The 142,961-nt window shown below is 35.3% G+C and overlaps 14 protein-coding genes and 2 long non-coding RNA genes across 32 annotated transcripts in view; 6 read left to right on the forward strand and 10 right to left on the reverse strand.

Moving 5' to 3' along the window:
• Positions 1–882, forward strand: part of LOC133852635 (gamma conglutin 1-like) — a 1,221-nt gene extending 339 nt beyond the window's left edge. Inside the window, exon 1 of the mRNA XM_062289402.1 lies at positions 1–882. This exon is cut by the window's left edge and continues 339 nt beyond it. Coding sequence (XP_062145386.1) covers positions 1–882 — 882 coding nt within the window.
• An 8,663-nt stretch (positions 883–9,545) lies between these two features.
• LOC133852353 (piriformospora indica-insensitive protein 2-like) lies at positions 9,546–12,328 on the forward strand. Its single transcript, XM_062289095.1, has 2 exons — positions 9,546–10,042; positions 11,026–12,328. Exons 1-2 carry the CDS (start codon positions 9,812–9,814, stop codon positions 12,238–12,240), a joined length of 1,446 nt encoding a protein of 481 aa, XP_062145079.1. The 5' UTR covers positions 9,546–9,811; the 3' UTR covers positions 12,241–12,328.
• A 1,093-nt stretch (positions 12,329–13,421) lies between these two features.
• Positions 13,422–20,993, reverse strand: LOC133852074 (DEAD-box ATP-dependent RNA helicase 51-like). The gene is made up of 13 exons (XM_062288747.1): positions 20,835–20,993; positions 20,182–20,587; positions 19,875–20,060; positions 18,528–18,713; positions 18,171–18,254; positions 17,321–17,362; positions 17,027–17,098; positions 16,318–16,617; positions 15,585–15,623; positions 15,375–15,479; positions 14,997–15,065; positions 14,785–14,910; positions 13,422–13,947 (listed from the first exon to the last, which is right to left on the reverse strand). The coding sequence occupies exons 2-13, from the start codon at positions 20,563–20,565 to the stop codon at positions 13,765–13,767; spliced, it is 1,776 nt and encodes a 591-aa protein (XP_062144731.1). The 5' UTR covers positions 20,566–20,587; positions 20,835–20,993; the 3' UTR covers positions 13,422–13,764.
• Positions 20,994–22,975: 1,982 nt separating this feature from the next.
• Positions 22,976–26,087, reverse strand: LOC133852144 (cation/calcium exchanger 5). The gene is made up of 2 exons (XM_062288826.1): positions 25,076–26,087; positions 22,976–24,082 (listed from the first exon to the last, which is right to left on the reverse strand). Exons 1-2 carry the CDS (start codon positions 25,913–25,915, stop codon positions 23,318–23,320), a joined length of 1,605 nt encoding a protein of 534 aa, XP_062144810.1. The 5' UTR covers positions 25,916–26,087; the 3' UTR covers positions 22,976–23,317.
• A 669-nt stretch (positions 26,088–26,756) lies between these two features.
• On the reverse strand, positions 26,757–34,397 carry LOC133851750 (uncharacterized). 6 transcript variants are annotated; one of them, XM_062288308.1, is made up of 14 exons: positions 34,209–34,394; positions 33,922–34,108; positions 33,145–33,485; positions 32,915–33,071; positions 32,027–32,367; positions 31,804–31,954; positions 30,838–31,178; positions 30,605–30,755; positions 29,895–30,229; positions 29,688–29,820; positions 29,024–29,349; positions 28,800–28,950; positions 28,141–28,475; positions 26,781–27,440 (listed from the first exon to the last, which is right to left on the reverse strand). In XM_062288308.1, exons 3-14 carry the CDS (start codon positions 33,475–33,477, stop codon positions 26,919–26,921), a joined length of 3,276 nt encoding a protein of 1,091 aa, XP_062144292.1. In that variant the 5' UTR covers positions 33,478–33,485; positions 33,922–34,108; positions 34,209–34,394; the 3' UTR covers positions 26,781–26,918. The 6 variants fall into 6 exon arrangements, with proteins under 6 accessions (XP_062144295.1, XP_062144292.1, XP_062144296.1 ...); XM_062288311.1 differs by lacking the exon at positions 33,922–34,108 and having other exon boundaries at positions 26,757–27,440; positions 29,024–29,361; positions 29,715–29,820; positions 34,209–34,395; XM_062288312.1 differs by lacking the exon at positions 33,922–34,108 and having other exon boundaries at positions 29,715–29,820; positions 34,209–34,395.
• Positions 34,398–36,683: 2,286 nt separating this feature from the next.
• Positions 36,684–40,562, reverse strand: LOC133883111 (signal peptidase complex subunit 3B). The gene is made up of 6 exons (XM_062322323.1): positions 40,290–40,562; positions 40,132–40,179; positions 38,099–38,161; positions 37,405–37,458; positions 37,109–37,195; positions 36,684–36,997 (listed from the first exon to the last, which is right to left on the reverse strand). Exons 1-6 carry the CDS (start codon positions 40,413–40,415, stop codon positions 36,872–36,874), a joined length of 504 nt encoding a protein of 167 aa, XP_062178307.1. The 5' UTR covers positions 40,416–40,562; the 3' UTR covers positions 36,684–36,871.
• Positions 40,563–43,904: 3,342 nt separating this feature from the next.
• On the forward strand, positions 43,905–48,178 carry LOC133851886 (nuclear transcription factor Y subunit C-3-like). 2 transcript variants are annotated; one of them, XM_062288505.1, is made up of 4 exons: positions 43,905–43,977; positions 44,253–44,295; positions 46,112–46,953; positions 47,834–48,178. In XM_062288505.1, exon 3 carries the CDS (start codon positions 46,141–46,143, stop codon positions 46,927–46,929), a length of 789 nt encoding a protein of 262 aa, XP_062144489.1. In that variant the 5' UTR covers positions 43,905–43,977; positions 44,253–44,295; positions 46,112–46,140; the 3' UTR covers positions 46,930–46,953; positions 47,834–48,178. The 2 variants fall into 2 exon arrangements, with proteins under 2 accessions (XP_062144489.1, XP_062144490.1); XM_062288506.1 differs by having other exon boundaries at positions 47,839–48,178.
• Positions 48,179–50,969: 2,791 nt separating this feature from the next.
• Positions 50,970–51,606, reverse strand: LOC133851191 (FBD-associated F-box protein At5g22730-like). Its single transcript, XM_062287521.1, has 2 exons — positions 51,452–51,606; positions 50,970–51,348 (listed from the first exon to the last, which is right to left on the reverse strand). The coding sequence occupies exons 1-2, from the start codon at positions 51,575–51,577 to the stop codon at positions 51,064–51,066; spliced, it is 411 nt and encodes a 136-aa protein (XP_062143505.1). The 5' UTR covers positions 51,578–51,606; the 3' UTR covers positions 50,970–51,063.
• Positions 51,607–53,535: 1,929 nt separating this feature from the next.
• LOC133852636 (putative F-box protein At3g58860) lies at positions 53,536–54,720 on the reverse strand. Its single transcript, XM_062289404.1, has 2 exons — positions 53,773–54,720; positions 53,536–53,601 (listed from the first exon to the last, which is right to left on the reverse strand). The coding sequence occupies exons 1-2, from the start codon at positions 54,718–54,720 to the stop codon at positions 53,536–53,538; spliced, it is 1,014 nt and encodes a 337-aa protein (XP_062145388.1).
• A 3,869-nt stretch (positions 54,721–58,589) lies between these two features.
• Positions 58,590–62,616, forward strand: LOC133852016 (alpha-crystallin domain-containing protein 22.3-like). 2 transcript variants are annotated; one of them, XM_062288676.1, is made up of 3 exons: positions 58,590–58,752; positions 61,262–61,650; positions 62,175–62,616. In XM_062288676.1, the coding sequence occupies exons 1-3, from the start codon at positions 58,736–58,738 to the stop codon at positions 62,408–62,410; spliced, it is 642 nt and encodes a 213-aa protein (XP_062144660.1). In that variant the 5' UTR covers positions 58,590–58,735; the 3' UTR covers positions 62,411–62,616. The 2 variants fall into 2 exon arrangements, with proteins under 2 accessions (XP_062144660.1, XP_062144661.1); XM_062288677.1 differs by having other exon boundaries at positions 58,592–58,752; positions 61,262–61,632.
• Positions 62,617–63,264: 648 nt separating this feature from the next.
• LOC133851330 (putative pentatricopeptide repeat-containing protein At3g05240) lies at positions 63,265–64,938 on the reverse strand. The gene has a single exon (XM_062287687.1). It carries the CDS (start codon positions 64,911–64,913, stop codon positions 63,297–63,299), a length of 1,617 nt encoding a protein of 538 aa, XP_062143671.1. The 5' UTR covers positions 64,914–64,938; the 3' UTR covers positions 63,265–63,296.
• Positions 64,939–65,577: 639 nt separating this feature from the next.
• Positions 65,578–74,185, forward strand: LOC133851331 (uncharacterized). Of its 4 annotated transcripts, none has more exons than XM_062287688.1 (4): positions 65,578–65,795; positions 66,335–66,441; positions 71,536–71,631; positions 72,437–74,185. In XM_062287688.1, exon 4 carries the CDS (start codon positions 72,631–72,633, stop codon positions 73,942–73,944), a length of 1,314 nt encoding a protein of 437 aa, XP_062143672.1. In that variant the 5' UTR covers positions 65,578–65,795; positions 66,335–66,441; positions 71,536–71,631; positions 72,437–72,630; the 3' UTR covers positions 73,945–74,185. The 4 variants fall into 4 exon arrangements, with proteins under 4 accessions (XP_062143672.1, XP_062143673.1, XP_062143676.1 ...); XM_062287691.1 differs by lacking the exons at positions 65,578–65,795; positions 66,335–66,441 and adding exons at positions 68,043–68,238; positions 70,493–71,225; XM_062287689.1 differs by lacking the exon at positions 71,536–71,631.
• Positions 74,186–81,823: 7,638 nt separating this feature from the next.
• LOC133851987 (uncharacterized) lies at positions 81,824–85,360 on the forward strand. 4 transcript variants are annotated; one of them, XM_062288630.1, is made up of 3 exons: positions 81,824–82,147; positions 82,288–83,626; positions 83,752–84,153. In XM_062288630.1, exons 2-3 carry the CDS (start codon positions 82,338–82,340, stop codon positions 83,801–83,803), a joined length of 1,341 nt encoding a protein of 446 aa, XP_062144614.1. In that variant the 5' UTR covers positions 81,824–82,147; positions 82,288–82,337; the 3' UTR covers positions 83,804–84,153. The 4 variants fall into 4 exon arrangements, 3 of the variants coding, with proteins under 3 accessions (XP_062144614.1, XP_062144613.1, XP_062144612.1); XR_009895866.1 differs by lacking the exons at positions 82,288–83,626; positions 83,752–84,153 and adding an exon at positions 85,022–85,360; XM_062288629.1 differs by having other exon boundaries at positions 82,280–84,153.
• A 23,200-nt stretch (positions 85,361–108,560) lies between these two features.
• On the reverse strand, positions 108,561–110,992 carry LOC133851889 (uncharacterized). Its single transcript, XR_009895851.1, has 2 exons — positions 110,391–110,992; positions 108,561–108,958 (listed from the first exon to the last, which is right to left on the reverse strand). It is a non-coding gene; the product is annotated as an uncharacterized LOC133851889 (long non-coding RNA).
• Positions 110,993–124,590: 13,598 nt separating this feature from the next.
• Positions 124,591–128,263, reverse strand: LOC133851328 (putative pentatricopeptide repeat-containing protein At3g05240). Of its 3 annotated transcripts, none has more exons than XM_062287685.1 (3): positions 127,892–128,263; positions 127,346–127,541; positions 124,591–126,471 (listed from the first exon to the last, which is right to left on the reverse strand). In XM_062287685.1, exon 3 carries the CDS (start codon positions 126,308–126,310, stop codon positions 124,613–124,615), a length of 1,698 nt encoding a protein of 565 aa, XP_062143669.1. In that variant the 5' UTR covers positions 126,311–126,471; positions 127,346–127,541; positions 127,892–128,263; the 3' UTR covers positions 124,591–124,612. The 3 variants fall into 3 exon arrangements, 2 of the variants coding, with proteins under 2 accessions (XP_062143669.1, XP_062143668.1); XM_062287684.1 differs by having other exon boundaries at positions 124,591–126,515; XR_009895796.1 differs by lacking the exon at positions 124,591–126,471 and adding an exon at positions 126,575–127,195.
• A 7,931-nt stretch (positions 128,264–136,194) lies between these two features.
• Positions 136,195–138,014, reverse strand: LOC133852366 (uncharacterized). 2 transcript variants are annotated; one of them, XR_009895925.1, is made up of 4 exons: positions 137,436–138,014; positions 136,854–136,908; positions 136,399–136,763; positions 136,195–136,342 (listed from the first exon to the last, which is right to left on the reverse strand). It is a non-coding gene; the product is annotated as an uncharacterized LOC133852366 (long non-coding RNA). The 2 variants fall into 2 exon arrangements; XR_009895924.1 differs by having other exon boundaries at positions 136,195–136,763; positions 137,436–138,012.
• Positions 138,015–142,961: the final 4,947 nt, after the last annotated feature.

A 142,961-nucleotide genomic window follows, 5' to 3' on the forward strand; every position in this document is an offset into this window, starting at 1 on the left:
GCTAGCCGGCCGCCAGCTGTTTGCCATAACAACACATGTGGGCTCATAGCCGTGAACCCTGTGACGCACCAAACCGCCATGGCTGAGCTTGCGCAAGACGTTTTCTCCATTCAGTCAACTCAAGGGCAAATGGCTAGGGTGCCTCAGTTTCTCTTCGCTTGTGCGCCTTCTCTCCTTCTCCAAAAAGGGTTACCAAAAAACGCTCAAGGGGTGGTTGGTCTTGGCCATGCACCAATTTCTGTACCAACTCAACTTTCTTCCCACTTCGGATTTCAACCAAAATTTGCCTTGTGCCTTACTTCTTCCCCACGTAAAAACGGAGTTATTTTCTTCGGAGATGTGCCGTTTTCGCATAATCTAAGCTTTACCCCATTAAGCATAAGCCGAAAAGGAGAGTATTTCATACAAGTGAAGTCAATAAGGATCAACAACAAGCTTGTTCCACTTAACACGCCTCTTTCATCAATGATCAGCACCACAGATCCTTACACAGTTCTTGAGCGCTCGGTTTTCAAAACCGTCAGTCAATTATTCGCCGACAAGCTCTCCGACGTCGCCGGGATATCCCGAGTAAAACCTCCGGTGGCACCATTTGAGGTATGTTATGACTCGAGCAAAATTGCAAGCTCAGTTCCTAACGTTGACCTTGTGTTGCACACACAAAATGTTGTGTGGAGGATTTTTGGTGCAAACTTGATGGTCAAGGCACGTGAGGGTGTGACATGTTTAGGGCTTGTGGATGGAGGGCCGCGCCCAAGAGCTTCGATTGTGATAGGAGCATACCAGTTGGAGGACAATCTTCTACAGTTTGATCTAGCTAGGTCAAGGCTAGGGTTTCGCCGGACTAATTGTGCCAACTTCAACTTTACCGTCAGCCGTTAGAGTAAAGTAAAATAGAGGTTTTAATTTGTTTTGTACTTGTGATTGTGCTCTCTGTCGTTGTACTTGTACAATGTGAATAAAATAAAAGGCTTGTCCATATATAAATTAAGTGACTGCAATTTAAGTTTTGGGATAATTGTATCGTTAGTCCATGTGGTATGTCATAATTATTTTTCACTTTCTATGGTTTAAAAAGTTTATGGGAGGTCTCTGTGGTATGCAATAATTACGTTTTACTCCCTAGGTTGATTTTCTGTCTACCATTTTGACGGAATTTGTTAACCCTACACGTCAGCGCCACGTGTCTCCAATAAGATGGCGACACGTGTTCATCTTAATAAAAAAATATAAATTTATTAAAAAATAAATAAATAAACTTATTTTTTTAAAAACACAAAAAAAAAAAAAAAAAAAAAAAACAAAAAAAAAAAAAGTAAAAAGGCAAGCCAAGGGGTGGTTGGGCCACCCCCAATGGCCTGAGGGTGGGTGGCCTGAACCCCTAGATCTACTAGGGGTGGCCCGATGGCCACCCTTGGCCACCTTTGGGGGTGGTCGGGTGGCGCGCGGCCACCCCCAATGGCCTGGGGGTGGGTGGCCTTCGGGCCACCCTTTGGCCTGCCTGCCTGCCTTTATATTTTTTTTTATTAAGATGGACACGTGTCGCCATCTTATTGGCGACACGTGGCGTTGACGTATAGGGTTAACAGATTCCGTCAAAATGGTGGACGGAAAATCGACCCAGGGAGTAAAACGTAATTATTGCATACTACATGAACCTCCCATGAACTTTTTAAATCATAGGGAGTGAAAAATAATTATGGCATACCACAGGGATTAACAGTGCAATTATCCCTTAAGTTTTTAACTATAAATATAATAGCTGCATAGCTATGACTTAATCAAACTGAATTGAGCCGAGCTCAAGTTTATCATCGAACAAAATAATTTATTCAAGCATTGTTCATTTATTTTTTTAATGAACTTGAATTTGTTCACGAGTTACTCAATTTATTTAATTATTTTATAAATAAAGTAAAAGACGCAATTTTTATTTTTTTTTTTAAAGTTAATAATAATTATTAGTAACTTAATTATGGTTAAGATTTATTGTTTGAGTAATTAGAGAAATTATCTCAAATATTAAATAATCTAATCTCAATTTTATATGTTTATCTTCTAGTATATTTATACATTTATATACATACAAATGCACTTATATCTATATCTTGACTCACAATTACAATAATTCAACTTATATCTATTATATTACGAATAACATTTTTTTTTTCTTTAAATACTTAACAAAATAATAAAAATGAAGTTATAAGAGCTTATACGAGCCGTGCGAGCCTAAATTTAAATGAGTCTGAATTTTTTGTTTAACCTCTATTCGTTTAATAAACGAATCAATTCCGAACCGAACCCGAACATGTTCACAAGTAGCTATGCTCACTTACAGCCCTGCAGCATAGCTAATTTATGTGTTTAGTTTTTCTTACATTTTTTTTTCCTGTGACTTTTTACTCTCACTGCATATCATGATCTGTATCGTTCCCAAAAGAGAATTAAGATCGATCCCCCTGATTCCTTGAAATACCCAATACCTAAAATCTGGACCGGTAAATTTTTTTTTTTTTTTTTTTTGAAAAAAAAAAGGCGAAGAATTAACCTCCTATATCATCGAATTTTATGAAAACCTAAAAACAATGTATAAAAAAAAAAACAAAAGCAATTAACCCTAATTAACGATGTCACCCCTCTCCCTTTCTTTCTCCTTACATCCGGCCTCTATGACCTACTGCACTCTAATTGCTCTAGGAATATTTGTTGAGGTTATATATTTACAGTCTCATCATGATGCCTGAATTTCACACCCCCCTTAATTTCTCCAAATTAGGGGTGTGATAGAAGGGAGGAAGTTCAAGCCTTGAGGTGCTCATAACTGGTCGAAGTGACTGTTGGGGTTATTATAGCACTCACAATGAGCTCTTTCTATTTGATTTTTCTCTAAAAAAATTTAAAAAATCCACAAAAATTATATTTTGAGCATCTCTAGTGAACTCATTCTTTAGCTAAAATTTGGTTAAAAAATTCACATTTTTTTGTTTAACTAGCAACTTTACAAAGCACCACACAATAAACGACTCTCTAAATCTCACTCGATCTATTTTATTTAAATATAATTTTTATTCCAAATTTATGAGAGAGAGATATGAGAGAGAGAGAGAGAGAGAGAGAGAGAGAGGAAATGAATATAAAATTGTGTAAAAATGAAATATAGAGGAATTAAGATTGTTTCTCTAAATATGGAATAGGGAATGAAAAGAGAGCTTAATAAATGATGATTTTTGTGAATTTTAGCCAAAATTTGGCTAAACAACACATTTGGAGAGTTCAATGAGGACAATGTTCTTTATCAAATGTTAAGTTTAACATTTTTTGTAACCCTCTTTACAATATTGATCAAAGAGCAAAAAAAGTGAATGTTATAATTTTTTAATATTATTTTTTGCATTGAATGCTTCAAAACGTCTGGCTTAAATTGAAATGCATTAATTGAATGCTTTTGGCAGTTAACTTTATCAATAAGAAATAATATTTATTTAAAGTAAATAAACATTTCAAAGTTTGTTATTTAATAGTTTTAAAAAGCGACTAGCTAAAAATCAATAAAATAAGAGTTTTTAGAGTTAAATTTGGAGAAATTGTAAACGGCTCATTGTGAATACTCTTAATTTGGAAGGCACCAGATTAGGTGTTATCATGAACAACCTTATTCCTAGTATATATACCATATGATATCAAAGGGCATCGGAGGCAAAAAGCTGAAAATGGTGGAGGGAGTCGGCATTGATTTTTAAGAAAGGAGGAAGGTCGGATGTTATTCTTGATCAAATTAACCGGCCCTCAATTATGTTTTATGGTGTCTAAAGGCTAGGGAGAGAGCTGCCAAACAACCTTGATTAGAAAAATATATGCCAGATCAGCTTCCACATTAACAGCTTTAATCTTTGATGGATAATCAGCCTCCAAAAAAATTTCCACTCTTAAACATATAGGGATTAGATGGGGTTAAGGATTGAAGCAGTTTGAAGCTAGCTAGCTAGCTAGGCAAATTCTGAATGCACAATTTTTTAAAAGATGTGCTTACATGGACATGCATCATGTAAAATGTAAGAGCATTTTCAACACATTAGGTAAACCCCTCACAACATCACGTACACTCAATTTTCATCTCGAGTGAATTGGGTTCAAAAGAGGTCGAATACTTTTTATTTTTTATTTTTTGTCCTACAGTCACTGTAGCACACTATAAGAATAAAATATTGTTTCTCTTGTTGGAGAAATAACTATTGGGTTGTATGCTCTCTATATCTTTACTTTTATCTTTATTTTTAAAACATTGAAAAATAATATTTAAAGAAAGTTGAGAATGTAATAGATAATCTGTTGAAGTTTGTTTTGAAAAGTTAGTAGCTAAAATAGAAAAATATGTATTTTGAATAGCTAAAATAAGAGCATTTTCAACAATAATAGCCAAAGTAGCTATTGAAAAAGTACAACTCTCTACTTTAATTACTGTTTTTTTCTATACTTTTTACAAAAGATTTTCCTATTCTACTTTTTACTTATATTTAAATATTATTATTATTATTTTTTTAAATTAATTTTTTTCCAACATTCAATGAAAGATAAAAACATTGAATTTCCACACATTCTTTGAGCTACATTGTACGAATGTTGCACCAGTTCAATATTCTAGCAAAATTACACAATTTATGAAAGCAAAGTAACAAAAAACAAAGCAATTGATCATTTTAAAAAAAAAAAAAAAGCAACAAAAAATTAACAACAATGCAAAAAAGAAAACAAGGTAGTTAGAAACATATAATAAGACTAATAATTCTTAAGATTGACAATGAAATTGCCACATGTGCTTGATAATTAAGGTAGGATTGCAACTGAGAATCATGAGTTTGACCGTCTCTAATATTCACATGCCTTTCAATGAATTACAAAAATTCAGGGATATGTTCATAAGAAATTTTTACATCGATAGTTTCTTTAATTTGTTCATATTAAATATCACTAGCATTGTCAGTATTTCGTTCATCTTCTATAATCATGTTATACAATATTATTATGAACGGTTTTATAATGAAAAGTGGGTGGGAGAGAGAGTGGGATACATGAATACCATAATATTTTAGTTTTAGTTTTTCTCAATATTTTATTAGTTATAGAATGAATAGCGAATAGGCTATAGAACCTATTGACTATTCATTCTATAAGGAAAATAACCACTTTGCCTCATCTGCTAGATTGGAAAAAACTTGATAATAGTTAAATTTAACTATTTAAAGACATTTGACTAGCCTGCTGAAGATGCTCTGAAATACGCACCAACTTTAAATCATGATTATCAAATTGATACTATTTATTTCATTGAAATAAAAAGAATCCATGTCTCGTAAAATGTGGGTGCATGTGGGCCATTATGACCAAGTTAACAGAGATAGATGGCATGGTTGGAATGAATTGAAAATTTTCTGAAAATTTAAGGTTTTAAATTAAACAATTGAAAAATCATAATTTAATTTGTTACCAACCCTATACTCTAGGAAGAATTATATTCCTTTTTATTTTTATTTCGAAACTGCGCGCGTATTGTTTCACATAAACTACGTCGTCCTCTATTGTTTCTAGTCCATGCATGTAAACATCTATTTTTATATAAATATAGAGGAGATACGCAGATGATCGATCATTTGTCTTAGACTACTGAGAGACTCAAGAGTTATTGATATAGGAAAACGTTAGAGACATTATCTTCCTCACTTTCCCACCCACCCCCCCCCTTTAGTGAAATACCAGTTGTATCAGCTAAAAGACCAGACTATCGAGAGAGATAGGTGGCTCGTGTAGACTTAGCAGAGGTCGAAGAACGATATATATATATATATATATATATATATATAGAGAGAGAGAGAGAGAGAGAGAGAGAGAGAGAGAGAGAGAGAGAGGAGGCATGGGACAACAATTTCAAGACTCATTGAACTTCTTTGGTCCCAGCCCGTCAAAGTGTCGGAGGCACACTAAAAGGCCTTGCATGCATTAATGATTTTAATCATAATCATTTAATTTGAAATGATATGAATCACATTATTATTGTAATATTATATACAAATAATTTTGAAATTATCATTAATGTGAATTCATGTTTAGGTATGTAATCTATATATCTAATTAAGTATGATTAATAATTGCTAAATATTAGAATTTTAAATCATATTTAACTATTATATCTAAATATTTAATCATTATATTAGTATAAAATTTAATACTTGCGTGAGAGAGAGACCAAAGATTTCCTCTCCCTTTGTGATTGAGCAGGGCAATAATTTGGGAACCAGGACGGATGGTGGTGGGGTAGGCCCCAATGAGACATGCAACCGAAAGAAGAGGAAGAGAGACAAATGAGGTGCCACACCACTAATTAATTGGTCCTGCAGTGACTGACTTATGACTAGTGAGCAGGCTGGCCGGCCGCTCTCCGTTTAGCTAGCCTTTTGTTTAGGGTGGTCCAAAACTTCTTAGCTAGGCTCCACTCTAGATTGGAATTCACCACAAGTTTATGTTTGAATTGTTAATAATTTTTTCTCCATTTGTTTCGACGAATAATAATTTTCGTCGTAATTTTTTTTTTTTATGAAATCATTTTTCAGGTAAAATGAATTTTTCGAAAATATTTTCGGCATTTGGTTCGTACAAAAAAAGCAACAACGACAAAAAACGAAATTCTGCAATTGCTGCTGAGATTCGGCAAACCAAATTCTAGCAAAAAAGATTAGAATCTAGTCATTTTCTGGCCAGATCCCGGCCAAAACAATAGGAATCCCGACCAAATCAGCCGCCAATTTGGCCGAATTCCTGCCATTCTCTTGCCATATTCCTACCGGAATTCGGTGATGATGGCTGGATGTTGCCAGATTCTGGTGGTTAACGTTATTGCCAGAATCCGGTGAGTGCTGCTGAATTCTGGTAATCAGATACCAAAATTCGAGACCTTCGACAGTAGATTCGGGTTACCAACAAACTCCAATGTTCGGCAGTGATGAATTCCCACAAATGTGCAAGCAATAATGAAAAGTTTAAATTCGAAAAACGATTGACGGTTCGTTTTCCAAAAATTAAAGAAGTATTTATAGTCAAACTGAAAATGATTTTCATTAACCATTATTTTCGCCTCCACCAAACATCGTAAAATGCTGAAAACATTTTTCGAAAAGATTTTACGCCAAAACAAACGGAGCATTAGATAGATAATATGATATATTTCATATGAAATTTATCTGTTCAAATAAATTTTAGATTGCTGGATAAGTTTTAAATAAATTTTGGACTCCTAGATTGCCTATTTGGACAAGTAAACCTTACAAGATAGAAATTTATTACAAACCAACTTCTAATGATGACATGTATCCATTACATATGAAAAACATATTTTTTTTAAAAAAAAATTACATGTGCATTTCACATGCTTTTTTAATAATTTAATAAATACATGTCGCTTTTAAAAGTTAATTTGAATGAATTTCTTACAAACATATTTGTAACTAGATTTGCTCCCAACTTATTTTATAGAGTATTATATTATTTACTCAAATCAGTAGCAATAATTAATGTAAATGCTTAACTCGTTTTGAATATTATTGCCTTACATTATTGTCTTTTACACTCGTGAGCTTTTAATCATGATAGAGCATTATTGGATGCCCTAATAGTGTAGCCGTATCCAAAACCTTCTTTTTTCTCTTTGGGTCAGACCCTAAAGCCCACCTAGTTAACCCGCTGGATTGAGCCTACGGCTACGTACGTACGAGTATGCAATTATGCATAGCCTAGCTGTTTCTACTTTTCTCCTCCACGTACGCTCTTTAAAAGCTTTCTCCAAATTAAAGTTTCTCATTAATTTGGATGATAGAATTACTAACTATTCAAATAATAAAGGAAAAACTTTATTTAACTTTGGAATTTTTATCATTTTTTGAAAAGAAGGTATATAAATTTTAAAATACCTTAATTTAAAGTATTCATTTTTCATAAAGTTTCAATCTTAATTCTTCATTGAAATTTTTCGTTAAATCATGTCAAAGTTCACCAAATACCCTTTTTTTTAAGGAAAAAAAAAGAATAAAATTCTAGAATTTATGTGTTGGTCAGAATTTAACGAAATTTACAATAATATCCGTACCTGAATATTTAAAAAGTTTTATAATTTTTTTTTAAAAAAATAAATACAAGAATATTTTAAGAATTTTGATAGGATTTAATGAGAAATTTTAATGAATGACTGAAATTGAAACTTTCTAAAAAATGAATATATTAAATTGAAACGTTTTAAAGCTTAAGTCTGTTTTTTCAAAAGTGGTAAAACTTCAAGAGTTACAAATAAAATTTTCTCAATAATATGTGTGTATATATATATATATATATATATATATATATATATATATATAAGTTAATAGAAAGCTTATATTTTCAAGCAAATTTTGAGTTGTACACCTATTTAATTGAAAGAAAATGTTCTATTAAAACTCATTCATATATATATATATATATATATATATATATATTGGTCTGTTAGCAAATTAGTGAAAATTCGAATTCAGGCTACTGAAAAGATTGCAATAAGTCCGATCTCTGCAAGCACCACATGCATGCTTTTGCGTGCCAAGAGAAAAAGAATGGTCCCCCAGGAAGGAATAGGAGTTAGCCCTTAATTACCCTAATCCAATAATCCCACCTCAAGTCCCCAAAATGTTAATTAGTAACCTAACTCCCAACTACCACGCCGTCTTTAATTACGGATATTCATGTACACCATCATTTCTCTTTCCTTCCACAACTTTTATTACAAAATTATTTAGATAGACTAATCCATGATTAAGTTGCCCGATTAATTCGTAGTTTTACGTTAAATTATTAGTTATTTCAAAAATTTAAATTAATAAAAAATGACATTTAATTTATATTTTAAAATTCTTCTTCGTGCATAGGCTAAGACTCACTTAATAAAGGATGTCAAAACATGAAATATTTAATTGAAATGAGAGGTAAATAATGGAGATAAAGTTTAAACTCAAATCTTTGCTATGATACCATGTTAAATCACTACTTGTCAGTAGCGGACCAACATAGGGGTCGGGGGCCCTGGCCCCTCCCTCCCAATTTTTTTCTTTCAATTTGGCTCTCCATATTTACAAGGCTGGGTCTGCCACTGCTATTTGTCCAAAAAGCTTAAGATGATAAAAAAATGGTAAATTTACTCACTCAATTATTATTTTAACACTCTCCATGATCGACAAGTGAAGTTCAACAAGTGAAATATTTAACTGAAATAATGTGTAAATTCTAGAGTTAGAATTCGTACTTATAACCTTTAACTCTAAAACATACTATATGAAATTCACACCCGTCTCAAAAACTTAAGCCAATAGCAAAAGAATAAATTTAATCATTTAATTATTGATAATAACAGTTTACCCATTAACTGTTGCCATTTATAAGAAGGCAAGAAGAAGCTTTCTTTCTCGTGTCGTGTAGTCCTTTAAATATGTTAATCCCCTCTATAATATCCACCACAAAAGAAGTACCAATGCACATGCAGCCTCATAACTCCTGGAGCTAGAGCCGTATGGTGAACACTGTGAAGGAACCTCATTGAAAAGCTCTCCCTTCTTCAGCTCGATCCTTCTCTTCTTCAGTCTGGAATTCGATCTTGTTGCTTTCTTTCCTCTCATGCACTTTGTTGCAGTTTGTGAAGAATTCTTGACTGACCGGCCTTCCATGCATATTCAGTGATCATTTTCTTTCAAGTTGTTATATATATCTATATATATATCTGTGATCTGTCTCGATCGGATTCATGGCCATGAAGAAATATTCCGTTTGGACATTTGAAATGTTTCTTCGATTTGTGTTTGTGGGCTCGTTTGTTTTGTGTAAAGGGCAGGAAGAAGACATGAGTAGTAGTTCAGTAGCTCCAATGAAGAAACAAGAGCAAGAAGCTCTGTATTCTGCTATTCAAGGGTTTGTCGGAAACTCCTGGAATGGCTCCGATCTCTATCCAGACCCTTGCGGGTGGACGCCAATACAGGTGCTAATTAATTAATTAATTAATTAATAATTAACAACAATTTCCATTAATTATTTGTTTTTTCTTTTCTTCCTTCTATATAGTTGTTGATTAATTTGGTTTTCAGCAAATACTTTTATGGGATTGCATTAATTGGTACAACCACCTAGATTTTACTCCATTTAGCAAAATTACAGTTCCATTTTTAGGACTCGTTATATTTTATATGATTACCACCCTTTTTTTAATACATTATGATATCATTTTTTACATCAAGTGATATTTGGTGCAACCATTTGATTGGTCACATAATCTTACCTATTTATGTATATAAACAAAGATCGGAGGGAGGCCAGGATGGCAGGAATTGATCACTATGACCTATATATATATTTCCCTCTCTTGAAAATTTTATTTACTGGAGTATATAAATAGCTAAATCTATATATTTAGGCCAAAATAAAAAAGGCTTGGCCCTGCCAAAAAAAAAAAAAAAAGGCTTGATATTTGGCCTTATGATAACAAAAATCATTTTATACCCAAACTTTAAACAGTCCAAACGCATCAGGAGCAACAACCCAAAATCTGTCATTAAAAAATTTAGGTATGAGCAATAGCCATCAGAAGCAAGGTAAAAGAATTTTAAACGCAGCAAGGGCAGCAATGTAGAAACTGAAGTAGCATAGCTAACGTATAACATTAAGTTCCATTTGATAGGTGTTTGAGTTGAAAATTGAAATACTTTAAGAACCAATTATTAATGTGTTTTTTTTTTTTTTTTGTTAATACCAAATGGATACTAATTTAAATTTTTATAAATTAATTTAATATTTAATTTTTTTTATTCATGTTTCGACCCTATCTTAATATATTTCTCATATTACTTACATTCTATTTATGTAGATAAATAGGTGAGCTCATGCATGCACATGTACGCAAATATTCTATTTTTGTCGCCTGAACTATTCCATTTTTGAAACTTTATGTCGGACCACCTTGTACAGGGAGTGTCTTGTGATGTTTACGATGGATTTTGGTATGTCACTGCACTGAACATCGGACCGGTTTACGACAACTCTCTCCGGTGTACGGGAAGAGCAGAATTCACACATCACTTATTCAGGCTTAAGCACCTAAGAACTCTCTCATTCTTCAACTGCTTCTTCTCACCTCACAGAAACCCAGCAAGAATCCCCACCTCAAACTGGGAAAACTTCACAAACAGCTTAGAATCCTTAGAGTTTCGATCGAACCCAGGTCTAATTGGAACAATTCCAAACACTTTTGGCCACCTTAAAAATCTCCAATCTTTAGTGATGCTAGAAAATGGATTGACAGGTGATCTGCCGCCAGAAATAGGCAATTTAGTAAAGCTCAGGCGACTAGTCCTAGCCGGAAACCGGTTCTTGGGTCGGATTCCGGACAGTTTTGGAGACTTGGTCGAGCTCTTAATACTTGATTTAAGCAGGAATAAGCTATCTGGGGCATTGCCTGTGACTTTTGGAAACTTGACTTCACTTCTAAAGCTGGATTTGAGTAACAATATGTTGAAAGGAGAGCTGCCTACTGAGATGAGAAGCCTAAGGAATCTCACACTTTTGGATCTTGGGAGCAATCAATTTTCTGGCGGTTTGGCTCAGTCGATTGAAGAAATGATTTCCTTGAAAGAGATGGTGATTTCCAGCAACCCAATCGGAGGGGATCTCATTGGAATCCAGTGGGAAAAACTGCAGGAGTTGGAATATTTGAATCTTTCTGATATGGGTTTGACAGGGAACATTCCGGAGTCCATGACAGAGATGAAAAGGCTGAGATTTTTAGGGCTTAACAGCAACAATCTCTCAGGAAGGCTGTCTCCAAGGCTGGAATCTTTGCCTTGTATTAGTTCTCTTTACGTTTATGGAAACAATTTGACAGGGAAACTGGAATTCTCAGAAGGGTTTTATAGGAAAATGGGAAAGCGTTTTGGAGCTTGGGGCAATCCGAATCTATGTCACCAAGCTGCATTAATGTCGAAAACAGGGAATTTTGTTTATGGAGTAAAACCATGTAAGCAAGAAACTCGTTTTTCTGATGGGGTTCCAAATGCGAAGATGATCAGTGAGGGAAATTGGAATCAGAATTCCCATTTGGTGGCGTCTTTGGGAGGTTCAAGCTGTGGGCTTGATGGATTCTGGTGGGCTTTCATTGTACACGGGATTTTTGTCATGCTTCTCTGATATAGGATTAATTGTCTACTGTCTTGAGTAAGAAAAAAGTGTTTTAAATGTCAATGGTAGTCCCCAAGTTGCAGCCAACTCCAATATAGTCTATGTATATACTTTATAAAGGATAGAGTTTTCCAGAAAAAAATTCTTTCAACTCAATCTTTAAAAATGCTGTGTGTCAATTTGCATGTGAGATATGGATGCCTTTATGGGGAATCAGTTAACTACTTTACTGAAGCAAAAATACTAAATTGAATTCGAAAAATCTCCCCCAATCCAGTTTATTGGACATACTATTAGACTGACCTATGTTTAAAATTAATGTAGCAGCCAGTAAATATAAAAGATCTCTACTTGATTGCATCAATTTCTTGAAATGTTTCACTCACCAAAAACTAGCGACAAAAAAGAAAGAGAAAAAGAAAAAGAAAAAGAAAAAAAAAAAGGTGGTTTTAAATCTGAAGGCTTAAAGATTGATTTAGATTTAAAAAGATTGAATTTTGATGGGTTTAAATTGCTCTAAAGAAGAATCTGATTGCTGGATTTCTCTATAGCAGCCGCAGTGGCGGAGCCTGAAATTTATCTTAGTAGGGGCGAAATTAAAATAATAAAATATAATGAAAACGCTCGTTCGATAGTTGTTGTAGATATTGGAAGAGTCAAAACAAGACGAATCAATCTATCAATAAGATAGTATGTCTCTGATTTTCCTATCTCTATCAATCCTTGACATAATTTCGCAATGGAAGACAAGTTTTTTAATTTTGGATGATTAAGCACATCAAGTTCAAAATGCTTAGTTCAATATTGGTCCAAATTTGAGGGTAACTTCCATTTTTTTAAGGGTGCTGTTGCCGTTGGGCTAAGCTGTCTTGAATTTTTTTTTTTTTCTTGAGCAAATATATTGGAATAAATGTTTTAATTTAATTTGTAAGAGCTTGTAGCCTTATACGGGCATTATTGTAGGGACATAATAAAATTTAGGTTAAAAAATTACATGTTTTTTTTTTCAGACATTTAGGAGGGGCAGACGCCCCTGCCCGCCCCCCTTTATCGCCGGCCACAGCCGCATTTTTACCTTAACTTGGGGCACAAGTAAATGGGTTTGATTGACAAAAAGATGGTAAAAGTTATAACTTTTAATGGAAAGAATAAGTCGGTGAAAATTCTTTTTTGTTTTTCTGAAACAATAATAGCTCACTAATACTTAAAAAACATAAATATTAGACCTGCTGAATCAGTTTGGCCCCACATCAAAATTGAATGTATTTCAAGATGTTTTTTGGTACATGAGTTTGCTTTTCCCACATCAGAAATGAAAAGAATACACTAAAACCTACAAGCCAAAACCTAGTTCACTCAATCTTTTTGCATCCTTCTGTATCCACGGCTAAATAGGTGGAATTCCTGCTGGATGCATTTGGAATGTTCAGTTCAATTGCTGCTCACGGAATTTGTAGCCTATTGGGCGGGGGTGGGGGGGGGCGCACTTCACTTGCTCAACACTTGAAGAGCCACAGTGCAGACCCCACTCTGCTAATGCCTCGCAAATTGTCGCTTATCATCTCCACCTCCCTGCCTTCCGTAAGGGGTGCTCTCACTGAAACCATGTCGCTTTCCGTCAACTTTCCGCATTTTCCTTCTGAACTTTGAGGCACCACTATCTATGTTCACATTCACCTTTGGTGGGTTCGAAAAACAGAAAGAAGTAGCAACAGCCTATCCAAATCAAAAAAACCAAGCATTATATTGGATATTACATATTATACCACAACCTAATGAAATCCATCAATTTGGCAAATAAATTCAGAGTCATTTATGTCAAGTTTGCTGAAATTCAGTTTCACAGGGTACACCTCCAGCTGAACTATGCATATAGGTACACACACACACACAAAAAAAAAAAAAAAAAAAATTGATGAGACGTTATTGTAATCCTTGGATGAGGTGAGGTATTGATTAGTGTTGTTGATGTAGGGTCATTATTTATTTATGTGAACAATCAGATATTCTCTCATTCATCTGTTTTGATGAATTTTTCTTTTTAATTAAAATTTTAGGTTCACAAAGATGAAGGGATCGTATTTCCAACATTCAAGGCCCAGGAACCCTCCATTTGGATTCAAATGCATATGAACATACTATAAAAGGATGCGTCAAGAAATTAACAAAATATGACATCTTTCACCGTGTACTCGTGATAGTCTGTGAAGGATCAAGTGACCATGTATTCTCCAGTGATCGCACTCAAATTGAACCTAAATTGAGAGGATCCTTTTTCCCAGAATTAGAACTAGATATTAACTACCCAAATTCTCCAATTGAATCAGCTAGGTGCTAGTTATTAGGAACAAAATTGCCCAAAACTTGGACTCTTACCATCACCCGCTAAAATTGTTGTCATCACTACATTATACATAATTGATTACTTTTGGAATCAAGCCATTCCACCACTTATATTAAGGGGGGGGGGGGGAACTCTATTTCGAAACTTCATGATTGCAAGGATATTTAAAAAGACGGAAAATGCCTTTCAACAAGGAAAAAGGTTTGTACCTGCAGATCAAGCCGGTGAACATTAAAGATTTCTTTCATAGAGTGAGAGTTATATGCTAATATGTAGGATCTGTATGCATCTTTAGCCGACTTGTTCAAGTAATAGTTATTGGCTACCAGCTTTTCCTGCAATTATCAAAATAGTCCAATTTAAATCCTGCAGTTTAATATAGAAAAGATATTGATCATATAATGTAGAAGCAGAAAAGTACCAGGTGAGACTGCACATTAGCCAGCTTCTTTTGATCAAATTCATACTCTTTAACAGGGACTTTTGCTTCCTGAAAGTGGATACATATTAATTTGAATGCCGAACAAGCAACTACCATGGCAACAATTTATTATGGAGGAAAAAAAAGAAAAAGAAAAAACCTATAAGCCACCAATTTCATCCCTTCTCGTCTTTATTCAATGACATTTCACCACAAAGAAATATAGTTACTTCAATAGAATGCTCTAGAATTATACAGGGACAGGAAATGGGTTTATTAATGTCCTATTAAAGTTGTCCAATTTAACATAGGGATCAATGGCCTCTAATTTGTTTTCCAGGATATTTGTCATTTTCTTATACAGTGAGTAAACTAGACCTTCAGATAGCGAAGAAATTGCAACTCTTCAGGAGTAAGGAAAAGCAGCGCATTTCCTTTTGCACCTTCCCCGCGAGCTGTTCGGCCAACCCTATGAATGTATTCCTGAAAGCAGCAACCCCAACCATCAAACATTACACTCAACATAAATGAACAGAATGCAAAACAACAATTATCTTAAATATGTCAGATTGAAGGGGAGGTAATCACCTTGGGTTCATCCGGAGGATCATACTGCACAATCCAGTCCTACCAGAAGAAAAAAACAAAAGAGAAGATCCCATAAGTATTCATTAGGCTTAACTATTGAAGTTACATAGTTTTAAGAAAATAATACCATGTGTATCAACAGAGTGACAGTTCTGATGACTTTTGTGAACTTTTCATTTGGTGTATCAGCAACACCATTTGTTAAATGATGGCCCTTTCAACCAAACCAAGTCCAAGATTTTAAAGCTAGACAATGTTCTACTTCCAGAAAAGCTTACGCATATTTATAGCAGATCCCAACCCAAATTCTTCCCCCATCACCCTGTAGGTTGGTAATTGTCCAGTGAAGTGCATTGAGAATGCACACTTTAGTTTACATAGGAACCAAAAAGAAAAAGGATTGCAATACGAAATGTAGAGTATACCTATTAAATTAATTATATAATAATTCTGGGTTCGAGTAGCATTGCGAAGGAAAAACCTTTCCATCCGGATAAAAAGGTGGCAACTAGCATTACTCATCTGATTTTCTTGTCATGCTCTCACATTATGTATATCTATGTGTGCGTTTTTCAGTTATATATGGCCAATATAAATTTTTCATGTAATTATAATAAAAATAATAGTGGGAAAAGCAACAAATAATGGCAAATAATTGAAAAAAAAAAAAAACAGAAGCACCATAACTGCGATCAATAATTCCAACGTCACTTGGTATACAAAAGAAATATACCACGTCAGGAATATCAAGTCCACGAGCAGCAACATCAGTACATAGCAAGATTCCCTTCTCTGCTTTGCAGAAGTTAAAAAACGTAGTTGTCCTTTTCAGCTGCTTTTGCTTTCCATGGATATCAAGGCAATCCACCTGAATATATCTCAGCAGCTCAGAATGGAATTTGACTGAGTTACATGAAGAGAAGAAGACCATCACTTTCTTTGACATATTCCTCTTCAAGAAGGAATACAGAAGAATAAATCTATTGGCACTGGGCACAACACAATAGCCTTGCTGCAGCCCTTCATTGGTGACCTATAACACCCAGGACCTTGTCAGATTTTAAAGGTGAGGTAGAAAAGCAAGCAACCTAATGTAATTTAGAGCATATATAAATATAAATGGAATCTAGTGTATAGCAGAACATGGTGGACTTTGGATGGCACTAACTGCATCTCCATATTAAGAGGGTCTCACTCTTTAAAAAATATATTACCAGGGGCCATAATTCTAAAGCTTCTATAGTCTCATACTCAGATATCCAATAACATCAGTGTTAAAAGGTCTTTAAAAGATGTGGCAGCAGTAATGTCGTCAATAGCAATTATTCTTTCCTTATATACACCTCTTTCCTATTTGATAGAAGAGCTCTGTCACAACAGCTATTTTTGTGTGTAATGAAGCTCAATACAATTATATATATTAAACTTTACTACATTTCTACCTTATTTCTTCCATCATCCACATCAATAAAGATAGGATCTGTCTGAAATGATAAGCGTGCAAGATCCTCAACCTACATATTTACCAGAAAAACCATTAGAATCCCGGTCAAAATCAAACTATTGATACATAAACACAAACAAAATAAGAGCAAATTATGTTAATACTGAATTTTCTACACAGAAAAGGAAATTTGAAATGAAAAAAAAGATAAACAGCATAAAATTTTTGAAATATGGAAAAGTGGAAAGGAAAAAAGATTAACTAGTATTAGGTTTGTATACAGTGCACTAACCTTCTTAGTTTGGGTGGCTGAAAATAAAGCCGATTGCCTATTCTGCACATTGAGTAGCAACTCACAATCAGTTAACAATTCTTGGATACTACCACCCACAATACAATATGCAATTTAAATTACAAACCGAAATAATTAATTGAAAGGAGTATATTTCCAGATCGAATAAATACATTGCAAACCAAATCCAAAGATCTTACTGGTGACAGAATACCAGGAAAATTAATTCCACAATAGATGTAGAGATTGATTACTAGGCAATATCCTAGCATCTAACCCACCATACACAACCAACTATTAAGTTGAAGTGATGGAATCTCTAATGGGCAGAGTACATTTGAAACCATTAGTTGAGACAGTTCTTTCAATCATATACAGCTATTATGAAGAAGCTAAGTTCTCATCTTATATCGTCCAAGACACAGGTTCAAAAACCTGGTTAATGCAACAACACCATTAATAACTAGGGCATTTGATCGACATACTTTGGCACTACAGCTAACATTGCTCTAAAGGCCACGTCTGCTCATCCAATTCATGCAACCTCCTTTCAGAACACATTTATATATAATGATACTTTCCCTCACTAGGATCTTGGAAAGTAGCCAACGGAAGGAAAGAAAATAATCTAAATTGGATTATAAATATGCTAGCAGAAAAAGTCATTTTTTTCTTCATTATCATTTCCTTTCCATTTTTCTATCTGAGAACCAAATACAGGCTGGCCTTAGTGTTAGATTTAGGGAAAACTCGACGCAACACTAAACTTTCATACCCTGTTTACTTCCATATAATAACTGCCTTAAGTCTCTCAATGATAAAACACAAATATGATTACCATTTAGTTTACCTTTGGTAGAAGCTTAAGAATCTGCTTCATTTCTTCCTCAAAGTTCGCTTCCAGTATCCTGTCAGCTTCATCGATCATTAGGCACTGCAAGTTCAAGTTTAAAAAGAAAAGAACATATATAGCTTAATATGCATTGAACAACTAGCTTTAGCTTCAGAAAAAAATAATGTTAAAAACTGAGGCCCCTGGCAAATTTCTTAACGAAGACTGCAATCAGCATCGCGTAAATGACATGAATACCTAAAAAACAGTTGGAAGGAAAAACGAAAGATCTAAAACCAACAATATACAACATAATTAGTTTTACTGATAACACCAAAAAAAAAAATAGTGTTAAGAATTGTTTGTGTAAATTACCTTCAAGTTTTTATAAATGAATCCCCTGGTATTTTGCAGATGGTCAAGAAGTCGACCAGGGGTTCCTACTAATAAATTCACTCCTTTCACAATACGCTCTGCTTCTCCTCTTCTAGCTGAACCACCAATAACCAAACCAAGAGTCTGAGAGTGGTACTTGAGAAGGTCTTTTGCCACAGCATGGGTCTGAATTATTTGAATGGTGAATTAGTCAGCATCACCCAGCAAAGAATGAAAATGGAATGTAGAAGCCTAGAAGGTAACAACACAAATAAGCGTGAATTCCATGGCTGTTTCCTAATCTTAATTTGCATTTTGCACATCAAATATAATGTCAAACATAATGGTCAGTACGAGATGCAAAAAAAAAAAAAGTGACTCCAAATTTTCATTAGTATCACAAGCAAACTGTTTAAGAACCGAGCTTTTTTAGACCCAAATTTCCATTTTCTTCCCCAACTATATATGTAGAATATAAATAAATTATTAAATTCAAAATTTTCTATTAGCTTAAGCTTTTAAGAAAATTAATGATTTAACATAGTTTGAGTAATAATCTGAGTTCAAACCCTACTTCAATAATTTACCTCCCATTTCAGTTAAATATTCCACATGTTGGGCCTCGCTTGTTGAGGAAGAGCTTGAACCCAAACGTATGAGAAAGTGATAAAAATTAATTAAATGATTAAATTCACCCATTTTTATTAGCATAACCTTTTAGGACAACTGCTGATTTAACAACATCAATCTGATTTTTTCACATCTTTACAACTTTTAATATGTTGATTTTTAAAATCAAAGATATTACCAAGTCCAAATTGAATTAGGCTCACAACTTCCACGATCAGCACTATGGAAGCAAAATATCAACATGCAATAATTATTCCGGTCAAGTCAACCAACTAAGCCGTTTCTTTCTGCAAGGTAATTAAATTTCAGTATATAAATTGGTGCCTTCTGTGGTTCATAGGTAATAAAAAAGAGTTAGTTGACTATATCAATAAAAAATTACATAAGTGAATCCTATGTTTCTGTGCAAAACCATCAAACTTTTAGTATCTTCACTTTGATAATACAAAAGGTATGACTGGTGCAACCAAAATGAGAATTGTCAAGCAACTACAGTAAATAAGCCCTTTCTTTCCCTTTTTGCAGAATGTGGATTGAAATTGTGGCTTATTGATCAGAACGGTGTTGGCTAAGTAGGAGGTACTTTTTAGAATTTGAAAGGAACAAAACCACCTTCATTTAGAAAATGCAGTATTGGCATCTTAGCTGAGAAGGTAAGATTGCATATTAATCGCGAGAAAATTGCTCTAACTATCAGCAGTGACCTAGTACTTTTACCTGTATTGCAAGCTCCCTTGTTGGGCAAATTATGACCACTCCCGTTCCATTACGAGGAGCAAAATGGATGTGATGTAACAACTCCACAGCTGGTATTAGAAAAGCAAGAGTTTTACCAGAACCTGTCCTTGCAGCTCCAAGAACATCTTTGCCAAGCAAAAGTGGTGGGATTGTTCTGGCTTGAATCTGCATTTTTAAATAGAGATGGAGTTCATCAAGCATCTTCAAAACAAGTAAAAAAATCAAAATAAACCAAAAAATGAACAAAAGTTTCAAAATAAATCCTTAGAGAAAAGAAGAACTATACCTGGGTCATATGCTGAAATCCCATATCCTTAATAGCCTTGAAAGTGGGTTCAGATAATCCCAAAGACTCAAAGGACTCGGTACTCATAATTCCAAACCCTCCACCACTCTTCACTTTCTTCTTCGCCACCTCCTCCTTCAATTCCTCACCGCGACCACCACCACCATCCTCTCCCTCTCCCTCCTCCTCGTCCTTCTCCTCCCTCTTCTTCTTCTTCTTCAATTTCTTCTCCTCCTCGCCTTTTTCAACTGCCACTTCTTCTTCTTGCTTCTGAGGATCCGCTTGCTCTGCGGCGGTAGAATTCTTCTTATGTCTATTCCTCTTGCGCTTCTTCTTCGTTTCGTCCTCAGGCGAGGTATGGTTTTGCTCTACCTGTTCGACCATGGCGGCGGATTCTACGGTTTTCCTGTTTGTAGTTCGAAGGAAGAAGATGATTTCTAGGGTTTTAGTCAGCAGCTATTAAACCCACTTATAATTTTTCCCATTTATATATTTCATTAGGATTTGTAGCCACACATCTAGTTTCAAATTTTCTTTTCCTATCTTTTTCCCTCTACTTTCACAGCAACCAACCAAAGAATACAAATTGACAATACAAATATAGTCGATCTAAGAAAATGAGAAAATAACCAAAAAAATAAAAGTGAGCTTACGGCTGTGGCAGAGTATATGCAGTGTGCAATAAGTTCTGAACGACCGCTTGTCGATGGCGAAGAAGGGAAATGCTTGGCTCTCTCAGTACTCTCGGCTTCTCAGATGCTAGGGTTTAAGAGTTGGAGAAGAGAGGGGTTACTTTTGTTGCAATGACAAAACTACCCTTAATAAAAATCTCAAAAATAAGGAATAACGAAAAAACGCTGGAAGCTGGAAAAATAATAAGAAAACAAATATAGCTAGCACAGGTAGTAGAATATTGTTTTTTCGGAAAAATTTCACTTATAGCCCTGGATTTATTATTATTTTTACAAGTAAGTACTCAAATTTTAAGAAGTATTAATTTAGCATATTCATCTTTCAATTTTTTTTAATTTTCACTCTCCATTCGAATTTTTGGCTAAATCATGTCAAAAATTTTAAAATACCCATTTTTTACAGAAAAAAAAATAATAAAAAAAAATTGTAAGGATTTAGTTGTCGGTAAAATTTAACGGAATTTTTAAAAATACCCAAGCCTGAATCTTTGAAATTTTTTTTTTTTTTTAAAGATATTTTAAAATTTTTGATAGGATATAACGAAAAATTCTAACTGATAATTGAAATTGAAAGATAATTACCTTAAATTGACACTTTTTAAAATTTGTGTACTTAATTACAAAAGTAATGAAACATCAAAGATTATAAATAAATTTTTTTCTTATTTTTTAACTGAGATAATGTATTCTAAAACTTAGAGTATTGGTAAAAAAAAAATTAAAAAAAAAATGGAGTAAAGTCTACCGTCAAACTACTATGCAATTGAGAATGTACTCTAAAACTTTTAATTGAATCAACGTGCTATCAAATTACCAAAAAAAAATTATCAATGTCCCTAATAATAAAAATATTCTCAATAAAATTATGAAAAAAGCTAGACTTGGCAAAACGGGTTGGTGGGTCAATCCGTTTAACTAATCTGGTAAAAAAATGTGTCATAACGTATCCTAAACATATCATACGGGTCATAAACGGGTTATAGCCTAAACTCAAACCCTATATATTCATGTCGTATTCGTGTCGAATTCACATATCATGTCCAAATTACCAACCCTAGAAAAAACTAAAAATTCCGAGATAAAATATACTTGCACGCTTTTCTACCATATGCACATCAAAGATATTTAATGTAACATGAATTTGTTGCCTAAGAGAGGGGTTACTTACATGACTCATGCACTAAAATTTAACTAATCATAAAAGAAATTTACTTACATGGTTCGCTTAATTCCTTCCTAACACGTTTAACCTCGTATCACGTAACCGTATGTAACACATTATGATCATTAATTAGGATTTTTCCCTTTCTAAAATCCTAGCAGTACTCTATTTAAACCTTAAACAACATTTTCGGAAAAATGAGAAAAAAAAAATAAAAATAAAAAACCCCTGATTTTAATCTTTTATTAATTTATCAAAAATTCAATTGCGAGTAATTATCATAAGCTCTGTTAACTTAACCATCATTCCTCTTCTTTAGACTTCTCCAAGCCTCCCCCTCTTCCTCTCTCCACAAATACTTTCTAAAATAGTAAAATCTCTCTCTAGGTGCTTGAAGATGATGAAGGGAAAAACATGAAGTTTCACATCTCTAAAAACTCGTATTTATAGAAACTTTTCAATCACGTTCAAACAAAAATCCTTTTATCAGTCACTTAAGAATTTGGCTTGTGTTATCTAATGTGGCATGGCAATCTGGCGTAGCATGCTGATGTGGCATCCAATTATGTTCCAACAAAATGTTATGGTTTGTGCATGTGACAGTAAATCCGACATAACTTTTACTACAAGCATTAAAATCATGCATATGGCCTCAATTGCAAAAGCTCTCTTCAGCACAAACTTCACGGACACCTACCTGGCTACCTACACTCGGTGCAAGTTGTTTTCAGACCCAAAATCCACCATTTTCTCCTCCAAAACTCTATTTTTAAGTTATTTATTTTACTATCTCCGAATCTCTGTTTTCCTTTAACTTTTATTTTTCTCGGGGATTACAAAAGGAGCCCATTTCCATCCATGTTTATTTGAAATTGAAAATGGTGACTACTTCGAAAAGCCAACCAAGAGAAGCTCAGATAAGCATGAAAGTACAGGCCAGTAACTGCAATATGACTATACTTTGTGGCAAAAAATTATACATTGACATTTTCCTATTACAAGAAGATGATTCTGATATGAATCAAAAAATTTTTTTGGCAATTAATAAAGAATATCACCTACGCGGTGGATAAACAAATCAGGAACCAAAATTAATCCAACTGTAAGCTACCTATCTTTAAATTGCGGTCTACTCAATCCTTTCATCCTTCTCCTTCGAATGCTAACAACTGGCATGTCCCCCCGAGCAGAGATACCCAACAGGTAGCAGCCGCATCTCTCTCACATTGGCTGGCATTGATAAATGTACTCCACCGGTCATTATGCAGACAAATGTCAAAAATTACCCTGAAAACTTGGCAATAACTAAGCTTATGGCTGTAAAAACAATATACAGACCAACAAGACAGAATCCCCAGAACCTAGGCACCCGGAATCTATACCAAATAATAACTAGTAGAGACCCCATCAGGCTCAATAGCAGGAAGACAAATGCAATCACGATACCCATGTGGAAATGGAGCTCATAAGCATTTGGATAAACATTGGCTGTTTGCATCACCAAAGCAGTTCCAAGCCCAACAAGCATGTTAAACATTGGCCCGGCAAAGCAGCCAGCCATGGCCATTGCTGGCTGACCTGCTTTGGCAACTGCCACATCAGCAACAAGATCCCCAACTGAGTTTCCCCATGCAAGTACAGTGAGTCCAAGGAGTGCTGGCGGCAATTCGAGAATTTCCCCAAGTGCTGCAAGGCAGTTCAGCAGTTCCCCAGCAATGGTGGATATCCAGAACACACTCATAACAAATGCTGTGATCAATACAGGCAATTGCTCAGTTTTTGGGGGCTCCTTTTCCACTATAAAGTGGAGGACCGCAAGAGAGGAGCTCGCCAGTAGGACTATAAACCAGAGAGGGAAATGAGTGTGTGGAAGGAGGAAAACAATCGGATGATCAAATGGCATGAATGTGTTGCAAGCACATAAAAGGACTAGGGGGCAAAGAGCGACATTGGCTGACGCGTAGACTCTGCTCCATTCTGAAGGTGCGGTTTGTGGAATTGTGATCTTTAAAAGAAACGAGACAGGAAGCTCCCATACTTTTGACATCTGCATATGAAAATTAAAGAGAAAATTAGGGCAATATCAACTGAAAAAAGCCACTTACAATTGATTTCTGCAGAGACAAAACAATGTGAACCTGAACATGAGTTTCATGGCATCCTCAAAGTACAGGGAGATTAGAAGAGTTCCAAACTGAGCATTTTCTTTTATCACCTTTTCTATTTCTTGTTTTGTTTGGGGATTTTTTTTTGAGGGATTGTCAGATAAGGGCAAGATGCATCATAATAATACAAACGAACTAGTCTTTTTTTTTTTTAACCTTCATCCTCAAAATCAAGAGGAAAATCTTCAATATAAAACTCAAACTCTGCTTGACCCTTCAAGAGAATTAGCTTTCAGAATTTATATCGCACCAGGCACCTCAACTGTATTTTGCCTCAAATCTTAAGTCCGAATTTGTGTCATTTCCATGACCATCATATATAGAGGATTCTACACTATCTTTCATGCTTTGGCTAAAGAGAATCACATATGCTCTTGCTCATATTCTCCTTGGTAAAAGAAGAACCTTATAAACAGAGGAAGAAGTAAACAAACAAACAACAACAACAGAAAGCTTTCCCCTTCAGATCCAAACTATCTGATTGTGGAAACAAAAAATGACTAGAACATCCAAAAACAAGGTGCTGGGGCAGTTAGCAGGGCTATTGCATAGTCAGTCTGCAAATTTTTTTAAGTTTGCTATCATTTGTTTGTAATAATTGAAACAGTTAACATAGACATCATTCCACCTCCTAACTAGTTATGATTTTTCAAGTACTGGGTTACCATGTAAACCTACAATTATTCGGATTTCATTACGAAAAACAAATCATAGTCTACACATGAGCATGACTAATAAATTAGGCCAACCTTCATAGTATCATATATTTAAATAAATCAGTAGACACATAGAAGTATAGAACACCAAATAACATCAAACAACTTTCGAACATTTTTTTCAAAAAAAAAAAAGAACGATTCTAGTCTCATACATACCATTCCAAGAGCTCGACAAAACCCGAAACCTGGCTTTACTTCCCCCGGATTTCCTGAAACCTCTCCTATCTCGCAGTCCACCGCAACAAAACCCCTCTCCACCTCACCTTCCCCAACCAAACCCACCTCAACCCCACCTTTCCCTCTCCCTCTCCCTTCAACCAATCCCAAGTCCATCCAAAACACAATCCCAACAAAAAACACATAAAACACAACAAACCCAACAGCCTGCCACAGAAAAATCTCCGCACTAAGGTAGACATAGAACAAAAACAACGCCGCAATCAAATAAAACAAGACGTCCCTCACAAACGGCACGGGATCCACCGAAAAGGGTGCGGCGTAGATTGCCACGAAACCAACAACAAGTGCAGAGACAAACGTGCCGGCGGAGAGTATTGCACCGAACCCAGTTCGAAACTGGCCTCCACGGAGAGCGGCAACTGATGCAAACACATCTGGAGCGCCATTGCCTAAGGCTAATAGAGTAACAGCACCAATAGATGGTGATAGATTTAGTTGGTTGGCTAGTTTGGTGGTCACTACGGAGAAGTGGTCCTGTGCGGTCTTGATGAGGATGTAGAAGAAAAGGAGGATGAGGAGGGAAAGGGAAAGGATAGAGAGAAATGGGTTTTGGCTGAAGAGGCAGGAGTAGTTGAGGAGGGCATTGGAGGTGGAGTTGGAGCAAGGAGATGGCGTTTTGGTGAGGAGGGATCTGTTGGGGATATGACGAAAAGGGAAGGGATTGGCTGGGGATTTGAGAAGAAAGAAGAGGAGTGAGGAGAGGAGGGAGAGAAAGAGTGCAATTGTTTTGAGGGAGTGGGGGAGAGAGAAGGCCATGCCATGGGATTCACATCAGCCCCTCCCCTTTGTCAAGCGCCACTGTCTCTCACTCTGTGTGCGTGTCTCTGAGTTGACTCAGTAACGAACCGAACCGTGATAAATTGGGCTTTTCAGTTTTCACAGCTTTCTGTGAGTCATTCCCTCACAGCTTTCTCCAACTTGACGCGTTTTTTGTGAGGCAAAAGGAAGGGGAGAAACCATCCAAAAAAAAAAAATTGATTCTTTTAAATAATTTAATATTGCTAGCATGTTCTATTCATTCCAAATCAAACCTTGGGCTAATTGTTATTACCATAATTTAATAACTATAAAGTAGTGCGCGTAAAAAGCAATTAATTACACGTAATTTTAAATATTTTTTTTGATGTGATAATAAAAATTATTTTTTTTTTATTTATTATTTTATTCTATAGTAATTTTTACGGACACCTTAACGAATAAACACTTAATAATGTGTATCACTCCTTGTATCATATTTTGTTGTGTTATGTTTAGAGGACTACTATTTAATACTTGTAACCATTTCGACTTATCTCGCAAGGAATAAAAAGGACAGTTCAAGAAAACTTACAACATTTGCAAATGAGCTTGTTTGGAAACAACTCTCACTTTTTTTCAATTTTTTTTTACTTTTCACAAAATAAGTCAAATAAAAAAAAAAAAAAAATTCACTTTTTATATCACATCAATAATTTTTTATTATTATTCAAATAAAAAAATTCACTACAAAACAAAACCTTTTTATTTTTCTATAAAACAATTTCAAACTCTTTTATACTTTATTTCACATCAATCATTGTTTACTATTATTTAAACAAATATTCCACCGGGACAACCATTTGCCAAACAAGCTAAAATGTAATTTCCATTTCAACAACGAAATCATATGGGGATATTGCATATAAAAGAAAAAGGCCTTTACACTAATATTTGGTCTTATTTACATGGACAAAACTTCAGAAGGGTACCAAAATTCTAATACCAACAAAAGACAAATTGGCTACCATCGAAGCTTTTTGAGTAACCACTTCTTCCGCGCTGTGACATCCATGGCCACGAACATCTTGGCCTTTCTCTCATCTTCTAAAAGTTCACAAGCCTCCAAAAAGAGCCCATCATCCATGTCTGGAACAGTTTGAAGTGCTGCAACAATGCATTCTATTGAGCTGTAATCCCTGTCCTCTTCACTACCCACAAATGCTTTCACTACACATGGCTTATCTTCAACTGCTTCCTGTATCTCCTCCTTGATGGTTCTTTGAACTTTTTGAGTGCATGCTGAGGTTGACACAGTTGCAGATTTCCGCTTTTTCCTCTTATGAGATATTTCAAACTCCCTTGCTGGAGATTGCATATCTCCAAAGATACCATCAATCCCCATCCCACAGGTATTATTATTGACTTCCATTTTTACTTCGAAACAACTTGATCTACCATTCTTACTTCCATTACCAAAAATCAAGCACAAATCACAGTAACCATCTAAGATCCTGTCTCTGTATGCAACTGAACCTGGATGCTCCTGCAAAATATCATTTTTAAGTGAAAGCCAATCAAATTATCCAGTTCAATGTTCAACTTCATGAAGATGGTATTAATATCATCTCATCAGGGGGAGGGAGGGAGGGAGAGGGAACAGAAAGAAGAAGACAAAATTTGTTTAACCTCTGTTTGTTTCGACGTAAAATGTTTAACCTCTGAAAATATTTTTCGTTGTTTGGGTTGTACAAAAAATGAGCAATGGCAGAAAACGTCCGGCAACTTTCGGCAACCTCCGGCGGTGGTCCGACAAAGTCCAGCAATTTATGAAAGAGAAGTTCAAACTTGAAAAATGGTTTACAGTTTTAAAAACACGCACATAGATATTTCCTTTGATAGATAAGAGAGGGCTCCCCCCTTGATCAGACTCTTAAGGGTTAGGTTACTACCTGCCTCTAGTGCTCCTTTATTTTTAATGGAATCAAAATAATAGAAACCATTTTATGGAAATAAAGCTTTCCTAGTCGACCGAAAATATTTTCAGTTTCACCACGATTTTTGATTGTACCATACACCGAAAAATAGGGAAAAAAATTTCCAAAAAGTATTGTAAGTTGAAACAAACGGAACCTAAGTGTGAGTTTGTGTACCATACTGTGGGGTGATCTTTAGTGATAACCAGAGAAAACGGAAAGGGAACACCCTTAGTCCTAGCAACATCACCAAAGAATAAAGAATTGCACCTTGATATAAGCTTCCCAAACTTCATCATCAGCTGTCACCATTTGGTAGCTTTCATCCCAAGCAAAGCCATTCAGATTAAGGAGATCCATGACATCCGTATACACTTTCATCAAGCTCAAATACCGATCTTGTAATACATCTTTGTCACAAAGAAGTCCGAATTTTTTATTGAATAATGCAACCATCCAAGTCCAAGCTTGCTCATTGTACGTATGACCAATCTTATTCCCTCTGTGCAACTGCTCTAACATAAGATCAATAAAATACTGATCCATTTGTCTTGTCCAGTCAATCTTCAGAGAATCACTATCAAAAGGGGATTGGTCCTCTTCATCTGCAACTTCAAAATAACTTTTCATTACATGAGAGAGTTTATTTTACAGCTACATCATACCAAAGACAAAATGAAATAATTACGTTGTTTCATTCTGTTCAATAAAATTTCAAACATTACCTGGAATGCATATATTTAACTGCTTTTATATGACACTTTCAGGAAAAAAAATAATGCAGTAATTAATATAATACTTATTACATTAACCATACTAGCAATAGTATAATACTTATTACATTAACCAATGCTAGTGCAGTTTTTGCATGGCCTTCCTATAATTATGCATGTCTACCTATAGTTAGTGTGCAAATACGAGAGACGCACCAATATTTACTCCCAGCTTATAGTCCTCAGCATCCATAGTGTGATTTGAGTAATTTTGCCTTTTGCCAAAGTTGCCATTCCCGTATATCAAAAATAAATCATTGATATTCGGAAGAGTTCTATTACGGTATGTTCGTGCGTCAGGGTGTTCCTGCAAAAACTATCTGTAAGCCAATGAGACCAAAAAGAATTTTATGCAATAGGAATTCAAAAGAAAGGAGCACCTTGAGATAAGTATCCCAGAGATCATCTTCAGCAGTTATCATTTGCTGCATTTCATCCCAAGCAAATCCACTCTGGTCAAGTAGAGTTTTCATATCATTGAATCGCTTTCTCAAATTCATAAAACGACTTTTCAGGACATCTTTGTCATGGTGAGACCCAAATTCAGCCCTAAACTTTGCAACCATATCGCTCCAGGCTAGTTTGTCAAATTTATGATCAACCATACTTCTGTCGCGAATTTGCTCTAACATTAGATCAACAAAATATCGGTCCATCAACGGTGTCCAATCAGTTCTCCAGTGATTGCTATTGTTAAGTCTGGGGCCTTCAGAAAATTCTAAAACAATGTAAATATGGGGAAAAGTAATCTCTATTTACTGATTAGAAAAGAAAAGAAAAGGCTTATTTTGACTGATGAATTTTTTTTCCTTGGCCTGAAGGCAGGTGAGTTTCAAGAAAGGTTTTATACACCTCTCTCTTGACAAAATCATATTGTAAACAATGCAATATAAAGTATCACACATACATTCGAACACATCGAATGCCTAAAACTAATTGCTCTTTGACTACAGTCCAATATTGAGAACTTGAGAAGGGGGTGGGGGCAAAAAAAAAAAAAAAAGGAGAGATCCAGCGGATTGCTTGTCAAAAACAAAGTCTCACCAACACCATTACAGCCAAAATCCCGACCTGCTTGGTTACACCCTCCATCAGAAGCTGGATTTCCATAAATCAAGCACAAATCATTGTAATTTGGCTTTGACTTGGTTCTGTATGATTTTGCATCTGGGTTTTCCTACCCATACATGGAAGTGTCAGCCAAATATAATTGAAACTGACATATAAGACTAAGATAAGTTGACAATGCACCTTTAAATAAGCATCCCAAACATCATCAAAAGCTGTGACCATTTGCTGTGTTTCATCCCATGAAAACCCTCTGTGGTCAAGAAGATTTTTCATATCATAGTACTGCTTTTCCAAACTTCTATAATGACTCTTCAGAAAATCTTTGTCATGTTGTAAAGTGAATCTTTCCTTGAACAACATAAGCATATCTATACATGCTTGATTGTTGAAAATGAGATCGATCTTCTTCCCCTTGCGCACTTCCTCTAGCATAACATCAATGAGATAACGGTCCATTGAGGGTGTCCAGTCTGTTCTTGAACAATCACTGTCTTCACAGCCTTGGATGTCCTCTCCTTTCACAAACCAGAGATTTTGTAAATTAATGCAAAAAGAAACATGTATTTCAGAAATGATATGTTCAATATTAGCAACTGATAATTCCTTCTTTTTTTAATCAAATGCTGGGGTTCCACTCTCCTTTTAGCCAGAGTTACACAAATCAGAATAGTCTAGCCTGGTCAACAACGCCTTTAAATAAAGTAAAAATATTTGGTTTGAGAATTATATGGGTTCTGGGACATCAGAACTGGGATAGCAATCAACATAAAAGATAATGAAACTGAAAGACAACTGTTCCTGTAGGTTAAGAACAAAATGGAAACAAGAAGCACACAAGACCATTCTTAAATGATTTGGGAAGTATTAAACTGCTGAAACAAGAAACATACCAATCATCAAATCTCGGTCTTCACTGTCAAGGTCTGCACTGCATGCCGAAACGCTGTATCTTCCATTAGAAACTTCTTCACCATATATAACACATAATTTGTGATAGCTTGGGACGGATTTATTTCTATACGAAAGAGCATCAGGATGCACCTGCATATATTATACATAAGCCACATAATAAAACAAAAAAAAAATATCTAAAAGATACAAGAATGTGTAGATGGCCACTCACCTTGGTATACGAATCCCAGACATAATCCTCAGCAATTACCATTTCTCCTGTTTCATCCCAAGAAAACCCACTCTGTTCAAGAAGAACCTTGATGTCATTATATTGCTGCCTCAAATATTTGTATCTATTCTTCAGAGGATCTTTGTCATAGCGAGTTCCAAATTTTGCATTGAACAATCTGACCATTTCAATCCAAGCTTCAGCTACAAATCCATGACCAATTTTATTCCCTCTAAGCACCTGGTCTTGTAACAATTCAATGAGGTAACGATCCATTGGTGATGTCCAGCTCATTTTCAGACATTCATTACCAGCAGAGGAATGCTCCCTCCTTTCTTCACCTACAGGGATGATAAAACTGATTTACAGGGATAACTTATTCATTCAACAAAATATTTATGAGTTTTGAACATAAATTATGCTAGAAGCACATGCTTATCATCATTGACTTAATGTAATTCATCTAATTTCACAACATTAACTGATAGCATTGCTCTTGGCACATAACAATGCTTACACCTCAATAACTCTCTGGTGCCAAGGGAAAATTTAAAGAAACTATTAACATAACTAGCAATCTCACGCATCTTGACAACTGGTCATGCTTGCAGCCATGCAATGGACAAACTAAAACCTTAAAATCCAATTTCCATTAAAGGAAATCACACATTAATAGGAAAATATAACTGTTATACGGCATACCTTTCTCTCCAATTAAACTTGTGTCTAATAAAATTCCAGTTTTATGAATTTTAAATCCCTACTGGGCACCACACCATTATCCAAAGTGCTAATCCTGACAATCTATAAAATTCCAATTGGAGACATAAAGATGAACCGCAGCACTCTTATTTTGATGAGCAAATAATAATTTTATTAAGAAATTGAAGAGGAGCATCCATAGGAATACAGGTTTTACACGGTAAAGGTCCTCCAACAAATTACACTAAAAAAAATGAAACTTACCAGTCTTAATCTGTATGATGTCATCTTCAAAGTTTTTCCCTCGCTGCAAATGACTACAATGCCCATTGCTGACTCCATTTCCAAATATCAATTCCAAATCTCTGTAGTTCAGTAAGGTCTTCTTCCTATATTGACGTGCATCTGGGTGTGCCTACATCAGCGACTGTAAGTGTAAAGTAAGGTAAAAATGAATTCCAATAACTTAATGGATACATTAGCATACCTTGATGTAATTATCCCAGACATAACTGTCTGCTGCTATTTTTTGTTGCTTTTCATCCCAAGAAAATCCTTTTACCTCAAGCAGACTCTTCATATCAGTATAGTACCTTAATAATTTCTTATAACGGTGTTTTAAGAAACTTTTGTTGTATGTAGAACCAAATTTTCCATTGAACAAGGTGAGCATATCTTGCCATGCTTGTTTTTTGAATGTATTACGGACCTTATTGCCTTTTCTAAGTTGGGCCAGCATAAGCTTGACAAAGCAACGGTCCATGGCTAGCGTCCAATCTTTATTTGAATGCTCTTTACTTGCAGGGACAAGGTTATTCATTCCAACACCTACAACAACTAAGTAATCAGTAAAAGTAGTTTTCATTCATTAAGAACAGATGATACTTCTTGAAATTCACATTACTATAAAGCTAACAGAGATACATACATACATACATACATACATATATATATAATAAAACCCAGTTTTACTGCATTTAGTTCTTAGTTAGTTAATGAAAAAAGAAATGAAATAAAATACATTCACTTTCAGAAAAATAAACCATCAGGAGTGGTCTGATCACTTTTTCACAAAGCCGAGCACCTTGTTCTCATTTTTTGCCACGTCTTTCTTTTCATCCGTTTTTTTTTTTTTTGGGGGGGGGGGGGGGGGGGGCGGGAAAGTTGGTTGCTTATGACTCTTTCTTGTTTTATGCATACTCTATAACAACAACAACAACAACAAATGAATAAATAAATAATTAGATCTTTGCATTAGCAAATTAATCACTAGCCAAAATAGGCTCAATATAAGCACAATACCAATAGGATACATTTCATCGCCAATGACAAAAGCAACATTTCTGCAGATCCATGACAGGACATAAAAACACACCAATATTCACTGCTTGAATGTCATCATCAAAGTCTACATCATGACTTGATCGGCTGTATCTTCCATCTGCTGCCGTGTGTGCATATATCAAGCACAAATCATTGAAGTTCATCAAGGCTTTATTTCTGTAGGACTGTGCCTCCGGATGAGCCTGCATCTATACTATGTCAATTAACTTTCCCCCCAAAGGTAGAGATCAAAAGAACACATGAACAAAAAAAGCAATGCACCTTGATGTAGGCATCCCAAACAGGATGACAGGCTACGACCATTTGCTTAGTATCATCCCAAGAGAATCCATTCTGATCAAGAAGATTCTTTATATCGTTGAATTGTGTCCACAAATTAGTATAATGACTTTTCAAGACCTTTTCGTCATATGGAGATCCAAAATATGCATTGAACATTGTCAGCATATCAGTCCAAGCTTGTTTGTTGAATGTATGGCCCATCCTATTCCCCCTATGTACTTGATCTAACAGAAGATCAATAAAATAGCGTTCCATTTCTGGTGTCCAATTTGTCCTTGTACGATCGCTGCTTGTAGGCATTTGGGTGCCCATTCCTTCCCCTACAACATTGAGAATATCATTCTAACAATAGTGCCCTTTAATTGTGCTTCCTCAATCCACTGAGGATGATTCAAATCTAGTCTTCAGTAACACAGACAAATACACGCTTAAAATATCACCTAAAGCGCATGAGCAGTGTTTGCACGCTATTTTGGCGTGTTTAACATTTCAAAAGTCATAACACTACAATTTAGACTATAACTAGTGATCAAACGAAGAAAATACGCTGATATATACTAAAATTGTAATACTTCACTTAATATGCCATTTGGGGGGGGGGGGTGGGTCTCAGAAGATGAAAACCCAGAGGAAAATTCACAAAGCTTTGTGCACTGTTTTGTTTATCTACTGCTAAATTAGCATTTATACAATCGCAAAATAACAACTCAAACTCAAAACAGTGAGAAAAATGAAGCTAATAGAGAGAACACATACAATATGAGCTCCAACTCTACATTTGTCGCCCGAAAGAAAAGAAAGGAAAGGGAGAATGTTCAATTCTGTGCAGCACTGTTTTCGGGTTTCTATTAAGTAAAAATCCCAGCTCAAGTTTTGTTCAAGTTTAGCTTCCAAGTGCATCACAAAGATGATAATTCAAAGTTTTAGTTCCTTTCGCCGTTTCCTACACTTTCTCAGTAACCAAACAGAACATAAGCTAATCTCATAATTCAATTATAACCACCATACATGCACAGAGAGAGAGAGAGATTAGGGTTTGGTACCTTTGATTTGTCTGAAGGAGAAAGAGAAAAGCGAAGAGTGTGCGCGAGGGAAAAGCCTTCGGGGCGGAGTCTGGTTTTACGGGTCTCCGTGGAGCAGCTGGAGCTTACGGTAGAGAACGCTGTAGGATGCCGTTTGGATCTGTTGAGTGCCACACTCTCCTCTGCGAATGGGATATCCTCCACCGGTTCAGGAATATATCAGCACTTCAATTTCAGGAAGAATCGGGGCGTTAACATGCAATAACCAACCCCCGGCACAATAAAAAAATTTGAGATATCATGTTTTGTTATTTTAAGACATAATTTTTTTGATTATTTTGCCTATTTTTAGCTAGTTTTAGGATTTTTTTTTTCTAAAAATTAAAAGTTACAACATAAGTAAAAATAGTTAGAAATTGTGTATTGTCATACTATTATTGGCGGTGATGTGGCACTCTGACAGTTTTCACTAAAATTTCAAATGAAAATTCTGGGTAAGGGCTTATTTGCCCTTTATGCTTACCATAGAAAGTTTTTAAGCCACTTTTTAACTATAGGGACCTTATAGCAAACTAGTGTAACCATATATATTAATTTTGCATTTTTTTTCGTATATTTGAAGGCCTAAATAACAAATTTAAGTGACACATTTTTACATTTAAATAAATTTTACTTTTAATTTGTATAGTATATTTTTTTTATTTAAAAATAATGAGTAATATTACATTTTACACCCAACTCCAACTAGACTGATGTGGTAGTGTCCATTAATCCTTACAAAAAGAAAAATACCAAGGGCTGATGGTGCCACTTGTGAGATAAGATTGGGGTGAGAGTATAGTATTTATTATTTAGCATTTCTAAAAGATTATTCTTCACACTTTTTTATGCAAAATTACTAATTATATTTTTATATTCAAGTTTTTCTAAATATCTGATTTTCAATTGATAACATTGTTAATCCAATTAATCTTTCTTCTGTTATTGTCTATCTTATACGATGGGATTTTATCAATTTTGATTTTGAGACAAAAGAAATTGTTATACTACTCCAAGGGAAGATATACTTTTAAGACAAGAATCGACCATATCCCCTATTTTGAGGTTAATATTATAACAACCATATGGTGTGTAAAATTCTTTAGGATTTATGTTAAGAAGTTTTTTTGCACCCCTTGTTGTCTTCTTTTCATATTAGATCGCTATCATATCCTTGTTCTCTTATATCGTTAATATCAAGTTCAAGATTTTTTATTGTATTTATAATTTAATTAAAAATACATTTTCCAGTAGTTCATATACTTTTAGAAATCCTACAAAATGCTCATTTATTTTTATTTGACTTGTTGAAATATCAACATATGGTAGAGATATTTGTTATTGATGACTTACACCAGGAGTAAATAAAGTATAATTGAAAAATATTTTTCTTTTTTAATTTTTAAATAATATTATTTATAATTTCAATTGCCAGCAAATATATGGATTTAATTTGTATATCATGTCGAAGATAATGATTATAGATTTCACCATCTTGAATACATCGAATATGTTATTACATTACTGAATCAAATTCTGCAATCGTTTCAAATTGACTTAAAAAAATCTCATTATTTTTTCTGTAGATTTTTTCATTTTTTTTCTCATCAGAATGCCAAATTATTTTTACCTGGATTCTTTACTACATCAATAATTATCAATAATACTCTTTTCCAGTGATCTTTCTTTTTGTTAAATTGTTCTTAGACAGTTTTATCAATTGTTTTATTCTACAACAATCTTATTTCTAAATAAACTCAAGCATTCATGTTAGTAATATGCTCATTAACTGGGGCATTGTATTATTTCCATCTTTCAACTGATAACCATTTTTTAATCACAATTCATAAAAATTATTCTACAAGCTCTACAAAGAATTCCAATGGGCATCTGAGAAATTAGAAATCGCATAGAGAAGCACACATTGGCTAGTGATTGTGAGGCCATATTCTTGATCGGAAAGGATAAAAGCCTTCGTCATGTTCTCAATCTCTATCTATCCATGGGATAGAATGGCAAAGACTTAAAAGTTATGTTTGGTCGTGTTGAGATATGAGTATAAAACTAAGTATGTCAACCATAACTCGACCTATTTAATTAAACATGTCAAATCCTTAAACTCAGGCCCTCTAAGTTTGTATTAAATTCGTGTCGGATTCGTAAGCCATGAAAAAATTATCTACCATTATGTTGCATATCGGGTTTAGGTCGAATCGAAGTTTAGGTATAAAACTATATGAATCAATCCTAACCCGACACAGCCGGCCATAGTTTTAAGTTTTAGAAAAGCCTATAGAAATAAACGTGTTCATGGGATTCTTATCTGCTTTGCTAAATTTTTAGTTCATTCTAAATGTTGTAAGTTTCATATATGCTCTCAAGATTTTGGCAGATGGACAAGTCTCTCCAGTAACCGAGGTTCGCATGTATGCCTTGTGAGAGAATGGAGCAAACAAATCCTCCAAGGAAAGAGCAAGAAACTGATTACTGGCAACAATATTTTGTGAGTCTAAAATTCCAAGCAATAATTCATTTCCTCCAATTCTAAAACATGCAACTTTGCCTGCTTCTCCGCTACTAATTCAGCTGACCTTTTACAGCCTCATACAAAAAGGCTAAAGTTACAGCAACATACACAAAGACACTCATCTATATTCCTCTGGCAAGCGGTATCCAGGCAAGACAATTTGGTCAGCAAACATCTTGCCAGTCTTGGGCATGACATGCCAATGCAATGTTAGGTTAAATTCTTTACCACGGAGATTGCTTCCCTGCTCAGAGAGAGGGGAAAAAAAAAGTATTAATTTTCTTTCAAGCCAAGAAACGGCTAAAGTAGGCTTGAAAATGAAAAGTATTAAGAACACAACATGAAGGTGGCATACTTGATCAATGAAACGATACTTGTTTGAGGTATGAATCCAAAACTTTGCATGCTCTTTAGAAGGAATAATGCCATCCCAAAGGGAAATCTGCAAAATGACGTGTCAAAAACAATTCAATTGATAAACACGATATTTGTGCAGTAAAAACCTGGATTATGAAACACTAGCACATAAATATGTGATGGGGAAAGACAAAAGACCAACAATTTCAAAGTGAAAATTTATAACATAGATCTTTCAGTACAAGATATGGAGATACTTCAAAATATGAAATGCACCAAATGCCTATTGCTTACCTGATTTAACGCATTTTTAGGGGTTTCATACTCAGCAGCTAAGAATACAAAAACCTGCAAAAATGTAGCCAATTAAAAATCTCAGCTTTAAACTTGAAGCTTTAAAAGAATAATAGCCTGGAAATTCAGTAAAAAGTAGAATATAATTATGCATCCCACTTATATGAGTTAGTTTGCTGTTTTTTACTTGGAGCTTTAAGAAATTCATGGGACACTAACACGAGTGCAGCAAAACAGTGGGAAAGACATAAATATGAAAAAGTCTCTGTACAATCTAAATCCTCTAGTTAGAGCTGCATGTTTATACTTCAGAATGAGCAACCATCGAGAGTACTCCTGTCAAGGTGGACGAATAATTAATGTTTAATAGGCCTCATCCATTCTCTCCTTTTTCAAATTACTTTGCAAAAAATTCAGAATGAGCATGCAAGCAATTTTAAGAATTCGAAAAACTTTCCATACAGTTAAATCAATCTTTGACATATAGTCAAGGGGCAGCTAAACTGGTGGAACTCAATCCTCTTAGCCCGAGCCTCATATTCGTACTTTAGATATTAGCATCATTTGTCAAAATCATTTCAATCGTCATTTCAAAGAACTCTCTTTTGTACACAAATACAACTAAAAGGAACCAGTAAAACATGACTAAGAATCATCGCCAAAGTGAAACACAAGTATTTGTCAAATGGTTAACCTGCTTTGTATTCCACGTAAACAATGATTGTAAGTCAGCTGATACATTCAATGTCATGCTGACCTGCACAAAATGGAAGACTCGTTACTTCAGATAGAACAGGTGATTATAGGAGTTTTATGTGGAATTATAACATGTTTAATATAAACAAAACAGAATATTAATAATGCAGTAAGAATTTAAAAATAAAATAACAAAAAACTAATGAGCAGGAAGAGAAGAAATGGGACAAACAGAGCAGTGGATCATTGTCTAACCCTACTAACCAATTTTGTCAGCTCTGGATTATTCCAGATACATAGACTAAATTTCTCAACCAAAGGGTCATCTACTTTAGAAGACATCTAGCTTTAAAAATTTAGAGCTCCTGACCTCCTGCCCTAATCAATCACTTCAGATAGAAGGATCTGTTGCAAACAGAAATATGTCAAAAGTATCCACCAGCTTAATTAAAATCATTTACCTAAATATGACATGTTGATAACCTCCGCCAACATTAATAGTTAGTCTCAGTATGTGAGCATCAAACAGACTAACAAAGGATTGACAAGAAGCTTCAAACAATATAGGTTAAAGACAATTTCTCTCATGAAGTCAAATAGCTTAAAGTAGATCTCATTAGTGAAGAAAAACCTCAGATGTATTGAGTAGCGGTCAAGAAGGAAAGGTGCTATCTGATCTTCTCACTTAAAAGGCCAACAGTAGCTACTTCAAGACTGACCAAGACATCATAAGCCTAATAAGCAGCAAAAGAATATCATCCCTTCTAAAATCCTTCAAAAGGCTTACTAACCTCCTTCCTTCTGCAAGATCAAACTTTGCTCCCTAAATCTAGTGGGTTTTTTGCTTTCAAATCTTATCGGAAAAGATTTGTTCCTAGCACTTTCCAGTAAATCTGTTTAGATTAATGGTCATCAGAAGCATCCCCAAATGTGAAATCCCTAGAAAGTTGCTAACAGATAAGTCAACTATGATGACTTAACATTTGCTTCAATACTAAATGATAGGAGAAACAGCAGATCACGTCATCCTTTGCTGAAAGGTGGTTTATATTATGTACTCTCTGATTTGGTCTACCTAACTGTGATACTGCATGTAGAGATGTTCTAAGTCTATGGCATCCTCCTTCGAAGGTATGGCAGCCTCCAAGATGGGTTGCTCTATAAACCCTCAATACTTGATGAGTAATGCTGCGTACTACACCCCATCCCACTACGTGGCATTGCCATTCCATCATTGATTTTTTTTTCTTTTTTCTTTTAACAAGAGATGATCTAAGAGTGGACTAGCAGTGCCTTGTAAGCATAATGAGATAGTGAGGAGATGAGGGTACCGTATGTAGTATTACTCTTTTTGTAAACATGCTATGTACCCACACAAAGATGAATAATATTCGTACTAGAAACTACATTTTCATTCCACCATTATCCCATAATGCTAACGTGGAAATCCCAACCAATTTTTTGGATAATTTCTTTTCTTTTCTTTTTTTTAAAAAAAGCCAAGAGTTGGTCAAGACTACAAATTATTGTACAACAAAAATGTGGTATATAACATTACCGTTCATACAAACATGTAGTATCCTCTACCGATCAAGAGAATAAGCCCCAGAGAGACCATCTTTTGAACAATTTCGCAAATAAAATGAATAGTACCATAAGACTGAATTCACATAAATACTACTCTAATCAATTCACACACATACGACTCAAATCCTAGCATAGCAGAACAAATCCGACACATAATGGATAAAATTATCCAAAAAAATAAATATGACGAAAAGTAACAGTGATCAAAAACTGTAATTCACAAAACCCATCAAAATAGTTATAAAAAAACAAAAAAACAAAACCCATCAAAATCTATAGCGTATCACAAGTTTGTCGCTTTATTCCAAAATTAACCACAAATAAGTAAAAACAACCCGAATCTGACTAAACCCGTCAATGTACGAGCCATAATTCACACAAATTAAAACATTAAGTCATAAATATATACAGAAAACCCCCCACAAAATACAAAACAAAAATTACCTCGTCGTTCCCATTGGGTTGCTTCTGGAACCAATTAATGTTCAACACCTACAAACCAAAAGAAACAAATCAGGTAAGTGAATCATAGATCTACCAAAAACATAATAAAAAATTAAAAACTTTAAAAAAAAAATTAAGGAAAAGAAAGGGAGAGGGACCTGAACACGGGCAGAGGGAGAGGGGTGGTTGAAGTTGTCGGAGACGGAGGCCATGGCGCACATGAGGGCGAGGATCGTCACCGCGAAGGTCAGCAAAGCGTTGGCTCTGTACCCAAAAGAATGCATTTTTGTTTCCTTCTTCTCTTTTTCTGGGTCTTTTTGGGTTTTGGGTTTCTCTCTTTGCTTTTGTTTTGCTTCTTCTGCTTCGGCTGGTTCTTGGGTTCGGCCGGGAGAGAAAAGGGTAATCGGGAGGAAGGATGTGCCATTGGGATGTGTTCTATTTTGCCTTTTATGTCAATGAAGCGATGGTGTGTCCAGTGGGAGTAAAAGGGTTCCATGCTGTTATTGGACAGGACACGTACTGTGGACCCACTATACGTGCTACGTGCTGATGTGGCTTTTTTAATTTTCTAATTTTATTTCATCGTTATTAACTTATTATTATTTTGCCCTCTTATATTATTTTAGAATCTGTTTGAATTTACGATATTAAAATAACGATTTAAAAATATGCAATATAAAAATGTAGGGAAGTGTTTAACAAAATTACAGTTTACTCCTTAAAATTGTAATTTTAGCCTTTAAAATTGTGTGTTTTTTTAAAAATATCATATTGAATGCAATTTGAAAATGCAGATTTTAAGTATTTTTAAATTGTAATTTTTTTAAAAATGCAATTTCAAACTATTCATTTTTTGCAATTTGGTTTAAAATCGAACTTTTTGTTTACGAAATTACAATGCCAAACGCACCCTTAATAAAAAAGGATATATTTTCATTTTGTGGCTAATGTCTATTGCTACCTATGCCTAGATCTTGAATAAATGAAAGTTTTATTGATGAGGGCTGATAGACAGGGGACGGTCTTGTCACCCTCTTTTTCTTAAAAAAATTATTTTTTATTATCAATGGGGTGCTGGGGGACGGTTTATCGTCCCCCATCAATCATTTTCCTTTGTTGATAAGATCTTTTCAATTGTAGCCAATATCTTTTTATTACGAATAATTCCAACAATTCGAGAAAAAGAGGCATTCAGGATGGTGCGATTTGTTTTTTTTTTTTTCCTTCTTTACCGCTTTTAGTCTTCAGAGAAAGATTCATTATCTGGGAGAGAAAGAAAAAAAAATTAGGAAAAAGTACACATCTTTTAAAACTATCACATCATTGTTTGATGTGCCCTTCAAACTATAAATTGTGTCAATGTTTTTTCTTAAACTACTAAAAAATGTCAATGTCCCCCTAATAACAAAAATGCCCATCATAAAATTATTAAAATAAAATAAAAACTAAAAAAGTTATTAAAAAAATATAAAATAACAAAAATTTATTCTAAAAAAAAAAACTGTTTTTTCTTTTTTTAAAAAAAAAAAAATCAGTCTTTTCGTTTTATTTTTAATTTAATAAAAAACTAGTTTTTTTCTTGTTTGTTTTGGTTTTTTTTTTTCAAAAAAAAAATAATTTTCAGTTATTTTTTCGTTTGCTTTTTTAAAAAATAAAAAATCTTTCTTCTTCGTTTTTTATTTTATTTTTTTTTAAACAATTTTTTAGTTTTTAATTTTTAATTTTTTAGTTTTAGTTTGTTTTTTTTTTTTTTGAATTTATAAGAACATTTTTGTCTTATTAAAAAAAAAATTAGGGTCATTTTTGTTTTTTTGTTGGTCTTAGGGAGAACATTGACATTTTTTTTTGGTAATATAAGGGGGGATATTAATACAATTGGTAGTTTGGAGGGTACATTAACAATTGAGTGGTAGTTTGAGGAGGATATGTGTACTTTTCCCAAACAAATTATTGATATAAATCTATGCTTAATTGCTTACTGTGAATGTGAAGTTTGTAAATAAAAGATTTAGGGTTAATTATATATATAAAAAAAAAAAAAAGCATTTCAAACTATCAGCCGTTTTTAAAGTAGCCCCATGAACTGTTAAATGCATTATTCGGGCCTCACAAACTACCAAAGAATACCCAAAAGACCAATTTTGTTGAAATATTCATATAATACTATTGTCACATGTCATATTTTCGATTTAAAAATAATAAAAATTTAAAATTAATTTTAGAAAATCAAATAAAATTTTTAAAAAACTGTTTAAAAAAATATGAATGGGTAGTTGAACCCCCCCAAAGACGTGGGGAGTGATTCAGCCACCTCCAAAGAGCAAAATGGGGGTGGCTTCGGAGCCTTGGGGTTGGCTCGGCCACCCCTATTTGGCGTGGAGGTGGGTTCGGCCAGCCCCAAAGGCCAATCCTTCAACTTTTTATCTTTTTTTTTTTTTAATTTTTTTATTTTTTCCTCTTTAGCCTTGTAGGGGGTGGCCGAACCGCGGCCACCCCCAATGGCCAAACCCTCATCTCTCTCTCTTTTTTTTTTTTCTTTTTCTTGACTCGCTCTCTTTGACTATGTGGGGTGGCCGAACCACCGGGGTGGTTTGGCCACCCCTTCATATTTTTATTTTTATTTTGTTTTATTTTTTTAGCATTTTTTATTTTTAAATTTAAATTTATTTATTTTAATTAAAAATATGACATATGGCAAATGTATTATATGAATATTTCGACAAAAAATGTCTTTTTGGTAGTTTGTGGGGCTCGAGTGATGCACTTAGTAGTTCAAGAGGCTACTTTAAAAACGGCTGGTAGTTTGGAGGGCTTTTTTTTTTTTTTTTTTTTTTAATAATTAACCATAATTTAAATATTGTTTCAAATAAATGTTAGAGAAAAATAATGTTTTTTTAATATTAAAATAATGAGGGAACTACTTTTGCTTTCCTAAATTTCAACTTTTGGTTTATTTTGTGTTTCCTTAGTTTATAGAACAACAAAAGAATCTGATTCAAATGGTTTTTTAAGAGTTTTCTCTATATATAATGAAGATAATGAGATTTATTAGGGAAATTGCTGCTGGTACTCTTAATGCTTTGGTTGTCCTATTAAGTACCTTTGTGTCTATGAGTCTTTGCGATAGCAAACATAGCCCTAATGGGCTGGTGGTATTACATAGGGGGTTTTTCGCACTGCATATTGTGCTGTAAAATATTTCATTTATATTTCGAATTGTATTTATTATAAGAAAATAATAATAAAAAAGAGAAAACCATTGTCATTACATTTTATTATTTTAGTTAAGCCCCCTAAAGATAATCTTTTGACTCCATCACTAGGCATTATAATGTATTGTTGAGCATGCATTAGCATGAAATGGAATCAAATTCATTGGTTATCAATGAAAATCATAATACCAATAATATTGTAGTCTAATAATATTTCCCTTATTTGTGAAATAAAAAATTGAGTTTGGCCTACCATAAGTATGAAATTTGTGAACATTTAAAAATAAGGAGACTACGAGTACTTGTTTGAAAAAAAAAAGAAAAAAGAAGAAGCATTTTACCCGCCCGAATTTTAGGTGTCCAAAATAGAACCCAAATTAATCAAGTTCACCCAATCGCACGCAGCCAAACAGACCCAAATCAAATTCACCCACTTCAACCCCACGTTAAAAAGTTAATAAAACTGTAAAAAAATCTACTACGGGTGATAAAACTGCAAGGTAAAATGCAAATATTAGAAAGGGTAAAACCGTCAGAAAATAATTGAAGGCACCCATAAAAGTTAGGTTCTGACATTGTAAGTCAGAATCGAAAACACGCTCAGCTTTTTCGTTTCGCTCTTCCTTCCTCTTCGGTTCGTACTTCGTTCCTAGAAAACAACATTTAATAATCATTTCGAAAACTTCGATTCTGTTTTTTCTTCTTTCTTTTTTCATTTTTCATTTTTTTTTTGTTGGTTGTTTTCTTTATTTTTCTCAAACCCTATATTTCATACGAATAAAATTGGGATCTTTTGGTCTACGGAAAGCTTTCCAAAAATACATTCGGCCCTGAAGAACTCCCATTGCATAGAACAGATCTCTGAAAGGCTTTTCTCATTTACTTTTTTTTTTTCCCCTTTCTTTTCAGGCCCTCAGTCTTGCGGAGCAGAGCAATACCCTTCTGTAAAAAGGTACTGAATTTCTCTCTTTCTCTAATATAAACATGCAAGTGTATATATTTTCATGTATGTGTATATTCTGTGAGATACGTTTTTTTTTTAAACATTTATTTGGAATGTCAATTTTAATCAGTTTTTCTTTTGTTGGATCTGTGTTTTTTGGGGGAACACTGGTCAAATTTGTAGTTGTTATAATGGCTTTCTGTTGTTTGATTCAATAGTCATATCATTATTGGCCCCGTTTAATAACAACCTCCCCTTATTTTTCACTTCTCCAAAAAAAAAACATCAATTCAAAACATAACATTTTTTACTTTTTATATCACATAAACAATTTTTTATTATTATTTAAATAAAAAAACTCACTACAATACAATTTTTTTTTTTTTTTTTTTTTTCACTTTTCCATATAAATTCTTTCCACTGTATATCACATCAATCACTTTTAACTTTGACTCAACAAAATTTTTTTCCATAAGGGGAGGGGAGGGGATTACTAAACGGGGCCATTGTCGTTATTTTTAATCATTAAGTTGTCTGCTTCTGGTCTGTTGTCTTTTAACTCTATTTTGTATTTTTCTAACCTTCTAACAGCTTAGCTGGTCACTTTGAGGTAATTGTGCATGTTGCATACCTTTATGGTTACGTTTCGCTCCTTTGGCCTTTTTCATTTATTGGTGTCTTGAATGATTGGTAAAGTTTTGGCTGAAAGAGCAAAATTTGGTATTTCGAGAACATACAGAAGTCTCATACAATGTAAAGAGAATTCAGTATGATGGTTATGGAAAATCCTCATAAATTGAGAGTTATTCGTTTTATCCGGAGATTTTTTGGAGTTATTCGTTCAGATATATGTGGCATTAAATATATTCTTGTTTTATCTATGGTTACTGATTAGGCATATTGATGATCAAGGAATCATAGTGCAATTTTTTCCTTGAATATGGATGGTTTTCTTTTGTTCTCATTGGGTTTGGATATGTCTGTATTCCTTAACATTCCCAATGGGGTTGCTTCTAGACTTTCTTAAATAGAACTTGTTCCTATCTTTTAGTTATTATTCATTAGGGAGGTCTTTCAATTGACTTCAATTTTCATAATAAATTTGTGTAGAGATTTTCATTTTTCCAGATTCTCGAACTAGAATCATGGTCTTCTCATTTGAGAAACTCAATAATGAACTAGAATCAGAAGAGATGTTCTGGAACCAATGGCATTAGGTGCTTGAAGCGTACTTCATGATAATTAGATGAAAAACATCTTATACAGTTTCTGAGTCAAGTGTATCCTGTTTTTGAAGTGAAGGTGTAGAGAGGCACCTGTTTGTATAAACACTTTTGCTTGTTGGCAATGAATTTCCAACCTTTCTAGTGCATCTCAAATTTGTTTCTTATCTCCCAACCTCGCGCCCTTACCAAAAGAAGAAGAAGAAGAAGAGAGAAAGCCCATTTTTGCTTGTTTCCACCTGTTTTTTTATTGCTCTATGTATGATAAAATTCATTACCTCTACACCGAAGAGCTTCTGATTTCTTTTTAATCATCAACTAGTTCTGAATGATAAAAGAAGAGGTTCTGCTTTGTTTTGACAGAATTTTTTGTAATTTTGATGAACCTAAATCAAAACTTCAGTTGCTCCCGTACATAATTGGGGGTCATAAAGTTAGTGTCCATCTGCTCTCTTAATAGTGTTGATTTTGCACTTGATGATGCAATTTGAGTTTATGCATTTTACTTGAGCTACAAATATATTTATTATATTGACTTTGTATTGCAAAAGATGTGCCTGATTCTACTTTCTTTGTCTTGTTCTGATTTGCATTAAAAGCAGAGGCATTAAGTCTTGTCTTATTTAGCAAAATGGATCAGCATGGGCATAGCCAGGCCCCATCTATGGGATTGGTTGGTAGTGGAGCTCAGTTGCCATATGCCACTAATCTATATCAGACTAACCAAATGACTGGGACGCCGACTCATGGATCAGCTGTTACATCAGTTGGGGCTATTCAATCTACAGGTCAGCCTGCTGGAGCTCAGCTTGGACAACACCAACTTGCTTATCAGCATATCCACCAGCAACAACAGCAGCAACTTCAGCAACAACTCCAATCTTTTTGGGCAAATCAGTACCAAGAAATTGAGAAGGTAACTGATTTCAAGAACCATAGCCTTCCCTTAGCAAGGATCAAGAAGATTATGAAGGCTGATGAGGATGTAAGAATGATATCAGCTGAGGCACCAGTAATATTTGCCCGGGCATGTGAAATGTTCATCTTGGAGTTGACTTTGCGATCTTGGAATCACACAGAAGAGAACAAAAGGAGGACACTTCAAAAGAATGACATTGCAGCAGCGATCACGAGGACTGATATCTTTGATTTCTTAGTTGACATTGTGCCAAGGGAGGATTTGAAAGATGAAGTACTTGCTTCGATCCCAAGAGGAACAATGCCTGTTGGGGGGCATGCTGATGCTCTCCCTTACTGCTATATGCCACCTCAGCATGCACCACAGGTTGGGACTCCTGGGATGATCATGGGTAAGCCTGTGATGGACCCAGCTATATATGCTCAACAAGCACATCCCTACATGGCTCAACAGATGTGGACACAGGCACCAGAGCAACAGCAATCGCCCTCAGATCATTAGTAGCTGTAGCATGAAAGTCGATGCGTAAGTTCTCTTCTTCTTTATCTGTTGCTGGGTGGTGGTTGAAAGCTAGTCTAATTGTGAAGATAGTCATCTAAACATGCTATGGACAAGATTAGTGTAGTTGCTTGAATTTCACTTTTCCTGCTTTTCTCTTCTAAAAGTTTGTATCATCTGTTTTAGATTTTTCTCCTGGTGAAAAATTGGATGGTGATGATATAGATAAACCTAATTTTATAGTTTTCTCACATTTTTTAACTATGGAGGTTGAAACGCAAAAGTGGTCATACTTTGGGAGGGGTAAAATGTATTTTCCCCATGTTTTTATTATGATAGATGCAGCCTGGTTTATTCTATTTGGATCTCTGGTTGCCGGTTGCTATGTCAACCATTTTTGCATCTTTTGACACTTAAAAGTCTAGATTTTTGTCATTCTCTTTTGAGAGAATGAGAGATGTGAACATGAGAAAGATTGCATTTAAGATTGGACTTGTCAGTCGTCAATGCAGGAGTTATGACTTTTATATTGGGTCTAGCAAAAGCAACACCGAGTAAAAGGAACAACTTGGATAACTTTGGATTTAACATGCAGTAACAGGCAGCAACTCCTTGCATGGTTTTTCCCCCCCTTTTAGAATATATGAGAGAAACCTGAACATGCTTTGAAGATTTAATCTCACTTAGAGTTCTTGCACCTGTCTGTTAGTGAAAATATCCTTTAATGAAGTGAGCATTTCACAATGTCGTTAAAATAAATATCAGCTAAATGTGAATTTTACTCCAGGTCTAGGTAAATTTTATATACGAACCTAAAATGATCTTTTTATCTTTTCTATTCTTCTCCTACTAGGATTATTGCTTCATGTACATATGTTTTTTGCTTACTCCTTTCATTTGGTTGCAGAGTAGTAGTTCATCAAGACATGTTGCGAATGTCAACAAAATGGATTGAACGTTTTAGTTATGAAAAAGTGCAATCAAGATTTGAGCTAAAGATAAGCAGTCTTTCTGTAGATAATACGCTTGAAAAGATTAGCCAATCTTGATTGAGCTGGTGTTTCTTTCTTGTCTGTTTACTTCTTCTTCTTCTTCTTTTTTTTTGGGTTCTTTTTTAAATATTTTAATCTGGTTTCTTTTTCATATCTAGTTAAATACTGTTACTCAAGATGTATAAATAGAAATTTTACTTGAAAGCAATGCTTCCTTCCACCTTGGATGGGGACAAATAAAACAGTAATCTTCTTGGGTATTCTTGAGATCTCATGTTTTTTGTTTTCCTATGCAACATCATTTGATTTCTGGTTCATAGCAGTAGTTTTGAGTTGGAATTTTATGAGTATTGTCATGTTGAAGGAAAGAAGCATTCGAAGTCTTGGGAAGTAATACTGTGGGGATGAAAATGCTGTTAAGACTTTTATATAAATATATTCATTCCTGACCCACTGTATTGATGAGAAGATTTACAATAGAATCTCATAGTGATAACACCTAGCCAAATTTCCTTCTTGGAGATGACAATCAAAGGAGGCTTAATATTACCCTTTTAACCAAATTATAAAAAAAAAAAAAAAAAATATGGGCTTCTCATGTTTTTGAGAATGTTATATTTTACTAATTGAGGACCGTGTAATGATTTATTGTTTCAATTGGAGTAGATAGTGCATGTTATAAATTGTTCCAAAGATTTGTGATATTTTGGACATGATTCGAGTATCTTGCTCCAAAACAAATAGAGATGTACTTTGTGGAATGTGCTTCTTAGACTCCGTGTGAATAAAAAATGATTTTTATAGGTTAATATGATTGAATTTATAGGTTAATATGATTGAATGAAAATATATAAAATATTTATAATTTTTCGTACGCTTGGCAATTTCGACATGACCTGTGAATCCGACACGAACACGACACGAATATATAGGGTTTGAGTTTATGCTCTAACCCGTTTATGACCCGTCAACCTGTTAATGACACGTTTATGACCCGTTAATGACACGTTTATGACCCACCAACCTGTGTATGACACGTTTATAACCCGTTTATGACCCATCGACCCGTTTATAACACATTTATGACGCGATAATTACATATTTTTTTATCAAATTAGCTAAATGGGTTGACACGCTAACCCGATGGGTTGACACGACAACCCGAATTGCCAAGCCTAGAAGGAATTCATCAAACATTTCTAGGTACAGACTAATGTAAACCATGATTGGTGGTCAACCCCATTAACCAAAGAGAAATATTCAATTTCATCGCAAAAGAATGGGCTTGTTTGGCAAAGACATGTATAGAACAGAGTAGTGAGTTGTTAGTTTTGAAATTAGTAAAAAGTGATGATGGGATATAAAATAAAAATAAATTTGTATAAAAAGGTGAAAAAGTTTTGTATTTAAGTGAATTTTTTTTATTTGAATAGTAATAAAAAATTATTGATGTGATATAAAAAGTGAAAAAAATGGAAATGCTTTGATGTTGATTGGTAGTAGAAAATATAAAAAAGTGAGAAAAAAAAAAAAGGTACGTCAACAGTAACAGCATTATGCTGTTCTGTTCTGGAGCTTGTCAAACAAGCCCAATAATTCAGATAACGCAATATTCATGAGAAAAATGGTGGTAACAGCACTGACATTTTTGACTGATTTGAGTATTCCATGTTTTTATACGTTTAGCAGAATCATCCAAAATCCACCAGAAGTTGGGCAAATTCAAATGATTGGCATAATTGGTGTCCTTCAACAAATAATAATTTTTTTTTTTTTTTTGGAAACAAATAAATCACCAAACTTTTTGAGAATTAAAGACAATGCCATAGTTTGAGGTTGAAAATTTTGATTGTATTGATGTCTACTTCAACTAGCAAAGAAATAAATGCGATTTATAAGCACTGTTTAATAGAGTATACATCTACCACATAAACTTGCATTGAAAGACAACAGAATTAAGGATGCTTAACCACCAAAAAATACAAGGCATTGGGCTATCCCTTAAATTCTCAGATGCCTTAACACAAAAAAGCTCGTGTTTAAGAGCTCAAAATCATTTTTAGCATTAAATGATCGTTTTGCAAGTAAATATGCCAAAGAAAAAGTAAAAAAGGATAATTAGGTAAATCAATTTTCTACAACCAAAAAGATCAAAGTAAGGGTTATTTCAAAGTGGCATACAATAACTGATAACTTCCACCCATTTGCTCTTTGTACTAAGAAGGGGAATCAAAGGTTTTGATAGAAATATAGGATTTGATTCTTGTACAACACCAATATAACAACTGTACAACAACCCCTCACATGAGGGTGGGCCCCAGTATGTGGGACCCACCCTCATGTAAAGGATTGTTGTACAGTTGTTGTATTGGTGTTGTAAATCTAACATTTTCCTAGAAATATAATGGCCAAAATTTCTGGAACATTCCAGCACTACCAACTATCATATTAACATACCAAAAGAAAAACATAAGTAACTAATGTATTGCCCAATTGGCTAGGGACTGCAAACCTTAGGTCCTACTTTGATTTTATTTATTTTTCACCAGGTACTGTCCACAGCAATGGTGGTAGCAGCAGCCAAACGGCAAGCTATACTCCCTCTAAATCACACTGCTAGATTTCATTATCAACAAATGTGGTGGCAAATATGCATTACCAGTTATACAATCTATTTCTTTTTTCTTCTTACTTTTTTAAATCTAAAACAACTGCTAAAAATAAGAAAGCCACCAAAATAGAATCAAATAGTTTTCAGAATCACAAATAAATCATTGATAGAAGGGTATCATTGCCATTGTTAAAGGAACTAACAGACATGCATCCACAAAAGATATGTAGAATTAGCCAAGCAATACTGATAAAATTACCAATGCACACTAAAGACAGCACCGCAAATGACGCAAAATTAAGACCAAATCGGAGTGAAAAACAAACACTCAACACATAAAATTAGCGTAATCTTATAAGCTTGAAGGATTCAAAATTAATTATCACAAATAACATAAACCAACATTCTATAGCAGCCTTAGTAGTTAGTAGTTACCTAGGTAGGGTAGAAGGCTAACAAGCCATACTCTTACATATTCCAAGGAAGAGGAATTCAGGGCTTTTTTTTTTTCTAGAATAAGAGCTCAAGAAAGGCTCATTTCAAAACGATTTTACATTTTTGTGACCCTTTAGGGATCTCTATCAACTGTTTGTAGAGATTTGCAAGCTTCCATAAGTCCCCTTCAAAATGATCTAAGCAAAATATAACTATTTCTTCCAAGACAACTGTATTCTTGAGCAAAATCTTTAGAGCAGAAAGATCCTCCCCATCTTCATTATAACTACCGACTTCAATCCACTTGAGATGGGACAAGAAATATGGAGGCAGTGATTCTAGTATCCAATCATCGTTCTCATATTCCTTAGACAGAGTAATCCCCTAAATTATCATTGCAAATTAAGAATTTTTTTTAGTCACGCTGTTAACTCAGCAAGAAGATGGAACAGATACACTATGGTACATCGAGTACATATAAAATTACCTGAAAAAATTTCATAGTCTTGAGACAAGGAGATTTTTGCAATATCCTCAACAGTCCTACACAGTCAAGACATACTGACGAACCCGCAAAGAAATCCAAATCCGTTAGGTTATTGAACATTGGCATTTGAGGTAGGTGTTCTGCTGCATCTATCAAAACCTAAGAACAAGATAAAGCAATGCAAGATGATGGGATCATGGTGGGGCATGATTAATAATTATGAGATGAGCAACTAGAAGAATAACTTAGAAATAAATAAAAACCTAACAAGTAATGAAGAATAATAAATGACAAACGCATTATAAAAGGAGTAATGATTCATTACCACCTAAATATATAACTTTTCACCATCTTGTCTATGTGGCAAGGTAGTCCCTCACCTTAATTTATTTTTAAAAAATAAAAAAAACTCAAAAGTAGTGGAGGACCACGTTGCCACATAGGTAAGATGGTGAAAAGTTGTATCTTTAGGTGGTATTGAATCATTACTCTTATAAAAGGGACTTGGATTCTCTCCAGTTGGGTTCAACTGGAGAGGAGCCAGTTAGTTATACATAATGGCATTTTTGTAATTTCACATCATATGAAATTACAAAAATGCCCTTACTTACAACCAACTGGCTCTTCTCCAGTTGAAGTACAACTGGAGAGGATCCTAATTCTTATAAAAGCATGTTGAGATCATGATTAATGATTATGAGACCAACAACTAGAAGAATAATTTCGAATTAATGTAGGTACAGTCATATGGATTTAGTAGCAAGGGATTGGATGGGATGGGGATAAAACTTAGTTTCAAGTCTTACCAAGCAAAAGAAGAATTTTGTGTTTAATATCAATATTACATGGCCTAAGAGCAGAACATAAATGATATATGAAGACTTTCATCATTAAAAAAGAAAACCATCAGAGTAGCACTAATCCAATGGTTTTCCAAATGCTACACAGATACAAACCCCATTTGGTTGCGTTATTTTCTAGAAAAATTAAAACAAAAACAAAAAAGAATGAATTAATTTATGAATAGTATACATTCTCCTTTGATATCTTTATTAATTGAGTATTGCATGATGATGTTTCAATTTCAACCACTTGATTTGTGAGCATCATAAAAATTAGGGGTAATTACCTTTTCCCCCCATGAACTACCAAAAAATGCGCGATGCCCCCATGAACTACCAACTCGACCAAAATAGAGCATTCAACTACCAAAGATAACCATTTTCCCCCCTTCCGTCAGTCACATGCCGTTTTACCCTCATTTTCTTCCTCTTTTCCCCCTATGAACTACCACCATCTTCCTCTTTTCCCCCATGAACTACCATCATCTTCCAACATGCTCCCATATAAAACGGCACATGACCCGTTGACCGTTTGTTTTAACCCCTTTGACTGACGGAAGGGGGGAAAATAGTTGTCTTTGGTAGTTGAATGCTCTATTTTGGTCGAGTTGGTAGTTCATGGGGGCATTGCGCATTTTTTGGTAGTTCATGGGGGAAAAAGGTAATTACCCCTAAAAATTACAAAAACAAAAGTTCTCATCGCTAAAATAATTAACTTGACAATCGAATGGTAAATCGCCAAATTACAACCTTCATTGAAATTTTACATAAACCGAAATCCATAATATAATTATACTTTGAAGTTGCATAGAGGATCTTTTATGGGAGTAACACTTGTTACAAGGGAGTGAAACACCTTGGGAAATCTCTCAAGTGAGTTCATGATATAGATGTTGGGGTACCCTTAACCTAAAAGTTTAAACAAAATTTTTAAGATCTTATTGATAATGTAATATCAATTACTTTTTTATTGGTGCCACTTTGCTTCTCAAAAAGAACTTTTACTGGTACCACTCAATGTAGGATTCCCCCACACGTGGATACTCTTAACAATCTTTCTCTCAAGTGTGAACCTCTACCACAATGACTATGTCCCCCTTGAGTGGAAGCCTTTTCCAAACCTTTTACTAAGTGCCAAGCATTACACCAAGAGCCAAACGACTGGATAAACCCACATAGACAGTGGTTTGCAAGAAAAAGTTAAAAAGTAATGAATGTAATGAAATTGTTTGCAATTGTTGATCAAATGATTTCAGACTCTTTCTGTGTCATGACATTTCCTCGTCTACGAGAATGTTCGTCTAACATCTGTCACAACTCAAATAGCATGAAAACATGGAATGATAACTTTCCTTTATATGACATTAACTTTACCATACCAAATTTATGCAAGCAATTCAAAGGAGGGCTTAATTGTTCCACCATCATGTTGATATGTTACAGTAAAATTTGAATTTACAAAGAGAGAAGCAGCCATACCTCAACCACCTCAGAGGAAAGTCTTAGTTCTTTTACGTTGGAGAGCCCTATAAGAAGCCTATACATGCGACGACTATTTTGAGCTGATGTATTATCAGGGAAAGTATAAATCTTTGCCTTTTCCAGTGAGAATGACTTGTATAAGCAATAGTCGCTGAACAGTTCACCAGTGTAATCAAATTCTATCAGACTGACTGCAAAAATCATAACCTGACAACCATCCCCATAACTCGAATCTTGCATCTCAAATTCCTTTATGCTCAGAGAATGAAGCTTGGGAGCAGAAAAACGCACAACCTTGAGACCCCCCCAGCTGCAATTGTATAAACACAAGTTCTCAAGGACTGGCATACCAGAGAAAAACTGCCCTGTTAAGTACTCATCCGAAAATGTAACACTTACGATAGTCAAGGTCTTTAGATTTGAGAAACAAATCGTAGTGGGAAGCTTGAGGATATAGGGTATATAAAGATGTAAGCTTGTCAGTGTCTTACAAGTAAACAAGCAATAAGGCAGTGAAAATTCACTTTGGAAGTTGTCAAGCTCAATATACAACTCTTGAACATTATGCCTTACTGCAACAGAGATCCACGTATTAACACGAGATGCATCACGTAGCACATCACAATAGAGAGTGAATCGTTTCATAACACAGGAGTCACGAAGACAGAGCACCCTTTCCACAAAATTCATCAAAAGCCTTCTCTTAGCAGGCGACGGCAGCTCCCAATGAAAATCTAGATTGGGAATAGATGTCCATCTGTATTCCCAGCTTTTAGAAAGCACGCTTGTCCTAACAGCGTCTTTTGTTGGAAGAAATGAAAGGATGTGTTGAAGAACCTCCTCAGGTAAGTCAACTAAGCATTTGCTGTTCCCATCGATGTCCTGATCTTCTTCATTCAGTTTCTGCTTCTTTCGGGGTTCTTGAATCAAACAAGTAGTCTCCATAATTCAGATGGTTCCCTGATGCATCCAATACATTGTCAGATATAACAACGTCTACAAAAGGCTATAGGCCTGTGATGGAAACTTTGTACAAACACATTGACACTGAGATACAAAGTGACAAACATTCAGCTAAAACCACATGAGCATTATTTTCAGCTACAAACATGAGCCAGTGCAAAGTTTTCGCATTTTCAGAATATTCTTGACAAGATTGACAGATCCTCATACAAAGCACCCCATTATTTACTTATTTATTTTTCTGGGTCTTTCTGATTTACGTCTCTAACAATTACCAAAATCAAGAAAGGAATAGAAATTCTAAAGCATGCACTTCATACCATTGATAAACGGCCATTAACTTGAGTTCTTGTTTCTTTTTTCTTTTTCTCATTTTGTGAATATTTTAAGCAATCAAAATTACTTGCCATGATAATCAAACCTACAAGATTTTATGTGTGCACAGAATCCTTTAGATTTTCTTAAGGAAGAATGCTTGAGGATCATAATAAAAAAGGTTGGATAGTTACCGCTCATGCCAATGGCGGGAGCTAAACGACGGTGTTTCGTATGGGTGGATTGGTGCTCCGGTTGGAGAGAAGCCAAAAACAATCACGAAGGGAGTACACTTGGTGGATCAACACGAGGGATGCAGTAAAACGTCAGGGTTTTGGCAAAAAAAGAATGAGTAAAATGTTTATATTAGTGTTCGCCTGTATTATTATTATTATTATTTTTTTTTTGAATTTTGTTGAGATATTTATATTAAGATCATATAAACCACTTTTAACTCTACTCATTTTCTGTTAATGAAAGGGAATTACCCCGTCAATTCTAATTTACTAATTTCATAGTGCTTGTATTAAACGAGTTGTGTCAAAAATTGCTATATCTAAATGTCATATATTGGGTTTAAATCGTATCAAGACATGTGTAGAATACTATATATGTTAAATTTAACCTGACCATTTTATTAAATGGATAAGATCTTTTAATTCTAACTCATTAATTTTTGTGTGAAGTTCATGTTGAATTGGTAGTATACAAAATTGTGGGCAAAGAATCAATTTTTCAGAAAAAGCCTTCTATTGATCTCTACTTTAATATTTGGGAGAACTTCACTTATAACCCTTGATCTTTATCACTTTTGAAAAAGAGTACCCAAACTTTAAAAAGTGTCAATTTAAAGTATTCATCTTTCAATTTAAACCATCCGTTAGAATTTTCTTTTAAATCCTATCAAAATTCAAAAAATACCACATTTTTTTTTTTTGTGTAAAAAAAGAAAAGAAATTGTTAGGATTTAGGTATTGGTCAGAATTTAATAGAATTTGCAAAAATGCCAATGCCCAAATTTTTGAAAATTTTTATAATTTTTTTTTAAAAAATAAATACAAGGGTATTTTGTGAATTTTTATAGGATTTAAATGATTGAAATTTTTTTAAAAATAAATTAAAAGATGTATACCCTAAATTGATACTTTTTAAAATTTGAGTATATTTTTTCAAAAGTAATAAATGTAATGATCCCATTAATAGTGGATAAGCTGGGTTATTACTAGTGGGCTAAATGGATTTGGCCAATTCCAATTGATAGTTTTTAGATTAGGGCTATGTCTAAATAATGCTCAATAGTCTAAGAGTAGTGATTCATTACCACCTAAATATACAACTTTTCACCACCTTGTCTATGTGCCAAGGTGGTCCCCCACTTTAATTTATTTTTAAAAAATAAAAAAACTCAAAAAGTAGTGGGGGACCACCTTGCCACATAGGCAAGGTGGTGAAAAATTGTATATTTATGTGGCATTGAATCATTATTCATAGTCTAATGGTAGGGTTATTGAATGAGATTAGTCATTTGTGATTTGGAGGTTCTCTAGGAAATTTGACATCTTGAACTATCTATTTTCTAAGTAATTTTCGTTAAAGTTTAGTCAATTAAATTACTGTTCATCCATTTCTTTACAGAATTCATCCAATTTCATTTACAAATCCATAATCAAACCCTATAAAGTACCATAATAGATTTGGTACTGTTACAGATTATAAGTGAAATTTCCCCTTAATATTTTCTTAGTTTCCTGCTTATAAGCTGTCCACTTTATTTTAACGATGGGGGACATCCTCTTTATATTAAGTTTTTTCGTAATGTATCTCCAAAAAAGAAAAAAAAAAAAAAAAAAAAAGATTAAAAAAGGTTTTTTTTTTTTTTTCATAACTATCAAAGATTCATACCTGTACACTGTAGCCCACTACCATTAACAAATTATCTTATTTTCAGTAATCATAACTTTCGGTAATATTCATAACGACATTAAAATATTTAAAAAAAATTACATTTATCACTTTTAATTATCAAATAATGTGTAACATCTTTTCGAACTTTTTAATTTGTAAATGTCTCACTCCAAATTATCATTGAGTAGAGCATTCCTAAGAACCTTACCAAATTTTACTCATCAAAATAGTTAAAAATCATTTTTTTTTTCCATTATGGTGAGCCACTTTATTAAAATTCCCCTAACAATCTCACCATTTTAACTAGTCAATATTCACTATTCCATTTAGATAATAAATTTTCAATTTTTTTTTTTATTTCTCTATTTAATATTTTTACAAAGAATCATTCGTATCCATGAAACAATGACATTATCGTGTGAGAGAGATGAGAGATGGGAGAAGAAAATGAGAGAAAAAAAGGAAAAAAATGTGTTGATCATGTGAAAGAGAAATGTGAAACAAAATTTGGTAAATGAATATTACTCATTAGAATTGGTGAGTAATTTCACTCATTAAAACTTTTTGGTTAAAATTGTGAGGCTGTTGGGAGTGATTTTTTAGTGTTTTTATCAAATTTGCTCACCTAAAAGCTATTTTGATGAGGCTGCTAGGAATGCTCCAATGTCCTGTTTTTACGGAAAAAAAAAAAAAAAAGAGAGAAGACAATTACTTATGATAATTTAAAAAAAAAAAGTCAAAAAAGAACTACAAAAATAAAATAAAAAAACCTGAAATTTGGGGAAAATATTATTTTTTTTAATTTTTTTTTACCAACGGTAATATATATATATATATATATATATATATATATATATATATATATATATATATATATATATATATATATATATATATCATTTTTGTGCAAAAGAAAGATATTTTAAGGAAAAATTATATTTTAACTCTCCAAATTATCACCGGTTTTGCAACTATTCCCACAAACTGTCAACACTTCGACTTCGGCCTCTCAAACTATCAAAACCTTTGAAAAATGCATCATTTAATGAAATATTCCTGTATTACCCTTGCTACGTGTCACTTTTCAATTAAAAAATAAATTTTTTGATGGTTTTTCCGCTTCTCACAGTTGCTCTTTCCACATTTCCAGATATCTGTTGCCAAATCGTTAAAAAAAAAAAGTAAATTAAAAACTTATTTTTTTTTAAAAAAAAAAAATAAGGAAAATGAGGTAGCCTTGCCGGGGAATTTTAGTTTTTATTTTTTTATTTTTTATTTTTTAATTATTTTTAATTAAAAAATGACACGTGGTAGAGGCAATATGAGGACATTTGCCAAATGAGACATTTTTTTAAAAATTTTGGTAGTTTAAGAGACCGGAGTTAAAGTACTGATAATTTGTGAAACTAATTATAAAATAAATGATAATTTATGAGACTAAAATGTAATTTTTCCATATTTTAACCACAATAATAATTTGGCATACACATTGTACCAATTAAAAGTTAACGTTACAAATTGTTTGGTGGTCAGACTTAGACAGAGTAAAAATATATTTTTCCTAATATTTTCATTTCCTGATTTTTTTTTTTTTTTTTGTTTACTTTTCTTTTCCCCTAAAGCTTCAGCACCGTTTGCCACAAAGGCACCAAATCAGTTCCACCCCCAACTCCATCCATAACAAAAGCTTGAGAAAAAGAAAACCCACTTCAATTTCTTACAAACCCCCCAAAAAGCTCGACGCTTCAACGAGCAAACTCTGTTCCGTACGTCTCCAATGGCTTCCCCTCTCAAGTAAGTACATATATACATGCACCAATGTATAATTTCGTGAACGCATGCGAAAATGCAGATATTTTTACTTGGATAAATGCATATGCTTTTGAATGCCCAACTATGTTCTTTGTAATTTGGGGTTGTTTTATAGATAAGTCTTCTTGGTAAATGCGTGCTTTTTTTTTCTTAATAATTGGTGTGAAGAAGGCATCTATATGTTATGAATCTTGCTCTATTTATTATTACCGTTATTAATGTCGATGTTGATTATATGGAGCAGTTTGCAAGTAATTGTACTTAATCGAAAAGATAAAGGAATTAGTTGGTGTTGTTTCTCTAAAAGGGGATAAGGAAATGATGCCATAAGTTAATGGGACACAACAAGCACTCATGTGAGAGAACTACAATCGGGAAATATCCTGAAAATTACCAGTAGCTTGGAAAATTAGTTTGGAAACAGTTTTTCCAGATGTCCTACAAGTGGGTTTCCTGCGTACTTTTGAAGTCTTCTGTTCATGGAACATAGAAAATGCATTTTTTTTTTTTTTACACCGAGTGGACCAATAAATATGCATTTCCCATTATTGGAAGCATGAAAGTGTGTTGTTTTTGTTACTAAATGGACCAATCAGCATCTTATTTGCATTGTCAAAAATGTCACTGTTATTATTATTTTTATTTTATTTTTTGGGTTTCCAGAAATTCAATTGGCTGTTGTTTTTGTGACCAAACAAGCTAACCGGGATTTGTTGTTTCCACTGCTAAGAGCCTCATGCCATTTTCAATTCTTTAGTTTTTGGAAACATAGTGTGGTTTATCATTTTTGTCACCAAATGCACCGATAAATATTCGCCTTTTGGATTGTCATATTTTCATAATTTTAGTTTGGGAAAAAACTTGGTTAGGAGACCTGAACACCACTCTCGAACCCTCACACGGATTCCGACCCAGTAAAAAGAGAAATGAGGAAGTCTGATTCTATACTAGTTTTTGTATGGCCCCTCTTCATTTAAGGTTCTCTCTCTCTCTCTCTCTCCCTCCCCAGGGCGGTCCCACTTCATATATGCCATGTTGATGGAAGCATAACGCATGGCTACACGGTGCGGAATCTCCTTACCACTTAGTAAAAACTTGTGGACCATACTCATAATCAATCAATCTATTTAAACCCAACCAGAAGTGCTGGATTGTCCAAAATATATGGTTCAAACTTTAGCTTCCTTGTTACTGGACCACTACATTGAGCAATGTTTTGAGGGCTAGCCATTATGTAGACATGGCTGTAAGGGTAATGTTTTGCAGGCTAGCCATTATGCAGATGTGGAAGCTTATCTGTCCTTTGAAATAAGGAATCTCTCGTAGTATTCATCAAATGAAACTGGCACTTTTGTTTTAGTAATACCAATAATATTTGATCACAATGATGAATAGGGAAAAAAATGGAAAATAAATAATTTGGAGAGGACATAGTAAATGAAGGTGGTTAGAAAGTTGTCTTGATAACGTGAACTGTATAAGAGTCAAGCTTATAGATTTTAGCTCTATAACACTTCTATGTCCATGTTAAATATACTTGGATATCATTTGCCCCAAGGAAAGCATATCTCAGCTGTAATGAAATTTTTGGTTGTCATTAGCCAAGAAGATGAAGATGAATAAAAAGATGCTGTACTAAGCTGTTTATCATTTTTCTATTATTGATATTTTTATCTGTTTTGTCTAAGTATTTTGTTGCCTTCGTCTTGCTCTGTTTACTTCCACTATTGTGACAGTCCTTGTAAGAGGGTTTTTCTTTTCTCCTCCACCCCCCAACCCCACCACAAAGTGAAAGCTTATACAGTTGTGTGTCCTTATTTATTGAGGGGAAGTTGGAGGCTACCCGTGATGGATAGTAATATTAATAAATGATTAAATTCACAATTTCTTATCAACTTAAACTTTTGGTATAATTGATGATTTAACACTTCTATTAATAGAGAAAGGAAAACAATTATTAAATCAGTTACAAGTGCTGAAAGTGGGATGTGATTTTGCACAAGATTTATTTGAGCGAAGATCATGACTTTTATTATTCACATGAAACCGGCAAGCATATTGCATGCATATCATGTTTAGGAACTAATTTTTGGTATGGCATATTTTCAGCCTTTGGTGTTTATTTCATGGTGCGAAGGTTAAAATGTGTAATGTGATTAAAGAATTTTTGGGTGTGTTGGAGAGAATTAGCCAGGGATGACACGTAGTTAAATTATGGTACACTTTTGTTTCTTAGAAGTTGGTAATTCCGACTTTGAGAGTCGATGAAATGATAATCAATCACAAAATTTAGGTAGGGAGAATGAATAATGATGCACGCTAAAAAGTAATTCATATGTTTTAGCTTTTTTTTAGAACTAGTACTCATCTAGAGAATTTTGAAGTTACTAATATAGAGTCAAAAAGTTTGGTCTACATGGTGCTACATTTTTCATAGGGAACATATTACACATTATTTGCAATCCCTGATGGATTAAATATTTCCTTCCAGGGGTGGGAGATCAAGAAAAGAAAATAATGGGCCAGAGCCTATAAATCCTCAGCAAGCCATTCTGGATGTGGCACCACTCAATAGTGTGCCATACATTGGTCCACCTACACCGCATAGCTATACTGCATCATTGCCAACTAAAAGGTACACGGAGACTCTGGAAAAAGTTGGGCCAGCTATGATATTTCTGCCTACTCTTTCAACTAAGGAAGAGTGGAATAACGTTGTAGCTGCCACCAGAGTTGGGGTTGCATTGACTGGGAGTGCAGCTATGGGAAAGATTGGACCAGTTATAGGATTAATGGACATCGGCGAATCCAAAGATTCTTACTTTTTCCGTGTCTCCCTGCCAGGGGTAGCAAGGGATGAGAGTAAGTTTCATTCACATGGTACAGTTTGATCAACTGCTGAATTCACAATCATTTTACTCGCTAGTTAAACATTCTTAGGAACAAATTTTATTACTAAATTACATTACAGGAACTTTTGTAATTAGTTTGGCCTTTTTCTGGTTATTTTATAATGTACGAGGGAAATCATTGTTGATTCATGTGATTTAGGCATTAGCTCAAGTGCAACTTTTGGCATGGGTTTTCTTTCAAATCACTATGAAATGGAATTGATCTTACATTTGTTCTCAGCAACATTATTTCATGTTTCTATAATCCTTCACTTAAAGACTTTCTAGAATTAGCTAATTTACTTGTTATGAACATGGAATTTCGGGAAAAATACATTTTACCCCTTCAAAGTTTGACTACTTTTTCACTTTCGCCTCCGATATTTAAAAAGTGGCAATGTACTCCAATAAAGTTTTTGAAATTTTCAATGTAAGCACTCCGTTAGCCATTTCCGTCTTCTATTATTCATCTTTCTACATTTACTGAGCCTTGTTGTCATTTTCTGACTGCAGATGGTTTCCATTGTGATGTTGAACCTGATGGAAAAGTAGTAATAAAGGGAGTAACAACGACTGGTGAAAAAATAGTGTGCAAAAACTCCCAAATCTTTCAGATGCACACACAAAATCTGTGCCCACCGGGGCACTTCTCTATCTCATTCCAGCTTCCAGGTCCAGTCGACCAGCAACAATTTTCTGGTTCTTTTGGAATTGATGGGATTTTGGAAGGCGTTGTGAAGAAAAGGTGATTAACAAGTCTTACATTTTTGGTGAGCATGGACTGATTTAATTTTAGTTGAGAGCTTAACATGGACCGGAGGAGCTTTAGAAAGAATGTGGTTCAGAGTGCTGTTTAGCTGCGATTTTGCATATATATGTTCCTAGATAAAACTGAATGACAAAAATGCGATTTGTGCAGCTGGCCTCAAATAAACAGATTTTAAGGCTTTGTTTAGTTAAGTAAAGTCTATGCTATTTCTGATAAATTTTTGAATTACTAAGTGTTGCTGCTTTGTAATTCAAGAATGCTCATTCTCTTTTAGACCCATTAAACATGTTCAATTCTAAAAACTAGGGTATGGTGTATGTTCAGAGAATTTTTCTCCATGAATGGAGACTATTTATTTCTCTTATAATCTCCATTTGACTGTATGTAATGAGGCTGGTGCATATTTTAATTGTTAAAATGATATTACAGTGTTGAGTTAACCCATAGACTCATTAACTACTTATGTTGCCAAGAAGATTAAGCTGGGAGATGACAAAATTGAAGAAGCCGTTGAAATCAGACATTTCAGTCATGATCATGACTTAAAGCTTAGGGATGGGTGTAGTACTTGTGATCTTGGTCTCCCCCATCAGCCTCTGATTGTTTTCACTAGTAATTATGTGGAGAAGCTTAGTGATCCGGCACTCATAAGAAGGGGCAGAATGCATCAGAGGTTGATGGGGGTTCAAGGTGCTTGCAAAGAATTATTTTGTTTAACAATATTTTCTGGTTGGCTTTAATTTTTATATATAGTTGAATTTGCAATAACGATGAGATGATACGGTTAATGGTACAATTACACAAACATTTAGCAAGAATCATCCAAAATAAATGTGAAATAAAATTAAAAGTGAATTATGATATAATTACGAATTAAGCAATTTCAGTTCAACTGTACTATGCCCGAGAGTTTTTTCCACCCTTCTATGTGCCATCAATTCTCTAGCCAGTTTTACTTCTTGCCATTTACCAGCCCTAGCATATATGTTCGAAAGAAGGACATAAACTCCGCTACCCTCAGGGTCCAACTCTGTTATGCGGCTTCTCATTTGGTCAACTAGATTCACATTTTCATGAATGTCACAACCATTTAAAAGAGCACCCCATATGGCAATATTCGGTCTGATTGGCATCTTCTTCACTAATCTTTCCGCCTCTTCAAAGTGCCCTGATCGACTCAAAAGATCAACCATACAACCGTAGTGCTCCATTGTTGGCTCTATGTTGTAAACATCAACCATTGAGTTGAAGTGTCTCTGACCTTCTTCAACCAATCCAACACGGCTACATGCACATAGAACCCCGATGTATGTAATCTCGTCGGGGATAAGAGCAGCATCCTCTTGCATTCTCTTGAATGTACTTAGTGCTTCCTCTCCATGCCCGTGCATAGCTAAACCAACAATCATGCTAGTCCATGCCATCACATCTTTCTTATCCATTTTACAAAAGATCTGCTGCGAACTTCCTGCATCTCCAATTTTAGCATATATGTCCACTAGGGCAGTTCCAATAGCAGTATCCTCGCTGAGGTTAGTCTTTAATACAAAAGCATGAATACTTTGTCCCAATGCCAGAGCCCCCAGTTGAGCACAGACACTTATGACACTCAAAAAGGTAGCCGTGTCCGGCCGAAGCCCAGCAATTAGCATATCGAAGAACAGACCTAGTGCCTCCTCAACCCTGCCATATTGATTAAATGCACCAATCATGGAATTCCAAACAACCAAATTTCTTTCAGGCATTTTGTAAAACAGATTCTTTGTGTATCTGAAGCTGCCACATTTTCCATACATATCTATAATGGCAGTTGCAAGTATCACATTGAAAGTTAAATCTGATTCAAAGGGATCATATCCAAGTTGGCAGACACGACTGTGAACCCATTTTCCAGTATCAATATCTCTCATATGAGCACACGCAACTAGTACATTCACCAAGGTAATCTCATTAGGCTCTATATTCCAAAACTCCATGTCTTTGAACACCTCTATGGCCCTGCTAGGCCAGCCGTTGTTAACATACCCGGCAATCAAACTAGTCCAAGCTACCACATTCCACTTAGGAATTAAATCAAATACCTTTACTCCTGCTTCCATATGCGCGCAAGATACATACATATTGAGTAAACCACAAGAAGTATACACGTCCGATTCAAACCCAGTTTTCACAATGCAATTGTGGACCGATGTTCCATAATTTGGATGAGTAAGTAGTGAACATGCTTTGAGCACAAAAGGGAACGTGAAATGGTCCGGCGAGTAACCCCTTCGCTGCATTTCTCTGTACATATACAAAGCCTCATCCGGGTTGTTAGTGTTAGAGTAAGCTTTGATCATGGAGTTCCAAATGTACACACTAGGCACTTCAATTCGGATAAAAACAGAGTTTGCATAATTGAAGTCTGCGGCTTCAGAATTTGTGCAAAAATCAATAAGCCTGCTCAGAGGAATTACATATCTTATAACTGATGTAGTGATCATCAGTCCATGTAACTGTTTCAACTCAGTCATGAGGTTTGACTTGTTCTTCCTTTTTTTTTGTTGCTGCTTTTTGGTTGAAATAGGCTAATCCATGGTTTACTATCGGAGCGTTTGTTTACAAAGAGAAATGCTATACTTCCAAATTTTTTCGTTAAAATTTGGTTCCCAAATAACGTGTCATCGTCCCATAAAACCCATCATTTTTTTTTGTCGTTTTTGTTTTGGTGTAGGGCAAAGTTGAAGAGAGAGTCAAGGGATCTGTGCTCATCTTTTTGGAAGAAGCTGATCGAGGGGTCCAAAATACACCCATCCATCCGGATTTTTGCTCGTCTCTTGGGGTAAGTTCAGGAGAGAATCATCTTAAAATTTCATTATAACAAAAGATGCTTTAATTTGTCTGTGTCAGGCCCATAAAGCAACACCATTTTCAAGTACCATCCGTTGATGTTGCTAATTACAAAGTTCTCTTGTCGGAAGAGGGACGGAGGAAGGGCTCATGTGTAGAAGCTCTCATAAAGTAATGTAGTCGAGTGGCATTTATCTGTTTGTTTTGTAGTCGAGAGGCATTTATCTGTTTGTTTAATGTAGTCGAGAGGCATTTATCTGTTTGTTTTGTAGTCGAGAGGCATTTATCTGTTTGTTTAAAGTAATCGAGAGGCATTTTGGTACAAGACTTCACAAGCCCTGTTGCTAACCTTTTCTCCATTTCTCCTTTTTCTTCTTCTTTTAGAGCACTGCACCGATCTTCACCACCCTCGAGATCGATCACTCCCTGGCTCCCATAACTACACCAAACCGAATAGCCACCATCTCCGGCCACCCACTCCGACGAGCCCATCAGAATTTGGGGAAGTTTCGGCGACCAAAGCAGTTGAAAGTGAGGTAAAAACTTTAAACTCCCCTTCATGACTTTAATTTCTTTGTTTCCTAATCTTGAAAATTTTAGGCTCCTCTTGTTTCAATCCTTTTCATTCATAGCCTTTAGATTCTTGAAGTACAGCTGCTCCAAATTTGTCTTTTTAATTCAATAACATAAACGGGATCGGAAGCAGATTTATTTATTTATTTTACTAAGAGTTTATTTAACTAAGAATTTATTTGAATTTGCAATTTTAAAATACATAATAAAGCATTTGATGAAATTGCCGTTTTGACTTTTAAAATCATTCATTTTTTTTTTTCAAAAAAAAAAAAATACCTGGCTTTGAAAACATAAATTTTTTTAATACTCCGTTTGTTTCGGCGTAAAATATTTTATGGAAAATGATTTTGGCATTTTTCAGTATTTGGTGGGGCGAAAATAATGGTCAACGGAAATCATTTTCAGTTTGACCATAAAAGCCTCTTTAATTTTTGGAAAACGATTTACGGTTTTCAAAATCATAAATCGTTTTTCGAATTTAAACTTTTTGTTCTTGCAGGTACGTTTGTGAAAATCCTTCACCGCCGGACATTGGAATTTGTTGGTAGCCCGAATTTATCGCTGAATTTCCAATAAAAAAGCTTGTCTGTCTCTAATGCGAATGAGGTAATTCGTTTACCTACTTGACCACTCCCAATACAAGTACATTATATTTTCTTCGCCCGCTATCACCTGAACCAACTCTCTTCTATGAGAAAGAGCCCTTACACACCTTGCCCCTCAATGTCTATATAAGCAGTGTTGACCCAGTTTCTTAGGCCATAAAGATAGAAAAAAGGCAATATAACAAGGGTTGGGTGTACATCCCGTTTGGAAACATGATCCGCACCGAATGCTTTTCCCGTTTACCGAATTCCAGCCCTGGCGACCACCACCGGAATCATACCGGTGCCGGAATTCGGCAACGTCCGGCCACTAGCCAATTGGCCGGAACCTGGCCTATATGGCCGGAGTCCTATCGCCCTGGCCGGATTCTGGCAAATGGCCATTTATCGGACACTTTCGCCGGCTGGATTTCGGTGAAAATGGTCGGAATCCTTCACAAATGGCCAGATTTCGACCACATTCGTCGAAATTTGACTGTTCTACGTCGGATTCCAGCCAGTTGGGCGGAATTCGACACTAATGGTCAAATTTCGACGAATCTGGCCAACCCAGATTGCAATGAATTTGGTTGGAATCCGACACTAATTGCCAAAGTCCGGCCAAATTCCATGGAATCTGCTAGTTTGTGCAAGATTCATGCCACATTCGCCAGAATCCGGCCAACCTAGATTCCGGCGAATTTAGTTGGAATCCGGCACAAATGGGCGTTGGTGATTTTTCACTGTTATGTTTTTTTCGTACGAGCCAAACGCCAGAAATTTTTTTTCAAGAAAATAATTTTTTTTTTCCTGAAAATTGATTTTGTTGAAACAAACATAGCATGTAACGACCCACCCCCAATGACACAATATTGTCCGCTTTTGGCTCCCCATACCAAACTTCCCAGGCGATGTGGGACGTCACAATCACCCCATTTTTGGACCCAGCGTCCTCGCCGGCGACCCTCATGGGATCACCCCATTCTTGGCATCCCAGCGAGTGCCCGCCGGCAACCCTCTTGGGCTTGTGCACGCTTCCACCATCTCAGGCTGGGCAATGGCTCTGATACCATTTGTAACGATCCACTCCCAATGACACAATACTGTCCGCTTTTGGCTCCCCATATCAGACTTCTCACTTCCCAGGAGGTCACCCATCCTGGGATTGTTCTCGCAGCGGCTCGTTTAACTGCGGAGTTCTGATAGGTTCATTGCCATCACGGCTTTAAAACGCGTTGTTGTGGTATCAGAGCACGTCGCAGCCATGGTGACGCCACCCACAATATTGTCCTCTTTGGTATCTTGGGACTACTCGAACCCTCAACCTCAAGGCTTTGTTCCTTACACCCAACCATCTGGGCTCCAGACGCGTTGTGTCATAAATGGTGCATTTATACATATAAGCACGTCCTCATTCCCAGGCGATGTGGGACATCACAATAGGGTTGCCGGCGGGCACTCGTTGGGATGCCAAGAATGGGGTGATCCCATGAGGGTCGCCAGCGAGGACGTTGGGTCCCAAAGAGGGGGTGATTGTGACGTCCCACATCGCCTGGGAATGAGGACGTGCTTATATGTATAAATGCACCTTTTATGACACAACGTGTCTGGAGCCCAGATGGTTGGGTGTAAGGAACAAAGCCTTGAGGTTGAGGGTTCGAGTAGTCCCAAGATACCAAAGAGGACAATATTGTGGGTGGCGTCACCATGGCTGCGGCGTGCTCTGATATCACAACAACGCGTTTTAAAGCCGTGATGGCAATGAACCTATCAGAATTCCGCAGTTAAGCGAGCTGCTGCGAGAGCAATCCCAGGATGGGTGATGTAGCGCCCCAGATTTTAAGACGTAAATTATAATGGTTTAAATTAATTTTAAAACATTTTTTTTAGGAAAAAGAATAACTACGATTATTTATGAAAATAAATGTGTATTTTTGTTTGTAGAAACGTTTATAGTTTGCAATTTGATAAAAACTCAAAACAGACCTTAAACTTTGGAATAACGAAAACAGGGTCAAACGAACTCCGTTTTGGTCGATTCAAAATTCTGAACGCTCGTCTTGAAGTCCTCTAGCTACCCTCCAAATTTCATAATTTTTGGACTTCATTTGATACCCGAAAACATCCGTGAAAAATAGGACCTCTGTTCTGGACGGAAATTCACATTATTCTTTAATGGGCTATCTTTGGACTTAACCCAACCCATTCCAATTGCTATCTACAAACCCAACCCACATTTCACATGTTAAATTCACATTATTCATTATTGGGCCATCTTTGAACTTAACCCAACCCATTTCATTTGCTATCTACAAACCCAACCCACCTTTGAGATAATAGTAATTTCCTTGAGTGAGAAACTAGGCATAGTAAATTGGTCTAGCAATGAGAATGGTTAAATAGTAATAATAATAATAATAATAATAATGTTAGAATAATATATTAAAGTTGAGTGCATTGTGATAGGTAAATTTGAGTGCATTGTGGTAGGTAAGGTTGAGTGCATTATGGTAGGTAAGTTTGAGTGCATTTTTTAGTGCATTGTGGTAGGTAAGTTTGAGTGCATTTTTGAGTGCATTGTGGTAGGTAAGTTTGAGTGCATTTTTGAGTGCATTTTTGAGTGCATTGTGGTAGGTAAGTTTGAGTGCATTTTTGAGTGCATTGAGGTAGGTAAGGTTAATTCCCATCCATTGGATCAAAATGTGTCTACTTGATCCTAACCATTCATTCTCTTATAAATAGAACCCAAAATGGAACACAATACCCATCAAGTTTCACTCACACACACACCTAAGGCCAAGAGAGAAAATGGTGAGATTTGTGTAGTTTTGTGTGGTTTAAAGCTTGAAGTGTGAGCTAGGAAGTATTTTGGTAAAAGCTCGATTCCGATGCTAATGGGAAGTCCAAGTAAGGGAACCCTTTACCCCTTCTCAAATTATTATATTACTTTAATTATATTCCTTTATTTGCAAAATTTCGAATTTGATTATTTTGATTCGGTATTTCAAATTATTTTATTTATATAAAGGATTTGTTGGTTTTGATATGAAAGTTTTGAGTATAAAAATGATATTCTTGAAATCGTGATTTTGAGTAAAAAACCCTCCAACACGTTGCCCTATATATACTAGTAAAGAATGAGAAAGTTTTGTGAGAAGATATACAAGAAAAGAATGAGAAAGTTTTGGGAGAAAAACTCTTTGAGTTATATATAAAGGAGAAACATTTTTGAAAAGGGCACGTGTGTGGAGGAGACTATTATTTGGGCCCTAGACCCACAGAGATTCGAGACCCTTCAAGATTTAGCTCGGTACCGTAGCTCGAGATGGAAGCGCACCCGCTGGTTCGCTTAGTGACAGCGGTATCTGTCTCTATGTCAGTCTAAGTGCACTTCAATTAATTAGCTGACGGGGGTGGGGCCTGTGGCCACAGGTAAACCGCGTTACTCACCCAAGGTCACAGCAACGACCGCGCAACCCTACGTACACAGGGCGTAATAGTGTATTGGGCATATTATGAGTAATGATTATTTCAAATATATATATATATATATATATATATATATATATATATATATATATATTATCTTGTGTATAAAAAGGGAGTTTTTGACAAATGTTTTGGAGATTTATAAAAGGGAGTTTTTTTTTGACAAATGTTTTGGAGATATTTAAAAGGGAGTTTTTGACAATTGTTTGAAGATTTTCAAAAGAATTTAACTCAACTGTTTTATGGTTGAGGATTCCTTACTGAGCATGTTTTTTTTTTGTGCTCACCCCTTATTTTGTTTTTGTTTTCAGGTTATGAACAGAGAGACGTAGGTGGCCGGGATGGGATCTAGGAATGCATTAGGACATTTCATTTATGTTACCCCAAAATTTTCAGTTATTGTATTTTTACAATTAAATGACCGTTTCCGCATTTATTAAAAACTCTGAGATTTTGAAACCATTATTATTTTTATTTATTTAAATCAGCATACTAGTTAAGATATTTGGCAGACCTTACGAATCTTTGCAGTTTTTAAAGAGAAAGTGACGAACCTAACCCATAGCGGTTTGGGGGCGTTACAGGTGACCTCCTGGGAAGTGAGAAGTCTGATATGGGGAGCCAAAAGCGGACAGTATTGTGTCATTGGGGGTGGATCGTTACAAATGGTATCAGAGCCATTGCCCAGCCTGAGATGGTGGGAGCGTACACAAGCCCAAGAGGGTTGTTGGCGGGCACTCGCTGGGATGCCAAGAATGGGGTGATCCCATGAGGGTCGCCAGCGAGGACGCTGGGTCCAAAGAGGGGGTGATTGTGACGTCCCACATCGCCTGGGAATGAGGACGTGCTTATATGTATAAATGCACCCTTTATGACACAACGCGTCTGGAGCCCAGATGATTGGGTGTAAGGAACAAAGCCTTGAGGTTGAGGGTTCGAGTAGTCCCAAGATACCAAAGAGAACAATATTGTGGGTAGCGTCACCATGGCTGCGGTGTGCTCTGATACCACAACAACGCGTTTTAAAGTCGTGATGGTAATGAACCTATCAGAACTCCGCAGTTAAGCGAGCCGCTGCGAGAGCAATCCCAGGATGGGTGACCTCCTGGAAAGTGAGAAGTCTAATATGGGGAGCCAAAAGCGGACAGTATTGTGTCATTGGAGATGGATCGTTACATAGCATAAATGGTCAAATCACAATTTTTTTAAATATTTATTTGAAAAGTATGCACGAAGAAGGTGCAACATGAAACCAGGCAGTCAGGCACCAATAAGGAACATTTAAAAGGTTCATTTCACACGGCTTTGCATGATGGGGTATTTTCCATTCTATTTCCTTTAGCTTTACAATTGCATTGGAAAGAAAATAAAAATCAAAAGATGACACTAATGTTCCCGAAAAAGCAATTTAAGAGTTCAGGAAAACATAAATTTCCTTAAATTAGGTTGGAAGAATTTTTTTAATCCAATCTAAAAAATGTTGTGTCCTTTAAGCATGTGAAAAATATGTGTTTTTATTTATTTATTTATTAATACTATTAAAAAAAATCTTGTTTTTTGTTTATATTTTTTTTGTTAAGTACATGGCCCTTTTTATTTTGAAGATAAATGTCCCGTTTTGGTGTAGGGCATAGTTATAGAGAGAGACAAAGGACCTATCTGTCAGGGGTACAAAATACACCAATCTGGATATGTGCTCATCTCTTTGGGTAATTAAGTTTAGGTGAGAATCATCTAATTATTTCATTATTACAAAAGATGTTTGTCTTAAAGTGTTAATTAAATGACTAAATTAATCTATTTCTTAGAGCATCTCCAACCGATTAGGTAAAGCCTTCATAATAGGTATTTTTAGCTAATATCACCAAACTTTCATCTCCAACAAATTAAGTTCAGAAGAGATAGAATACATTTTTTGCTAAGTGAATAACAATATATTGCTATTTACTGTAGCACATTATAAGAATAAAATATTGTTTCTCTTGTTAGAGAAAGAGCCATCGGGTTTTGTGTGCTCTCCATATTATTTTTATTTTTATTCTTTAAACATTGAAAAATAATATTTAAAAAAAAGTAGAAAGTGGAACAGAGGAATCTGTTAGAATTTGTATTGAAAAGTTAGTAGCTAAAATAGAAAAACATGTATTTTGAATAGCTAAAATAGCTAGTTCTAGAGATGCTCTTAACTGGTGATTTAAGAGTATTAGTAATAGATTCCCTAAATTTCATTCCCTTTTTCTAAATATAGAGAAAATTCTTAAAAAATCCTGCAACAGATTCCCTACGAATTCTTTAAAATAAGGAAAATTCAATGGAACATATAGGGTAGCACTTTTTCTTCACTATCCTATTATTCTATAAAAAATAAAAAAAATATAACTTTTTTTTCCCACGTGTTGAATGAGTTTGAACTTTCGTGTGAGAAAAAATGTTGAAGTGTCGATTAAATCTCATAAAAATTCACTAGTTTTATGATAATGCAATTTACCGAGTGGATATTGCTAATTAAAAAGTGGTCTTGCATGTAGGTAAATTAGTTTTGTGTGGAACGGATCAAGAGAGAAAGACACATGGAGCTTCAGCATTTCTTCCACCCCCATCCGTTGACCTTTCTTAATTACTGGGGATATTCAGATTTTAAAAATCCTTGTGACGGGTGCCGCGAAGAAATATTAGGTTTTAGTTACGGTTGCAAAAGTTGCAGGTTCTTCCTTCACAAATCATGTGGCGAACAACCGCCCGAGTTGCAGCACCCATTGCACCCGCAACACCTCTTATTCTCAAAAATAGACCAACTCGTGTTCAATGTTATTTCTGCAATGAATCAATACACTGGGGCTTCGCTTACCATTGTTCTCAATGTAATTTTAACCTTCATCTTAAATGCGCTTCTATACCCTTCACCGTAGAAGCTGAATTTCACAACCACCCATTGAAGCTCCTGCGGAAATCAGTCTCCTTCACCTGCGATGCATGTGGGAAAGAAGATAAAGACAAGTACTCTTACTTATGTACCAGTCTCACATGCTCACTCATGGTCCACCGAAAATGTGCTTCCTTACCATTGACTGTCAAACACATAGGTCACAAGCACACTCTCAACCTCATCGGCTCTTCTCAGGTGAACCAATCTGACCGTCAAATCTGTGGTATCTGTGTTAAAAAGGTGGACACTGACAGAGTTTATTATTGCTCAAAATGCAATTTCGTTGCCCACCTTGATTGTGGTACACACGAGGGATCCATGGAGGAAATAAAAAAGGAAGATTCGGAAGTAGTGGATGAATCATCCATTAACGATTCATTAGCTTATGCTGTCAAAAAGATCAGGATGGGTGAGGATAAAATTGAAATAGCCGAAGAAATCAATCATTTTAGTCATCAACAACATGACTTAAAGCTTATTGATGAGCTTCTTATCAACAACGAAAACTGTGATGGGTGTATGTATCCTATATTCCCTCCATTTTACACTTGTGCTCAATGCAGATTTTTTCTTCATAAATCTTGTGTTGAATTACCCAGAAAAAAGCAACACCCATTTCACTCCCACCGCCTCACCCTCCTCACAAAGGTGCCTGATTATGATGTCTTCCATTGTAATGTTTGTGGTCGTGACTCATGTGCTAGCTTCACCTACCATTGTGAGAAATGCTGGTTTGATGCAGATGTACAATGTAGTTTGATCTCAGAGATCTTTACCCATGAAGGTCACGACCACCCACTTTTTCTGTCAAGGGCACCCTATCATGAGAAGTGTAGTTGTTGTGATGGAAAAGGAAATGTTTTCAAGTGTGCTGATTGTGAATTCACTCTAGATCTCAGATGCGCTACGTTGCCGCATACCGTGAGGTATCGATTCTTTGAACAGCCCTTCAAACTGTGTTATAGCACCAAATATGATTCTGATGGTGAATATTATTGTGATATATGTGAAGAAGAACGAGATCCAAAGCACTGGTTCTACTACTGTGCAGATCTCAATTTTACTGCTCATCCTGATTGCATACTTGGAATAAACCCATATAAGAAATAATTGCCATCTACCACCTCCTTCTGACAGCCTTGAGATCGTTAATTATGTGAGCAAGTTTAAGGTTTCTCATCGTCATGTTGTGATTCGGATCGCCGATTGTTCATTATGTTTTAAAAGACATTCATTTTTGACATTTCAATGATCATGTTATAGTTTTGAGTCAATTATTGTTGAACTTGTTCAACTCTTTTTAAAGCTCCAACAATTCTAGAAGATGTTCCCTTGTAACTACCCAACTCTTTTCAACCATCACACTATGGTGATTCTTGCATTAACTTGATCGATCTTTGAGTACATGTTTAATTTCAATATCCAGATGTCGGGTGTGTAGAAATATTTAAGGACAATTGTCATATAATGTATTTATGTTATGTTGACCCGCTTGCACCGTGTGTGTTCTGCTCATTTTTTAAAAGCTTTAATTAAAATGCACATGTTAAGTAACACATAATTAACAATTTTATATACTACATTAATTAGAGGAATCACTTGGCTAGGTTGGAGAATTTCTTGAACCCTAGTTGAAAGGCAAATATGTCCAATAAATATAAGGATATTTGACTTCTTTGGAGACTTTTAACCCAGTGTATTTGAAACTTTGATTGTACGAAGATGTGTAAAAAATGTATAGAGAATGTATGGGTATGATTTCTCAAAATTTATAGTACTTCAACATTTTCCTTGTAAGTATTTGTGACTATAAATGTCAAAAAAAAACTTTATAAAGAGACTAAAATGATTTTCGAGAATAGGGCTGAGTATCGGTTAAATCAGTAACAGTAAGAATATTTTCACCTACCGAACCGAATTAGTCAGTGAAGTCAGTTAATTCATATAGATATGAATAAATATTGACTATTTCAGTTAAGTCTGTTACTCGGAAAAGTTGATTAAGTTGGTCAGTCTTGGGCCTTTTATATTGTGCCAAACCTATTTTTATGAGTCAAAATAGGGGTTTTTTTTTTTTTTTTTTTTTTATTTTTTTTTTTTCGTTCGAGAGCTAAACAAGTGTTTAGCGGCCAAGATTTTGAGCTATGTATTAGGGCTGTTGAGTTTCTAAAAAAATATTTTTAATCTTAATGTTTTCCAATGCAATTGGAAAAATCTAAAGAAAATAAGGCTGTTGACTTTCTCATTCCAGTTACTAGCTCAAATGATCTTTACAAACTTGTCTTTTGGGAAGAAAATTTGATAAGTGTATCATTTTCCTTTGAGAATTGGGACAAATGGCTTTCTAAAGTACTGAAAAAAAATAAAGGGACTAGCAAGTCTCCAATTAGCAAGTCTCTTATTAGCTGTTGCATCTTTCCATCTTCTTAGAGCATTTTTAGTAGCCTCACCAAATTAGTTTTTTAGCTATTTTGGTGAGCCAATTTGATGAAAACTCTTAAAAACCACTCCCAGCAGCCTCACCATTTTAACCAAAAAAATTTGATGACTGAAATTACTAGTCAAATTAGACCAGGCATTTTCACTCAACAACCCACTCACCAAATTTTGTTTCACATTTCTCTCTCACATGATTAGCACATTTTTTTCCTTTTTTCTCTCATTTTCTTCTCTCATCTCCCATCTCTCACACGATAATGTCCTTATTTCATGGATATAAATGATTTTTTATAAAAATATTATATAGAGAAAAAATAAAGAAATATGAAAAAATTATTATTTAAATGGAATAGTGAATATTGACTAGTTAAAATGGTGAGGCTGCTGGGGGAATTTTAATAAAGTGGCTCATCAAAATAGAAAAAAGTAATTTTTAGTTATTTTGGTGAGTAAAATTTGGTGAGGCTACTAGGAATGCTCTTATAGGGAATCCATTTGATGGGAGTGACACGAAAGTGTTCATCATCTTTCCATATATCGTCTAGATTTGATTTTAGGAATCAACGGAAGTAATGCTGGTATAATTCTTGCACTTGCTCCCTCCTTAAATCTCGTTCCATAGTTCTTTGACCAGGTCGAGGAGAGGGATTTAATAGGGATTCAGGAAGCAGTTCCATAGTTTCACCGCAAAGAATAAATGTGTGCGGACTCTAATTACAATGAGACAGTCAATAAAGATCACTGATCCAACAAATTTAACTTGAAGGTTGATATAATTTCTGTCAATATTGCAGGAAGCATGTGCCATCATCACACCAAATCACTGTTAAGAGTATATCTTAGGGGATTTAATTTTAGAGATTTATTGTAAGCTAGAGATATGTTATTTGTACATACATAGTATGTACAGACATTGTACACACACTCACATTTGTTATGAGACCCATACATGTTGGATGGGTCTCACATATATGAATCACACACTAAATGTGAGTGTGTACAAATATCATTAACCTTACTGTAATTATTGTTAACTCATATGAATCAAATTTGAAGATAAACAAATCTGATTGATTTGGTTGTAATTAAATACAGTGATTTGATTACCATGAATACTTATCTACCCAAACTCTTTCCAATTCTACAATAAATAGGAGCCTCATGTATTGTGAATTCATCATGGAATAAAAACAACAATGTAGCCCTTTGGGCTTTATTCTATGAACGTAGGTCATAGACCGAACAATGTAAAATCCTTGTTCTTATTTCTTTATTCCGCTTTTCATTTGATATTTTTATTGCATTATCTTTTCTTTCAATCTCAACGCGCAGGTAAACTATATCCAAAAAATAAATTGATAAAAGATGGAAATGCTATACAATGGTTCTTAAAACTCTTGAAAAGACGATGAATAAAGGATCTAAGCTGAATATACAACGACTCCTCTCCTGGGAATGCTATATACAAGGATTTAAACTTAGGAAGGCTACTGAATCAAAGATAAGGACAGCCAAACAAGGAAGAAAAAGAAAAAGACAATGATTTTAATTCTTGAAAAGCTTTTGAGAAAAGGTATGGCATCGAAAGATTAGATGAAATACATGTTATCTGTTAGGTGCAATTGTTAGAAAGAGTTTAGCACAGAGGCTCCTGTTTTCTTCCCTGAATTCTTTAACCCAATTCTGAAGTTAACTTTGCAATATTTTGACATTCTAGCTCCCAAACATTGGCAGCTCAAAGGCTTGTTCGACCAATCATTACTCTCTAAAAGAGGGAACATTCTTGCACTACCAATCAAATAACATAAACCAACATTCTATAACAGCAAGTTAGTAGTTACCTAGGTAGGGTGGAAGGCTAACAAGCCGAACTTTTACATCTTGCAAGGAAGAGTAATTAAGGGCTCATTTCAAAATGATTTTACAATTTTGTGACCCTTTAGGAATCTCTATCAACTGTTTGTATAGATTTTCTTGCTTCTCTAAGTTCCCTTCTGAGATATAATATGAGCAAGATATAACTATTTCATCCAAACCAACGCCATTCTTGAGCAAAATCTTTATAGCAAAAAGCTCATCCTCATCAAAACTATAGACTCCAATCCACTTGAGATGGGACAAGAAACATGCAGGCAGTGAGTCTAGTTTCCAATCATCCTTCTCCCTCAAGCTGATCCCCTAAATTATCATACAAATTAAAAGTTTTAGCCATGCTAATAAATCAGTAATAAGATGGAGCATATACACTCTTTCAAGTACAATAAAGTTACCCAAAAATGTCATAGTCCTGAGACAATGAGAGTTTTGCAATATCCTCCACAGTCCTAACCAGTCAAGATCTATTTTCAAACCTTAAAAAATGCCAAATCCATCATGTTATTGAACATAGGCATATGAGATAAGTGTTCTGCTGCATCTATCAAAACCTAAGAATAGGATAAAGCAATGCCACATAATTAAAATACTTCCAAGAACAAAGCAAAAATAAATGACAAACGCATTATAAAAGCATGTTGGGATCCAACGGTGGAGCATGATTAATAATTATGAGACCAACAATTAGAAGAATAACTTTTATTATTATTATTATTATTATTTTAAGTAATGTAAAACTTTATTGAAAAAATGCAAGGCGCCCCTAAGTACACATGCTACATATAATGGGGCTCCCAAAAGCCCAAAAACCAAGAAACAACAAAAACACCCACAACTCAACGAACCCAAAAAGCCCACAAACCCAAAACCCACAAGACAAAAAAGCCCAAAACCTCAACACCAACAAGCGTGAGCCTTGTCTTTCCCACGCCTAGATGATGCTCTCTTCACATAATAGTTAATGGAACATTGCAAATTCAAAAGCTCCCTTCTACGCTTAACCTTCCAAGGGGTATCCTCTATTGATTCTTCAATCCACTCATCCCAGCAAGGGGAAAATCACACAAAGGGTACGTAAACTCTATATCATCCTCATCCCAAAAATCTCTATCCTCCCCATCACTAACCACAACCTCCGAAGATAGACCAAATCCAGTTGGCCACTTTTGAGACTGAACCAAGCTTAAACCCTTCGCCGGAACACAGGGCCGAGCCGACAAAACAGAATGCAGTGGAATCTGAGAGCTATACTTATCTTCCATCGAATCCGACGAAGTTGCTGTCATAAGTTCATTGGCGACACCAAAGCTCTTCAAGCCAATCCCATCAAGCCGGGAAACCCCCAACAGAGTCGTCAGAACCAACCCATTAAACTAACACATATTCAATAATTTCCATTCATTCACTAATGTAGGTAGTCATATGGATTAGATGGTAAGAGATTGGATGGGATCAGGGTAAGACTTCGGTTCAAGTCTTACCAAGCAAAAGAAGAATTATGTGTTTAATATCAATAACACATAACCTAAGAGTAGAACATAAACGATATATAGAAACTTTCATCATTCAAACAGAAACAATCAAAGTAGCACTTATCCAATTGTTTTCCAAATGCTATACAGATACAAACCCCATTTGGTCGCATAATTTCCAAAATAAGTTGAGTATTGCATGATTATATTTCAATTTCCACCACTTGATTTATGAGCATCATAAAAAAAATTACAAAAACAAGAGTTATCATCACTAAAGTAATTAACTCGAGAATCGAATGGTAAATCACCAAACTACAACGTCTTTGAAATTTTACATAAACTGAAATCCATAATATAATTGTACTTTTGAAGTTGCATAGAATTACATGATCTTTTATACATGGGAGTGACACTTGTTACAAGGGAGTGAAACACCTTGAGAAATTTCTCGAGTAAGATCATGATACAGATCGATGTTAGGAGAACACCTTAACCTAAAAGTATAAACAAATTGATTAAGATCTTATTGATAAGGTAATATCAATTACTTACTTTTATCGGTACAGCTTTACTTCAACCAAAAAAAAAGAAAGAAAACTTTTATTGGTACCACTTAGGATTCCACCACAGGTGGATACTCTAACATGCAGTCTTTCTCTCAAGTGTGGAAGCTTTTTCCAAACCTTTTACTAAAGAGAAATGATCCCTACACACATTTCTCACAACAGCCCCACAACAAGCTGACGTGGCTGGTAATATTTTATTATTTTTTTACAAAAAGAAAAGAAAAGAAAACAAAAAAAATAATAAAATATTACCCGCCACGTCAACTTGTTGTGGAACTGTTGTGAGAAATGAGTGTATGGATCATTTCTCTTTACTAAGTGACAAGCATTACACCAAGAACCAAACAACTGGATAAACGCCCACATAGAGTGGTGTGCAAGTAAGAGTTAAAAATTAATTGTTGATCAAATGATTCCAGATTCTTTCTGTGTCAAAACATTTTCTCATCCACAAGAATGCTCGTACCCTGATGCATCCAATACATTGTCAGATATAACAATATCTACAAAAGGCTATGGGCCTGTGATGAAAACTTTGTAGAAACACATTGACACTGAGGTACAAAGTTACAAACATTTAGCTAAGTCCACGAAAGGACGCAAGGAGCTAGCACATGAATGAGAGCCGCAGAACCCATGGTGTTTCTTAGCTGTTTGAGCATAAAGGAGATAAAAGCCATTGATGGCATTCGGAGTGGGATTCACTCGCTTCATTATTTCAAGCCTTCCAAACTTTTTAATTAGGACAACATCTTTCCCAAACTACTAAAAAATATTTAAATACTTTTGCCTCCTTGTTTATCCTAGAATCATAAATAGCCGGTAGACCAAAAATATCTACCATTGGTCTCAAGGGATGTCAAGATAAAACGAGTCTTTTTTTTTTTTTTTTGTTTAAATAAGACATCAAAGATGAACTACAACTAAGAACAACAACAAATAACTGGGAAACCCAACAATAAACCTTAAAACAACCAGATAAGAAATGGGTATAAGAAGTCAAATTTGAAAGCCCAAAACAACTGGTTTAAGTGATTAACAAAAGTGATCTTCTACAAGTGTAACTTTGAGGCTTAGAGCCACAAGAATAAGATAGGAACTTAGGAATTCCGTGGATAAAGAGCAAGAAAAAGTGAGTGGTTTTGAGAAGCCTTTGACAAATGATGAGACGAAGTTTGAATCTTTCAATTATGCCAAGGCAATTAGGCAATGGACAAGTTAACCACTCAGCATTCTGTTTCATCTATATGACTTTTGTGGACGGTTCATGACTTGTCTCTATGATTTTTTCAACGGAGTGCAAAATAGTCATAAATCCTTTACATTGGAGATACTCTAAGCTAAATTGAGTACCAAGGGGCTTGTTTGGGTGTTTGATTTTTTTTTTATTATTATATTCTACAATATTTAAATTGTGAATACTGAGAAAATTTATTTTTTAAAATTATGTTTGGATTGTTTAGAGAATATGAAATAAATTTTGACAAATTTTTTTTAGGAGTGAATTGAATTGAATTTAATTGGAAAAAAAAATATAATTTTATTAGTATTATTATTATAAAACTAAAAAAATTATTAGAAAAAAAAAAAAAACAAAAACAAAATGGGGTGTGGTCTGCCACCCCTAGGGGGTGGATCGGATCGGTTACCCCAAGCAATTTCTAGGTGGCCGAGCCACCCGGACATACTAGGCACTTCAATTTGGTTAACTACATAGTTTGCATAATTGAAGTCTCTGGCTTCAGAATTTGTGCAAAAATCAATAAGCCTACTCAGAGGGATTACATATTTGATAACTGATGTAGTGATCATCAGCCCATGTAATTGTTTCAACTCAGTCGTGGTTCTGCATTTATCTAACAAAGAGAGGATGGAGGTGTAGTGTTTCTTCATGGGCTTTCTTTGTTGAGAGAAGAGATGTAACATATAAGGACGGAGAGGCGTTTGGGCTCCCTACGCCTGCTCTCTTCGCGCCCGCGTCTCTCTCGCCCTCCCTTTGACTGCCCCTGTCTAATCCCCACCCACCTTGACCTCGCCATCCCATATTTATAACCCAAAATCCCCTTCTTCTGCAACTTTCATCAAACACTTACAAAGCCTATGGACTCAGACATGAAAAAACGAGCCCAGAGCGGTGAAAACAATGATACCGAATCCGTCACTAGCAATCTCCAAGACCTTAGTTTCAATACCAGTGTTAGCTTCAGTCTTTGTAGCAGCACGGTTTCAAATTCACTAGTTATTTTAGAGTGATAGCGTAGATGTGATTAACACTTATTTTTGAGTCATTACAAATGATAACAAGGCCAGGTTGTAACGCCATAAGGTATTGGAACACTGAGTGACGTGATCCTTGGCGATGACGTTTTGGAGGTTTAAGTGGAGAGTTTATAACACTATGATCTTTTATTAAGAATATAAGAAATAGGCTGGGTGGTTTATAAAAATAGTTATGAGTGTTAGGTCTCACATTGCTTAATTGTTAAGTGAAATTGAACTTTATAAAAAATTTTAAAAAACTTTTAAATTAACTAATAATTTTTTAAAAATATCACAGATATATGACTAGCATTTTTTTCAAGATCGGTAACATTATGACAGAAGATCTTGAATAATTGAAGCTGTGGTGTAGCAGAAATTTGTGTCTCCCGATGGTAGTGATTTTGGTACACACCTTTTGCCTGGTCGGCATTTTGGTACAAGGCTTCACAAGGCCTCACAAGGCCTGTTGCGTTGCTATCATTTTCTCCATTTCTCCCTTTTCTTCTTTTAGAGCACTGCGCCGATCTTAACCACCCTTGAGACCGATCACTCCTTAGCTCCCATCGCTATCCTTTTCTTCTTCTTTTGGAGCACTGCACCGATCTTAACCACCCTTGAGACCGATCACTCCCTAGCTCCCATCACTATACCATCAGAATTTGGGAAGTTTCGGCGACCAAAGCAGTTGAAAGTGAGGTAAAAACTTCGAACTCTCCTTCACGACTTTAATTTCTTTTGTTTCCTAATCTTGATAATTTAAGGCTCCTCTTGTTTCAATCCTTTTCATTTATAGCCTTTAAAAAGTGGATATTGCTAATTAAAAAGTAGACTTGTAGGAAAATTAGTTTTGTGTGGAACGGATCGATCGAGAGAGAGAGACATACACATGGAGCTTCAGCATTTCTTCCACCCCCATCCGTTGGCCTTTATTCATTACTGGGCATATTCACCTTTTACAGCTACTTGTGAGGGGTGCTGCGAAGAAATATTGGGTTTTAGTTACGGTTGCAAAAGCTGCCACTTCTTCCTTCACAAATCATGTGGCGAACAACCTCGCGAGTTGCAACACCCATTGCACCCGCAAGACTCTCTTATTCTCCAGATTAGAACAAGCCCAGATGATGAGCTATGTTATTTCTGCAATAAAGATATACTCGGGGGCTTCGCTTACCATTGTTCTCACTGTAATTTTAACCTTCATCTTAAATGCGCTTCTATACCCTTCACCGTAGAAGCTGAATTTCACAACCACCCATTGAAGCTCCTGCGGAAATCAGTCTCCTTCACTTGTGATGCATGTGGGAAAAAAGATGAAGACATGTACTCTTACTTATGTACCAATACTCTCACATGCTCACTCATGGTCCACCGAAAATGTGCTACCTTACCATTGACTGTCAAAAATTCCGGTCACCAGCACTCTCTCAACCTCACCAGCTCTTCTCAGGTGAACCAATCTGACCGTCAACTTTGTCATCTCTGCGTTAAAAAGGTGGACACTGACAGAGTTTATTATTGCTCAAAATGCATTTTCGTTGCCCATCTTGATTGTGCTACACGCGAGGGATACACGGAGGAAATAGAAAAGGAAGATTTGGAAGTAGTGGATGAATCCATTACCGATTCATTAGCTTATGCTGTCAAAAAGATCATGATGGGAGAGGATAAGATTGAAATAGCCCAAGAAATCAAACATTTTAGTCATCAACATAACTTAGAGCTTATTGATGACCTTCTTATCAACAACGAAAAATGTGATGGGTGTATGCATCCTATATTCCCTTCGTTTTACACTTGTGCTCAATGTAGATTTTTTCTTCATAAATCTTGTGTTGAATTACCGAGAAAAAAGAGACAGACACTTCACTCCCACCTCCTCACCCTCTTCGCAAAGCCACCTTATGCAGCTTATGCTAAGTGTGGTTGTAATGTTTGTGGTCGTGATTGTGATGGCTTCACCTACCATTGTGAGAAATGCGAATTTGATGCACATGTACAATGTAGTTTGATCTCAGACATCTTTACCCATGACGGTCACGACCACCCGCTTATTCTGTCGAGGGCACCTTATCATGAGAAATGCAGTTGTTGTGATAGAAAAGGAAATGTTTTCAAGTGTGCTAATTGTGAATTCACTTTGGATCTCAGATGCGCTACGTTGCCGCGTACCGTGAGGTACCGATCCTTTGAACAACCCTTCAAACTGTGTTATAACACTGAATATGATTCTACTGGTGAATATTATTGTGATATATGTGAAGAAGAACGAGATCCAAAACACTGGTTCTACTACTGTGCAGATCTCAGTTTTCCTGCCCATCCCGATTGCATTCTTGGAAGAGACCTGTATAAGAAATAATTGGCATCTACAACATACACCAAAGAAGATGACAATACCGAGTGGGATGAAGAAGTTACCGCATCCACCAAAGAAGATGACGATACCGAGTTGGATGAAGAAGTTGAGGATGATGATGGAGAAACAAGAACCCCTTGAGTTTGAAGAAAACCATTCATCCTCGTTTTTGGCCTTGTATTCTTCCATAACATCTTGCGCTAAAATTTGTAATTCATATCCCTTCAAAAACAGGGGCCGGTGTTATCCTCTGCATTATCTCACTCTCGGGTATCTAAGGAGGATGTTTTGAAGTTTGACTTTGAATTATGTTAATTAAATTTGCTGAAGTTAATGTGTTATGGAACTGAAATGATTCAAAAATACAAAAAGGGTTTGGTATTTATGTTACTATTCACTATTTCTTGGTTTGGTATTTATGTCATTATTCAAAAAGGAGATGAGTTTGAGAGTGTTAAGGTGATGAAGACCAATGATAGAAGGTTGTAGAAAAAATAGAAGAACAAGAGAAAGCTATTGGAAATCAGGGAGAGATTTCCTTCAACAAAAATGCCATTGGCAGCTTCAAGACTTGTTCAACTAATCATTACTCTAAAACATCTATTGTTTCTTTTTCATCTCATTCAACAAAAAATTGTTCTTGGATGTGTTGATCAAATAAGTAGAATCATCTCTCTCTCAAGTCTCAAGAGCACATGTTGCACAAAACAATGAATCAATGCAGATATATTTCAATGGTAAAAAATGGATGAATCTCTAAACACACCATCAAATTGTGATGTTTGGGACATGATTAAAGCATCTTTGAAATAGAAGGAATAGTAGCTCAGTTTGTTTACCTTTAGTTGGACAGTTTATTCGTCACAACTCAATTTCAGATGAACCGCAATAATATGCAGATTCAAGTAAAGAAAATGTTTTTTTCTTTTTTTTTAATTAAAAAAAGAGAGAGAAAGAAACATGCAGCAAAACTTTATAATAGTTCAGCCTTAATATTTCAAAATTGATGAATGGGTCTTGTTTATAGATGTTACAATTACATGTAGGTCAATTCAATTTGCAATGGATTTCGATTAATTTGAGAAGTTTCAGAATTTGTGGTTGTTTATCCAGGGAAAATTAGGGATTTCGGTTTTTGTATTTTGGTTAACCTCATAATATATAGGGTAAGATGATTCTTACCTAACAATTTGGGATTTGTATTCCTATTGCAGCAAACACTGGAAGCTTCAATGAACAAGATGGTTGAGCACGTTAAAGCTGAAGCAAGCAACGCACACAAGGCCGTAAATCAGATTCTCTTTGGGCTTGCATTGATGATTATGGGGCATGGATTATAGTTTCAATTTTTTTGGGTTTTAATTATGTATTTAGATTTGAAGTCTGTAATAGGTATGCATGAATTTTGTAATATCTAAGCTAGTAGACTGTTGTTGTGAAGAAGAATTTGAATTTGAATTTGGAAAAATAGATTTGGATTTGGATTTGAGATTTTGGAAATGGAAATGGATTTGGATTTATGTATAAATGAATTTTGTATTAGGGATTTTTTGTTGCCAATGAGGTTAATATTAAAAAAAATAATATACATTATTCTGGACGGTTTCAAACCGACCAGAATTCCAGATTTTTTTTGTACTGCTTGTCTCTATGATTTTTTCAACGGAGAGGGAAATAGTCATAAATCCTTTATGTTGGAGATACTCTAAGCTAAACTGAGTATCTAAGGGTTTGTTTGAGTGTTTGATTTTTTTTGTATTATATTTTACTATTATTAAAATTGTGAATACCGAAAAAATTTGTTTTTTAAAATTATATTTAGATGGTTTAGAGAATATGAAATAAAATTTGAAAAAGATTTTATTTTATTTTGTCATAGAAAAAGATGTTTAGGAGTGAATTTAATTGGGAAAAATATATATAAAAATGATTTTATTATTATTATTATTATTATTATTATTATAAAACTAAAAAACTGATTAAAAAAACCCAAAATGGGATGGTTTTCGAACCACCACTAGGGGTGGCAGACCACAGGGGGTGGTCGGCCACCCCCCGAGGGTGGATCAGTTATCCCAAGCAATTTCGGGGTGGCCGACCACCCCCGAAACGGCTTGAGGGTGGATCGGCCACACTTGAATCTAATAGGGGGTGGCCGAGCCGCTATTTTAGGGGAGGCTGAGTCACCCCTGAATCAATTATCCCCGGAAATCGCTTGGAGCCACCTCCCATTAATTGTGGGGCCACCTCCGAACACACTAGGCACTTCAATTTGGTTAACAACATAATTTGCATAATTGAAGTCTCCGACTTCTGTGCAAAAATCAATAAGCCTGCTAAGAGGGATTACATATTTGTTAACTGATGTAGTGATTATCAGCCCATGTAATCGCTTCAACTTAGTCATGGTTATGCATTTATCTAACAAAGAGAGGATGGAGGTGTAGTGTTTCTTCATGGGCTTTCTTTGTTGAGAGAAGAGATGTAACATATAAGGACGGAGAGGCGTTTGGGGTCCCTACGCCCTGCTCTCTTCGCACCCGCCTCTCTCTCGCCCTCCCTTTGGCTGCCTCTGTCTAATCCCCACCCACCTTGACCTCGCCATCCCATATTTATAACCCGAAATCCCCTTCTTTCCAACTTTCATCAAACACTTACAAAGCCTATGGACTCAGACATGAAAAAACCAGCCCAGAGCGGTGAAAACAATGATACCGAATCCGTCACTAGCAATCTCCAAGACCCTAGTTTCAATACCAGTGTTAGCTTTGGTCTTTGTAGCAGCACGGTTTCAAATTGATTAGTTCTTTTGGAGCGATAGTGTAAATATGATTAACGTTTTTTCTTGAGTCATTATAAATGGTAACAAAGTCAGGTTGTAATGCCATAGGGTATTAGAACACTGCATGACATGACCCTGACGTTAGAGGTTTAAGTGAGAAGTTTGTAACACTCTGGTCTTCTATTAAGAAGATGAGAAGTAGATCACATAGAGTTTGTGGTTTATGAAGATAGTCATGAGTGTTAAGTCTCACATTACTTAATTATTAGATGAAAATGAGTTTTATAAAGAATTAAGAAGTTTCAAACTGACTAATAATTTTAAAATAATAGCGCAAATATGCTTAGGGTATTTTATTTCAGATTGGTTGCCTTATGACAGTAGAACTTGAATAATTGAAGCTGTGGGGTAACAGAAATTTATGTTTATCCTGATGGTAAGGGAAATGCTTGCTGGGGGACGAATGAGTGTCCCCCAGCACCCATTTATAATAAAAAAAATATTTTTTTATTAAAAAGAGACTCACAGGGGACGGATGAGTGTCCCCTGTATAGCAAGGCTCGTTATTAAATGGTCACTTGGATGATTAGTGTTGGTACGTGGGATCGATTTATTTGTCAATTTGATATGGATTAGTTGAAATTCGACTAACATGTCAAATTTTTACACCATCCATTTAAATTAGTGTACACCATGACATGACATGTTAACTATTTAATAAATATTCTTTTTTGGATAGATTCGACCCGAGTAAGCTATTTAATAAATTAGTCCTATCGGGTTGACTCAATCATAAACCATTTCATCCGTATTTGACTGTATTTAAATGTTAATATATATATATAGACACACACACACGGGTTATACGAATCACTTATAAGTTAAGCGAGTTGACCTATAATTAATATGTTTATTTAAATGATCCGAATTAACTAAAATCCAATTTATACAAAATCTTAAACTGTCAATTTTGAGTTAAATTTGTATTAAACTCGTAAATTGTATAAAAAATTGTCAAAAAAAAAAAAAAGGGCAATTCAAAACTAGTTTAAGTAGGTAGGTTTTATATTAATTTTCTTATATGATGTCTTCTTCTTCTTCTTCTTTTTTTAATAGATATTTTCTTATATGATGTCAATCCTATATATATAATCTCTACTATTGAAATGTTGTGTGTGAACATGTTAGTTGTTTAATATTTTTTAAAATTTTTAGTTTCATGCTTATATTCTGTCTACTTTATTTTTTGACGATGCCCTATGTAATTGTCTCCTTAGAGCACTCACAGTGGGTTATACATAACCCACTGTAAATTTATAATACATAACCAAACCACAAAAACATCCCTCCATCGGCTTCTCCATCCTCACGCCAGAATAGGTTTGTTGAACATTTGTGAACAGTGCAACGCCACATGTGGCGTTGCACTGTTCACACATCTATCAATTTTATATGATTATTTCTCTTCTTTCTTTCACTTTCTTCCTCTTTCCCGTCACTTTCTTCCTCTTGCCGGTAGTCTCTTCAGGAATTATAGGCGAGCTCGTCGTCGCTGGCTTGGGAGTTGGAGATCTCGACAGTGACGACTGCCGGATTGCCGAGTTGGTACACGTCCTTGTCCATCTGGAGCTTCAGAGTCGGCCAGAGCTGGAGTGATCTAGCGAGCTCGTCGTTCGTCGTTACTGGCTTGGGGGTTGGAGATCTCAACAGTGCTGGCTAGAGGAATCGACGGAACCCCAGCGGCGGGTCAGTGGAAACCATGGGAAGTTTCTGGTATTTCGGTGGAAACCATGGGCCGCCGACAGAGAAGATTCACCGTGGGTTGATTTTGATTTTGATTTTGATTTCCGGTGGGTTGAATTTGATTTTGATTTCCGGTGGGTTGATATTGATTTTCTGAAGCTAGAGCAAACAATGCTTAAAAAAGCAGAAGAAGAAGAAGAAGAAGAAGAAGAAGAAGAAGAAGAAGAAGAAGAAGAAGAAGAAGAAGACGAAGTGATAATTCTAGTGTCTGTGATAATTCTGCATTTGTTTGATGAAATGGCAGAGGTGATTTCAGGTTTGTGGAGAGGAGTGGGCATGAGTTTTTAACAAAAATAATAAAAAAAAATATTAAAAATGATTATTTTAATAAAATAGATAGAAATGTAGATAATCGGATGGAGGATAGTTTTAGAGGTGATTATCTAAACTAGCAAAAAGTAAATTTTGGTTATGTAAAATAGATTCAAGTTTAGATGATCCAATGGTAATGCTCATAGTCCCTGCCTATCTATCATCTCTCCCTCCTTTTTTTTTTTTTTTTTTTTTTTTTTCTTGTTTTATTCAATACAGGGAGGAGAAATTGGAGATTACAACATAAAAAATAAAAATAATGGTGGGCAACTCAAACAAAAGTCCAAAAACAATTAGGAAATCAATGTAATAAAATCTAAAACTATTAGGAATTAGTTAAATAAATGACTCAACCCATTGAGAGAGCTAATATTGCCACAAAGAATGATCCTGCAAAGGCAGTGTTCCATGAACGAAACAACCTAGATAGCGAAAATTGCGTCAAGCAAAAAAAAGTGTTTCACAACTCTGAACAAGAATTGAAGAAAGTTGGATAGGAGCTACCGAAGAGAATCTTCGCCGCGGTATTCGGTAAGGACGATACCCAACAGGGAGAATTTGGTGGACCCAAAAGAACTGCAACTAGATCTATGATTCTCCAAAGGCAAAAATAGGGTATCAACTTTAGAAATCCAAAGATAAGAATAAGAAAAGCCAAAGATTTGACAAGTGAACCACAAAGGGGCAGGGAAAAAGTGACACATGCTACACACGTGCACTAGATTGGACGCCGACAGTGAAAGAGGAGTGGCGCGTGGGCAAAGACTTACCAATTGCAGACAAAACAGGAAGAAAAAAAAAAAAAAAAAAAAAAAGGGAGAAAACATGGGACATTATAAAAGGTTTCAAAAATCAAAGAAATTGAGTAAATTGTTGTTGTTATTATTATTATATTTTTTAAATTTCATAACCAACTCTCCCCCACACTTTTACTATACATACCGGAAGACCATTAGCTGAAAAAACGGATCCTCTTCAATTCCTATATATATATATATAATTTTATTTTACATTTTTTTTTTGTGACAAAAATGTTCCTACGCTAAAAGAACTGGATACTCTCATGTTTTATTTGAACCGGAAAGGATTCTAATACATTAGTCAAAGTGTTGAGATATTTTAACAGTCGGAGAAGGGGGACATTCTCTTTATAGAGTTTTTTCATCATTATCAAAGATTCATACCAGTATGGCTGTAGCCCACTACCATTAACAAAAATTATCTTATTTTCATTAATCATAATTTTCGATAATATTCATAAGAATAATACTATACAGTACCCCATATCTTTCTCCCATATTTCTAAAGTTTATGTAGCGTGTTTTTCTATTATATTTGATGCATGGAAAGTGATTTTTTTATTTATTTGAGAAACCAAGACACATAGGCGTTAGGGGAATAGGAGGGAGGACGGGGAGGTGGTGCAGAGCATTATTCTATTGATAATGCATTTAAATATTTTGAAGAAATTACATTTACTTCTTATTATTAAACAATTTGTAATTTTTTTTGGACTTTTTTAATTTATGCAATGCCCCCTCTCAAAATTATCATTGGGTTGTAATGTTCTCTTTTTATGAAAATAATAATAATAATTACTTCTGACATAAAAAAAATTGAAACAAAAAAAAAAATCAAAAAAATAATTATATATATATGTATGTATGAAATTTTAGGAAAAAAAATTCAAAATTTTTATTTAAACTATTTGCCATTTTTGTGCAAAAGAGGGATATTTCAACCCTATCGGTTGAAAGTTCCATTAAAAATTGTTTAGTAATTTTGAGGGAATAAATGTTTTTTTTTTTTCCTAATATTTTAATTCCTAAACTTTTTGTTTATTTTTTATTTTTCCTTAAAACTTCAGTTCCACCCTAAATTAACTCAATCCATTAACCAGAGTTTGAGAAAAGCAAAACCCACTACTTCAATTTCTTACAAAACCCCTCAGAAAAACTCGACGCCGCATCAAGCAAAGTCAATTCCGTACATCTGCAATGGCTTCCCCTCTCAGGTATGTAGATATATACATGCACAAATGTATAATATTGCGCTTGGTGTAAAAATGCAGATATTATTAATACATAGACACATGTTGTTTGTAATTTGGGGTTGTTTTTTAGGTAAGTCTTCTTGGTGATATTCATGTCGTTTTTTTCTTATAGAGTGTTGTGTTATGGTTGTGAAGAAGGCGTCTATATTCTATGAATATTGCATTATTTATTATTACCATTATTAATGTCGATGTTAATTATATATATCGAGCAATTTGCAAATTGTACTTAACCGAAAAAGATAAAAGGAATTAGTTGGTTTTTTCCGCTGATTGATTTTGGAAACTGATTTTTTCCAGAGTTATATAAAGAGTGAACAATTTCGGGGAGTCTTAGGGATTGTTTATTAGTGTGAAGAATAATGATTTTTAATGAAGAATCCTTTATACCACGAGGGGAAATGAATTTGTTTTGTAAATGTTTGGGTCTCATGCAGGGGTTAATGGGTCACATCAAGCTTGTGTAGTTTTCAGGCCAATAATAATAATATATGGTCTAATTCCGCTTGGCCATAGAAGGATCGGTAACAGCTTCATTATTTTCCTATTAGCTTTAACTGTAAAAGGATGTTTGCATGCATTTGGTGGTCTATAATGATCAACCCAAATTAACCTGGAGTACTCGATAACATAAAATTATAATTTTTTAATTTTGTGTTGAGTTCGTATCAGTCTTATAAGTCGTGTCAAAATTATTCTCTATTAGACAATTCAAAACTAGCTTGAGTAAGTGGGTTTTATATTAATTTTGTTAGAATTGTTAGTGATCCATGAACAAAATTATTAGAATCTGAATATTATATAACCTCTGCTCCTGAAATTTTGTGTGTGAACAATTTAATGTTAGCACTTCACGTTGTTTAATATTTTGAAAAAAAATGCAAAATCATTCTATATAGTTTACTTGATTTTCAATAAGTTCCCAGTGATATCAAAACATTTTGAAAGCTTCATGGGATATGCATAAGCAACAAATTACTCTCTATACTGTCAAAAATAAATAAGCAATCATCTTGCAATAATATGTAAAGCAAAAAAACTAACGTAACTGGTTCTGAATACTATTCTTTGGTTTGAGATTCTGATAAGTAGCTGCTTGTTTATTTTTTTTATTTTTATTTTTATTTTTTAGAAGTAGCTGCTTGTTTATAGATGTTAGAATTACATGCGTAAACACCAAATCATATCTGATATCGGTCTGGTTCGAAGACTTTTATCTTTTTGATTGGAAGGACCTTCCCACAATCCCACTTGTAGAATTGTTGAGCCCAATTCCTTAGCAGAAAGGCCTATTAAAAACTGACATATTTTAAGAAAAGCCCACTAGTCCTATAAAGTTACTTAAAGGGCCCATGCACTAATATATTAAACCCATTACATAGTCCAGCTCCATTTAAATTTAAACCAATTCTAGGAGATGTTTCCTTGCTTGAGTCAGGAACATTCTTGCGTGTTACATGCTCGATCATCAAACTTGTTTATCAAGATAGAGATAGTCACAGCAACTTGTTAATGCTTTTTCTGCATAAATATTAAATCACTCAATTTGTGGGTCCAGCCAAGGATCTGATTGAGCTCACAAAAGTTTATTCCTTTTAATGCCTTTTCTTTTCTATTATTGTTCCCAGCTTTGGATAATAGTGGCAGAAAATTGATTACTTTTGATGGTTAGACAAGGCTTGTAGATGAATGATCGAGGATGATAAAGTTAGTAAAGATGTAAACAATTTATGTAGAAAAGTTATAGATAGTGAGCGTTTGAATCTAAATGACCTGTATGTCTTAACTTTTTCAATGACGGTTTTTTTCAACGAAATACAAAAACAAATATGCAAAGTTTGACAACGTAGATAAAGTATTTTTGGATGGAGTCTACTTTGGATTCTAAACGATCGGCTTGTCTTAACTTTTCCAATGATGGTTTGGAACCCAATACATAAATATATATGTAAATTTTAAAGGAAAAATGTAAAATTTGTCCTCATGGTTAACTTAAATTACAAATCGTTTCATGTTATAACAAAGTTAATTCAAAGGTTCCTGGGATAAGCGAAAAAAATAATTTCGTCCCTAGAGTCAAATTCCGTTAAAACATTTACGAATTCCGTTAGGTGCCACGTCAGCACCAATGAAAAGACGACATATGTCATTCCTAATAAAAAAATATAAATATATAAAATTACAAAATTATTTTTTTAACAAGAAAAAGGTAAAGGGAGCCACCCCGAATCTAATCTAGGGGTGGCCCTACCTTTGGGGGGTGGCTGTAAGTTGGGCAACCACTAGGGGTGGCAATTCGGGTCGGCGGGTCGGGTTTATGTCGACCCGGCTGACCCGATTACACAATCGGGTCCAACATGAACCCGACCCGATTATTAATCGAGTTGAATCCCTAAACCTGAACATGACCCAATTGCTAACCGAGTTACCCGAACACGACCCGAGTAACCCGTCTGAAGAAGAAGAATTGAAGAAGCACTGAAGAAGAAGAAGAAGAACCAAAGATTCTCATAAGTATCAAATCAAACAAGAAGAATTTACTTCACAAATCAAATGTCCAAACAACTCAGAAACTGAAAGATGATTTCGATTTTAGGATAAGCATTTCATTGTTTTCTCTCAGCACCCAACGGATCGATGTAGTCTTCAAAGTTCAAACCCTCCAATTAAACCCACAAAACAAGAAAACTAAAAATAAAACCAATAATAAATATTGATCTCGTACTAACTGGGTATTGGCCACAAAGCTGAAGAAACTCTGAAGAAGAACTGAAGAAGCTTCATCTTCGTTTGAAGAAGACGAGCGTGAACTGTGAAGCCCATCGCGAATCCGTGATCGCATCCAAGCCATGGCCGTGAACTGGTGAACTGAAACGTGAAGGGCACCGTGTGAAGGCTGAAACCGGTGAGACGTTGTGGGCTGTGAGTCCGTGACTGCCGCTGCCGGTTGCGTGAACGGTGAACGAATGAAGCTGTGAAGGCAGAAGCTGCAGAAATGCGGAAAAAGGGAAAGTGCCAAAACAGGCAAAACTCAACTTGTGCGGCCGGCTAGGGTTCTCACTTCTCCATTTAGTCATTTCACTTTTTCTTTTTCTTTTTTAAGTAGCCGGGTCATAATCGTGTTCGCGGGTCAACCCGCGGGTTGACCCACCAAACACGATTATAAACGGGTCATAATCGGGTCAACCCGATTATGACCCGAACCTGATTATATTAATTCGAAACCCGGTTTTTTCGTGGCGTGTTCGTGCTGGGTTCATGGATCGTGTCAAAAATTGCCAACCCTAGTAGCCACCCATTTTTTTATTTAGAATGACACATGTTGTCATTCTATTGGTGCTGATGTGACACCTACTAGAATCCATCAATGGAAATGCTAAAAAGCAACTTCAGCACAACTAATGCACAATTCCAAGATATAATGGGGTAGGACCCATGTGTAGGCCCCACTCTACATGTGCCTTGAGGTTGTGCATTAGTTGTGCTAAGAGTTGTGCAAGAATCACAACTCATCCATCAAATGTTTTAATGGAATTTGAGTCCAGAGACTAAATTATGTTTTTTTGGCATACCTCAATAACTTTTTAATTCACTTTAAAATGACAAAGAACGATTTATAATTTAAATCAACCACGTAGACTGATTTTACATTTTTTTCAAAATTTTAACAACGTATAGTAGGTAAGTCTTTTTTTGATGGAGTATGCTTTGGAATCAAGAAGTCAGACTTGTCTTAACTTCTTCGATGATGGTTTAATTTGAATGCGATACAGAAACATATATGCCAAGTTTAACAACGTAAGTAAAGTATCTTGCAATTGAGTGAAATGTCTGAATTTTGCTTAACAAGAATCCTATTGCTTTTTATTTATTTTTTATCATTTTCAAAGTTCCTTGCTTTTTTTTTTTAGTCTTTCCTTCTTTTTTTTTCTTGGTTAATTATATTATATAAAGATCACGTTGTTGATCATTGCAAACTCACACCCATCAACTCCTTAGTCTTTCCCTTCGAACAACAGAAGTAAGAGATGTTTTTCTAGCCGATCTTACCTTCCGAGTTAAGCCAAAACCAGATGCTTTACTAGCTATGAGTATTGATGACTTATTATGGTATGTGAATTTTTCCTTTTAGCAATGCATGTTCACCAAGTTTATGAAATTGTCGATGTAGCCATTTTGTTAACAAAATTTGTCCTCCTTTTTTCTTTTTCTTTTTTCTTTTTTTTTTTTAACTTGAATTTTTAGGAGATGAAAAGTTCAAAATGCCTTCGTTTGCCTTGAAAAAAGAAAAGAAATAAAAAAGTGGCTCAACCCTAAGGGCTTAATGGAGGTGGCTGAAGCCACCCTCAAAAAGGTTTGAGCCACCCCCAAATGATTCGAAGGGTGGCTATGGTCACTCCAATCAATTCCCCCACTAAAAAATGGGGGCATTTTGGAAAAATCATGCGTTAAGTTGAGGGTAATTTGAAGATATTTGTCCCTAAACGATTTTAAGATGTTCAATTTGAAAATGTAATTTTTAAAAAACACAATTTAGTATTGAAAATTGTACATTTTTAAAAACGCACCTTACTGGTACTTGCGATTAAAAAAAAATTAAATTAAATCGTGAGTTTACGATTTTCAAAAATGCGGTTTAACATTTAAAATTGTGCATTTTTTTTTTGCACTATTTGAGAACACATTTTTTTAAGTTTGTCTATAAAATAGTAGTGTTAAACGCACTTTAAATCTGTCCCTTAACTACCTCTGCGGTGTGCCTAACGAAAGAGAGATGGAGCTTGATGAATCCATCGACTCATCAAATTATGTTGTCAAGAAGATAAAGTTAAGAGAAGATAAAGATTGAAAAAGCCAGGCTCAATGCCCTTTTTTGTCTTCCAATGTTTTGCTTCCAATATTCCTTCTTAGTTTTCCTGCTCATCCCATATATTTATTAGCAAGATGGCTCCCAAAAAAGAATTGGTCGTTTGCCCTTTTTCCTTTAAAATGAACAAATGGAGCAACAACTTTAATCCCAGCTGCTGCATGCATCAAAATGTCTTCATAATCCATATGGGCTTAGTAATTAATGCTGAGATTTGCACTGCACATGCATAAAGTAGTGATGGGGTGTTATCGATCCATTCCATTTCCTTTAGCTTTAAAATTGCATTGGAAAGAAATTACAAATCAAAAGATGATACTGATTAATGTTCCTGAAAAAGTAATTTAAGAGTTCACGAAAATAGAAATTTCGTCTAAAGTTGTGGGAATTTCCATCAACCAAAATTTTAAAATATATAGTGTATTTTTGAGCATGTGACAATCATTTTTTTTTTTTTTTGGTTAAGTACTTGGGTCCTTTTTATTTTGAAGATAAATGTCCGATTTTGGTGTAGGGTAATCTATCTTTTTGAAGAAGCTGATCAAGAGTCCAAAATATACCCATCCGGATTTGTGCTCATCTCTTCGGGTAAGTTTAGGAGAAAATCATCTAAATATTTCATTATTACAAAAGATGCTTTGTCTTAAAGTTTTGGATTAGCCTTTACCAGCGGATCGACCTTCAATGCTCACCATAAAAATTCACTAGTTTTAAGATAATGCAATTTACCGAGTGGATATTGCTAATTAAAAAGTGGACTTGCATGTAGGAAAATTAGTTTTGAGCAGAACAGATCGAGAGAAAAAGACACATGGAGCTTTAGCATTTCTTCCACCCCCATCCGTTGACCTTTCTTCATTACTAGGCATATTCAAATTTTATATATCCTTGTGACGAGTGCTGCGAAGAAATATTGGGTTTTAGTTACGGTTGCAAAAGATGCGAGTTTTTCCTTCACAAATCATGTGGCGAACAACCGCACGAGTTGCAGCACCCATTCCACCCGCAACACCCTCTTATTCTCCATATGAGGACCATATCAAAAAAAGACTAACTCGTGGGCGATGTTATTTCTGCAATAAATATATACGCAGGGGCTTCGCTTACCGTTGTTCTCACTGTAATTTTAACATTCATCTTAAATGCACTTCTATACCCTTCACCATAGAAGCTAAATTTCATGACCACCCATTGAAGCTGCTGCGGAAATCAATCTCGTTCACTTGTGATGCATGTGGGAAAAAAGATGAAGACATGTACTCTTACTTATGTACCAATACTCTCACATGCTCACTCATGGTCCACCGAAAATGTGCTGCCTTACCATTGATTGTCAAACATATTAGTCACCAGCATGCTCTCAACCTCATTGCCTTTTCTCAACTAAATCAATCCTACCTTCGAGTTTGTCGTCTCTGCGTTAAAAAGGTGGACACTGACAGAGTTTATTATTGCTCAAAATGCAATTCGTTGCCCACCTTGATTGTGCTACACGCGAGGGATACACGGAGGAAATATAAAAGAAAGATTCGAAAGTACTAGATGAATTCATTAACGATTCATTAGCTTATGCTGTCAAAAAGATCACGATGGGAGAGGATAAGATTGAAACAGCCCAAGAAATCAAACATTTTAGTCATCAACATGACTTAAAGCTTATTGATGAGCTTTTCATCAACAACGGACAAATGTAATGGGTGTATGCATCCTATATTCCCTCCATTTTACACTTGTGCTCAATGGATATTTTTTCTTCATAAATCTTGTGTTGAATTACCCAGAAACAAGCAACACCCACTTCACTGCCACCTCCTTACCCTCCTCGCAAAGGCACTTTATGTTCGTAGCAGGTTCGGTTGTAATGTTTGTGGTCGTGAATGTGCTGGCTTCACCTACCATTGTGATATATGCAATTTTGATGCAGATGTCCAATGTAGTTTGATCTCAGACATCTTTACCCATGATGGTCACGAACACCCGCTTATTCTGTCAAGGGAACCCTATCATGAGAAGTTTAGTTGTTGTGATCGTGTAGGAAATGTATTCATGTGTGCTATTGTGAATTCATTTTGGATGTCAGATGTGCAACACATCCACTTACTGTGAGATACCGATTCTTTGAACAACCCTTTAAACTATGTTATAACACTGAATATGATTATGATGGTGAGTATTATTGTGATATATGTGAAGAAGAGCGAAATCCAAAGCACTGATTCTACTACTGTGCCGATCTAAGTGTTTATGCCCTTATTGTATTCTTGGATGAACCCCTGTACGGATAAGAAATAATGGCATCTAACACCTCCTTGTGACAACTTTGAGGACGTTAATTACTTGTGCAAGTTTAAGGCTTCTCATCATCATGTTGTGAATCAGATCCCGATTGTTTAGGATGTTCTAAAAGGCATACATGTTCCACATTTCAATGATCAGGAATTTTTTTTCATTTTCCTTTTTTAAATCTACATTCCCTACTATAGTAATCTTTTGGTGTGAAATATGTTTGGTCATCAACCTTGTGATTTTTACGTTAGTGCTACTAAAGGTTCTATCAAATTTATTACAATATCTTACAAATTGATGTGATAATACAACATAACGCTTACTATGTTAGCCACTAAATTAATGTTGCAGTCCACTTAACTTGAGAGTGCCACATAAGCAAATATGATGAAAAACCAACAGCTCACCAACATAGTACAGATATCCACACTGTAACAAAGCTTTTAGAAACATTCCATGATTATACTGAGATGTTCAAGAACAAGATTTCAAGTACTCATAGATGAGATATGCGGAATAAATTGCCTATCAATCCTCAAAGCATCCTTTAAGTGAAGATAATAAGTATGGATCAATCAAAACACAATATGCTTGACAAAAACGGTAACAACACTGACATTTTTGGCTGATTTGAATAATTCCATGTTTTTATACATTTAGCATCACAATAAAGGGAAGGTAAAAGGTGTCATCCAAAATTCATCAGAAATTGGGCAAATTCAAATGATCGACATATTTTGCGAGCTTGTACACAAATAATAAGAAGGGAAGCGATTTATGCACAATTATCCCACAACCAATATATATTAGGTGAGATCCATGCATGTGAGTTCCACATATGGGTTCTACCCAATGAGTCTCGAGGTTGTGAAATAATTGTGTAAGAGTTGTAATTTTATCATTTATCTAATAATAAAATTAACCAAAAAAGTTTTTTTTTTTTTTTAAAAAAAAAGGATAATAAATTAGGCAAATAAATTTTCAACAACTCAAAAAAAAACCCAGCCTATCCAGAGGGTAGCAGAGTGGCGGAAGGCTCGAGAAGTCAATAAATAGAGGAATGATTCATGCACTACTAGCGCACAACTAGAGCACAGATCCGACTTGTGTGCTGTAATTAGAAACTATAGCACACATGCTGTAAAAATAAGCAACGGCCATCAACTTTCAAAATTATCTTGGGGGTTGTGCTCTAGGGATCCGGCTTGTGTGCTGTAGTTTTTTTACTGTAAAAATAAGCAACGGCCTAGATGAAGTTAAATTATTTAACGGCTTAGATCTAACAATAGAAAATTTGTTTTTTCTAAAGCCTCACCAATGCAAACAGCTCGGTCAACCCTCGCCGGAGACTAGAATCTCCAACTAAAATCTGGTTCTTCTTCTCCGATAATTCTCTCCTTTAATCTCCCATCAACTTTCAAAATCCAGCTATCTGCACTTAATCTATCCCTTCCAAACCACAAAGCTCACAACTTTTTCATACACTGGTCATTCCCAATTTCATACTGTGTGACAATATCTTTGTTAGTTTATGCTGTAGTGAATCTTGAATACCCATTTCCTTAAAGACCTTAACTTTCTTTCAAAATCTTTGTTCGCTTTACCCAATTTTAAATACACAGTTCCTCAAATTCCTTTTCTACCAGCCCATTTAGTGAAATTTGGCCACAATTTTGTGTTTTAGCAAATGGTGTTGAAGCTGATACGGTGGACGTCATGGCCACCACTCTTGTCGAAGAAATTCGCCGGCTTGAAGGCCTAAGTTTAGCTCAAATTGAAGGAGAGAAGGCTATGGTGTGTGAGATCAAGTGGAAAGGTCAGTAGGGAGCTTTGCGGTCACTAAGGCGCCATGGGAAGAGAGATCTCACCAAAGAAGTGGGTGTTAAGAGATGGTGGGGTGGTGGAATGGAACGAGACCTGTTGGAGTGTGTAGTTTCTCGGGCTATAAGGAGGGTGTGTTTAATCCATGGGAGGTCTCGATCAGTTCTGACTTAGGCTTCAGCTTGGTGATGGGTGCGGAGTCGCGGAGGGGTTCGCCGAAGAGTTCTTAGGCTAGAGAGGCCTCTGGCTAGATTTTAGCCAGAGATTATGGTCTCCGGTGAGGGAAGACCGAGCTTGGCGAGGCTTTAGAAAAAAACATTTTCTTTTGTTAGATTTAAGCCACTAAATAATTTAACTTCATCTAGGCCTATGCTTATTTTTACAGCAAAAAAACTACAGCACACAAGCCGGATCCCTAGAGTACAACTCCAAGATACATTGGGGTGGGATCCACACATAGATCCCTCCAAATGTGCCTTGGGTTGTGCACTAATAGTATTTTTATCATTTCCTCAATAAATAAGAGGGAATGATTCATGCACTACTAATGCACAACCCCAAGACACATTATCCCCCAATGTGTCTTAAGGTTAGTAAACAAGATTTAATTATAGATTTATTTAATGGCTTTTACTTATCCAAAAAAAAAGATTTATTTAATGGCTTTGTCGTAGTTATTTATGATAGATGTATATAATGTGATTTCCGCTATTAAATTTATGTTTTTCGCTGCATAGTAGATGGATGTTATACTCTGATTTACCAGATACATATTATAGAGTATGTACATATGTTGGTTTTGCGACATATCGTCGTGTCTGTGAAGATCCGTTTTTATTTTAAGAGACTAATGTTTATGAAATGTTTTTAAAAAAAAAAAAAAAAAACAGTCGTCATAGCTACAATGATTGTTTCTATTTGAATTATGACAATTTGCATATATCGTTTATGTTCTGCTCTTAGGTTATGTGTTACTAATACATAATTTTTCTTTTGTTTGGCAAGGCTAGAACCTAAGTCTTACCCCGATCACATCCAACCTATTGATATTCAATCCATATTACTGTGAATGATTGGAAATTGCTGAATATGTTTTTATTTAATTCGAAGTTATTCTTCTAGTTGGTCTAATAATTATTAATCACACTCCACCATTGGCTCCCAACATGCTTTTATAATGCATTTGTCATTTATTTTTGCTTTGTTCTTGAAAGTATTTTAATTATGTTGCATTGCTTTATCATGTTCTTAGGTTTTGATACATGCAGCAAAACACTTATCTCATATGCCTATGTTCAATAACCTAGCGGATTTGGCATTTTTGGAAATAGATCTTAACTATGTAGGATATTGCAAAACTCTCATTGTCTCAAGACTACGACATTTTGTGGGGCAACTTTATTTGTACTTGAGAGTGTATATGTTCCATCTTACTGCTGATTTATTAGCATGGCTAAAACTTTTAATTTGTATGAAAATTTAAGGGATCAGCTTGCACGAGAACAATAATTGGAAGCTAGACCCACTGCCTCTATGCTTTTTGTCCCATCTCAAGCAGATTGGAGTCCATAGTTTTGAGGGATCTAAGAAACAGCTTTTTGCTGTGAAGATTTTACTCACGTATGCCAATGTTTTAGATCAAATAATTATATTTTGCTCAAATAGCTTAGCAGGGATTTTGGTGAAGCGAGAAAATCTTTACAAACAGTTGATAGTGATCTTAAAGAGTCACAAAATTGTGAAATCACTTTACTTTGAGCAAGATATAACTAGAAGAGACTCAAGAAGATTAGTTTGTTTTAGCTATTAAACTGTTAGTTCGTCTTTTCTGTTTTCTTCGTTATGTTAGCTTCTTCTCTGAGTTTGATCTTGTATAAAAGGTGAGGGAGAGATAGATAGAAATATCAAATTGAAATGTTAATTGTTCACTTATGAACTTGGAGATTGGCACTATTGAACGTGATGTATCATGTCAAACTGACAGTTTTCTTGAATATAATTATTCTCTCTTTCCATTCTTTTCTTCTTAATTTCTTCTTTCTTTTATCTTTTTCCTTTAAAATCAGTTTACATAGCCAATTGAATAATACTTTAATTACTCATGTTTTTTATTTAAATGTGTTATTGTTTGGCAAAGACATGTACAGAACAGAGTAGTTAGTAAGTTATTAATTTTAAAATTACTACTTTCAAAATTAACAACCAACTATTTTGTTCCATTCATGCTCTTGCCAAACACCACCACATATTTATACAAAAAACATCAATAATTAAAACATTGTCCAATTGGCTATGTAACAATTGCCATCAACTATTACTGATTTTAAGAGAAAAAGATACAAAAAAGAAGAAATCAAAAAGAAAAAAATAGAAAGAAGAATTGTATTCGATAAAACTGACAGTGACATGATACATAACGTTCGATAGTGCCAATCTCCAAATTCATAAGTGAACAATTAACATTTCAATCGATAGTTTTATCTATCTTTCCCTCACCTTTTATACAAAATCAAACTCAGAGATGAAGCTAACATAACGAAGAAAATAGAAAAAACGATTAATAGTTTAACAGCTAAAACAAACTAATCTTCTCGAGTCTCTTCTAGTTATATCTTGCTTAAAGTAAAGTGATTTGACAATTTTGTGACACTTTAAGGATTTCTATCAACTATTTGTAAAGATTTTCTTGCTTCACCAAGATCCTTGCTAAGCTATCTGAACAAACTATAATTAGTTAATCTAAAACATCGGCATTCGTGAGCAAAATCTTCACATCAAAAAGATGCTTCTAAGATCACTCAAAACTATGGACTCCAATTCATTTGAAATTGGACAAAAAGCATACAGGTAGTGGGTCTAGTTTCCAATCATCGTTCTCCCGCAAACTGATCCCCTAAATTATCATACAAATTAAAAGTTCTAGCCATGCTAATAAATCAGCAATAAGATGGAACATATACACTCACAAGTACAATAAAGTTACCTCAAAATATGCCATAGTCTTGAGACAATGAGAGTTCTATAATATCCTTCACAGTCCTACCCAGTCAAGATCTATTGTGAACCCTTATAAAATACCAAATCTATCAGGTTATTGAACATAGGAATATGAGATAAGTTATGTTGCGTCTATCAAAACCTAAGAACAGAATAAAACAATGCAACATAATTAAAATACTTAAAAGAATAAAGCAAAAATAAATAACAAATGCATTATAAAAACATGTTGGAATCCAACGGTAGAGTATGAATAATAATTTTTCGACCAACAACTAGAAGAATAACTTCGAATTAGATAAAAACATATTCAGCAATCAATTTCCAATCATTCGCAACCATATGGATTAAATACATAACATAAATTGTTTTATACAATAATAAGTAATTAAGCGTCACGAGCTATAAACAAACCTATAAAATAGTGGACAACCCATTGTCCAACAATTACAATCGTCGCGGCAAGCTTCAGTCATAATTTCTCAAGTATACTTCTATAATACCATCAATTACAACCGGAATACCTGCAGCCAAAAGAACATCTATACGGTTGTGGAAATTTGCTAGATCCGTATAGGTTGTATTATGAGCCGGCCGTCTTAGCATAAATAATTACACTAAGACCTCAAATGTATACTATTTACTGAATTTTCACAAAGAACCAACATTTCATTTTTAGTCATGCGTACGCTATAACAGCCGCCAATTTTATAAACTTTTATTTGAAAGCCCTCATAGTTGAAATAGCAAACACCGACTAATAGAAAACAATTAAACATACTAGGCAGGTAAGATTGTACATAGAAGTTATGTTATAGAAACAACTCCGTACGACCTCACCTACAATAATACTTTATAATTTGTTTGCTTAAGTTTACATGTACGCGAGAATATTTGCATGCACATAACCCATAAGCTTAAAAATGGCATTTGGTTATCGGTACTAAGACATCCACATTACTAGAAATAGGCAACATTTAGCCTAAACCTCGAAGCCGATTGCCTTTAAACGTCAATACGATAATGCGAGTATTAGAGTTAAGACTCTAATATGCTAGCATGTCATAACTGAAGAACAACGACAACTCGTGAGGCCTTACATAAACGTTAGCATCCCATAATACCAAGCCTAAACCTTCTAGCAAATTGTCTTTGAACGTCAATGTAATAGTTGAAGAACAATGACAACTCACAAGGCCTTACATAGATGCAGGTATCTCTACATCTAGACAATGCAATCATCCATGCACTCTCAACTCAATGCATTTAAATCATGCAACTAGAAATATAAATATCATAAATACCGCACACACAAACACACCATGATATATGTATGCATATGCCAAGCGAACAGGAACTCGTATCCCAATTGAACAGGGACCCGTATCCCAATAGTACAGAGACGCGTATCTCAACGAACAGGGACACGTATCCCAAAGTTAACATAGAATCCGTAACTCAAAGAAAACAGGGACAATATCCTATATTAACATCGAGTCCGTAACTCCAGAGAACAGGGACAGTATCCCAAAGTTGTGCCGTTAAGCACGCAATGCATCATGACCCAATTTTTACAGTATCCCAATTATTTACAATGCAACCATAGTCTACAAAATTTCCCAACCACCACGTACAATCACTCAATTCATTCAAACTCTACATATTATATTTATATTTTCAAACATCATCATAATTTCAAGATATTTAAAAAGTACTCAAAACAACCAAAATAGTTATAATCAACATACAGTTGGTTCGAACTTTGTAAAACAATATATATTTAGCAATTCTATATTATATGAAAATAAGTTTCTCAGTGAGTAAAATACTCACCTTGGCTGCATTGGACTCACGACTCAAACTACATTGAAGAACCTATTGACTTCAATTATGACACGACTTTGCAAATACTTATAGCGTTAGACTATGTTATGGAACTCTATACACTACGACACATAAACTACCTGCATGCTCATACATCGCATTACCCGCTTCTAAGTCTCGTTAAGCATCCTTAACCATTATTAAGTTAACGTTTAGGTCTTGGTTCATATCTTATTTCGCTTATTATCTTTAAGATGCATTTACAATTTATTTGTCTACTCTTTATTATTACATCATATTATCATTGATAAGCCCTTTAATGACTTGTTGATTATTGACTAACTTAATAATATATATTTAACTCATATATATATATATATACTTAAACCTAATCCGATGATACTCTAAAATACATAGTACACACAGATAAGTAGATTAGGTACTTAGTTGCCTCACATTGGATTTAAAGTACACTTGTGTACTTTTACCACCATGCCAATTTATACATGTTGTCTAGGAGTTGCATGAATAATTTATCTTTACATTTAATGCTTTATTCCTATTAGTTACTAATCATCTAAGTAGTCTAGACTTTAAGACCTTAATCATATTTAACTTATTAATTTCGTACATCTTGTTAAATTAAATTATAATCACATATCGAATATACATTCGTTTACTAAAGCTTATACATCGTCCTCAAAGCTAAGCATCATACATAGGCTCTACGTCTAACTCATGTTTAACTTATCCTACCCCAAGGCACCAATTACCTTACCAAAACAGCCCATTAGAATCCATAAAATACCAATCGCCATTATTACAATCTCTATTCAAACAAGAAGTCAAGATTCTCCTACCACCAAACCTTCAATATCCATAGCCTTTCATTAAGAACAATCAAAACCCCTCCTTTACATACAATGGGCCATAGCCATTAAGGACTACCAAGGATCAACCACAAACATTAGACACTACATAAAACTATATCCATAAATCCATCACAAGCATTAACCTTAATCCTTAAAAATTAATCATAAACTAACATCATCAAATTACCAATCCAAAAATCCATATTTGAATCCATTAAAACACTCGTCCAAATCAGCTCATACATTCCCAAAACTCAAACTATTAATCATCAAGTTAAGCCCTAAAATACAACATCAAATATAACAAGGTTTTCCCTCCCATCAAACCACTAAAATTCCAATAATCATAAGCCACAATCATCTACCAAATTTCTTTCAACACTAAACCCAATTCAATCAAACATTGTAACGACCCGCTTTAAGTAATTATATATGGATAATTACGTGTCATTAACCTTTCAGAGATGATAAATCTGACAGCGAAAAAATACGAATATCTTTTTTTTTTTTCTTTACAAACATCGGGGACAATTCCCATACAATACATTCAGAGCTTTAACTGAAATTCATATATATATATATAAAAGCAAGTAGATTTCATTGAAAAGAAAACATAAAGCGCCCCTAATTACACAAGAAGTATGCACAGGAGAACCATAGCTGACCCGAAAAATCCGAAAAAAAAACCTAGGAAACAGCCCCCAAGTCAAAACCTAGAAAACAAAGAACCAACTAAAATACTAACCGCAAAAGAAACCAAACAGCACCCAAAAAACCAAGAAAACCTGAGAACAACCCACAAAAAAACCCTCAAAGCAACCAACCCTACGACCTATTGGCCTTGTCTCTCCTACACCTCGAAGAAGCTTTGATGTCTCCGTAATTTACGAAACTTTAAAGATTCTGAAGCTCCCTCTTACTCTCGCATTTCTTGTTCTCAATCATCTCACCCCAAATCTCCCGATACTTCTGTCTTTGTTCTTTAGTCACCAACGGATATACCTCGGAGATCTTCCCCCAGAGCTCTGCCTCAATACTCCAACAATCCTTCTCCCAATTCTGATCACAAACAATAGGCTGATCCTTCTTCTCTTGAAGCTTCGATACCTCCTTCCACCAATAGACTGCATCTCAGACTTTTTCTCCCAAAGTCGAATCAGTGGATAACTCTGAAATCCGACGAGGATCTTCAGTAGACTTCTTCTCTTCTACTGGATCTGCAGAGACATGTAAAGAAGAAGCTGCGTGGGCTTGAACAGAAGGAACCGCAGGGACTAGAGAGGAGGACACCGGAGAAGAGTTCAACTCAGAACCGACCAACAAGGAGACAGAACCCAGAGAAGCTGCCGAAGCCACCGGAAGCAACAACTCCGGTGCTGGCAGAGGAGGATAATAGAACCCCAAATAACCCAATGATACCATACCCATACCCTCAGAAGATTCTTTAGAGGCTGGAGTCTGGCTTGAAAGCACCATAAGGACGTTGCTCGACTCACCCCCGGTGGAAGGCATAAACGACGTCGTCCCTGTAACTGCCAACGACGAGGGCTCCAACCTAATGGAACCCCCAACAGAAATCGAGATCGCCGGACCCGCTCCCTCTGTGGCTACCGACGCAGCAACCTCCAACCCCCAGGAGGAGGTCGAGCCAGAATCAGCCCAGATGACACCTTCGAAGTCGTCTCCGACGGCGAACTCGAAGAACAGGAGACTTTAGCTTTCGGCATGAGATGAAACACGCGGAAGCCATAAGATTTACGACTTAGCCCCGACCCGGCAAAACGGTCCAGAAGATTCCTTACGGCCCGGCCCAAAGCCAAAAAAAACCCGGAACCCAACTTACGCCACGTCCGCAACCTCGAACGTTCGATTTTCAAATTTGAACAAGAGGGACGCTTCTTACCCAAGGACGAAGAGGACAGTCTTTGTCCAACAGGTTGAGCTGATGCGACTCCACCGAGAAGCAATCCACTGTTGTTCTCTGTACAGACTCTGCATGCCACACCGTCGGAAGAAGATCAAGCTCACAAGGCTCCGGCAACGAAGCCCTTGACCTGGAACGACTGCCACCCACGATGGACAACTCCTTCGCAGCGGTCGCCAAAACCGACCTCAACACCTCCGCAAAATAGGGTCCCGTCCACTTCGGTGCCAAACCCAAACTTGGCTGAACAACCTTCACTTCCTTCTTCTCCGAAGAAGTAGAGGAAGCACTCCCACAACCCACCGAGCCAGAGAGAAAATCAACAACCTTTCTCAGCTCATCAGAGAATTTGATCCAACCCCACCCTCCACGACCCTCGGGGATAACAATGAACCCTTTCCAACCACCCAACCCGAATGAAGAAACCTCTAAAAAGCGCCCACCTTTGTTCCCACCTCTTCAAGCAATCAAAAGTTTCGATCCCTCTCTGAACGACTTTACAATTTTTTGCTCTTTCGGTAAACCCAACAACACTTCCAACATTGACGCAAGCCATTCGGAACTCTCGAGAATTCAAAATGACCACTCCCATGAATTTTTTCCTCTTCTCCTCCACCCTCAGCGCCGACGCCCCAGCCAAAACAGAGAAAGCAAAAGACTTCGACTCCACTAAAAATTTCTTATCCATCTCACAACACCCCCAGAGCACCGGCGACCAAGCCAAGACAAGCCAAGCCAAAATTTACATCGCCGAAAAAAGAACCACCCAAACCAAAGAGCAAGCTGACAGACTCCCCTGCGAGAATCACACCCCAACAGACCAGCAAAACAGAAACTCGAAAACCGGAGTACCAAACGAAAAGACACGCTGACAAACATATATTAAAATTCCTTTACACTAATTACAAAGAAACGTGTCTCATATGACACGAAAGCGTACATGAAAACTTACTAAATACAAGTAAATTCCTAAATATGTTACATACAAAATAGTATAAACATTTATAAGTATAAAGCACTAAAATCTAACTACAACAAGCTTTAAATCTCTTAAGCTAGCAGTTAATCCAATCCATAATCTTCAGAATATGCGCAAACATCTATGAGACGGTGGTTATAACCACAACCCCATAATTTCATAAGTGAACTAACTGTCATTCAACAACATCATGATTTATACGTTATATAAGGAACATAATGCTGACATGAGAGTTTTCTATGCAAAGTTTAACAGTTCAATATAGTCATTGCACTCCTCTCGTTTAGAGCCGTCACCTGATTAACGTCTTTCTCGAAGCCGTCCCCTCTACATTACATTTTTATTAGCTTATTTTCGCACTGGCAGAGTACGTTCCACGTCACTATTAGCACTTTGAAAGACGTCCCAATCAATATGAATTATTATGTTTTCAGTTCCAGGCACTATTCCCATCCTGAACCTTTGAGAGACATCACTCCCAATATTTTTAGCTTAATTATTAACTGTATGCAATAATCATTCATACGCATTCAATTAAAATAAAACATAAACACAAAACTATTAAAATCCAGTACTACCTTCAATAAGTAATTTATACTTACAGCCCTTTTGTGCAGTCTCAATTCATCATCTGCATCAAATACATACATATATGTGCATAGAAGGTCAATAACATTTCTTTCAGAAATTCATGCCTAAACATGAATATATATATATATAGATAATCATCTATATTAATTATTACATAACATAACATGGTTAAGTTCCAATATTACTTTTCAACAATAACACCTAAACCTATTTTCTGCAAACATATCAACACTTCTAACAAAACCTAATTATTTTTAGGGAACATCAATCCAAGCACCAAATCAATTAACAAAGACATCCGTTTTAAAACATATTAACTCTAATAATCATTTCAACAAACATATATTAGAAATCACAGCAAAATAGCATACTCAATTTCCATAATTAATTTCATATCAAATCATATAACTCAACAACAATAATCATATATTTTCCTTAGATTATAAAACTCATTTACATAATATTCAACCATTTTCATTTTAAAAGAATTCCTTTTTAAAACATCAATATCAAATTGTTAGCAACCAAACATAATTTGTCAAAACTACATATATGCAACATGGGTCATAATCGAGGTACATGTGACAATTTCCAAAATACATGCATTCGACTATTCCAACTAAAGTAGAAAGAAATACACTCAAAACATAAAGTACGATCTAAAACTCAATTAATCCACAATCATCTCAATATCCAATCTTCAAACACCACTAAACTTCTAATAGTTGAACACAACCCGAACACTCACCAAATCAGCCAACTCAGTACCAATCAGCTAACAAAACGTTTATTAAATATGTTAATCCTCAATTAACAATTCAATCCAAAAAGCACCATAAAACTCCTCTAACCCATTCGGCCACTCCCTATAGACCATATAAAATATATATCCAACAACTAGTAAAACTAATATCCATTCAAGTATGTCTAAACCGAATCAGTATTTACACACACACCTAAAATCATCAATACTTATTAGCTTCCAAAATCTAGCCAACAATAGGTGAATCGGTCCAACCACAAAACAGGGGAAATTCTTGCTAAACACAAGTAATAGGAATCCAAACTCAAAATCATTAATACACTTAAAACAGGAAACATCATGCTATACACAAATCCAGCTAGCACAGTAAACACACATCCAAAAGATCAACAAATATCAACTAAAATCACCCCATCCAAAAACCTATCAATTGATCCCCAAACCAGTACACGCTATAGCCCAAACAGGGGATTAATCAATAACACACTCACGGAAATCACAGCAACCGAACACCACACAAGCACTCACTGGCCGGAACCACACACAGCCGATCAAGAACACGAAACAGAGATCAACCACCACAATAACTTCCCCAAATCAACCAACCAAAGTGAACCCCTAAAAATCATCAAACCCTAATTCAACCAAACCCAATTTATCAAACATGAATCATTACCCAAAATAATCAAACGGATTTACAAGAAATTACCCCAAGGATTTTCTCAGCAAATCCACCGGAATTAGCCACTGATTCCGCCGGAAAAGTCGCCGGAAAACGTACACGGAGGACCGGGTCTTCCTCACGGGTTCTGGGTCACGGGTCTTCGGGGTTCGGCCGGAACTACACCTGGCCCGCCGGAAATCGGCTTCTGGCCGCCGAACATGGAGGATGGACCTCCGGAAGGATCGGGTTCGGCTCACGGGTCCACGAACCGCCCTGGTTCTCTCTCTCGGGTCTGGCGGGTTGCGGGCTCACCGGCGACATCCACCGGAAGATCAGCCTCCAGACCGCCAAAAAACATGGAGGATCGGACCTCCCCTGGCCACGGGTACTCCAGCTCACGGATCCACCGGATCCTCTCTCTTAATTTCCCTCAATCTCTCTCTCGATCTCACTCTCTGCTCTCAACTCTCTCTCTGATCTCCTTCTCAATCTCTCGATCTACCTCTCAATCTCTCGATCTCACTCTCTCGTCTCTCTCTCTGTGCATTCGGGCGAGAAGAGAAACGAAGGAAGAAGTAGATAAGAACAAGAAGAAAGGAATAAGAAAGAAGAGCAGGAACCGGTTATGAGAATTACTGAATAGAGAGATCGGCTATTATAGAAAAATATAGGATATTTATTTTTGAGAGCGGCTACATGTACAAAGGCAATAAAAAAGGCTTACAAATTTTTTTTCTTCTTTCTTTTTTTTTTTTTTCTTTTTTTTTTTTTTTTAAGGGAAAAGGCTTACAAACTTACGTGGTATATAATGTGACGTATTTTTAATCGAAAAACTTAATAAGCCTATTTATAAATTTGATGTCAGAATTTACCGGTGAAGGAAAGAGAGATCCGGCGAGTTCACGGGGTGGTCGGTGACATGGTGATTCAGCACTCCCGACCCAGACCCCGAACACTAGCAACAAAGAGATCCAGTCATCTACCCAGACCCCGACCACCGACAAAAGAGAGAGATCCCGCGAGGGCAAGAGAGACCCGGCGCTCCCAACCCAGTCCCCGACCACCGACTACCGAGAGAGATCAGGCGAGGGAAAGAGAGATCCGGCGCTCCTGACCCTGACCCAGACACCACCGGCGTCAGAGAGAGATACGGCCGTGCGTGGGTTGACAGAGAGAGACAATTCATTAAAATTATAATTTAAGTTTATTCTGAGTCTAGTTTGTTTCATTGTCAATATTATTATCCCAATAATATTATCACTCCATAAATATATACCAAATATATATAATTTACACAATAATATTATTCAACAATATTATCGGCCCACTGAATAATTCAGTCTGTCTATTTATTAATCTTGTAATATTATTAAAGTCTAATAATATTATTCTTTATTTATAAAATTACAGTTTATAAATAATAAGACCAATGAATATTTATTTTCATAAACATTCATGCATTCCTTATTATTTATCGGGAATTAAAATACCGTATTTAAAGCCACGTATTTTATTGACTACTGGATGTGAATATTGTCTCCTACAATATTAAGCCGTTTGAATGCCGAGTCTTGGAAATCGAACGTCAATTTTAAACTTGTCTATTTTATTCAGTCTTAAATTCTAATTTAAGACATTTTATTTAATTACTTAAAATCTGGGACGCTACAAACATTCTACAATCAATAATTGAGCATTAATCATGAATCAATATAATTATCCCTAATTTACAAACACAAACCAAATTTAGATTTCTATCAAAACATTACTTTTTCACTTCAACTAAAATCTAACAATCCATTTTAGAGTATTATACATGGGCTTGAATCAACAAAACCAAAACCCCAAGAAAGAGCACCGTTCGGCCATCACAAAGGGGCCATCAAGAATTTCATTTATCCATCATGAATCCTACCCAAAATCAACCCATAATAGAGTATAAATCATAGATTAAAACCACCAAAACATCAACTAAATCCAGAATTTCCAGCACCCAATCAACAACTCTAAAATACAAATTCAAAACCTATTTTATAATCATCAAATACCAATATAGAATCACAAAATCGAAATCCCAACCAAAGTCCACAACTCAAACAAAGCTCTAACAATACCACGAAATTTTCGTGCTATTAGGCAGTGGGTAATAATATCCCATGGTCCTGCAATTACGACCGTTGCGGCGAGCTTCGGTCATAATATCTCACGTGCACATCTATAACACCATCACTACGACCGGAGTACCTGCAGCCAGAGGAACATCATCTATACGGTTGTGGGGGTTTGCCACATCCGTATAGGTGAAATGATGAGTTCACCGCCTCAGTACATAATACTGAGACCTCAGTGATATTAAACTAACTGAGTTTTCCAAATGAACCAGCTTTTCTTTTTAGTCTCGCCTCTCGCTCTCGCGTACACGATAACAGCTACCACTTTATAAAATTTTGTTTGAAAACCCCTATAACGATATAGTAAACACCGACTATCAGAAAACATTTAAAACATATTATGTAGTTGGACTTATATGTAGAAGTTCCATTGGCTTGGAAGCAACCACGTATAAACCTACCTACAATAATACTTTTATGTTGGTAGCTCAAATGCACATAGGTCTAACGTTATTAATTGTGATAACACTCTGCCTCAGGGCATTACAACTTCATGTCAAAGCACATAGTTGTCCATGCAGTTACTAGAGTAAGACTCTGATATCCAAGCACTTCTTACTGATGTGCCACGACAATCCATCTACCTACTCCCAAGCCACACTGATATCGCAACCAATAGCATCAAAACCAAGCACACTAAGCTTAAAACATGCCATCTCACTCTTTAGTACAAGCTTACTATCATTTTCCGAACATGGTTAACACGGAATCCTAAGGCATTACAACTTCATGTCGAGTACGTAGTTGTCCATACGGTTACTAGAGTAAAATTCGGGTATCCAAGCACTTCTTACTGACGTGCCACGACAATTCATCTACATACTCCTAGGACTCTGTATTACTCATATCGAACCATGACAATATTCTTGTTCGTCCAAGCTCAATGTTCTAAAATTATGCAACTAGACGATAGCAGTATACATAAGCTCTTTTGCCATTAAAACTCTTAGGCATACTAGTACGTCTAGCATAAAAATTACAGTATTCTATATCGTGAAAACATCACATAATTTAAATAATGTTATGTATGCTATGCATGCTGATGTGCTGCCGATAAACTGTTGAACTAAGCTGTTACTGGGCTACTGCTGGGTTACTGTATGCTTATGCTCTATACTACATGCTCTATGCTCTTTGCTTGACTGATAAATATTGTCTTACTATATTTTGCTGATAAATCATGTTTTTCTAAACATTTTAATATTTCATCCAAAACATGTTACACACTGTACTATATTCTGAAACTATCCTTGATATATTTGAACTTACTCTAAAGTACTCAAAACAAGTAAAACAAATATATTCAACATACAATTGGTTCAGATTTATAAAACATATATATTTTGCAATTCTATAATATGTAAAAATAATAGTTGCTCAGTCAGTAAAATATCACCTTGGCTGCATAGGACTCATGACTCTAGCATTTCTCCCGTGTTCTAGTTAATTGAATTCTAGATTGGAGAACACATTGAAGTCTCCAATCCGATCGTATGCCTGCAAACATTTGAAATGTTAAACTATGTTATTGAACTCTATACTCTATGACACATAAACTACCGGCGTGCTCACACGTCACGTTACTCGCTTCTGACGCTAGCTTGATACCTTAAGCTATTATTAGGTTAATTATTGTTTCTCGATTCTTTTTATCTTGTTTATTAACCCTAAATATATTTACTATTTTGTTTACCTACTATTATTATTACTAACTTATATTTGTTGTGTTAAAGTTATTTTAAGCTATTTATGATTTTACGACATTCTCATTTTAACCACCCCATTTAGTACTTTTTCTCTTACTAGTTTTTAACTGTTCAAGTAGCTTAAGTTATAGAGCTTAATTAAATTAATAGGTTATGAACCTAATTGGAATAAACTATAAATACATCCATCACATTTTTCCTTGTTGATAAGAAGCTCATCAATAAGCTTTAAGTCATGTTGATGACTAAAATGTTCGATTTCTTGGGCTATTTTAATCTTATCCTCTCCCATCTTGATCTTTTTGACAGCATAAGCTAATGAATCGTCAATGGATTCATCCAGTAATTCCGAATCTTCCTTCGTTATTTCCTCTGTGTATCCCTCACGTGTAGCACAATCAAGGTGGGCAACGAAATTGCATTTTGAGCAATAATAAACTCTGTCAGTGTCTACCTTTTTAACACAAAGACGACAACGTTGACAATCAGATTGGTTCACCTGAGAACAGCCGGTGAGGTTGAGAGCGTGCTGGTGACCTTTATGTTTGACAGTCAATGGTAAGGCAGCACATTTTCGGTGGACCATGAGTGAGTATGTGAGACTGGTACATAAGTAAGAGTACATGTCTTTATCTTCTTTCACCATGCCTCGAAGGTGAAGGATACTGATTTCCGTAGGAGCTTCAATGGGCGGTCATGAAATTCACCTTCTACGGTGAAGGGTATAGAGGCGCATTTAAGATGAAGGTTAAAATTACAGTTAGAACAATGGTAAGCGTAGCCCTCGTATATATGCTCATCGCAGAAATGAATCATCTGGGCTCCCTTCAAGCAGAATAAGAGGGTGTTGCGGGTGCAATGGATATTGCTGCAATTCGCGGGGTTGAAACTGCACTCTATCTCTGTGCAACTGTAAAAAAAAAACCCGAAATTCTTTTGAAGCACCCAGAACAACGATGTGAAAAATAATACGAATCAATATGGCAAAAATTCAAGGTCAATGGATGATCGTGTAAGAAATGCTGAAGTTCCATGCATGCACATGTGTCTTTCTCTTTCCGTTCCACACAAAACTAGTATTTTTCCTATATACAACAAGACAGCTTTTTGAATTAGAAATATGCATGTTTTGTTTTAGGAAAATGTTATTTATATATCATGGGCACAACAGCCCCTCACATGGGATGGACTCCACTGTTTTATGGGTGTGACAGATCATCTATTAATTGTTATAATTAAAGAAATTTTTAGGTGATTCTCTCCTAAACTTACCACCACATATGAATTAGCTAATTAATTTGTCTCTCTTCAACTATGCCTTACACCAAAACGGGACAATTAATTACCTTCAAAATAACAAAAAGAAAATAAATAAAGGACCCAAGCAATCTCCCGGAGTTCCAGACTCCCAGTTTAGTGAACGATTCAATATTGGAGTTGTGTGGTAATGGATTGTGAATTGGAATATTTATTTGAATAGTTGTAAAAAGTGATTTATGTGATATAAAATTTGAGAATGTTTTATAGAAAAGTGAAAAAATTTTGTTTTGTAATGAATTTTTTTATTTGAATAGTAATAAAAAATTATTGATATGATGTAAAAAGTGTAAAAAAGTTAAAATGTTTTTAATTTGATGTTTTTGGGAGAAGTAAAATGGAAATTGAAAATTTTTCAATTGGTTACCAAACAAGCTCATTATGAGGGAAGAAGCTCACAAAAATGCATCGCAATTTTAGGTAAAAAATAACAGCTAAACAGGACCTCTTCTAAAATACATGTTTTTCGGAATACAAAGCTTATTATTAGGGAAAAATATATTTTAACTCCAAGTTGTACCCTTTTTATCTTCAAAAACTTACAAAAAAAAAAAAAAAAATTATCGTCGAAAAAGTTAAGACAAGCAAGTCCTCTAGATTCCAATACTTGACACCATTCGAAAATATTCTACCTAGAGTGTTAAAACTTTTCATATCTGCTTCTGAGTTGCGTTCAAAACTATCGATGTCTATCATAAAAAATTTTAGACAAGCAGGTCCTCTAATTCCAATGCTGACTTTGATTTGAAAATAATTTACCTACGGTTGGGAATTGGGCCGACATTGAAAGTCAGCCCACGTTGCATTATTAACCAAAGATCCTTGGGCCCAATAAAACCGAGAAAAGGATACACCAATCCCGTTTCATAGCGCCATGCAAAGCAGGGGATCATCTCCAGTAGCAAAAAGTCAAAATCCTACACAATCATGGGATCTTGCCAACACCCCAGACTTTGCGGGATAATAAAATCCCGATAAATTATATTACATAACAAATTTATATAATTTTTACATAATACACTCATATGAAGTGGGATGTATATGAGTAGAATTCATTACATGAGTCTTACTCCATGTGCGTGTGTTGTGTAAAAATTATGTAAATTTTATTATATAAGAATCACAACCCTAAAATCCCCTTAATTAAGCCTCATAATTTCCCTTTCTTGCATGTGCAACTTGATTCGGTGTTCATCATGTAGAAAATTATTTAATGAAAATTTAAATTTATCTCCAATTTGAATATATAAAAATTTAAGTTTATCTTAAATTTGAATATTTAAACATCCTTTTATTTTATTTTTTTTATTAAGGAATATTAGAGCGTCTCCTGGTATTCTCCTGATGTACATTTAGAATAAAATTACATTTATGTCCTTTTAGACGGCATAGATGCATTTTTTAATCAAAAAAATTACATTATGTCATTCCAAATATACACGAGGAGATGTTCTAACATTTCTCTTCTTTTATTACTCTAACATTTCTCTTCTTTTATTACTGTTTGTCCCACAATAAAAAATTATAAGTATTTTGTGTGCTTTATAAGCATTTATCATGCACTTATACCTGTTAACAGTCGATTTTGATGGACAAGGTAAAAAAAGGTATTAAGTTGTTTTTTTCAAAAAAAAAAAATTAATAATAATTTTGCAAGAAATTAAGAGTGAAAGTCTATAGTCTTAGTTTTTGTAGTTTTATTTTTATTGAATAAGTGAAAAATGTAAAGACACAAGAAAAAAAAAAAAAAATTAACGATCGCCAATCCGCCAGTTTACATAGTGTTGTTCCTTTTATTTTATGGCTTTCCTTTGTTTTTTTTTGGGCTTTTGGTTTTTTTTTTTTTTTTTTTTTTTTCATGGTTTGGGTTAACATGATCCGATTACAAAGTTAAAAATAATATTATAAAAATAAAGTTATACAAGTTTATATGAGTTTGACTTATTTAACAAACTAACTTAAATTTTTGTTCAAGTTTTGTTCATTTAATAAAATGAACAGATCCCAAGCCGAGCTTATCTGGTCCAAGTCCAGGCTTGTTCACTAGCAGTTCTGTTTATTTGTAGCCTTATATGCCCCATAAATTATCAAGAAGTTGTCAACGTCTCCCAAAGCCAATAAAAAAAAAATGACCATAATTTAAATTTTCAATAAAACAAAAAATACTCCTAAAAATTATAAAAAAGAAATGTAAAAACCAAAGAATGATCAAACCACCCCAAGACCATTGAAGTTATTCGGCTACCCCCTAGCTGGTAGAGAGAGTGGCCAAATTACCACGTCTTGGTTAAGCGATCAGGACCTTGAGCCCTATGGCCACCCCAAACCACCCCCCAAAACCATTTGGGGGTGGTTTCGGTTGTAGGGGGTGGTCAAAACCACCTCCAAAACCCAAATCTTTGTTTTTTTTTTTGGCCTTTGGGAGGTGGCCGAACCACCCCCAAAGCCGATCTGAGGTGGTTCGTCCACCCCAGATCAGCCAAAGGAGCTACCCCTTTGGCCAAAAATGGGGTGGCCGATCACCCCCTTGCCAACTAGGCACCCCTTTTGTTTTTTTAGTTTTAATTTTTTTTTTTTGTGCTTTTTAATTATTATTATTATTTTTTATAATTTTAAAGTTTAATAAATTTTTATTCTTAAGTTTTTAAAGCAAATTTTTTTAAGTAAAAAAAAAAAAAATTATTAGGTGGAATTTTTTTTTTTCTAAAAAATTAAAAAATATAAGATAAAAATAAAAATTTAGCTTTGGCCCCTACCAAAAATAAATTTGGCCATTGACCCCTGCCCATAAAAACTTCTGGCTCCACCCCTACATACATAATCTTGGATCTTCCCAACATCCCAGATCTTGTCATCAATTTGCTTTCCCAAATACCATTATGACTGTCAAGGGTGGACTAATAATTAAGCCTCATTCATTGTTAGACGAGCAAGCGGACATCATTGTATCTAGATATTTAAATATTGTATTAGTATGAATTTGAAGATAAATTCATCTCTGGAGTATTTTTCATTTCTCTTTTCACCCTAGTTAGGGAAATCAAATTATATAAAAGTATTCACAAAAATTGCTCCGTTTTGGACAAAAGAAAAAACAAATTACTCCATTTAGGAAAAAAAAAATAAAAATAAAAATTTGCTAGACCATCCTAAATGAAAAAAAAAAAAAAAAAAAAAAAAAAAAAAAAAAAAAAGCATAAACTTCTTGTTAAAAATCACGAACTTGCTGTGAAGAAAAAACTTGAAAAAGAAAAATCTCACAATTAAAATCTTGCTAATCATGTGAAAGCAAATTAATTAGAAAGAGAACATAAAAAATAAAAATTAATGGTTAAGTTTATTTGAAAGAGATTATGTTAGAGGAAAAACTGAAAGTAAACCCCCTATTAAACCAATTTGTCCTAATTTTTGTCCAGATGCTTGTAGCTTGAAGGTCAAGAGTCGCATAACACTTCACGTGATTGACCGATGGAATATGAGTTTGAAAATATCGAGGGACGCGTGCCCAATAAAACTGTCATTGCTGAGATTTGCTTGATTTTTTTTTTTTATTATATTTTTTTTCAGACATACATTTAGGCTCCGTTTAATAACCCCCTTCCTTCCCCCTTCCCCTTATTTTTATCTTTCCCAAAAAACATCAACTCAAAACATTCTTAACCTTTTTTACTTTTTATATCACATCAACAATTTTTTATTATTATTTAAATAAAAAAATCCACTACAAAACAAAAAATATCTACTTTTCCATATAAATTATTTCTACTTTATATCACATCAATCACTTTTTACTCACACTCAAAAAAAAAATTCTCCTATAAGGGAAGGGGAGGGGAGGGGGATTACTAAACGGGGCAGCATGCGATGATATTTACCCCATTGTGGGGATGACGTATATGGGACACAAGCTGCAACTGTTGGCTTTGTTGACTTGCATCGAAGGAGATCGCCGCAATGGAGATGGAAGCTCGAAGGCCAAGAGGGAGATCAAGAATTTGGCGAGTTCTATAAACTATGGTGCTAAGGGCTCGTGCTCTAATCGTAGTAAAAGGAGGGCTAGGGGTCTCATAGGCGTGCCATAAAGCCCAAGATTCTATCTTGGAATGTGAAGGGGTTGAACAATAGGTTTAAACGCCTAAGGATTAGCAACCTGCTCAGAGATTGGAAGGAGGATATTATGTGTTTTCAAGAAACCAAAGTTCAAAGTCCGTCAAGAAGCTTTGTACGCAGCATATGGGGGGGGTGCAATTATGTGGATTGGTGCTGCTTGGACTCTTGTGTGGCTAAAGGGGGCATCCTGATCATGTGGGACAAGAGAGTGGTGGAGAAGGTTGATGTATGCTTGGGGGAGTTCACACTTGTAGTTTCTTTCAGGAATATTGTAGATGGATTTGAGTGGGCTTTTGCGGGGGTGTATGGCCCGAATTCCCTTATTGATAGGAGGAGGCTCTGGGATGAGCTGGCTGGGATCCTCAACTGGTGGAACATGCCTTGGTGTATAGGAGGGATTTTAATATAACTCGGTTTCCTAGTGAACGTTCTGGAGAAGGCAGTGTGTCTGGCATGAGGGATTTTGGTGACTTTATCTCTGATCAGGGCTTAATGGACCTTCCTCTCCCTGGAGGTTCTTACACTTGGTTGCTCTCTTGTGACCCCCCCACTTGGTCAAGGATTGACCATTTTCTTGTCTCCCCTGACTGGGAATCTAGGTTTTCTGTGACTTCCCAGAAGAGACTTTCCCGCTTTTATTCTGACCATTTTCCAATTCTTCTTGATTGTAGCGACACTACCAGGAGAAATAGGCCTTTCAAATTCGAAAATATGTGGCTTAAGGCGGATGGGTTCGTGGGGCTGGTGAAACAGTGGTGGGATACTTTTTCGTTTCAAGGTACCCCCAGTTTTGTTCTAGCTTGCAAGCTTAAGGCTCATAAACAACATTATTTGAAGACTTGGAATAAAGAGGTCTTTGGTAATGTGGAGAGAAATAAGAGAAAGCTCTTTGAAGAGCTTCAGGCCTTTGATTCTATTGAAGGTAGTAGGGCTTTGGGCGAGGAGGAGCTACTTAAAAAGTCAGAGATTGTCAGCGAGTTAGAGAGGGTCTCTCTTTTGGAGGAGATTAGTTGAAGGCAAAAGTCGAGGGTAACGTGGTTAAAGGAAGGGCATAAATGTACTAAATTCTTCCATGCTATAGCCAACTCAAACATAAGGTACAACTCTATTGATTCTTTATTGATCGGTGATTCACTTTCTTCCAATCAGACAGAGATAGGTGACCACGTGGTTCAGTATTATCAAACTCTCTTTTCTGAGAAGCACAGTTGGAGGCCTTTGTTGGATGATCTATCCTTTGACACTATCCTGGAGTCAGAAACCAGCTGGCTGGAAAGACCCTTTGAGGAGGAGGAGGAGGTTAGGAAGGTAGTGTTCACTTTGAAGGGAGACAAGGCTCCGGGTCCTGATGGTTTTTCTATGGCTTTTCTCCAAGCTTGCTGGGAAGTCTTGAGTCCAGACATTATGGAGGTTTTTTCTGACTTTCATGATAGAGGTTCGTTTGAGAAAAAGTCTGAATGCATCGTTTATTACTCTTATTCCAAAGATTCCTGGAACTATCTCTCTCAAAGACTTCCGAGCCATCAGTCTTGTGGGAGGAATTTACAAGATTATAGCCAAAGTGTTAGCAAACAGATTGAAAGGGGTTTTGAAGAAGGTTATTTCTAAATCTCAGAGTGCATTCATCAAAGGGAGACAGATCCTCGATCCAATCCTTATTGCTAATTAATGCATTGAGAGTCGTATCAAATCGGGGGAGCCAGGTGTCATTTGTAAAATGGATTTGGAGAAAGCTTATGATCATGTTAACTGGGATTTTGTCTTGTATTTGTTGAGGAGATGTGGCTTTAGGGGAAAACGATGCTCATGGATAGCTCGTTGTATTTTTTCGGCGCGGTTTTCGGTTTTAGTCAATGGCTCCCAATGGCTTCTTCAGTAGTTATCGAGGTCTGAGACAAGGGGTCCCTTTGTCACCCCTGCTATTTGTGTTTGTTATGGAGGCTTTGAGTTGTATGATATCAGCGGCTGTCAATGGGTGTTTGATGGAAGGATTCTTAGTGGGCAATGTTTCTGTCTCACATTGTTTGCCGATGATACATTGATCTTCTATAGTGCACGCACTTCTCAGCTGCAGAATCTGAGGAGTCTCTTCCTTTTGTTTGAAGCAGTTTCAGGTCTCTTTCTTTTGTTTGAAGCAGTTTCAGGTTTGAAGGTCAACTTGGCAAAATCCAATCTAATTCCAGTGGGGAATGTAGATCAAGTGGAAAGACTAGCAGATATCCTAGGGTGCGAGTTGCTTCTTTGCAAGTGAAGTACCTCGATCTTCCTCTGGGGGCTTCCTATAAGTCCACTCGCATGTGGGACGGAGTTATTGAGAAGATAGAGAAGCGTTTGGCTAGTTGGAAAAGGTTATATCTTTCCAAGGGTGGTAGAGTTACCCTTATTAAGAGTACCCTTTCCAATCTTCCTACCTACTATATGTCTTTATTCCCTATTCCGGGGAGTGTTGCTGCTCGGATCGAGAAGCTGCATCGAGACTTTGGTGGGTTGGGTGAAGAGTTTAAATTTCATTTGGTGAGTTGGGCGAAGGTCTGTACTCCTATTTCAAAAGGAGGTCTGGGTATAAGAAACTTGGTGATTTTCAATCGAGCATTGTTAGGGAAATGGTTATGGCGCTTTCGCTTGGAGAGAGATGCTTGGTGGAGAGGTGTGATAGATTCCAAGTTTGGTAGCATGTGGGGTGGATGGTGCTCCCAGGAGCTTGTAGGGGCTTTTGGAGTGGGGTTGTGGAAGAATATAAAGAAAGGGTGGGCGACCTTTTCTGGATTTACCAGATTTGAGGTGGGGGATGGGGAAAGGACTAGATTTTGGCATGACTTGTGGTGCGGAAATTCAGTTTTGAAAGAAGTTTTTCCTGATCTATTTGGTATTGCTCGGGTGAAGGATGCGTCAGTGGCAGACAATATGGTGGTTTTGGGCGATTCCACTCAGTGGAATGTGAGCTTTGTCAGAGAGGCGCATGATTGGGAAGTGGATGTTTTTGCTTCTTTCTTCCAGGTCCTACACTCAAGCAGGGTAAACAGAGATCGGGCAGACAGAAATTGGTGGGTTTCTTCCAAGAAAGGTTTATTCAAGGTTAAGTCTTTCTTCAGTTCTTTGACTTGTTCTGGGGATTCTCGGTTCCCTTGGAAGTGTGTGTGGCAGACTCAGGCACCTCCAAGGGCAGCCTTTTTTACTTGGTCTGCAGCTCTAGGTAAAATCCTTACTATGGATAATCTTAGGAAGAGGCATATTATCATTGTAGACAGATGCTGCTTATGCAAGAGAGATGGGGAATCTATGGACCACCTTCTTCTACATTGCGACGTGGCTTCAGCTCTGTGGAATAACATTTTCTCTCGGTTTGGTATTTCTTGGGTCATGCCTAGAAGAGTGATAGACCTAATGGCAGGCTGGTGGAAGTCGGGAAGACCTTTGAGTGCTACAATTTGGAAGATGGTTCCTACATGGATTTTTTGGTGTGTTTGGAGAGAAAGGAATCAAAGGTGTTTTGAAAACTTGGAGAGTTCCCTAGAGGAGGTGTTAGAGTCGTTTTTGCTTACTTTGTATAATTGGTCGATGGCCTTTTTGTACCCTCTTTCTGTCAGCTTTGCTGATTTTCTTGTTCGTTTTTCAATTTCTAATTAGGTGCTTCCTTTTGTATACTTTTAGTGTGCTGAGGGGCGCCTTACGCTTTCAATAAGACTCTCTTTACTTATCAAAAAAAAAAAAACATATTAAATATAATATTTTGATAATAGTATTTACTATGTTAAACTAACATATTAAGTTGTTAATAGTTATTTGGAGGTTGTTCACAAACTCGAGCTTGAACTCCGCTTTGATCACATATTGAAAAATTTAATAGCCTACCTTGAGCTCTAGTTGAGCTGAGCTTATCGAGTAACCCGACTCGGCTCGAATATCATTCTCAACGAGCTCGAGCTCAAGCTCGAGGTCGCCCGAATTTTAAACGAGCCGAGCTTGAACACATATTTTATAGCTCGGCTCGAATTCGAGCTCGACTATTTAGGCTCGAATTCGAGCTCGACTATTTAAGCTCGACTCATAAACGAGCCAGTCTTGAAATCTTTAAACTCGACTCGACTCGGCTCGATTACATCTCTACTCCCCGTAATATTTGATGTACAAAAATTGATTTTTTTTTAATTTGAAAATCACACCACATAGGTTTTAGGGAAATAGGAGGGGTGGTGCATAGCATTATTACCAATAACATTTAAATATTTTGAAGAAATTGCATTTACTCCTTATATTAAACAATTTGTAATATTTTTTTAGGACTTTTTAATTTGTGCAATGTCCCTTCTCTAAATTTTCATTGGGTTGTAATGTTCTCTTTTTATGAAACAAATAATAATGATTATTTCTGATAAAAAAAATTTGAAACAAACAAAAATACAAAAAGTAATTAAAAATATATCTATGAAATTTAGGAAAAAAAAATCAAATTTTTTTATTCTAAGTATTTGTCATTTTTGTGCAAAGGAGGGATATTTCAACCCTATCGGCCGGAAGTTCCATTAAAAATTATTTGGTCATTTTTGAGGGAATAATAAATGTTTTTTTTCCTAATATTTTAATTCCTCATTATTTTTTTTGTTTATTTTATTTTCTCCTAAAACTTCAGTTCCACCCCAAATTAACTCCATCCAAAACAAGAGCTTGAGAAAAGCAAAACCCACTTCAATTTATTACAAAACCCCCCCAAAAAAACTCAATGCCGCATCAAGCAAAGTCTGTTCTGTATATCTCAATGCCTCATCAGAGGATGCTGGTGGTTCAAGGTGCTTGCAAAGAATTATTTTGTTTTACAATATTTTCTGGTTGGCTTTAATTTTTATATATAGTTGAATTTGCAATAACGATGAGATGATACGGTTAATGATACAATTATACAAACATTTAGCAAGAATCATCCTACATCAATGTGAAATAAAATTAAAAGTGAATTATGATATAATTACGAATTAAGCAATTTCAGTTCAACTGTACTATGCCCGAGAGTTTTTTCCACCCTTCTATGTGCCATCAATTCTCTAGCCAGTTTTACTTCTTGCCATTTACCAGCCCTAGCATACAAGTTAGAAAGAAGGACATAAACTCCGCTACCCTCAGGGTCCAACTCTGTTATGCGGCTTCTCATTTGGTCAACTAGATTCACATTTTCATGAATGTCACAACCATTTAAAAGAGCACCCCATATGGCAATATTGGGTCTGATTGGCATCTTCTTCACTAATCTTTCTGCCTCTTCAAAGTACCCTGCTCGACTCAAAAGATCAACCATACAACCATAGTGCTCCATTGTTGGCTCCATGTTGTAAACATCAACCATTGAGGTGAAGTGTCTCTGACCTTCTTCAACCAATCCAACACGGCTACATGCACATAGAACCCCGATGTATGTAATCTCGTCGGGGATAAGAGCAGCATCCTCTTGCATTCTCTTGAATGTACTTAGTGCTTCCTCTCCATGCCCGTGCATAGCTAAACCAACAATCATGCTAGTCCATGCCATCACATCTTTCTTTTCCATTTTACAAAAGATCTGCTGCGAACTTCCTGCATCTCCAATTTTAGCATACATGTCCACCAGGGCAGTTCCAATAGCAGTATCCTCACTAAGGTTGGTCTTTAATACAAAAGCATGAATACTTTGTCCCAATGCCAGAGCCCCCAGTTGAGCACAGGCACTTATGACACTCAAAAAGGTAGCCGTATCCGGCTGAAACCCAGCAATTAGCATATCGAAGAACAGACCTAGTGCCTCCTCAACCCTGCCATATTGATTAAATGCACCAATCATGGAATTCCAAACAACCAAATTTCTTTCAGGCATTTTGTAAAACAGATTCTTTGCATATCTGAAGCTGCCGCATTTTCCATACATATCTATAATGGCAGTTGCAAGTATCACATTGAAAGTTAAATCTGATTCAAAGGGATCATATCCAAGTTGGCAGACACAACTGTGAACCCATTTTCCAGTATCTATATCTCTCATATGAGCACACGCAACTAATACATTCACCAAGGTAATCTCATTAGGCTCTATATTCCAAAACTCCATGTCTTTGAACACCTCTATGGCCTTGCTAGGCCAGCCGTTGTTAACATACCCGGCAATCAAACTAGTCCAAGCTACCACATTCCACTTGGGAATTAAATCAAACACCTTTACTCCTGCTTCCATATCTGCACAAGATACATACATATTGAGTAAACCACAAGAAGCATACGCGTCCGATTCAAACCCAGTTTTCACAATGCGATTGTGGACCGATGTTCCATAATTTGGATGAGTAAGTAGTGAACATGCTTTGAGCACAAAAGGGAACGTGAAATGGTCTGGCGAGTAACCCCTTCGCTGCATTTCGCTGTACATAGACAAAGCTTCATCCGGGTTGTTAGTGTTAGAGTAAGCTTTGATCATGGAGTTCCAAATGTACACACTAGGCACTTCAATTCGAATAAAAACAGAGTTTGCATAATTGAAGTCTCCGGCTTCAGAATTTGTGCAAAAATCAATAAGCCTGCTCAGAGGGATTACATATTTGATAACTGATGTAGTGATCATCAGCCCATGTAATTGTTTCAACTTAGTCATGGTTCTGCATTTATCTAACAAAGAGAGGATGGAGGTGTAGTGTTTCTTCATGGGCTTCTTTGTTCAGAAAAGACAGAGAGGCGTTTGGGGTATTTCCGAAGAATTGCAGGTAGTACAACGGGGGCACTGGAAGGAGCGCATTATTTGGAGACTGAGGAGCTCGTGAGCCCAGGGGCAGAGCTATGTAGATGGGTGAGGACTGAGGACCATGGCTGCATGGAATATGAGTTAAGTGTTTTGTTGCATCTATCAAAACCTAAGAACAGGATAAAGCAATGCAACATAATTAAAATACTTCCAAGAATAAAGCAAAAATAAATGAAAAATGCATTATAAAAGCATGTTGGAATCTAACGGTGAAGAATGATTAATAATTATTAGACCAACAACTAGAAGAAGAATTTCGAATTAAATAAAAACATATTCAACGATTTCCAATCATTCAGAGCCATATGGATTGAATAGTAACAGGTTGGATGTGATCGGGGCAAGACTTAGGTTTCAAGTCTTGCCAAGCAAAAGAAGAATTATGTATCAATAACACATAACCTAAGAGTAGAACATATACGATATATGCAAACTTTCATCATTCAAATAGAAACAATCAGAGTAGCACTTATCCAATGGTTTTCCAAATGCTATACAAATACAAACCCCATTTGGTCGCATAATTTCTAAAAATAAGTTGAGTATTGCATGATTATATTTCAATTTCCACCACTTGATTTGTGAGGATCATAAAAAAATTACAAAAACAAGAGTTCTATTACCAAACCACAACCTCCTTTGAAATTTTACATAAACCGAATTCCATAATACCACATTAATTAATTTATGCAGGCAGTTCAAGGAAGGCTAAATTTTGCCACCATTATGTTGATGTGTTAAAAGTAAAATTTGAATTTACCAAAAGAGAAGCAGCCGTACCTCAACCACCTGAGAGGAAAGAGTTAGTAAGAAGTCTATACATGCAACCACTAATTTGAGCTGATATATTATCAGATTCAGGGATAGCATTAATATGTGAGAATGACTTGATCTCTGCATTTTCTAGTGAGAATGATAGATTAAGTCAAAAAGTATTACCTCTATTCCTAATATTCCCAAAACCTCTCATTCTCGAAGTCAGATTCATCGTATTTTGTTTGGGCCAAAGTAATTTTCGGCTATCTGCCATTGGAGGTCTAATACAGCAGCGAGCGTAGTGTTTTCTTCCTTTTGGGCGTGAACTATACCAACAGCGCACAGCCTTGAACTACCACCACCGTACGGCAATTACTGACTAAAAAAAAGTAAGGCTACACATTATCAAAACTATTCAAATAGGGGGGTGACGGGGAACAAAATGGTACGCTCTTCAAACCAGATTAGAGGAAAATAAGAAGCAATAAACGCGAAGTAGGTCTCGATTACATTCATTAAAATAGCAGAGCGTAGCAAAGAAATTACCTTTCCAACAATACTACCAATCAGAAAAGTATACAGAGTGCGTTCAAGTAATGAGTCAAAATTAAAATCTAACCGGGCAGTAACCAAAGTCTAATTGAAGCAATTTGTTGTAAAACGTCAGTGTAAAACAATTACATGATATCAACAGAAATTGAGAAACGAAATTTAAAGAAAGAAGAGGACCTTGCCGAAAACGACGTCGAGGGAGGTTGGGGAGCGGATGTGACCGTAGAGGACCTGGAGGACGCACTTTGCGAGGTAGTGAGTGCTGCTGCTAGACGCGGACGAAGACGATCGGGACTTGGCGGAGGAACACTCTTCCTCTGAAACCGCCACTGAAGATTAGTTTGAACCTTTGCGAGGGCTAGGGTTCTCCGTTTGTTTTCTTCGTATGGCCGCTATTTTGGGTCTAAAGGTGTAACGGTGGTGGTGTATGGTGGCGGAACGGTGATGTACGGTGGCCGGTGAAAATGCTGGAGAAGGGCCGCAAGGGCGGGTATGAGAAAATCGAAAATGATGAGAAAGGAAGAGGCTAGGGTGAAGTTTGTCAAGTGTCTGGGATAAAGAATGTTCTATTTATAAGCCGATTCTCCAAATATTATACTCTAATTCAAATCAATAAAACTAGGAAAAAATTATATTTAGCACTTAAGTTTTCATCTCATTTGGATTTAGTCCTTAAGTTTTTAATTTTAAAAATAAAGTCCTTAAGTTTTGCCCAAATTTGAAATTGATCCGTGTATTACTTTATTGTCAAAGTTAACAATTTTTTATTTTCATATGTGTTTCATTTGACACTCTAGGGTTCATGTTAGCACTCAATACAATGTTAATGTCCATATCAACATCAAAGTTAACTGTTTTTTATCTAATGTTAGATCTTCTTCTTCTTCTTTTTATTTTTTTTTTTCTATGACTGACTTGGTTCTTAACGATGTGGGATTAATATTAAGTGCTGATATGGACACTGATGTGTCAATTGAGACACATAAAATATGACAAACTATTAATTTTGAGGAAAAAGTGACAGAGTGACCTATTTAAAATTTGTGCAAAATCTAAGGACCATATTCTTGAAATTAGAAACTCAAGAACTAAATTCAAATAAGATAAAAACATAAGGACTAAATATGATTTTTCCCATAAAACTACTTAAAACCCAACGAAAAGTTGTTTAAAAAAATGTGTGAGACTTTTTTAGAGAAGACTGACCATTTACCAGGACACTGTACACCTGTTGTTTGGTTTTGATAAAGGCCCGTTTGAAATCTACTTTCCCCTCCTTTTCCCTCTCCTTCCCTTCACTTCTCTAAAAAAAACATTACTTTTAAAATATTCTTAATTTTTTCACTTTTTATATCATATCAACATATTTTTAAATAAAAAACTCATTACGATACAAATTTTTCTCATCTTTTCATATAAATTATTTCAATTTTATATCACATCAATTCTATTTTCTAATCATTAAAAAAAAAAAATTCAAAGAGGAGAGGAGAAATGTGGTTGTTGAAGGAAGGACCGCAACGTCCAGGACCCCCAACACATTCATTGTGCATGCCTTGCAAGCACAATCTTTTGGCAGAAAATGCTAATTTGCCCATCGGCCATAATAGGCAAGTCAATCGGTCAAACTTCTTTCATGCATTTCTCCCAAAATATTCCTTCACCAAATCAGCCTTTCCACGCAATGGGTGATAGCTTGTAGGTAGGGGTGTGCAAAACCTGCAGCACCCGTCCCGCCCTGTAGCATTCGCCCCACCTTGCCCCGTAGAGGACTGGGTTTTCGAGTTTTTTTCAAGTTAGGATCTTAATTTGAGAAATTTATGCGGGGCGGGGCAGGTTTAGCCTTTTAAAAAATGCGGGTCCCCGCCCCGCCCCGCACAAAGGAGAAAAAAAAAAAAGCATTTGCATGCTTACTAACCAATGGACTGTTATATTTTTGCATATTTAGTTGTTTACTAACTAATGGACTCATTTCATTATGTGAGAAATACAATTTTTATGGCTCAATTTCATGGGATGTTAAAGTGTACACATTTTTATTGTATTGTTATTTGAAATAATCTTTTCATTACTTCTGGAAAAAACAAGAAAATTGATGACATGGAATAGTGAAATATTATAGCTTTTTATTCTTGACATTTATTCATTATGCTTTGTTGATGGGAGAAAATAGAAATCATGTTTCTTAGAATTTTACTTATAATTAATAGGGCTTTTAGTTGAAAAAGCTAATTCCATGGAAAATGTTGTTGAATGGAAATAGGAACAATTGAAAGATATGTGTCAACACGTTGAAGAACTAAATTTCTTTAATGAAACAGAGTGGATTTCCTAAAAATCTGACTTTGCATTCAAAAGATTCTGTGAAAAAATAATATGAATTTAATTTTTTATTTAAAAAATCAGTATGTTTTTGAATTTTTATTTTTTACAAAATAAAATCAAAATTACGTAAATGCCACTCAAAATACCTGTCATGCCCCGCACAAACCCGCCCCGCAGTGATTCGCCCCGCACGGTTAGTCTTCATCAAGTGTGGTTTGCGGGTTGGAAATTTCCAACCCGCATAGGTGCAGGGCGGGGCCAAAAAAGGCAAAAACCCGCCCCGCTCCGCCCCATGCACACCCCTACTTGCAGGGGCAGTTTCAGATTTGACTTATCTATAAAGAGACCTGACAGTGGCAACTTCAGATTTGAATCACCTCTCCACCATATTTTGTAATTGATATTGGTAAATGAAAAAAAAAAAAAAAAAAAAAAAAAAAGGGAAAAGTACACATAACCCCCTCAACACTACCACAGCATTGTCAATGTCCCCCCAAACTACCAATTGTGTCAATGTCCCCCCCTAAACTACAAAAAACTGTCAATGTCCCTCTAATGACAAAAATATTCTTCATAAATTATTAAAATAAAATAAAAACTAAAAAAATATAAAACAACAAAAATTTATACAAAGAAATAAAAAAAAATTAAAAGCTGGTTTTTTTTTTTTTGTTAAAACAAATTATTTTTGTAAGTTTCAGTTATATTTTCGTTTGGTTTTTTTTTTTAAAAAAAAAAAATCATTCTCTTTCCTTTTTTTTTTTTAATTTAAAAAAAAACTGGTTTTTCCTTTTTCTTTTTCGTTTGTTTTTTTTTAAAAAAAAATTGTTTTTATATTTTTCAGTTATTTTTTCGTTTGTTTTTTTTTAAAAAAAAAAAAAAACTTTCTTTTTCGTTTTTTATTTAATTTATTTAATTTGTTTTTTAAAAAATAATTTTTTAGTTTTTAGTTTTAGTTTTTATTTTTTATTTTTTTTGAATTTATAAGGACATTTTTGTCTTATTTAAAAAAATTTAGGGTTATTTTTGTCTTTTTGTTGATATTAGGGGGGACATTGACATTTTTTTGTAGTTTGAGGGGGGCAATTGACACAATTGGTAGTTTGGGGGGTACATTGACAATTGAGTGATAGTTTAAGGGGGATATGTGTACTTTTCCCCAAAAAGAAAATATCGGTTTGGGTCGAAAATGATGCAGTATAAAGTTGAGTAAAAAAAAAAAAAGTGGCGCGTGCTACGCTTGCGCTAGATCGGATGCTGATGGTGCAAGAGTAGAGGAGTGACGCGTGGGCGGAGCCTTCCCAATTGCAGACAAAAAACAGGGTAAAAAGAAAAAGAAAATGGAGAGAAGAGGGGACATTATAAAAGTTTTCAAAAATCAAGGAAATTGAGTAAATTTTCCTATTTATTTATTTATTTCATGACCATTAGCCAAAGGGTTGGGATATTTTAACAATCGAAGGAGGACATCCTCTTTATATTGAGTTTTTTTCATAACCATCAAAGATTCATACCTGTAGCTCTACTACCATTGACACAAATTATCTTATTTTCATTAATCATAACTGTCGGTAATATTCATAAGAGTAATACGATAAACCACCCCACATCCTCTTTTCATCTTCTTAAAGCCTAGGTGGTGTGCTTCCTATTAATATTTGATGTACGGAAATTGATTTTTTTGACCTCATAGGTTTTAGGAAAATAGGAGGTGTGCTGCATAGCATTATTACCAATAACATTTAAATATTTTGAAGAAATTACATTTACTCCTTATATTAAACAATTTGTAATATTTTTTAGGACTTTTTAATTTGTGCAATGTACCTTCTCTAAATTTTCATTGGGTTGTAATGTTCTCTTTTTATGAAACAAATAATAATAATTATTTCTGATAAAAAAAAAATTGAAACAAACAAAAATACAAAAAAAATAATTAAAAATATATCTATGAAATTCAGGAAAAAAAAATCAATTTTTTTTTATTAAAATTATTTGTCATTTTTGTGCAAAAGAGGGATATTTCAACCCTATCGGCCCGAAGTTCCATTAAAAATTATTTGGTAATTTTGAGGGAATAATGAATTTTTTTTTTCCTAATATTTTAATTCCTGATTTTTTTTTTGTTTATTTTATTTTCCCCTAAAACTTCAGTTCCATCCCAAATTAACTCTTTCCAAAACAAGAGCTTGAGAAAAGCAAAACCCACTTCAATTTCTAACAAAACCCCCCAAAAAAACTCGACGCCGCATCAAGCAAAGTTTGTTCCATACATCTCCAATGGCTTCACCTCTCAGGTATACGTGCACAAATGTGTATTTTCGTGCTCGCGTGTAAAAATGCAGATATTATTAATACACAGACATGTTCTTTGTAATTTGGGGTTGTTTTATATATAGGTAAGTCTTCTTGGTGATATTCGTGTCCTTTTTTTCTTAAAAATTGTTGTGTTATGGTTGTGAAGAAGGCATCTATATTTTATGAATATTGCATTATTTATTATTACTATTAATTTTTTTTTTTTTTTAATTTTGTGTTGAATTCATATTAAGTTCGTAAGTCATGTCAAAATTGTTGTCTACCGGCAATTCAAAACTAGCTTAAGTAAGTGGGTTTTATATTAATTAATTTTGTTCGAATTGTTAGCAATCTAAAGAGCAAAATTGTTAGAATCTCAATATTTTATAACTTTTGCTACTGAAATTTTGTGTGCGAACAAGTTAATGTTAGCGCTTCACGTCATTTAATATTTTGAAAAAAATGTAAAATCATTCGGTGTAGTTTACATGATTTTCAATAAGTTTTCAATGGTATCAAAATATTTTGAGAGCTTCACGGAGAAGTATGCATAAGTAACAAATTCCTCTATACCAAAACAAAACTAAAAAGATGATAAGTTTGAGAGTATTAAGGTGATGAACAACAATGATAGAAGATGGAGCTGGTTGTAGAAGAAGAGAAAGCCATTGGAAACCAGGAAGAGACGTGACTCACAAGGTGGAACGACTCTTCCTCAACGACATAATATTGTTTACTTTTTACTCTTCCGAACCAGACTTTTTAGGAAGTCAACCATCCTGGTACTACTCTCGGAAAAACATGCTTAACTTCGGAGTTTTGATAGGTTCATGGTCATCATGACTTTAAAACGCGTTGTATCAATTAGGGTGTAAATATATATATAAGCACATATCCATTCCTATACCCAGACGAACTTGGATGTCACACAAGGGCTCTTATACCATGTAAAATTTTGTAACTCTGTATGTTTGTAGAAATTGCATATCCAAAGGGTAGCATCCAAACAAGGAAAAGACGAAAAAAGAAAAATATACAATGATTTTAATTCTGTAAAAGAGTTTTTAAGAAAAAGCATGGCATTGAACGATTTGATGAAATTCATGTATTTGTTAAGTGAAATTGTTAGAAAGAGTTTAGTACAGAAGCTACTGCATTCTTTAATCCAATGAAATTAAGTTTGCATAATTTTGACATTCTGGCTCCCCCAAACATTGCTCTCCCAAACCTTCAACCAATCATTACTCTAAAACATCTATTATTTCTTTTTCATCTCGTTGAACAAAAAATTATTCTTGGATGTGTTGATCAAATAAGTAAAATCATCTCTCTCAAGTCTCAAAACTCAAGAGCACATTTTGCACAAAATAATGAATCAATGGAGATAGATTTCAATGGTAAAACATGGATGAATCTCTAAACAAACCATCAAATTGTGATGTTTGGGACATGATCAAAAGCATCTTGCTCCAAAACAAAACTAAAACACTTTTAACTGATGCAAGTCTTGAGAATATATGGAATGAATAGTAAATTCATAGACCATATAGAGATGTACTTTGTGGAATCTGCTTCTTAGTTGGATTTTCAAGCTTACTTGTTTGCTAAAGATGAAACTAGTGACTGCATTGTTAGAAAAAGTAAACGAAAGCAGAAAAACGAAATGCTCCTAAGGCGCGTTACAATGTTGCTTTCTTTAAGAAATTATTTGTCCCCATCAAAAAGGTATGAAAAGGGTAACAACAAATATTTCTCCATGATACAATGGAGCCCAGAATCCTCTGTTTGGTTAATTGCGTTTTGCACAAACGAAAAATTAAATCCGAACACTTTCAGATTTTTTCTATTATATCAAGAGACACACAGAGACCTTTTAATTTTAAATCCAGAAGGTATCAGAAAATAACTGAAGATAAAAGAAATTTTGTTATCTTTTTTTTTTTTTTTTAATCACGCAGTTACTTCTGTATTTTTTTTTTTCTGATAACTGGACAACAGTTACTTTTGTATTATATTGAAATAACTGCTAATCCAACCGTCCATAACTGCTTAGGTAACAATCATAAACTGCTATTTTAACAGACACTTAAATCTGACCATCAGGTCAAATAACTGTCTATGATTATTTAATAATAACCATTAGATCGTTATTAATTAATCTTAACCATTAGATCAAATGTGATTTGACCTTATAGTTTATTTTAGTGATGGTCCAGTAAATCCAACCATTAGATCTACCTAAGAAGCATCCTATGGTTTAGATTAAACCACCAGATCGATTGATCATGACCATCCAAAATTGAAAGGTCATGATTAGATTGCTCCAGTGCCAAGTGCCAAGTGCGCCCTACAGCCCATTGCCACACGCACGCGTGTGTGCGTCCGGTGGTTTGCACCGTACTAGAGTATATACGAACTAGTATACACCCAAGTATTACTTTAAATGCTTAAAGTGTGTTGGGCCTTATAAATGCCAACTACAGTTTCTTTTTTTCTTTTTCTTTTTTATTTCTCTATGTGAGACTATCTTCATTTAATGCTCTTTAACACTTTCCTTTTAAAACATTCCCAAGACACGAAATAAATATATCCACATATTAATTTTGAAAATGCTTTAACATGGAGATGTTATCATATACAAATTGGTTGACATACAAGGAATAGTAGCTCAGATTGTTTACCTTTAGTTCGACAATTTATTGATCACAACTCAATTTCAGATTAACCGCAATAATATGCACATTCAAGTAAAGAAAAAAGACGGAAATATGCAGCAAAACTTTAAAATAGTTCAGCCTTAATATTTCGAAATTGATGAATGGGTCTTGTTTATAGATGTTAGAATCACATGTAGGTTCATTCACTTTGCAATGATTTCGATTAATTTGACAAGTTTCAGAATTTGTCGTTGTTTATTCATGAAAATTAGGGATTTCCGTTTTTGAATTCTAATTGCTTCAAGTTGAGGCCTTTGTTGTATTACTATGGTCCGTTTGGGTGTTGAATCCAAAAATTATTCGAATATACTGTGCGAATTACGAAATTTGACTTTGTGAGATAAAATCTAAAAAAATTTGAAAAAGTTAAATAAAATATAATTTATTTTTGAAAAAAATAAAATATTATTCAACTTTATATTCTAACCAAACACACCGGTGATCCTTGGATATCGGTGTTTTACTAAAATGAACAGTTCTTGGAATTTATTGTACTAACTCTAAAAAAATGAAAGTGATTTGGAAACATAAATGAAATTGTAGATTTAATTATCCTCTTTTATGGGCCGTAAATGTGTTACCCAAGCGTCAAGGTCTTCATCATGTTGTTTAACACTGTTTCTCTTTTACCAAAAATTGTTTACTTTGGATGCTTAGACAAGTCTTGTAGATGAATGAGGATAAAGTTAATTAGTAAAGATGTAAACAATTTAGGTATAAAAGTTAAAAGATAGAAAGCATTGGGATCTAGAGGGTTATTTCAAAATGGCACAAATAACTGATAACTTCAACCAATTTGCTCTCTCTGTACAGAAGGGGATTCAAAGGTTTTGTTAGAAATATGAAGGCCAAAAGTTGTGGAACATTCCAGCACTACCAACTATCAAATTAACATATCTAAACAAAAACATCAGTAATTAAAGCATTGCCCAATTGGCTATCTAATAGTTACCTTCAACTGTTACTGATTTTAAAGGAAAAATAAAAAAGAAATAAGAAATCAAGAAAAAAAGAATCAGTAAAAAGTATTAGTTTATTTGAAACTTTTTTTAAAATTTCTTATAAATTTCAATTTCACTTACTAACTAGGCAATTTAAAACTTAATACCTATAAGTATCTTTATAAACCACTCACTCTATATAAGCAATTCATCTCTTCCCAATATAAGACCCTGAAATGTTACAATTGTATTCAAAAAAACTGACATGATATAGCAAGTTCGATAGTGCCAATCCCCAAGTTCACAAGTGAACAATTAACATTTCAATCTATAGTTCTCTCCCTCACCTTTATATAAGATCAAGTGAACAATTAACATTTCAATCTATAGTTCTCTCCCTCACCTTTATATAAGATCAAACTTAGAGATGAAGCTAACATAACGAAGAAAATAGAAAAAACTGACAGTTTAACAGCTAAAACAAACTAATTTTCTTGAGTCTCTTCTAGTTATATCTTGTTCAAAGTGAAGGATTTCACAATTTTGTGATGCTTTAGGGATCTCTATCAATTGTTTGTAGAGATTTCTTGCTTCACCAAGATCCCTACTAAGCTATCTGAGCAAAATATAATTATTTAATCTAAAACATCGGCATTCGTGAGCAAAATCTTCACAGCAAACAACTGCTTTCTAGATCCCTCAAAATTATGGACTCCAATCCGCTTGAGATGGGACAAAAAGCATAGAGGCAGTGGGTCTAGCTCTCACCTAAATTATCATACAAATTAAAAATTTTAGCCATGCTAATAAATCAGCAATAAGATGGAACATATAAACTCACAAGTACAATAAAGTTACCTCAAAAAATGCCATAGTCTTGAGACATGGAGAGTTCTGCTCCATCTATCAAAACCTAAAATACCAAATCCGTCAGGTTATTGAACATAGGAATATGAGATAAGTGTTCTGCTGCATCTATCAAAACCTAAGAACAGGATAAAGCAATGCAACATAATTAAAATAATTTCAAGAATAAAGCAAAAACAAATGACATGCATTATAAAAGCATGTTGGGATCCAACGGTGGAGCATGATTAATAATTATTAGACCAACAACTAGAAGAATAACTTCGAATTAAATAAGTACATATTCAGCAATTTCCAATCATTCAGAGTCATATGGATTGAATAGTAACAGGTTGGATGTGATCGGGGCAAGACTTAGGTTCAAGTCTTGCCAAGCAAAAGAAGAATTATGTATCAAAAGAGAAGCAGCCGTACCTCAATCACCTGAGAGGAAAGAGTTAGTAAGAAGTCTATACATGCGACCACTAATTTGAGCTGATATATTATCAGATTCAGGGATAGCATTAATCTGTGAGAATGACTTGATCTGTGCATTTTCTAGTGAGAGTGATAGATTAAGTAAAAAAGTATTACCTCTATTCCTAATATTCCCAAAACCGCTTATTCTCGAGGTCAGATGCACCGTATTTTTGTTTGGGCCAAAGTAGTTTCCGGCTATCTGCCATCGGAGGTCTAATACAGCGAGCGTAGTGTTTTCTTCCTTTTGGGCGTTAACTACCAACAGCGCACAGCCTTGAACGACCACCACCGTACGGCAACAGCTCCTGGCCACTCCACTGTACAACACCGAGCATATAGCGCCTTCCTTCGTATGGCCGCTATTTTGGGTCTAAAGGTGTAACGGTGGTGGTGTATATATGGTGGCGGAACGGTGATGTCTGGTGGCCGGTGAAAATGCTGGAGAGGGCCGCAAGGGCGGGTATGAGAAAATCAAAAATGTTGAGAATGGAAGAGGCTAGGGTGAAGTCTGTCAAGTGTCTGGGATAATGAGAAGAATCACAGCAAAGGGTGTTCTATTTATAAAATGTGTCAGACTTTTTAGGGAAGATTGACCATTTACCAGGACACTGTATACCTGTTGTTTGGTTCGCAACGTACAGGACAGTGCATCTGCATGTGGAGCTCCAAGAAGTCTTGCTTTGCTGAGTTTCAAATTTCGGCCTTGTTTGAAATCCCCATTCCCCTTCCCTCCCCTTCCCTTCACTTCTTCCAAAAAATATCAATTTCAAAATATTCTTACTTTTTTTACTTTTTATATCACATCAACACTTTTTTTATTACTTTTTAAATAAAAAACTCACTACAATACAAATTTTTCTCACTTTTTCATATAAATTATTTCAACTTTATATCACATCAATCATATTTTTTAATCATTAAAAAAAAATTCCAAAGGAAAGGGAAAGGGAAAGAGAATTTCAAACGGGGCAAAATCGAAATCGCAAGAAGATGCCCCCAATTACAGTACTCTCTCTCTCTCTCTTCATGTCAGACATTCATGAGAAAATCGTGAACTTGGTGATCGGATAGGCTGAAAACCCCAGTGTCATGTGAAGTTGCTTCCCTTCCCCGCACTTTCCCCCTGCAGCTCCACTGTTCATTGTCCTTGTGCACAGTGTACTGTGATATGTACGTGTATTCACATGCTTTTTCTGCCGAGTGAGAAGTCGGTCTTCCCTTGAATTTGACGATTATGCCCTTTCAATGAGGAAAAGCCGTGCGAAAGTTCGGCCATCTTTAAGGATACGTGTCATTATTAAAGAGAAGAGAAACTTAAATATAATAGAAGGCCCCTTTAGTAATTCCCTTCCCCTCCCCTCCCCTTTCTTTACAATGGAATATTTTTGTTGAGTAAAAGTAAAAAGTTTTTGATGTAATATAAAGTAGAGAAAATTTATATGAAAAGATAAAAAAATTTTGTATTAGAGTAAGTTTTTTTATTTAAATATTAATAAAAAATTATTGATATGATATAAAAAGTAAAAATTGTTAAGAATGTTTTGAGTTGATGATTTTTTGGGAGAGGTAAAAATAAGGGGAGGGGGTTATTAAACGGGGACATGATTGGCTCACAACCCCTTTGCACAACTCCCTCACAACTCTACTCACAATGGTGTGGGGCCCACACACATGGCCCCACACCATTGTGAGTGGAGGTTGTAAGAGAGTTGTGATGGGGTTGTAATTTTATCATTTTTCTATTAAACGGGGCCAGAGTTGTTTGGCAAACCACTCAAACCGAAATAAAATCTGTACTTTTAATTTTAAAACAGGTTAAGACTTGAAGGGGTGGGAGTCGATTCGGTAGGCGGTTAAGCCGGTTAATTCGGTCGGTTAACCGACTTTTGTCGGAATGCAGTCGGTGAATTTATTTCGGTTAAGTCGATTAAATGGTTAATAAGCGATCGGTTAAGTCGGTTAAGCGGTTAATAGGCGGTCGGTTAAGTCGGTTAAAATTGGTAATCAAACGACGTCGTCTTGATTTTTTTTTTTTTTAAAAAAAAAAAAAAGAAAAAAAAAAGAGAAGATCAAATGTTTCGTTCTTACTAAAACGACGTCGTTTTGTTTTATGTCGGTCTGATTAATCTGTCGAAATAAAAGGCGGTTCAGTTACTGCTTAAAAGTCGGTTTTGTTCGGTTCGGTTGACGTTCCGGCTTTCGGAACAAAATTTTATACCGACTACCAAACTGAAATTAGTCGGTAGGCGGTCGATGAAGGTTCGATAAGCGGTCGGTAAGCGAATAATTTGCCCATCATTACTTGAAGTATTAAAATTTGTACTTTTTTCCCGAAAAACTTAAGGTATATTTGTGCATAATATAATAGTAAACTGTTAATTTTAAAATTAATAATAAATATAAATATGATTTAAAGTAAAATAAATTTGTGAGAAAAAGTTAAAAAAAATTATATGAGAGAAGGAGACAGATTCATTAAATGTATGTAGAAAAAAAAAAAAATCAAGCAAATCTCAGGTACTACAGTTTTATTGGGCACGCGTCCCTTGATATTGGCAAACTCATATTCTGTCAGTGAATCACGTGAAGTGTTATGCGACTTTTGACCTTCAAGCTACAAGCATCTGGACAAAGGACAAATTGGTTTAATAACGGGGTTTTTCTTTTTTTAAAACTTTTTCTTTACTAACCTAATATCTTTCAAATAAATCTGATCATTAATTTTTAAATATATTTTTTTATATGTTCTCTTTCTAATTAATTTACTTTCATATGATGAGCAAGAGTTTAATTGTAAGATTTTTATTTTATTTTATTTTATTTTTCATTTAGGATGTTCCAGCAAGTTCTAATTTCTTTTTATCCTAAACGAAGTAATTATTTTTTATTATTTTTTTCCAGGCTTTTTTTTTGCAAAACGGAACAATCTTTGCGGATGCTTTTATATAATTTGATTTCCCTAACTAGGGTGACAAGAGAAATGAAAATACTCCACAGACGAATTCATCCCAAATTCATACTAATACGATATTTAAATATCTAGATACACATGCTCATCTAAATTCGAACAATGAACGAGGCTTAATTATTAGTCCACCCTTGATAGTCATAATGGTATTTGGGATGGGATGCGGCTTGCATGCAGCAGTGAAAAATTACCGTATGCATGCTCTAGGTACCGTTTTTCATTAGAAAGTGCTACACATTTTAATTTTATTTTTAAAATTTAATTTTCAAATAATGTGGTACAATCTCATGTGAGATAACATTTTTAAAAATATGTTATTATCTTTAGAGACTACTTTTGGGGATAAAAATTTGCAAAATAGAGCATTTTTCGTTTTCCATTAAACGATATCATTTTCTACTTAAAAAAATTTGATTTAAAAACTTAATAATAAATTTTTTATTAAAACTTAAAAATTATAAAAAAATAAAAATAAAATTAATTAAAAAGCACTGCAAAAAAATTAAAACTATAAAAACAAAAAGGGTGGGCAATTGGCAAGGGGGTAGCCGGCTGGCTAAGGGGGTGGCTTCTTTGGCCGATTGGAGGTGGACGGAATTAAAAAGCACAACAAAAAAATTAAAACTAAAACAACAAACGGGGTGGCCAATTGGCAAGGGGGTAGCCGGCCACCAAATTTTTGGCCAAGGGAGTGACTCCTTTGGTCGATTTGGGGCGGACAAAAAGGCCAAAAAAAAAAAATTTGAATTTTGGGGTTGGTTTCGAGCACCCCCTACGACTAATATGGCCACCTTCAAAGCGTTTGGGGGTGGTTTCGGCCACTCCCACATGGTTTTAGGGGGTGGTTTGAGGTGACCATAGGGCTCAAGGCCCTGATCGCTTAACCAGGACGTGGTTAATTTGGCCACTCCCTCTGCTTGCTAGGGGGTAGCCAAATAACCTTAATGGTCTTGAGGTGGTTTGATCATTATTTGGTTTTTGTGTTTTGTGTGTGTGTGTTTTTTTTTTTTTTTTAAAATTTTTTTTAAAGGAGTATTTTAAGTCTTATTGAAAATTTAAACTATGGTCTTTTTTGTCTTTTTACTGGCTTTGGGAGACATTGACAACTTCTTGGTAATTTATGGGGCATTATACTGTAAATAAACAGAGCTGCGAATAAGTTTGGGCTTGGACCAGATAAGCTCGGCTCAGGATCTGTTCATTTTATTAAATGAACAGAGATTGAACAAAAATTTAAGTTAGTTTCTTAAACAAGTCCAACTCGTATAAACTCGTATAACTTTATTTTTGTTATTTTAATAATATTATTTTTCACTTTGTAATAAGATCGTGTTAACCCAAACCACACCAAAAAAAAAAAAAAGCCCAAAACAAAAAGCCCAAAAAAACTAGGAAAATCAACAAAATAAAAAGGAACAACGCACTGTAAACCGGCAGATCGGCAGTCGTTGACTTTTTTTTTTTTTCTTTTTTTCTTTTTTCTTTTTTCTTTCTGTCTTTACATTTTTCACTTATTCAAGAAAAGTGAAACTACAAAAACTCAGACTATAGACTCACTCTTAATTTCTTGCAAAATTAATTATTATTTTTTTTAAAAAAACATCTTAATACCTTTTTTCACCTTGTCCACCAAAATCTCTGTTAACTAGTATAAGAGTATGATAAATGCTTATAAAGCACATAAAATACTCAAAGTTTTTCAATGTAGGACAAAGAGTAATAAAAGAAATAGAAGGATGTCTAAATATTCAAATTAAGAATGAACTTAAATTTTCATATATTCAAATTGAAAATAAACTTAAATTTTCATGAAATAATTTTCAACATGATGAATACCAAATGAAGTTGCACATGCAAGAAAGAGAAATTATGAAGCTTAATTATTGAGATTTTAGGGTTGTGATTCCTACGTAACAAGATTTACACAACACACTCATAAAGGGTAGGACTCATGTGGTGAATCCTACTTACATGAATTCCATCCCATGTGAGTATGTTGTATAAAAGTTGTATAAATATGTTTTGTAATATAATTTCTCGGGATTTTATGGTTCGTTTGTGTATTGAATTTTTAGAATTAGAATTGAACTCTTATTCTAATTGCGAATTTCGAGGCAAAAAGTTGTGTTTAGGTGTTGAATTTTTAGATTAGAAAATATTATTTTTAATGGTAAGAAATGATTGGAAGTTTGAAAAGTTGTGTATAATGATTGGTATTGTGAAAAGTTATGTGAAATAATGATTTAAATAATAATGATTTAATTAAAAAATAAATAATTTTTCTTTTTAAAAGAAAAAACAAAATTAAAATTAAAATTAAAATAAAAAAAAAATATATATATATAGAAGCAAGGGGTGGCCGCGCGGCCACCCCCAGTGGTCGGGGAGGCCGCGCGGCCTTCCCCAAGTGGTTGGGGAAGGCGCGCTGCCACCCAAAGGTGGCCACGCGGCCACCCCCAGTGGTCGAGAAAGGCCGCGCGGCCTTCCCCAAGTGGTTGGGGGTGGCGCGCTGCCACCCCCGGCAAACTCAGGGGGTAGCGCGAGGCCAACCCCTAGATTTAAAGGTGGCCGGGTGGCCACCCCCGAGGTCGGGGGAGGCCGTGCGGCCACCCCCGAGGTCGGGGGAGGCCGTGCGGCCACCCCCAGTGGTCGGGGAAGGCCGCGCGGCCTTC

Source organism: Alnus glutinosa, chromosome 12 (assembly GCF_958979055.1).
Source record: "Alnus glutinosa chromosome 12, dhAlnGlut1.1, whole genome shotgun sequence".
NCBI lineage: Eukaryota > Viridiplantae > Streptophyta > Magnoliopsida > Fagales > Betulaceae > Alnus > Alnus glutinosa.

Coding starts and splice junctions, on each gene's coding strand:
- LOC133852353 (XM_062289095.1), top strand. CDS start 9,812: ATGGCCATGAAGAAATATTCCGTTTGGACATTTGAAATGTTTCTTCGA. Junction 10,043..11,025: donor GCGGGTGGACGCCAATACAG/GTGCTAATTAAT, acceptor CACCTTGTACAG/GGAGTGTCTTGTGATGTTTA.
- LOC133852074 (XM_062288747.1), bottom strand. CDS start 20,565: ATGGTCGAACAGGTAGAGCAAAACCATACCTCGCCTGAGGACGAAACG. Junction 20,061..20,181: donor GATTTCAGCATATGACCCAG/GTATAGTTCTTC, acceptor TTAAAAATGCAG/ATTCAAGCCAGAACAATCCC. Junction 16,618..17,026: donor TGGATGATGGAAGAAATAAG/GTAGAAATGTAG, acceptor TGGGTGTTATAG/GTCACCAATGAAGGGCTGCA.
- LOC133852144 (XM_062288826.1), bottom strand. CDS start 25,915: ATGGCCTTCTCTCTCCCCCACTCCCTCAAAACAATTGCACTCTTTCTC. Junction 24,083..25,075: donor TTTGTCGAGCTCTTGGAATG/GTATGTATGAGA, acceptor TTTCATATGCAG/ATGTCAAAAGTATGGGAGCT.
- LOC133851750 (XM_062288307.1), bottom strand. CDS start 33,477: ATGGGCACCCAAATGCCTACAAGCAGCGATCGTACAAGGACAAATTGG. Junction 29,350..29,687: donor TTTTGGCTGTAATGGTGTTG/GTGAGACTTTGT, acceptor AATTTTCTGAAG/GCCCCAGACTTAACAATAGC. Junction 28,476..28,799: donor TAAGCTGGGAGTAAATATTG/GTGCGTCTCTCG, acceptor TTGAAGTTGCAG/ATGAAGAGGACCAATCCCCT.
- LOC133883111 (XM_062322323.1), bottom strand. CDS start 40,415: ATGCATTCTTTTGGGTACAGAGCCAACGCTTTGCTGACCTTCGCGGTG. Junction 38,162..40,131: donor AACCCAATGGGAACGACGAG/GTAATTTTTGTT, acceptor CATTTTGTGCAG/GTCAGCATGACATTGAATGT. Junction 36,998..37,108: donor AGTATCGTTTCATTGATCAA/GTATGCCACCTT, acceptor CTCTCTGAGCAG/GGAAGCAATCTCCGTGGTAA.
- LOC133851886 (XM_062288505.1), top strand. CDS start 46,141: ATGGATCAGCATGGGCATAGCCAGGCCCCATCTATGGGATTGGTTGGT.
- LOC133851191 (XM_062287521.1), bottom strand. CDS start 51,577: ATGCCAATGTTCAATAACCTAACGGATTTGGATTTCTTTGCGGGTTCG. Junction 51,349..51,451: donor AGACTATGAAATTTTTTCAG/GTAATTTTATAT, acceptor ATGATAATTTAG/GGGATTACTCTGTCTAAGGA.
- LOC133852636 (XM_062289404.1), bottom strand. CDS start 54,720: ATGGAGACTACTTGTTTGATTCAAGAACCCCGAAAGAAGCAGAAACTG. Junction 53,602..53,772: donor TTTCCTCTGAGGTGGTTGAG/GTATGGCTGCTT, acceptor GAGTTGTGACAG/ATGTTAGACGAACATTCTCG.
- LOC133852016 (XM_062288676.1), top strand. Junction 61,651..62,174: donor GAGTAAGTTTCATTCACATG/GTACAGTTTGAT, acceptor TTCTGACTGCAG/ATGGTTTCCATTGTGATGTT.
- LOC133851330 (XM_062287687.1), bottom strand. CDS start 64,913: ATGATCACTACATCAGTTATAAGATATGTAATTCCTCTGAGCAGGCTT.
- LOC133851331 (XM_062287688.1), top strand. CDS start 72,631: ATGTGGCGAACAACCGCCCGAGTTGCAGCACCCATTGCACCCGCAACA.
- LOC133851987 (XM_062288629.1), top strand. CDS start 82,338: ATGGAGCTTCAGCATTTCTTCCACCCCCATCCGTTGGCCTTTATTCAT.
- LOC133851328 (XM_062287685.1), bottom strand. CDS start 126,310: ATGAAGAAACACTACACCTCCATCCTCTCTTTGTTAGATAAATGCAGA.